Source organism: Podarcis vaucheri, assembly GCF_965113315.1.
Source record: "Podarcis vaucheri genome assembly, chromosome: 5".
NCBI classification, from domain to species: Eukaryota; Metazoa; Chordata; class Lepidosauria; order Squamata; family Lacertidae; genus Podarcis; species Podarcis vaucheri.
This window is the reverse complement of record NC_138763.1, coordinates 94,003,565-94,127,074: the sequence shown is the minus strand read 5'-3', so window position 1 is coordinate 94,127,074 and position 123,510 is coordinate 94,003,565. Positions and strand designations below refer to the sequence as shown.

The 123,510-nt window shown below is 45.2% G+C and overlaps 3 protein-coding genes and 1 long non-coding RNA gene across 5 annotated transcripts; 1 reads left to right on the top strand and 3 right to left on the bottom strand.

Annotated features, from left to right (window-relative positions):
• Nucleotides 1–2,708: 2,708 nt before the first annotated feature.
• Nucleotides 2,709–34,469, bottom strand: CFAP99 (cilia and flagella associated protein 99). The gene is made up of 16 exons (XM_082223366.1): nucleotides 34,330–34,469; nucleotides 32,817–32,947; nucleotides 29,818–29,962; nucleotides 28,928–29,022; nucleotides 27,740–27,852; nucleotides 22,985–23,153; nucleotides 22,043–22,123; nucleotides 21,143–21,214; nucleotides 18,780–18,833; nucleotides 18,212–18,300; nucleotides 15,640–15,844; nucleotides 14,330–14,471; nucleotides 10,040–10,191; nucleotides 9,005–9,210; nucleotides 6,962–7,142; nucleotides 2,709–3,221 (listed from the first exon to the last, which is right to left on the bottom strand). The coding sequence occupies exons 2-16, from the start codon at nucleotides 32,928–32,930 to the stop codon at nucleotides 3,063–3,065; spliced, it is 1,977 nt and encodes a 658-aa protein (XP_082079492.1). The 5' UTR covers nucleotides 32,931–32,947; nucleotides 34,330–34,469; the 3' UTR covers nucleotides 2,709–3,062.
• A 3,678-nt stretch (nucleotides 34,470–38,147) lies between these two features.
• MXD4 (MAX dimerization protein 4) lies at nucleotides 38,148–55,108 on the top strand. Of its 2 annotated transcripts, XM_082223349.1 has the most exons (6): nucleotides 38,148–38,530; nucleotides 38,927–39,014; nucleotides 47,606–47,635; nucleotides 50,564–50,678; nucleotides 50,991–51,150; nucleotides 52,799–55,108. In XM_082223349.1, the coding sequence occupies exons 1-6, from the start codon at nucleotides 38,467–38,469 to the stop codon at nucleotides 52,939–52,941; spliced, it is 600 nt and encodes a 199-aa protein (XP_082079475.1). In that variant the 5' UTR covers nucleotides 38,148–38,466; the 3' UTR covers nucleotides 52,942–55,108. The 2 variants fall into 2 exon arrangements, with proteins under 2 accessions (XP_082079475.1, XP_082079476.1); XM_082223350.1 differs by lacking the exons at nucleotides 38,148–38,530; nucleotides 38,927–39,014 and adding an exon at nucleotides 39,041–40,068.
• Nucleotides 55,109–70,205: 15,097 nt separating this feature from the next.
• NAT8L (N-acetyltransferase 8 like) lies at nucleotides 70,206–118,375 on the bottom strand. The gene is made up of 3 exons (XM_082223307.1): nucleotides 117,519–118,375; nucleotides 103,477–103,641; nucleotides 70,206–73,282 (listed from the first exon to the last, which is right to left on the bottom strand). The coding sequence occupies exons 1-3, from the start codon at nucleotides 117,883–117,885 to the stop codon at nucleotides 72,915–72,917; spliced, it is 900 nt and encodes a 299-aa protein (XP_082079433.1). The 5' UTR covers nucleotides 117,886–118,375; the 3' UTR covers nucleotides 70,206–72,914.
• On the bottom strand, nucleotides 83,334–85,224 carry LOC309532722. Its single transcript, XR_014219976.1, has 2 exons — nucleotides 84,929–85,224; nucleotides 83,334–84,264 (listed from the first exon to the last, which is right to left on the bottom strand). It is a non-coding gene; the product is annotated as an uncharacterized lncRNA (long non-coding RNA).
• Nucleotides 118,376–123,510: the final 5,135 nt, after the last annotated feature.

The window sequence follows — 123,510 nt, the reverse complement described above, 5'->3', positions numbered from 1 at the left end:
GCAACTGACTTCTACTGTTTTACAGGCTGATGGCAAGTAGGAGCAATGATTAAGCTATGCCATTGTTTATCCCATTAAAACATATGAAAGCCGGCAGACTGCAGAGAGTGCTGTACTGCAAGGCAATTTCAAAGTATCCCAGCTAGGTTGCAGGTTCCGTCAGAATCTTCACATGCCATCCTCCTGACTCTTAAGCCTTTTTCTGGCATTCCTCATTGAACATTTCTGGCTTTCTCAGAAATGTTGAATCCACATGTGGCACCAGCAGCCTTGACCTCCTTTCTACTTTCACAAAAATATGGAGGGGATTTTAGTGACCGTTAACACTGTCTTTTCTTCCTTTCCCCCCCTTCCTTTAGCAGAAACATAACTCTTACTTTCGCCAAATTACCTGTCAGTTGCTGGAAGTTTTTACTTATCTGCAGTTGCATTTATTTCTGGAAATATATGTGCAGCTGGCAACGTGTAGGATTCCTAAGAGCATGAGGACTCTTCCTTTTTTGCCACTTTCAGGAGACCTGAAACATGGCTGCAATTTGGCGCAACAGGTCTACTCGGTACATTAAAGAACGTGAAATGATAGAGCACGCATTCATGACAGCACTTCTCCACCTTTCCCGAGTCAGTTTCAGCTCTTCTGCAGGCTGAGCTCAAATTTTGTCCTGATAACTGGGCACACATCCACCCTTCTTTAGAAAATAGGCTGGTGGGGGGGTGCAGTGGGGGTGCTTAAAAGGCAGCAGGCATGTGTGTGTTTAGTCGTTTAGTCGTGTCCGACTCTTCGTGACCCCATGGACCAGAGCACGCCAGGCACTTCTGTCCTCCACTGCCTCCCGCAGTTTGATCAAACTCATGCTAGTAGCTTCAAGAACACCATCCAACCATCTCATTCTCTGTCGTCCCCTTCTCCTTGTGCCCTCCATCTTTCCCAACATCAGGGTCTTTTCCAGGGAGTCTTCTCTTCTCATGAGGTGGCCAAAGTATTGGAGCCTCAGCTTCACGATCTGTCCTTCCAGTGAGCGCTCAGGGCTGATTTCCTTCAGAATGGAGAGGTTTGATCTTCTTGCAGTCCATGGGACTCTCAAGAGTCTCCTCCAGCACCATAATTCAAAAGCATCAATTCTTCGGCGATCAGCCTTTTGCAGCTAAGATGTTGCACTGTATTCCCCCCCCCCCCAGGCATTTGCAAGCTCAATTTGAATTTATTTATTATACTTTGATTCCACCGCTTCTTTAAGGGGCTCAGGCTAATGTACAAAGTTCTCACAACCACCACCCGCCCTTTTCCTCATCAATCCTGTGAGGCGAGTTTTGCTGAGAAAGCGATTGGCCCAGGCTCCATAGCTAAATGAGATTTGAATCCTAGTCCTCCCCTCTTCCAGTACATCAAGAAACTCGGTGCGATATACCACATCTGTGAAGATGTGGAAGAAATGGAAATGGCCAATGATTTAAAAAAAGAGCAAGATACTTCACCTACCTTGCCCATAGTTTTCCTTGAATTTTGCGCACACCTTGGACCACAAAGACAATGGGAAACTGGGAGACAATAATCCTGCTAATATACTTTTGTCTTCCTCAGACTACCAGCCATTTGAAAAGCCCAAACTTGAAACATTATTTCAGAGGCTTGGAAAGTAGCCTTATGTGGCTAGTTGGCATCATCGTAAAACCACACATACAGGAGGATTTGTGAGCAAACGTGAAGCCTCTTTCAAGCATGGCAAACGTGGGCAGGAGCTGGGGGGGGGGGGAATGTGAAAAGTCTCCCCTATTGCTTGTGTTTCAGTGCAAACAATTTAAAGGCCAAGAAAACACATCTGTATCTTTTAAAATGGACACGCAGCTTCAGATAAGACATCTGCTCAAACTTGGGCGGCTCCCAACAGATTGAAAACAGAATAAAACATCAAATATTTAAAACTTCCCTAAGCAGGGCTATATAGTTAATGCTATATCTATTGTTACTAGTTCCTGAAAGCTGAGGAAGGTTGGTGTAATCTGCATATTTGATGGGCATCCACTCAATTCCATCATGCAGGTCATTTACAAAGATGATGGAACAATATTGGGCTCAGGACGGAAGCCTGTGGCACTCCACTTGTCACCTTTTTTGAGGATGACAAGGAACCATTGGTGAGCACACTCCGGGTTTGGTCAGTCAACCAGCTACAAACCCACCTCCCAGTAGCTTCGTTTAAGCTGTGTATGTGTAATGCATTTCTCTGAATGCATTAACAGAGCTTATATGATCAAGAGGTCATAATGTAGGTTACCATCTTATTTTCTGCATTACAGAATCACCATTTATCAGGGATCAGGGGGTTAACTGGCAAAGGCAGGACCGAATGACTGGTTGGCACAGTGGACCCCGGTTACTTTTTGATGCATTGCACTGAAGCCTGGCAGAACAGCGAAGGGGGTGAATAAAAACAAGTAACTCCCACCAGCTCAAAACACCTGTTTTACACCAAAGTCTGGTGTGTGTGTGTGCTCAAAAATAAATCCCATCATATTCAGGAGGGCTTCTTCCCAAGAATCATGTGTTACTGAGAGTTGGTAACTTTCCTTTTAGAGTCGGCAAGCCTAGAGATTGTCTAGCAGTGGAGGAGCGCAGGAGGATTCTTGCCAAATTTGTGGTCTGGGCACTGCCTTAGCAGAGCATTGTCAATTGCATGTGATGAGGAGGACATACTGAGCCAGACACGTTTTCACAATGTGGGTTATCTTTAATGGAACAAACCTCCCCACTGTGGACATGGAAATTTCCACCACTCTTGCCGGTCCGACACTGATGCTCCAATGGAGGTAATGACAAAAAGGGGCTGTGCTGGCTGGGGCAGGAGTAGGAGGCGGGGGTTGGGGAGGGAGGGCGCAAGCCTTAGTGCATTAATTCTCTCTCCCATTGATATCAATGGGAGGGAAATATTGTAATGGTAGGAAACAGCTGAAAAAGAATACTGAGATACTGTGAACCAAAACTAGCTCTTGGTGCTTACAGTGTAAAAGACCTAGTAAACGTCTCATAAACAGAACTAAACGTAGAAATAGCTTTGTCTGACTTAAGAGCGCAGTATACAAGCCTTGGTTCCAGTTCTCAAAGTCTCATTGGTCATCCTTTTCTGAGTCAATTCTCTTGCCATAAAACCATGTTGAAGCATCTTGAACTGCCGCTGTTGACTTTCTTCCAACTTCTTCCAGTGATCCTCACGCTGAGATTTCTGTGGAAGCAACACACAGAATATTCTAGTGCTGGGACAAAGGTGTTCAGTAAGAGAAAAGCATTTTATGGTCTCGTCCACCACAAATGTAGATCAGAGGCAGTCCTATTAGAAGCAGAACCACACTCCCGTTGCCAGCATCAGTACAGCTTTCCTGGATACTGCTTGTGGGGAAGGGATCACTGTTTTTCCCCGGGAGCTCATGGTGGCATACGTGATTCTCCTCCTCCACATTTAATGCCCGCAACAACCCTGTGAGGTAGAGGCAATGGCTGGCCCAAGGTCACCCAGTGAGCTTCAGGGCCAGGTAGGGATTTTGAACCCTGGTCTCCCAGGTCCTAGTCCGACATGCTAACTGCTATACCACACTGGCTATATGCTGGGAATAACAAACCTAGTAGAACGGAGAGAACCAGTGGGATATTTATTTCTACATGCAGATTCTATTGGAAAGACAGACAAGGGGAGAGATGTCATATTTCAAAAAGTAAAAAAGCAGGACACCCCGAAAGTTGAGGTTTTTTTCAGGAAGACCCCAAAATTGTTCAGCTTTTTTTCTAGAATAACCCCAAAGTTCTTGAGCTTTTTTTTTATGGAAACACCAAAAAAACCCACCGCCTTCCACAGATTCCCCCCCAGGAATCACTTCCGCCTTTGAGATCCCAGTAATGTCCAGGAGATCCCAGATGTATGCCAGGTGGTGGGTGTTGCTTAGAGGACACTGAGGCAAACAAGCTAGAAACCCCCAGAGGCAGACTACTCCACAGAATTGTAAACTGCAATACCAGGCACCAAAAGGAAATTGGCACAGGTGACATGCTATCATTGTATCGCCTCCTGACCAAAAATTTGAGATGGAGCATGAAAGTAAGGAGGCATCCCAAGAAGTAAGTGTTGTAGTAACGTGACCACAATTACACCCTCACATAGATTGGGTAAATGCATGTTCTGGTCACAACAAAGAGGTAACATTTCTAAATATACTGTATTTTCCGCTCTATAAGACGCACCAGACCATAAGACGAACCTAGTTTTTGGAGGAGGAAAACAAGAAAAAAAATATTCTGAATCTCAGAAGCCTGAACAACAAGAGGGATCGCTGTGCAGCGAAAGCAGCGATCCCTCTTGCTGTTCTGGCTTCTGAGATAGCTGCGCAGCCTGCATTCGCTCCATAAGACGCACACACATTTCCCCTTACTTTTTAGGAGGGAAAGAGTCTTCTAGAGCTAAAAAATATGGTAAATCGCAGTGCCTTACAAGAGTTGCTTATGGAGCTGATGCGAGAGAGGGGAGGTGAAGACCCTGAACTTAAGGGGCACCCAAAACCTGGCACAAGAACTAAGAGCTGTGGAACCAGCTGGCAAGAGTGACCACAGTGCTATCAAATTCAACGTAATTGAACAATTGCAAAAATCACACACGGTCATATCTGACTTCAAGAGAGGAAGCTTCTCAAAACGAGGAGACTGGAAAAAAGCAAGTTGAAAGGGGAAAGTCAAGAGGGTCAAACCTCCAGAATGTTTGGTGGTTAGTCAAAACTACAATAAGAGAAGCTTCTGCAGATCAGGAAAGGTACTGGCAAGTCCAAGAGGTTGCTAGCAGAGTTGATGAACAGAGTCACGAAAGCTGTCAGAGGCAGGAATGATTCTTTGAGGGGGAAAGATCGCCAAAACAATTCTTTAAACATTGAAGCAGGAAAGTGGCTGGAGGCTAGTTGGATCATTGGATAGCAAGGGAGTTAGAGGTGCGCTAAGGAGGAAAGGGAGACTGCAGAGAAACTGAATTATTTGCTTCTGTTTTCACTGCAGTATACAGCAGACTGCTCAGGAAAAGGGTCTGAAAAACTCAGGCAAATAGTGGTGGCAAGACATGAATTTCTAAGCTGCACCGACAAAATCTAACAAATATCCATACCCAGATGGTAACCACTTGAGCTTTCTTAAAGAACTCTAGAAATTGCTAACCTTACAGGCCAGTTAGTTTAACATCTGTTCAGGAAAATATCATTAAAGATAAAATTACCAAGCATACCGAAGAACAAGTACCGTATTTTTCGCCCCATAGGACGCACTTTTCCCCCTCCAAAAATGAAGGGGAAATGTGTGTGCGTCCTATGGGGCGAATGCAGGCTTTCGCTGAAGCCTGGAGAGCGAGAGGGGTCGGTGCTCCCTAGGCTTGTGGATAGCAGCCTGCATCTCGAAGCCTGGTTTGGAGGCGGGGAGAAGCGCACTTCTCCCTGCCACCAGCCCCACAAGCTCGGGAGACAGCGGGGAGGCGGAGCGCCGCCATCCTGCTGTTCCCCGACCTGGTTTGGGCTTCAGGCAGATATCCGCAAGGCGTGGGAGCCCGGTGGGAAGTCGCGCCGGTCTCCCAAGGCTTGCGGAGAGCTGCCTGTTCTGGGGGCTGGGGAAGCTCGGGCTTCCCCCGCCCCAGCCCCACGCCTGGGGGGGGGAGAATTTTTTTTGTCTTTATTCCCCCCCCAAAAAAAACCCACTAGGTGCTACCTATGGGCCGGTGCACCCTATGGGGCGAAAAATATGGTATTTCTGAAGAATCATCAGCATGGCTTCCACCAAGTTATGTCCTTATCTAACTAACCCTGAAGAGTTCTCCAGTAAGTCTGTAAGTGAACAGAAAAAGGCGTTTCCGCCGTCTTTCAAATAGCTCCTAAGAAATCTTCAAAAGGTTCCTCACCAGACTCTTGAGTAAGCTTAGCAGTCATGGGGCAGGTCATCTTACGGATCAGTAAAGGCAGGAAGCAGAGACAATTCTCACAATGGATGTGGGACCCGCCAATGATGACCTGCACTGGGAATGGTACTTTCCAGCTTGTTCACAAACTATCTGAAGTTAGGGATCAGCAGTAAGGGGAGCAAGTTTGCTGCAGGCACCAAATTGTTCGAGGTGGTAAAAAGTAAAGTGGCAAATAAGTGCATAAGCAAATATAAAGTGATATTTTTTTGGGGGGGGGAGCAGGAATATTAACTTTAAATATACAGTGGTACTTTGGTTCTCAAACTTAATCCGTTCCAGAAGTCCACTCCAAAACCAAAGCATTCCAAAATCCCATAGAAAGTAATGCAAAACAGATTAATCCGTTCCACACTTCTAAAAACAACCCCTAAAACAGCATTTTAACATGAATTTTACTATCTAAACGAGACCATTGTTCCATAAAATGAAAGCAATAAGCAATGTACTGCAGTCACACAACCAATCCGTAGCTAAACGGGGTTCCACACAGTCACGCAAAAAAGAAGAGCCACAAAAACGCAAAATAAATAGCAAAAACAGACGGGCCTCAGTGTAACACTTAAAATGGAAGTGTGAAACTCAAAATGGACCACGTTCGACTTCCGAAAAAAGTTCGCAAACCGGAACACTTACTTGCGGGTTTGCAGTGTTTGGGTTCCAAGTTGTTTGAGAACCAAGGCGTTTGAGAACCAAGGTACCACTGTACATTAATGGGGTGCGAATTGGTAGTGGCTGACCAGACAAGATATTAGGAGCCCGATGAACAGCTCAGTGAACATGATCCAGTGTGTGGCAGCTGTGCAATGCAAATTTCATGGTAGGTATCATTGAGAAAGTGACTGACAGTGAAACTGAAGATTGCAATGTCTTTATACAAACCTATGGTGTCACCACACTTGGAATACTGTCTCCAGTTCCAGCTGCAAAGAACTTATTTCCATGCTATGTTTGGACAGTGATTTACACAAGAACAAGAAATTTCTTACTTTCTTTGGCCTCCAAGATGTGACTGACCCTTCATCGTACTTTAGGGATGCAGTCTGCATTTTCTCAGCTTGCATTTTACGCTCCATAGATTTTTCCATAATCTTTTGTTTCAGCTCCAAAACTTGTTGATCTTTCAAAATGCGTTCGCGAAGTGGTGGCTTGGTTTTCTTTTCCTCCAGCCTGCAGAGCAAATAAGAAAAAAGTAAGAACAAGTGCTGTTATTTTCCCATTAATCACAGTATCAGATCACCCATTTTTTCTAAACAGGGGAGAAATAAGTGATTTGAACAATGGGAATCCAAAGATTTTACACACATTGTGATTTTTCTATACCGCTAATCAACCTACACCTATTAACCAACCAGATAAAATTAGCTCTGTCAAACCTTAATGCGAACTTATTTTAATCAAACTCATAGTTCAATCATAAAATAACAATTAAGAAACAAGCTCTGAGACCCTTAACACAATTTTTAAAATCATTGAACACAATGGGTAGAGAGCAAAAAGGATTAATTTCTAAGTTGCACTCTGTGTTGCTTAATGCAACTTAGGAACATGATATTGGCACATGAATTCTCCCCAAAGGTTAGAATAAAATTTGGGAATCACAACCCTTAAAATCTGTTTCTAGTTTCCTTCGGGGAAACTCCTTGAAATTACTACACAGATGGTATCGCATTACTTTGCAAATGCCCAAAATGTTTTCTTCTCTGTCACCTAATTCTTGGGGGAACTGCAATAAATTTGGTGCTTATCGTTTCTGGTGACAATGCTCATTGGTACAAGATTTCTGGAATTTAATTTTGGCAGAAAGGATAAATATTACTAAATAAACGATTGTCCAAAATTACAGATATGGAATATTTTCCATGATATAAAGGTAGATATATAAAAATGAGAATTGAGAATTGGCCTCATGTATGGTCCTGGCAACTCACATACTGTATTAATTGCAACTCAATGGGAAACAGCCCAAAATCTTACATTGGACACAGTACCATTCACGATGGAATATAGCTATGATGGAGAAAATTATGCATATTTTGACGACGACTAGAGCCTCTGGACACTTGTTATATGGTTTGTCATGCCTTCATTACATATACAGTAGAAGCATCATTTTAAGACAACCATCATCACAAGCATGGCAAATCTGGAACTATACTTGACAATAAAACCGCACTAATATTATTTCTTTATATGAATACAACTTTTATTTTTGCTTTAATGGCTTGGACATTGCTACTTAACTCGTATGTCACACTCTCCAAAATCCCACTGACCAAAATCAAAGATGCTTGTTTTTTGGTCCTGAGCTCTCGCAGGAGCCAGGTGATTTGTGAAAGAGTGCAAGACGGAAAAACCCAAGCGTCTTTTGGTCTGGCACTCGTGTGAGCCAGCTGATTCCTGCAAGGCATTCCGGGATCCAATCAGAACCCGGAATGGCTTCTGTAATTCCAGGATGTCCCTCTTAATTCAGGACTGCTGAGGGGTGTGATATGTAACCACTTATTCTACATGCCTATTCAATGGTTTTGTTTTCATCTTTTAATTGGCACATGTTATAATTGTTCTCTCTGATTTATATACATTATAGAATGAATTTTTAAAAATTACCCAAAACATCCATTTCTGTCCCCTCTGTAAGGACACACCCTGGCTTTTGTGTTTTGTTTTGAAGGCATTTAGTGGTTCTTGTTCTGAAAGGGTGAATGACAGAATGATCTACTCTTGAGACTTGTTTTTGACATTTCCCCCACATGCAAGGTCCTTTACCTCTGAAATGGTGATTCTGGTCATCAAGTGAGAGCACAAAGAATTCAGATTTACTATTTAAATGTCAAAATTTACTCATGTTAGCTGCTGGGTCCCTCAACTTGTGAATATTACTAAAAAGCAGTATTAATTAAACTTCTGAAATTCGTCTCAGAACACAGCTATTTCCTATCTATTAATTTGAAGAGCAATTATTTGTTTTGTTTCTGTAAATACATAATCCACAATTATGTATTATAAATGCTACAGTTATTGAAACCAACCTCAGCGCAGCTGCTCTTCCAAATTGGTCTCTGAACATGGAGATCTGCTCAAGTTTGTCCAAAAGAAGCTGTTCCTTCGCATATTTTTCTTGGATTATCTGATCCCTCTTCTCCTCTTCGGCCTTCTTCTGAGCTTGTTTCAGTAAGGCTAAGCGTTCCTGCAGTTCTACGATGGACATCTCGCCAAGGACACCATGGTTAGGAGTCTATAGAGAAGAGAAACCGGCAAATTCTATCTTTTTTTACTATACAAGCGTCCCCCCCAATTATGCATGATCAACTTGTGTGTGACCACGTATGTGTGCAGCGCCAGAAAATCAATCAATGAGTCAACCAATTGATTTCAATTCAAACCTAGAAATGGCAGGAGAGAGCTGGAAAGTCCTCGTGGCTTGTGAGAAACCCCTTCCCAGAGGCCAAAAAGGCTTTAAAAATAATGTGTGGGTTTCAAGATGGAATGTGGAAGCTCTCACTGCTACCATGCTGTTGGGCAGGGAACCTGTAATGCGGCAAGATTGGGCGTGCTGTTCCCTGCCGTTTCTGGTGCTCTGGAGGCAAAGGTTAAGAGTATGGGTTGCTTTTGGTCATGTAGGGTTGGGAACAGCTCTGAATGTTTTGTTGCAAAAGAAAAGAAATTTCTGCTCTGCCAAGGATCCCCACTAACACGCATTTTGCTTATGCGCACAGCGGCCTGGAATGTAACCCCCCTGTAAGTGGGGAGTCGCCTGCACATTAATTGACACACAACTCTGACTTCATTAGAAAATTATTTGAGGTTTGAGTTGGAATGGAGAGCCATGACTGGGTATAGAAATGGCTAGTTATTGCATTGACCAGAAGTTGCTTTAAGGCTGTCAAGCCCTAGCAACCTATGGCTGGAGACTTCCAAGAAGGCCACTCTCCTTCATCCTAATCTATCTCACAAAGGAGCTGTAAAGTCAGGTGCTGTACTGAGATCTTTGGAGGAAGAACAAGATGGGAAAGTAACAAATAAATGCACACATGCACTTTTGTAATCTGTCTTAATGAACTCACCTGGGTTAAGTCAACAAATTTTTGCTTCATTAAAGGCAGATACTCTATCGCTCTTATTTGCTGAATCAGTTCATATCTTTTTTTGAATCTCTCTTCTTCTTCTTTCAAACTCTGAAGTAGGATTTCCTGGCTTTCTTCAGCAACTTCCTGAGCTGTAAAATGGTAGAAAAGATGTGCAATCTCCATAGCAGTGCATAAGGTTAAGTAGAGTGGATTAGTAATGTAAGTTGGGATGCTGTCCAATTCTGTCAAGACCGGAATTTGAATTGGATTTGGGGTTCTCAGTAAGCAGAACACATGGTGATCTTTCAGGCAATCATATCAAAATCTACCCTTTTCTCTGGTGTTTAGGAGTCTGTGCTTATTGATTCTATCAGTGTAGACTTACAGGGATATATTCCCCTCTACCTTTGCTTATCCAGAGACCTCTAGCTTCTGGAGTTTTCTAATGACACAATTACCGAAATTTGCAAAAAGTATTTGGGCTGGCCCCGTGAGACCTTTAGGTGTTATGGAAATCTCTGGACCCAACAAGGCTCCCGAACCCATTTTGAGGCCCCTACCTCCAATTTTCAAGCAAAATATGGCTGGACAATTCATGGGATTCTAGCTTTCAAAAATCCCTCAGTAGCTCACTAGCTTGAAGCCTCAATTATTCATTGTCTCAAAGCTAGTGCTGTATTATATCCTGTAAACTCTGAAAGTGACATAGGAGTTGCATGCTTTGCACAGGGAATGGTCCATTGACTCGCTTACCATGAATGAGCCTTCTGAGCTCCCACAGCAAAGCTCCCACATGATGAGTTATTTGTCCCGATTCACCTGAGCAGTGGCCATGTGATTTTGCAGATTAATTTAGCATCCTTCTTCCACTTTCCCTCCAGTTGTGGTCTAAACCACTGAGCCTATTGGACTTGCTGATTGGAAGGTTGGCAGTTCGAATCCCCGTGACGGGGTGAGCTCCCGTTGCTCTGTCCCAGCTCCTGCCAACCTAGCAGTTCTAAAGCACACCAGTGCGAGTAGATAAATACGCACCGCTGCGGCGGGAAGGTAAACAGCGTTTCCATGTGCTCTGGTTTCTGTCATGGTGTCCTGTTGCACCAGAAGCGGTTTAGTCCTGCTGGCCACATGACCCGGAAAGCTGTCTGTGGACAAACGCCGGCTCCCTTGGCTTGAAAGTGAGATGTGTGCTGCAAACCCATAGTCGCCTTTGACTGGACTTAACCGTCCAGGGGTCCTTTACCTTTACCCAGTTTTTTGTATGTGACAAAGCTCTGACTAAGTCGGATTCAGAAGAAGGATGACAGAGAAAGAAAGAAAAATCCACAGGACAGACCAAGACCAACCCCTGCAGTGGCTTCCTTCCCTTCAACCCATGAGACTCAGGCATGTGTCTTCACCCCGGTGTGGCTCCCCTTTATCACATATGCAGCACAACAAAGCAATGACATATCCCCGACAACAGCATATGGCTAATCTGACCCAACTTCCCATCCCGCATGCAAACAAACCCCACAGCAACCACCTGAACTCAACCAGCCAAGCTCTGCATCCTCTAATCTCTTGCACTGCCAACAAAAAGAAATATACAGTGGTGCCCCGCAAGACGAATGCCTCGCAAGACGGAAAACTCGCTAGACGAAAGGGTTTTCCGTTTTGGAGGTGCTTCGCAAAACGAATCTCCTATGGGCTTGCTTCGCAAGACGAAAATGTCTTGCGAGTTCCTGCGGGGTTTTTTTCCTCCCCCCTTTTTCTAAGCCGCTTATCAGCTGATCCGATAAGCCGATAAGCCGCTAAAAGCCGCTAATAGCGCTAATCTGTCAATGGGCTTGCTTCGCAAGACGAAAAAACCGCTAGACGAAGAGAATCACAGAACGGATTCTTTTTGTCTTGCGAGGCACCACTGTATAAACAAAGGACCTTCTCGAGTGATGCGGACACAAAACCACTGCACAAACGCTATGCAATAGAACAAAATAGCACCCCCCCCATCTCTCTCCTATCTTTTCCCCCAACCGTGTAATGTCTATGACAACGATGTCTCCTACCGCTTGTAAACTGTGAAAACGACTCTATGCATTGAAAGTGGATGTGCTTTTTTATTACACAAGAAAATCTTCAATAAAACTATTTTTTAAGGGGAAAAACTCATGAGACCGAGGCAATAATAATAATAATAATAATAATAATAATAATAATAATAATTGTTATTTATACCCCACCCTCCCCAGCCAAGGCCGGGCTCAGGGCGGCTAACAAGCAATAATAAAAACAAGTTGAATGAATACAACTTAAAAACAAGATTAAAAAATATTGAAACATTAAAATGCAGCCTCATCACAGAAGGAGAAAGGAAAAAGGAAAAAGAAAGAGGGGGAGGGAATCAAATTTGCTGCAAGCCAAAGGCCAGGCGGAACAACTCTGTCTTACAGGCCCTGCAGAAAGAAATCAGATCCTGCAGGCCGGGATCCTGCAGGCCGGGGCCAGTGTTGAAAAGGCCCTGGCTCTGGTTGAAGCTAATCTAACTTCCCTAGGGCCCGGGACCACTAGGGTGTTGCTATTTATGGACCTAGAGGCTCTCCGTGGGGCATACCGGGAGAGGCGGTCCCATAGGTACGAGGGTCCTAGGCTGTGAAGAGTGCAACTAGAAATGGGAGAAGGGATGGCTCACTCTGCCAGCCCAGAAGCCCCATTCAATGTAAGCACATCAGTACTTCATTCCTAGGCTGGCTGAGGCATCCACATGACAGGACTTATTGGAGCTACAGAAATGCTGTGTGCAGGGCTCTTCTTCACTGAGGAGGCAGAACGTTGTGCATTCTTTGTCTGCCAACGGAAGGATCTGCTGAGCCACAGAGATCCAACTTTTTATGTATTTATTACCCACAAATTACAGATAGACCCTAGCAAATATGTGACCTCTCTACATTTTGTAAAACACTTGGAGATCGATTATTTATTCATATATACATACATACAATCAAGCATTATACAGTGGACCTTCTTGATACGGATTTAATTTGTTCTGGGGGTCCGTGTGCACCCCGAAATATCCGTAACCAGAGGCGTCACTTCTGCGCATGCGCACAGAGTGCTTCTGCGCATGTGCGAGTGGCGAAACCCAGAAAAATACTTTCGGGTTTGCCACTTTCACAACCCAAAGATTACGTATCCAGAGAGGTACATAACCCGAGGGTCCACTGTATAAATTTTATGGAATAAACTAATAATAGATGTGTTGAAGGTGCTCCCCCTCCCTCAGATGCCACTAAAACTGTGGGTTGTTTTGCCTGGAGAAAGAGGTGAAAGGCTTGTCTGGGAGGTATGACTGACTCATTTAGCTCGTCCTTGCTTGCAGGCGCCATGGAAAAGACAGAGGAGGAGTGGAAAGAAAGGTAAAGACTTTGTATGTATGTGAGACACACACATCAAGGGGGAAAGAGTCAGAAATAGCTGTGAGAAGCAAGGGATCCAAGAAAATGGAGGGGAAACAAAGAGAACGCCGCTTTCCATATGAACCTACCTAGACCCTGGGATCATCTTTTGAGGCCCTTTTTCATGTGCCCCCTCCTTGAGAGGTCCGGAGGGTGGCAACACGAGAATGGGCCTTCTCTGCAGTGGCTCCCCACCTGTGGAATACTCTCCCCAGGGAAGTTCGCCTGGCACCTTCATTATACACCTTTAGGCGCCCAGCAAAAACGTTCCCTTTTAACCAGGCATTTGGCTGACCTAATCAACATCCTATACCCTTTAAAATGTGACTGGGGTTTTTTTTGGGGGGGCGTGTTACAGGATTATTGTTTTTATTCTGATTTTATATATTGTGACCTTTTTTGTGAACTGCCCTGAGACCTCCAGGTATAGGGTGGTATATAAATTCAATCAATCAATATTAGAAGTATGATTGGCTGCCTCACGGGGGTGGGGGGCAAGGACAAAGCACTGGAAAGAAACTATAGAAAGGATGCTATACTAATCTGCAAAGTCACAAGGTCTTGGCAAATCAGGACAAGCAAGCCATCATGTTCCCCATGCCAGCCTACACCCAGTAAGCATATTTTAGGTGAATCCTTCAACAAAAGCAAATTTGTCACTTGGCTCTCCAATTCTGTGCAGACATATTTATCGGTGGAATTTCTCAGGATTTCGTATATCTCTCAGCAGGAGCTTTTCAATAGCTATTTATAACACAGCACTTGAATCCCTCTCTCTCTATAGCAATGCTTTGCGGAGCAAATCAGAAGAAAATGTACCTTTTAAAAAGACATGCGGATTTGGCACTACTCGTACCTATTTGGTGCTTCTGTTTCTGGAGCTTCATTCGGGCTTGCTTCACATTTTTGCGTCCTTCCACCACTTGCTGCACCATTTTTTCCCTTTCCTTCCTTTCTTGAATGCGCCTTTCTGCAATTTGTTGGCTCATTTCCGCTTCCTAAACTCCAAGCAAAATTGAAGCCAGATAAATTAATTACAATGAAAGCTTCTTGCTTTATTTTTTCTAAAAAACTTTACGCATGCATTTCTAAAATAAATAAATAAGCAAGCAAGCTTCCTTGACCTTAAAATGCTAAGCATTCTTTACTCTTTCAAATCTGAATGAAAGCCCTAAACCTGAGATTGTTAGAGCTACAGATAAAGAAACAAACCTGATTTTAATCATTTTCCTACACCTGGCTGAAGATTACCTGGGTTAGACTGTTGCAGCAAAATCGGCAAAGATTACTGTTGTACCTGAAAGGCTAACAACTTTATTATGACATTCTTGGATCTCCTTTGTCCATTTCTTTAATTCTGATACCGGTATTGTTTCTGAGGCTGTAGACTGCATCATGTTCTACAAGGCAGCCACTGAGTGGCAAATGATGCTCTTTATTGATATTGATTATTGATATGCTCTTTATTGATTGGGCATGGTGGCAGATGCACTCCTTATAAAACTAATCTTGTGTGATGCCACCCACTGCCTCTCAAACAGTACTGACATCAGCATTAAAAAGGCAGATAAAGGAAGTTGGTCAAACATGGTGTAGAAATTTTCTACAAATCTAAATTGAACAATTTAAAGATCCATATTTCTCCTCTCCCCCCTCTTTGGCTTCCCTCGTACTTCCGTATTGATTTATTAAACAAATTCTGTACCCTGCTAGTTTTACCTATTATATAGTTGTAAAAGTTTAGTCAAAACCTGCCAATGAGTCCAAATTTTTATACTGTCTTTTTATATACCGTATTTTTCGCTCTATAAGACGCACCAGACCACCAGACACACCTAGTTTTTGGAGGAGGAAAACAAGAAAAAAATTGCAGTGAAAGCAGCAATCCCTCTTGCTGTTCTGGCTTCTGGGATAGCTGCACAGCCTGCATTCACTCCATAAGATGCACACACATTTCCCCTTACTTTTTAGGAGGGAAAAAGTGAGTCTTATAGAGCAAAAAATACGGTAGTTTATAGATGGTTCCCACTCCTTTTTGAAATCGATGTTGTCTCTTGATGTGGACTTTGCCTCTTCTGCACACCCTCTTCCTCATTTTGCCACTGAACATACCCATACACAGGAGTCGTGGTGAGATAAAATACGAACAGTATACTAATAAAGTACCTCTTCCCTCTTCTGCTCAGCTTTTCTATGGTTTTCCAGAATGCGATTCTGACGTGCAAGAATGGCCTCCTCGTGGCTTAGCTGTCCTTGCAGCCTCTTACATTCTGCTTCTGCCAGCTTTTGGTTCAAATCTCTCTCATACATTTCTTTTTGCCAGTCCAGAAACTCAGAAGGATCCCGAGCCCCTCGTAAAAGCTGTTCAATCCTGTAAGGAAAAAAAAACAGGCTATTCTGAGGAGCAGAGTAGAGCTGTCAAGGTGAACGTGGCATTACATAGCAACATAATAAGTGAGTTTAAATGAGGCAAAAAAATTATTTTTAAAATCAGGGTGCCCGAACTGGTCTGTGGCTACCTTGGGAAGATTTTGGGACTATGGTAAAGAACTCACTGAAAACATTACCTCAGAGTTCACGAGTAGTGAAAATAAAAATCCCATTCATAAATGTATAGCGCCGTATTTTTCGCTCCATAAGACGCACCTGGCCATAAGACGCACATAGTTTTTAGAGGAGGAAACAAGAAAAAACATTCTGAACAAAACAGTGGATGTATGATTTTTTGGGTGCAGGCTGTAGCCATGGGCATGCTATGTGATCTGATGGTGAATTTGGGGTGACCCATTGGAAAAATCCTGAGGATCCATGTGGATCTGTGCTTTGTAACCACATTTTTGCACCACTGCAGCCCCAGGAAACAGTGGGTGCATGATTTTTTTGGTGCAGGCTGTAGTTATGGACATGCTATGTGATTTGTTGGTGAATTTGGGGCGACCCAATGTAAAAATCCTGAGGATCCATGGGCTTTTACCTCCCCTCTCCCTGGCAGCCTCTAGCGTCCCTTATCTCTCTCCCGATCCCACCGATCAGCTGCTTCCTTTCAACACTTCCTTCCCTCTTGTTTGCCTTAGTGTCTTTTCCTTAGCTGGAGCACTTTTTTGCTCCTCTTTTTCTTTTAATTTCTCTCCTCATTGGTTTAGTCTTCCTGTTTCCGCCCTTTGCAAGTTTGCTGTACTTTACCTCCCCCCTCCCAGGCAGCCTCCTTTATTGCTAGTATCCCTTATCTCCCTCCCCGATCGCTTGCTGATTAGTGGCTTTGTTTCCACACCCACTTCCCTCTTTTTTTAAAAAAAAAGCATGATCTGCTTTTCGCCCCTGGGCAATTCGGCTCCAGGGACCACGCATTCGCTCCATAAGACGCACAGACATTTCCCCTCACTTTTTAGGAAGAAAAAAGTGCATCTTATGGTGCGAAAAATATGGTAATTGCTACAAGGTGTCTGTTATCCAATAATGAAGTCTTTGCTTCAGCTAGTTTTTGTTTCATTCATCTAATGAAGCATTCGGTTTTCAGCAGTGGTCAGCTCCTACCTAGGGCAGGAACAATTGCCTCTACATGTTCTTTGTCTCCAGTAGCTAGTCCACAGGTATCCCACTTCTGTACATGTATCTATTCTGCAAATATTTGATAGAGCTTTCCTCCATAAATGTCCCTAACTAATCCCTTTTTTAAAAGCTGTCTAGGTTCCTGGGCTGTCTAGGTTCCTGAGAAGAGAAGACTCCCTGGAAAAGACCCTGATGTTGGGAAAGATGGAGGGCACAAGGAGAAGGGGACGACAGAGGACGAGATGGTTGGACAGTGTTCTCGAAGCTACAAACATGAGTTTGACCAAACTGCAGGAGGCAGTGGAAGACAGAAGTGCCTGGCGTGCTCTGGTCCATGGGGTCACGAAGAGTCGGACACGACTAAACGACTAAACAACAACAAGGTTCCTGGGCATCACCAATCTTGTGCTAGTGAATTCCATGTATTGTTTGAAATCATTCCTTTTGCCTGTCCTCAACCTACACTCACCAGCCCTACTGAAGAGGATCCTCATGAGGCTGGAGGAACATCGCCTGGCTAATGTTTCATTGATTTATTAATATGCTGTAAACCGCTTTGAGATTTTTATTAAAAATATAAAGCGGTATAGAAATAAAAAAATAAAAAACCTACTGTCAGCCAATGTCATTTGTCTGGAATTCGTAATACTGTACTATGAACGAGAAAACTTTCTATTATCTCTATAATTTTATACAGATAATTATATAAACTTCTATCAAGTCATGGCGGCATATACCTCTTATTTTGGAAAATATTTGACTGTATTTCAGCAGTGTGATCTTGGGGTACAGTGATTTGAAATATTGATTTGTTTTGTAATGTATTATCAGTAAAGCACTATTTAAGAGGCCTGCATTGCAGTCCTTCACCACCCCAAATTTGGGCTGGACTGTAGAGGACTGTATGGCATATTCTTATCCCTTCTCCTCAGGCAGGGCTCTGGCCTTGTCATCACCTGAACAAGTAACAAGCTTCTGATGAGCTGGCTTCTGGAATCTTTCATGAAGGTTTGGAAAAGAAGCGAATAATTATATTAAGAAGAACTGATTAATTCACTTGAATGCAATGCTGAGACTCCAGAATTACAGGGTGTGGACTACATGGCCCTTGAGGTACTGTCCAACTCTACAATTCTATGATTCTGTGACATCTTTCAGTTAATGCATATGCACAAAGAGTAAAAAGTACCTATTAAGCTCCTGCTCCACTTTTCGTTGGTAAAGGACACCTTCTCTTAAGATCGCTGTTGTGTTTAGTTTCACAGGTACGTTGTCAATCTGCCAGGAAATTTAGCACATCAATAGAGAATTACAAAAAGCAATACAAAAAGAATTACAAAAGCAGTAACGAATCTTGGAATGATTTAAATATAATAAAGGCAGTTTAGAAAAACTTTAATAAATGGTTCTGAAAGTTTGAATCCACAGCTGATATTCAGCCAATAAAACCAGCCAATAAAATTCTAAAGAACTTTTTAAGGACTTCAAATGGTTAATGTAATACCTTAATTTGTATTCTGAACACTTCAGTATCCCCCATGTATCCCCACTTCAGTATCCCCACTGAGCTAAGGGTATGATGGACAAGGAAAATATCATTAAAACCAGGATTCTTACCTAAGAAAGATATTTAATTATTAAAGAGAGGTGTGCCTCTCAAATGCAGAACTATTAACTTTCATACCAAATCTGAAATTTTACCTCTTACGTCCTGCTGGTTGGAACATCAGGATAACATAATCAAACAAGTTGCTCACCTCCCCTTGGATCTTCTGAGCTTGAAAGGTCTCCGGAATAGTCTGAATTATACCCTAAAAATATAATATAATATAAAAAATTTTTCATTTTGTGGTATATTGCCTCTGAACACGAAAAGTCAGTATTTATTTATTTTTAAGTTCTATCACACACATTCTCCATAAATTTATGTCCCGATGGTAACTAAAAGAGTAGTACGTTTCCGAGCACAATTCAAAGTGTTGGTACTGACCTTTAAAGCCCTAAACGGCCTCGGTCCAGTATACCTGAAGGAGCGTCTCCACCCCCATCATTCTGCCCGGACGCTGAGGTCCAGCACCGAGGGCCTTCTGGTGGTTCCCTCATTGCGAGAAGCAAAGCTACAGGGAACCAGGCAGAGGGCCTTCTCGGTAGTGGCACCCGCCCTGTGGAACGCCCTTCTAGCAGATGTCAAAGCGATAAACAACTACCTGACATTCAGGGGACATCTTAAGGCAGCCCTGTTCAGGGAAGTTTTTAACGTGTGATATTTTATTGTATTTTTGGTTTTTATGGAAGCCGCCCAGAGTGGCTGGGGAGGCCCAGCCAGATGGGCGGGGTATAAATAATAAATTATTATTATTATTATTGTTGTTGTTGTTGTTGTTGTTGTTGTTGTTGTTGTAAGAAAAATAACACTGATGCTACTAATACTATACTAATATAGCAAGTTCAAAAGAACTAAAGCAGGGGCAGACCACTCAAATAGACAGCAAAATCACACTATGGTAAGTTTAAAATGGTAACACCAGCAATTCTTGAAAGCCTGGGGAAACAAATGCTTTTGCCTGGTGCCTAAATGATAGCAATGAGGTCTCCCAGTGAGCCTCCTTGGTGAGGGCATTTCACAGAAAAGGCTTTCCTTTCAGTTGGCACCATACTGCGCTTCAAATGACAGGGGCCATCCAGAGAAAGCCCCGGGTGACCATTACAGCAGACTGAAACATGAGAAGGAGGACCAGTAAATATATGGATCCTAAAACGAGTAAGGCTTCAAAGGTTAAGGCTCAAAAGGCCTGCTCTGTCAAAGCAAGATTTGTGGGGCTTGAAAATGTGGCAGCCGATAGATCAGGAAGGGCAAGAAAGAAACCGTAGCTGGAGAAGCAAAGTGCCCCATCTTCCTCCCCCCAGAAAGCCTTCAATTTGCTTACTTAGGGTTATGACAGGTTGTGTGGCAAGTTCCCGCCTCCCACCAGTAAAAATAAAGACACATGACACCATCATTTTAGGTTAATGGGTTAAATTGGCCACAACCTTACTGGTTACAGGTAAAGAGCGGTATTGGCTTAGGCATTGGTCCTATCCAACTTTCCGGCTTCAGCCTGTTTGCTTGAAGGCCAGGGAAGGGTTAACACCAGCAGGGGGAGTCCTGCTGATGCACATCAACTAGGGACTCCCCCGGGGTCACCGCTCGGGGTCGTGCTTTAGGCCCTGACCTCCATAGGCTTCGGACGAGGCCACGCCCCCTGGAATCCTTTACCGGACTACCCTTCAATATTTGGGGGAGGTGATGGCGCTCCTCCCCCCAACCCCTACATAACAATACCCCTACCAATGCCTAACTGCCCAAACCAAAGGAGTTGTGACAATTTGCTATGAGGTAGGCCAAAAACCGGTGCCAATTTCCCAAGTGGAAAAAATTCCTACCAGGCCCCTCAACGGTGACCAACCGAGGTCCATAGCAAGGTCAAAAAGGGAAACTTAAAGGGTGGGCGGGTGGTAAACAAACGCAGCTGAGTGGCCAAAGAGGGAGATCCCGGGGCCGCGCTTGCCTTAAATGAGGCAAGCCACACACCCCGAGCCAGCCGATTGGCTGGCTCAGGGGATGACACGGCCCGAGGATTCCCCTGATCGCGCGGGGGCTGGAAGCCAGCCTCCGAGCGCGTGTTGGGGGCGTGAAGCCTGCAACACCACCTCCTCCCAAGGTCGGAAGTGGCTATGGGGAATGTGTGATAGGTTACATTATTCATGTAATGTTTGCAACAACCCAATAAGGTGGTCCAGAGTTATATCCTTCCCCCCACTATTACAGGCCAAGGAGGTGGAATTGAGGCTGGGGTAGAAATGTCTTGCCTAGGCCACTTAGTGAGCTTGTGGCCCCAATGAGATGTGTAGTAGGAACTACCTGGTCATAGCTGCAATCCAAGTAAGGATTACACTGTATGTCGTTCTTCTATTCCAGTTGTGTTGTTTTAATAGTCAATACAAAAACTGCAGTTCAATATTATGATCTCAACAAGGAAATCTCAATAAAATGATTGATCCTAACATCCCAATACTAGAGGCAGACTTATTATTCATTCCCACACTACTGAATATGTATATTCATGCTGATTTTACTTACAGCACCACAGTGACATCCAGGTTTGGGGGCTGCACAGGAGAACTGGTTAACATTTGCTTCCAGCAGCAGTTCCTATAGGGGACACAATAATTTTAGTAACATGATACCTTTCCCCACTTTGTGCAGTGGTGGCGCAGCGGGTGTAGAAAGAGAAGATGAAGTTAAAAGTGGATGAAGTTGGCTAACACTTTAGTTCTCCTCCAGGGATGTTTGGCTGTGTGAAAACATCAATAAAGATATTAATGGTAAGCTAGGGGTGAAAATTCTTAAGGAAATCAGCCCCAGCCCTGAGTGCTCACTGGAAGGACAGATCCTGAAGCTGAGGCTCCAAGACTTTGGTCACCTCATGAGAAGAGAAGACTCCCTGGAAAAGACCCTGATGTTGGGAAAGATGGAGGACACAAGGAGAAGGGGACGACAGAGGACGAGATGGTTGGACAGTGTTGTTGAAGCTACCAGCATGAGTTTGACCAAACTGCGGGAGGCAGTGGAAGACAGGAGTGCCTGGCGTGCTCTGGTCCATGGGGTCACGAAGAGTCGGGCACGACTAAACAACTAAACAACAACAGGGATGAAAAGGTTTAACAGTTTGTGGGAGGAGTAGATCAAATGCATCCAGGGTAGAGGACTGGGATGAATTGAAGATGCAAAGTAGAGTGTCTAAAGGTCCCCTGAGACATCATTTTTATTGCAAATCCATTGTTATTTGTGCGTGCAAGCAACTTTTGGAAGAGGTTTTCCAACTGCCCCACTCTTTTCTGCTCTTCGCCGCTGAATTGGAGCAAATGTCAATCCACAGAAAACCTGCTTGACGTTTAGTTTCCCCTGAAGGTAAGTTGAGGGCAAACAGTAGTGCGGACAAGCCCTAAATAGATTATAAAGAGATAATACTGAACTTGCCTCTGCTTTGCGACGATTCTTCAGTTTAATTCCTTCTAGCTGCTGCTTCAGTTTTTGGGGTTTATAAGTACTTTTAGGAACCTAAGCACACAGAAACAATAATTTAGAGTTAGAAAGTACTAGGTAACAAAGAGGTCTGAAAAGATCTGAATAACATATATGTCAACAGTTTGCTTTAGAACTAAAGAAAACCCCTGCTAATTTAGACCAAAGGCATATCTAGTCCAGCATCCTGTCTTTGACAATGCCTTACCAATTGCTTCCGGGAAGCCCACAAGCAACGCGTGAGCACAGTAAGTACCACTTTCCCATTGCTTGCCAGCAACTAGTATTCAGTGGCAGGGTGGATTTGATTTAAATCAAATTTATTTAAACCACGGTTTAAATCACTAGTCAGTAAGACTTGACTTAAATCATTTTTTTACAGAAAGACTCATTCTTGCTGGTATCATCTTAATACTTACAACCAGATGAAGGTTTCATTTTTGCAATAATAAATTTTCAGAGTAGTTTTTACAGTTATATCAAAAATTACTGATTTGGTTATACTATGAGAATTACATAGACAGATAATTATGAAATTATTGTAAGGTTTCATAAGTTAACTGTTTATATCTGGACAACTTTTCTGCTGTGCTTTATTGGAAGGAGAAAAATAATCATTTCCTTAATAACAATTTATTGAACTAAAAGAATAACATTATAGCATATGTATCCATATTTGTTAACTGATGTGGTTAAACAATAAAAAAAAACTTAGACTGTGTTTTAGCACACATGAAAAACTTAAAAGGAATCCTTATTTCCTGATGAATAGCCTTTGGACTGTAATGTAACTTAAATGGATAACTATCTTTAGATTTTCCCCTCAAAAGCACTTTATTTTTAAAATCCGATTTAAATTTTTTAAAAAATTAAATTTATATATATAGCAGCACTCACAGGCTTCGTTTTTTCTACTTGTGGAATTAGCTCAGGAACCATAATAGCTCGTGGATTAGGGACTGTCAAGTTAAACGCCTTTGGTTCAGTTGTCTTTGACGCTGTAGCAGTGCATTTAATTGATTTGTCATCAAGCTGATCAATCAGTTGTTTCATTTTGGGCTGCCATCTTCAAACAAAAAGAATATATAATCTTATTTTCATTTTTTTATCTTATATTCTTTTCTAACGGACTGTGGAAGGGAGGAATCACAGTTCAGTGGGAAGTACATTTTTTTTGTATGTGGACGTTTCCAGGTTAAATTCCTGGAACCTCCACTTAAAAGAATCAGGTCATGTGAAACACTTCTGCCTTGAGAGTTGCAGCCATCTAACTGAGTTAGGTGGAGAAACAGTCTGACATGGTTAAAATCAAGTCCCTTTATGCCTGTTAACTTTGGTAAATATAAACTATATATACAGTTTTCCCCAATGCCTTTTAAATTTTTATTTACCCTGTCTTTTAGGTTGAGGATAATATAAACATTAATACAGAATGTCTTCTAGTTTCATGAAATCCATGACCATATCATATGTGGCCTGAATGACCCAATTTGTAGTAAATTTTTGGGAAATACAGTTTCAAGCATTCGATGTTGAGATCCACATTTCCTCAAAATACCATTTCCAATGGAATGCACCAATTGGATTCTGGGAAGTACCTGTGATGCTATACTACCCAACAGCAAGATAATGAGGTCTCCCAGCTACCCATCAGAGAATCCAGCAGGCCGAATAAAGGGCAGCCTCATCTTGTAACGTCTATTGGAGGATGTCTTCTCCCAACACCAAAAAACACCAATCTGAAGCTGCTAATCTTTTTTAAAAATGTACAATCAAGAATACACACCACTCAGTCACCTCTTACTTATTTTAAGGTAGGAAAGTACAAGAGACAACCCACCGCTCCCCTCCCCTCAAATACATAAAACAAATCTGAATTTAAGAGTTTTAGTTGGCATAAAGAAGGAAGGGGTTGCCCTCCATAATATGGATTACAGAGAAAAGTGAATCCCTTTTACTTTCCCCATAACAACCCCTGGACCTATATGCCTGCCATTTGGGAGGTTTAATCCACTCCAGGGGGGGGGGGACTCCTGTGCCTTTAAAAAAAAATCTAATTCTGCCCAACGGGGAGCAAGTTATAACTAAATTCCCTAGAAGAGTGAAGCCAGAGGCACAGAGCTTTATTTTATACAGAGTAGCTTCGAATCTGGGACCCAGGTGGCACTGTGGGTTAAACCACAGAGCCTAGGACTTGCTGATCTGAAGGTCGGCGGTTCGAATCCCCGCAACAGGGTGAGCTCCCATTGCTCAGTCCCTGCTCCTGCCAACCTAGCAGTTCTAAAGCACATCATAGTGCAAGTAGATAAATAGGTACCGCTCTGGCAGGAAGGTAAACAGCGTTTCCGTGAGCTGCTCTGGTTCACCAGAAGTGGCTTAGTCATGCTGGCCACATGACCTGGAAGCTGTACGCCGGCTCCCTCAGCCAATAAAGCGAGATGAGAGCCGCAACCCCAGAGTCGGCCACGACTGGACCTAATGGTCAGGGGTCCCTTTACCTTTACCTAGCTTGGAATCTAAATTACAAATCAAAATGGACAGAGCAAGTCAAAAACATATTGGATTGTTATTATTGTTTAAAACACAGATACAAGATAAATTTTGGTCCCTGTGCACTACCCCTAGTAAGTAGTATCATGAAGAGGAGGCCAAGCAGATGATACATAACCCACCAGGATTTCTCTGTCTGAACCCCTGGAGAGCTGCTGCCTTTAAGTCTAAACAACACTTAGCTAGAGGATCCGATAGTCTGACTTGGTATAAGGCAGCTTCCCCTGTTCCTAAGAACCTTAATAACAAGAGGTTTACAGAGAAAAGGTCATACAGCACCAAACTGATGCGGAAACCACAGTGCCCAACAGCTGACTCAGACACTTCCTGTATGGCAAAGCAGGAGGGCCAATGCACTACAGTTACTTAGGCTGCTTTCCTATGCACACTTACCTGGGAGTAAGCTCTATGGAACACAGCTTGCTAAATAAATAAATATGCATAGGTCTGCACTGTTCACAACTTCAATGTTCAAAGTTTCTGCTTCTACTTGTTTTGGGTCACTAATAAAGTCCCATATTTACGTTTTATTCTGAATAACTTTTGTTTCCCTTGCTTATTATTAGTTATTGTTGTTATTGTTATTATATATTACATTTGTTAGTTGCTATACACAAAGGTTTAAAAGCAAGTTAAAGAGATAGAATACAAATCAGATAAAATCCATTAAAAGCCAGAAAATGTAAAAACAAAATACAGTATGAATTCCTAAAAATGCTCAACAACACAGAGGTAGCCAAGGAAGCTTCCATGGCAAAACCAGGGCTGAATTCTGATTGAAATAGAGCTAAAAAAAAAAAAAGTTACATCCAAGAAAGCCTGGAGCTAGTTAATGACCACCCGCTCAAAAATCCTGCCCAGGAAATGGACAATATTAATTTAATTCTCTGGATTTATAAGGCATTCCCTTACCACTGCTGCCTTTACTTTATTTACTTAGTTAGAACATTTGTACCTGCTCTTCAGCCAAAAAGGCGCCCAGGAGTTGCCTGATGGAGCTGGGCCTCCAGCAAAGCGGAATCAATGAACCCTGCGTCTTAGCTCTCTTAGATACAAAAGGACCATTTTCTATAGGCTCCCTGACCCAAACCTCCTTGCTAGCTTTTATCAGCCATAAGGAGCAAGGAGCCACAGTTTCCCATACTGGTCCAAGTTACCGTACTTGTCCTCGAGTCGCACCAACTGAAATTTTGGCAACAAAACAGGACTAGACTGCACTCTAGAGACTTCTTGAGATTCACTTGTGATGATAACCTAATCAAAGTCATGATGGGTCCAAGCAATTTTATCTTCAAAATGTTTTCCAAAGCAGGCCACTGTCTGTTCCACCTGCCGTAATGTAAAATGCCTCATTACTACCTAGAAAAACTCCACTGGGTGGCATAGTGAAACAGCTACGTTCTTCTTCGCTGTCTTCACTAACAATGAATAGGCTCGTTCGTCTTGAGTTTTCTTCCACTGGCATTCAAGCCACTGCCCAGCTTGTTTCATTGCCCTAAACTTTGGAATATAACAAGCAGGCAAGTAAGAAAGGGTGCCTAGGGATGAGTATGTCAGTGGCCTAGTTCAGCTGTATATTCCACGGGTCATCCTGGGATTTGACAGGACTGCCAGTCACATCAGATGGAAAATCCTACAGAGCTGCCGCCATTAACCTCTGAGGGTAGATAATCGTATCAGGGCCTCCACTTTTGAGGAGGGGGGAAAATGGCTGAAGCCATAATAATAATAATAATAATAATAATAATAATAATAATAATAATTTATTTATACTCTGCCCATCTGGCTGGGTTTCCCCAGCCACTCTGGGCAGCTTCCAATAAAGATTAAAAATACATTAAAACATCAGTCATTAAAAACTTCGCTAAATCTCAGCAGGATGTGATCTCACCTGTTGCATTCTCAGATCATCCTCCTTCTACCTGGTTGAGAAAATCAGATCAGGGCTGAGGACCATAGCTGTCAACTTACAGATTTGAAAATAAGGGACCAGCAGCCTCAAAAATAAGGGATCAGCAGCCTAAATAAGGGATTTTCTGGTCACAGGTATGTTCGACTTCTGAGCCCCTCTGAGCCAAAGGCAGAAAGCCCAGCCAGCAGCCAAACGAAGCCTCAAGCGGTGGTTCCCACAGCACAGCAACCCGGCAAAGCAGATGCAGCAAGGAAAGCCACCATCACCTCTCTGCTGGGAAACGCTGAGCAAAGGCGAGTCCCCAGGCAATGCAGCCGATTTGATCGGCACAAGGCATGCAAGCTCCACCCCCCAGTCGTTCTCAGACTCCTTATTGGGTGAGCAACACATCCAACCAACACAGTTGGAGCCTCCCTCTTCCCTGGCCGGCCAGCCGGCAGGGAGGGAGAGGAGCTGCTTCCTTTGAAACCCGGGAAATTTAAGGGACATCATCAACAAGGGACAGCAGCGGGACACGGCGCTGGGATAAGGGACTTTCTCGCCAAATAAGGGAGGGTTGACATTATGCTGAGGACTGCCACATGATATTGGGACAGACCCATGGTTGTTATGGTGGTCATGAAATTCTGAGACACCTCAGATTTAGTGGACTAGGCATGTATGTTGAAGTTCTCCAGAACCAACAGTCTGGGAGTCCTCAAGACCACATCTGAGACCACCTGTCAGCTCAGGCAGGAAGACAACTGGGCACCAGGGCAGGTTGTAAACCGACAGAATCCCTAATCTGTCCTGACTTCCCAGTACAGACACACTAGATCCCAACTTAAGCAGACTGGAAGACTGGAAGAGAGATGGAATTCCTACAGACTACAGCCCCACCCTACCCCTCAAATCTGCCCTGATGATGCATCAAGTACCCAGGTAAGACCAACTCCATCCTGTTTGCTTACCCAAGTCTTGGTAAAACAAACAGTTCAGCCTCCTTGCAAATAAATATATAAATTATAAACTAACAACGGCGAACTGGAATTTCTGGGATGCAAGTGATGCTTAAGATACTCTAATTATCATTAATTTATTAACAGACACAAACTGCAATCCTATGCCGCTTTCTGGGAGTAATCACCATCAGACATAATGAGACTCACTTCTGTTTTAACACGAATGGGATTGTACTGATTATTGCTTACCTTAGCAATGGTTCGATCCAGTTTTCTTTTACATAGGCAGAATCATATATCTGGTTCCATTCATCTTTTATCCATGTGTGCAAATTTACAACATCGAAAAAGAATCTAAGGAACTAAAAAGAATTTGCTCTAGTTAAGGAATTAAAATCAGAGAAAACCCAGTAGCCGCCTTAAACATTGGTCAGATATTGTACTTTGTTTGTCCTAATAACTGCATCCAGTGCTTGGGGGGGGGGGCGCAGGTGTACGCATACCCCTAAACATTTTGTGAATCTAAGTTTGGCCTCATTGAGGGGCAGTATTTCAATGAGTAGGAAAATGAGAGTACCCCAAAACATTTTTTTTTAGAAAATAGCACTGACTGCAACCAGTCCACATCCGTTCCTGTCTATTTGAATTCTGTTGAGATTACTGAATATCCTGCAACCACAGGGTTAGATTGAGAGTTATTGGGGGTGGGGGGGTTATTGGGTTGTTGTTTTTATTTTGATTGTGTACTTTGTGGTTTTCTATTCTGATTTTACCCTGTGAACCACCCTGAGACCTGAGGGTATTGGGCAATATATTAAATAAATAAATAAATATCTAGAAGAAGTTGAGAGGCAATTTTAGCTGATTTCTACTTCTTCCTGCAGTCCCCTGTGTAATAGAAATCTGTTTCACTAGGCTGGGAGAAAGTACAGAGCAATATGGGAGGAGGCAGGGGAAGGCTGCAGGGGGAACTGAAAATAACAGTCTTCACTGGATCTCAGTGCCTTCTGTGAATGGAAGAAGCCCTTCCTTTTGTGGACAAACAACTCTGGATCCGACCCATCTGGTACAGAATCATAGAATTGGAAAGCGATCCCAAGTGTCATCTAGTGACTCTAGTCCAACCCTCTGCAATGCAGCAATCTGAACAGTCTCCCATCCAATTTAAAACCATAAAGGACCCTGCTTAGCTTTGCAAATGTGACAGCAGTTTTATTGCTGCACCACTAGGAGGGGTAGCTTGCCATTTGCTGAGGCAAGTAATTATATGGTGGACAACCTTTGTCTGGTTGATTGACAATGAAACTTTTTCATTATTGATATCCAGATATGTAATTTAATACATTATTGGGGGGAACCAGTTAACCCATAATGGATAACAAAAATGTTGGATTTTTTAAAAAAAATTAATTACTTAACTACATCAGTTTTATTTACCTTACATATTTTAACAGGATCTGCTGCCTTAACCATTCTTGAGAACTGCTGAAGTCCAAGTTCATCCAATTGAAAAGTGGCCAAATAACAAACAACTATCAGAAACAAAATAGATTTGCATTATATGGATGAATATGGATAATGATACAAAATTGATAACGTTACTGGAATAGTGCAAAGTTAGTATATAGAAGGGTTCTCAAATTTTTGATCCCCAGGAGTCACATGAAAATTACTGAGGCCCACCAGTTACAAAATGAGGGTGCAGAAGCAAAGCATGTCACATCACATAATTGTAGCAGGTGGAATTAGAGTTTGGCATAGTCAGCTGCCAATGACAGACATTATTTTCTATTGATATCTTAGGTAAAGGGACCCCTGACTATTAGGTCCAGTTGCAGACAACTGTGGGGTTGCGGCGCTCATCTCGCTTTATTGGCCGAGGGAGCCGGCGTACAGCTTCTGGGTCATGTGGCCAGCATGACTAAGCCGCTTCTGGCAAACCAGAGCAGCGCACGGAAACGCCGTTTACCTTCCCGCCGGAGCGGTACCTATTTATCTACTTGCACTTTGAAGTTTCCAACTTCTTTGCCACAGTGATTTTCTTGTGGCAAGGAGTTCTCTGGTTGAGCTTTTCTCAAGCTCATTACAGTGTGTCTAGCGGTTTCATGACTCAGCCTCACCATTATAGGCAGAATATGCTCATCCAGAGGCTCTGAGTCAGTGGTGGCGAACCTATGGCTCGCATATATACACACACACACATATATATAGTCTGTTGACTGCAAATAAATGATAATGACATCCCCATGTAAATTTCCTATGTCATTATATTGTAATTATGTAATACCCAACACTAAATCATTATATTCTGATTAGATAATACCTACCAACGTAAAGATTATGCTCAGACAACAGGCAATGTTTTCCATCTCTGGTATAAAATGCATTGACCACCACATCCAACAGAGGTTTATATTCTATACAGCCAGATAAAGTTGCCATCAAAAAGGTTTCATCTGTTACACTGAAATCCTGTAGAGATTAAATTGATTACAATTTGGGGAGCAAAGTCCAACGCATGGAACAAAACACCACAATTCTCTGCCCAATGTTAACATGGATTGGCCATTAAGGAAGGAACTATACAAAGATTGCCACTGGCTTGAGTCACTACTCCATAGAGCTAACAATCCAAGGTCTCTAACAAGATGAAGCCCACAAATAATTTGCTGGAAAAGGAAGCTCCTTGTTATGCACTGTGCTCATGAGTTTCTCCAGCATAGCTACTCTGGGTGAGGTCAGCCATATGGTTCAAGATTACTTTGAAAGAGAGGTTGGTCCAGTTCTTGCAGTGGACAAACATCATGTTATGTGTAGAGGAGTGTTTCCTGTATTCCACCTTGTGCTCTATGTTGTAGCTCTTTCTAAACCATTTTCTGTAACAGTGGAACATCTGGTGGACCAATTCCTTTTGTCCCATAACAAAATCTACAGTGAAGTTTGTCATGATGGGCTGCTCTCTTAAGTCAGTTGCTGTGTAATTTATTTCATGCTTGTCAAAGTGAGATCTCTGCAAAGTGTTCTTACCCCTCATCTCATAGTGCTAAGGCATGGATAGGCAAACTAAGGCCTGGGGGCCGGATCCAGCCCAATCGCCTCCTCAATCCTTCCCGTGGACGGTCCAGGAATCAGCTTGTTTTTACATGAGTAGAATGTGTCCTTTTATTTAAAATTCATCTCTGGGTTATTTGTGGGGCGTAGAAATTTGTTCATTTTTTTCCCTCAAAATAGGTCTGAGGAACAGTGGACCAGCCCAGTGCTGAAAAAGTTTGCTGACCCCTGTGCTAAAGCAAGAAACCACAGCTGGTGCATTTTACTGTTACACATGCACAACAACACATACATGTTCCCAAATGATACATATATTTTGATAATTAATCAAGAACTACAGTTCCTCACAGCAAAATCTGAGCTTCCTAATAGGAATTATCAAGACAACAAGTCAGGGTTTAGAGAAGGGTAGTGGATCTCAGGCCTGTGGACCAGGTCAAGCTTTCTGTTGCCCCCTGACCTGTTACAGCAACATCTGCAGTGGTGGAAAATAACAATGCAAACATTCTGTGCTTGTGGCACAGAAGCCTCTGACAATGGATGGGTGAGCTAATGTGTTGCCACTGAACTCTCAAATGTTCCAGCTGCTAAAGGAACAAAGGTTTGTTTGACAACCAGCTTTGCAGTCCAGTCTCTTTCTGTGGAGGGAAGGTTGTCAGTCAGTCTGGGTTTACGATCTCACATGTTCTAGGGAGGAAGCACTTCTGGAGCATATTAATGACCTGGAAGAGGATGAAAGGAGGTTAACGGGCAGAAAAGGGGGAACAGGGAAGAATAGGAGTAGGAGATTTATGGGGAAAGAGCAAATGAAAAAAATGGAATAGGGATAAGAAACAGGAGCATTATTCCTTTCACCCACTTGATGACAGTTGTGCAGAGAGATGATGTAGGGAGAGGGGACAAAATAGGATTGATTAATCTCTGTCAAGGTGAATGGATGAGATTTCTGTGTAAACGTATTAGGAATAGGAAAGGAATTTGGCAAATTCAGCTTCCAAAGCAGACTCACTTGATCCACACTTCCAAGATTAATGAGCAGATTTGACGTAGGTCCACTTTGGAACCCACCCTTCTCCTGGATTCCATGGCAAGATCAACAAAGGGCTGAGGACTCTATTTTTAAGAATCTCCTCCCCCACTGCTCCTGCCTCCCCACTTATCTTTCCATCATATAAAGTAGCAGAGACAAAGATAGGAATGGTTGGCATACATCCCAAACCAAGTGGAGCTTCTAAGATAATTTCCACAGTCCGGCAACTGACACCTGGGCATCCATTAATGCATCACACTCAGGCCTGTTTATGTCAATATTCTTAATCCTAAAATTAATGTCAATTAATCCTAAATTTAATTTCCTCCTTCTAAAGTAGAGGCATACAATCTTCTTACTAGTTTAAATGGAAATCCAACCTATAACTAATGCATTTATCTAGAGGCTTAAAAATAACAAACTTTAAGTGTTTGCACTTAATATTTCAGAGGACTAGTCTAACAACATGCCAAGACAGATATTTCAGATTATTCCTCCACCACCACCACCATGGGATTTTGATCTAGTTTGCTTTTACAGTGGTGCCCCGCAAGACGAATGCCTCGCAATACAAAAAACTCGCTAGACGAAAGTTTTTTCCGTTCGCGATTTGCCTCGCAAGACGAATTTCCCCTATGGGCTTGCTTCGCAAGACGAAAACGTCTCGCGACTTTTTTTCTTTGACTAAAAACAAAGACATGTTTTGTTTATAAAGTTAATTTATTTTCCCTTAAATTTTTGAACTGCTCTTTACAGTATGTGTGACTTTAAAGAGCAGTTAATAAACTGTTGTTGTACCAAATTTGGCTTTGTTTGGACTTTTTTTGACCATAGGAACGCATTAATTGATTTTCAATGCATTCCTATGGGATTTCGTGCTTCGCAAGACGAAAAATTCGCTAGACGACAAAAATTGCGGAACGAATTAATTTCGTCTTGCGGGGCACCACTGTATAATGAATGATTTTAGAGTGTTGTGTTGTGTTGTACTTTTGTACTGTTTTATTGTTGTTAGCTGCCCTGAGCCCAGCTTTGGCTGGGGAGGGCGGGATATAAATAAAATTTATTATTATTATTATTATTATTATTATTATTATTATTATTATTGCTCCTACTTCTCCCCCCATCCACTTAAAGCATTTTGATATCTGGTGACATTAAGATTAATCTTGCTTAGTTCTAAGAAAGGAAGAAAGCCAACTTAAAATGTGAAAACTGTGCAGGATGAAGTAGGATTCTGCATACCTGAAATGCTTTAGCAGCTGTTTCATCCAAGAAATGCCCAACACTCTCATTTTCAGAATTGAAACGATTAAGCTGCTGGGCTACAATTTCAATGTGCTTCAGCTGGCTGGCCATCTTCACATGCAAGATTCCTGTAAATCATTAAATATATATATATATATATATATATATATATATAGTCATCAGTTGCAGCTTAATCTAAGTATAGATACTATTTTTCATGAATACACCAGTGTTGCTACTCTTCCAAATATATGCTGAGATTTATGCTGAGGGGGTAGTATTTGAAAAGATGAGGGGGGGGGACTTTCAGAATTGAATTCTAAATGTCAGGTTTCTTTACAATACATTTTGTGACATTTCAATTTCTTTCTTTTCAAAAATATGCATTTAATTCTTTAATGCCACTTTGCTTATTTCGAGGTACGTACTCTTGAGTTCACAACACAATTGTTAAATAAATAAAATTTCAAAAGCCCTAAACTATGGACTCTCTGTTGTATCTAGCCCCTGCTCCCAGATTTCAGGGGAGGAGCTATAATAGTTTCCTTGCCTGGGTGTCCTTGTGCACTGCAAGTCTGGATGCTACTGAATATGCCAGAAGTTCCTACTTAATATTTACACACTAAATATTAAGTTGAGACTCCACATTCAGGATGCCAGGAATAAGACTTTGGGGTCATACTAGATAGCTCAATGAAGATGTTGACCCAGTGTGAGGTGGCCATAAAAAAATAAATAAGGCAAATTCCACACTACAAAGAAACTGGGGGAAAGGGGACAGTCAATATCATAATGCCAATTATCCAAATCTGCGGGGTGACCTATTTGAAGTACTGCGTACAGTTCTGGTTGCCTCACCTCAAGGAGCTGGGAAAGCTTCAGAAAAAAAGGCCACCAAAATTATCAAGGGATTGGAGTGACTCCCTTGTAAGTAACAGTTGGAGGCCTGCTTCCCAACAGGGGGGGCAATTTGATTTTTAAGGGGTGGCAATTCGAGCTTGTTCAGACCAAGTTTATGGCCTTTTAGGCTTACTCCACGTGAATAGGAGATCACTTTTTCAATAATAAGAATTATATGGAGGAGGAGGGGGTCATCAGGATTTTAGAGATGCTTAGGCCAAAAAAAGGTTCGGAACCACTTGGTTTAGACTAGGAAAAGCGATGAAGAGGCAACATGACAGAAGTCCTCGGATCCCACACCTAGGGGTCGAGGTCCCTTTGCCCTGCCCCCCCCATAAAATATTTGGGGAAGCTGCCTTCCCCCCCCCCAAAAAAAAAAGTTGATGGCCATTAAAATGGTGTTTGTGTGCTGCATCGTGTGATTCATTATGCGGGACAGGGCTTAGCTGACAACCCCCCCCCCAAAAAAAAAAAATTAAAATTAAAATTGGCGCCCTGATAGAAGTTCATGTGGAGAAACGCTTCTCTCCTGCCTGGGTCGGGCACCTGCGAGGCTGGGCTGGGCTGGCTGGGCCAATGGCCTGATCCAGCAGGTGAGCCTGGCACTCACCTGAACGGCGACCCGAGAGATGGACAGAGACGCCGCTTCTCTCACCTTCCGCGGAGAGAGAGAGAGACGCTTTCCCCGTCCCGAGCGAGAGAAAATGGCCGCCCTCGCGGACGCCGCCTCGGTTGCCTGGCAACCAATGGCAGCGGCCGGCAGCGGCCGGCGAAGCCCGACGCCGCCCGGCCGCGCGATTTAGAAAGCTGGCTTCTTCCCTCTTCCGAACCGGCGCGCTCTTGCTCCGGGAGCTGCCGCGGGATAGAGGGTGCCGGGTCCCAGTTCACCCACCGGCTCTGCTCTTCCCGCTTCGGGTGTATAATATAACGTGAGGATGGGGTGTGCGAGCGTGAGGGAAGAAGATCCGAGTTCGAGGGAGACGCCACGTGCTTTTCTTCCCGAAGGGAAACCGGGTCAGAGGCAGGAGTGCAGTCCCGTGAGAAACGGAGCGAGTTCAGTTCTGAACATGGAAACCAATTCCCACGGTTCAGAGTGTGCTCGGGTCTTTTTGCACTTCACTCTGCCTGGCAGAGCTTGAGGTTGTGGCTTAAAGTGGATCACACAAGTCTGAAGCCTGCCCATCCTTGATTCATCTCACCCATTTTCCCCAAGTGCATTGACACTTAATTCTGCTGCAGGTGTAGATCCAGCCTTTACACCCCTGTAGGCAAAATTCTGCTGGCCTCCTTAAGCTATTTCATTTTTTAAAAAAGTAATTTTTATTAAGTTTCTTACAAATATACCACACACTACAACAAAAAATAAAGACAAAATCACAAATATAAACAAAAAAGAATATAAGAAAATAAAAATACATATTGACAAACACCCAGACCATACAAATTAATTAGCTGCTCAAACTTCTAACGTCATTAACATAGTTTGGACTTCCTCTGAGCCCTCCCATCTGAATTTCCTTGTATCTAAATGTAGCGGTTTTCTAATATTATTAAAAATCATTATTCCAATTAAGTTCTAATTTCTTAACTTTTCTTGAAGTTCTGAATCTCAGTTATTTTACAACTCTTACTTTCATCCTAGGCCTATTTAGTAGTTTCAAGTAGTTTCTAATTTTTAACGTTACAATATTTGTTCAAATTGTCCTTAAATGTCTTCCACTCTTCTTGATGTTCTTCTTCTTTCTGGTCGCGGATTCTTCCAGTAAGGTCAGCCAGCTCCATATATTCCATCATTACCATCTCCTTAAGCTATTTCAGGCCTTTGCCTTAATTTTCAGCTTTTTGTTCTCTAAAAATATAATAATCTCTCTAGCTCTTTTATTTATGGAAATGTAAAAGCCTGCAGGCAACATTTATATCCAGCTGGTCTCTACAAACAAACTTTTCCGATGCCTTGAAATGTCCTGTTGAGTGAATGTCAAAAGCACCGGAATATCTTAAGAGCGATGCAATAGACACTTCCAAATTACATTTGATGGTTCAAACTTTTCAATACCAATTAGATACCTTATTTATTAAACAAATTGGGATATTTGTGTTTATTTGGTGCATTGCCCTGTACCTTCTGCACTAAATCACCAAAATTGCTGGTTCTTAGCTTGTGTTGCTGCAAATATAGATAATTCCTGGATTCCAAGATCCCAGTACTGTTTGGTGATGGAACCCCAGCAGAGATTCAAAGTCACAAAATACGCAGTAAAATGTGGAAATATAGGTTGTTAAAACGTTTAAAATATGCCTTTCCAAGCCAGTTCCAAAATGTCCCTCTTCCTCCAGCATAGGGAAAAGATGTTCAGCTGGTTGAAAATTGGCTTGCTTACAAACTTTTCAAAAGTCGGGTTCATGTGCATGTGCATGTTCATGTGCATGAGCCAGAAAGGCTGCAGAGACAGTAAAAAAAATCAGTTTAGTTCCAAAGTGGTGTGAATCCCTAGATTATTGGTATGTTGTTGTTGTTGTTTAGTCATTTAGTCGTGTCCGACTCTTCGTGACCCCATGGACCAGAGCGCGCCAGGCACTCCTATCTTCCACTGCCTCCCGCAGTTTGGTCAAACTCATGCTGGTAGCTTCGAGTACACTGTCCAATCATCTCATCCTCTGTCGTCCCCTTCTCCTTGTGCCCTCCATCTTTCCCAACATCAGGGTCTTTTCCAGGGAGTCTTCTCTTCTCATGAGGTGGCCAAAGTATTGGAGCCTCAGCTTCAGGATCTGTCCTTCCAGTGAGCACTCAGGGCTGATTTCCTTCAGAATGGACATGTTTGATCTTCTTGCAGTCCATGGGACTCTCAAGAGTCTCCTCCAGCACCATAATTCAAAAGCATCCATTCTTCGGCGATCAGCCTTCTTTATGGTCCAGCTCTCACTTCCACACATCACTACTGGGAAAACCATAGCTATACGGACTTTTGTTGGCAAGGTGATGTCTCTGCTTTTTAAGATGCTGTCTAGGTTGGTCATTGCTTTCCTCCCAAGAAGCAGGCGTCTTTTAATTTCGTGGCTGCTGTCACCATCTGCAGTGACCATGGAGCCCAAAAAAGTAAAATCTCTCACTGCCTCCATTTCTCCCCCTTCTATTTGCCAGGAGGTGATGGGCCCAGTGGCCGTATAGGAACTCAAAGATTTGCTGTTCTTCAGTCATTTTCTGGAAGCCCATGGGCTTGAAGGCGAGGAGGGTGCTCCATGTTAACTTATATTTACAGTACAGTGATACCTCAGATTAAGTATTTAATTCGTTCCAGAAGTCTGTTCTTAACCTGAAACTGTTCTTAACCTGAAGCACCACTTTAGCTAATGGTGCCTCCTGCTGCCGCTGCGCCGCCGGAGCACGATTTCTGTTTTTATCCTGAAGCAAAGTTCTTAACCTGAAGCACTATTTCTGGGTTAGCAGAGTCTGTAACCTGAAGCGTATGTAACCTAAAGCGTATGTAACCCGAGGTACCACTGTACTAAAATGCGGGGTTTCTCGTATGTCACTATATATTTTTATTGTGTCCCTATATCAGTATGAAATAGTTCATTCTACGCTTTTAACCCCTTCTTAAGGGACGCGGGTGGCGCTGTGGGCTAAAGCCTCAACGCCTAGGGCTTGCCGATCGAAAGGTCGGCGGCTCGAATCCCCGCGGCGGGGTGCGCTCCCGCTGTTCGGTCCCAGCGCCTGCCCACCTAGCAGTTCGAAAGCACCTCCGGGTGCAAGTAGATAAATAGGTACCGCTTACCAGCGGGAAGGTAAACGGCATTCCGTGTGCGGCTCTGGCTCGCCAGAGCAGCGATGTCACGCTGGCCACGTGACCCGGAAGTGTCCCCGGACAGCGCTGGCCCCCGGCCAATAGATGTGAGATGGGCGCACAAACCCCAGAGTCTGTCAAGACTGGCCCGTTCGGGCAGGGGTACCTTTACCTTTATATCAGTATGAAATAGTTCATTCTACGCTTTTAACCCCTTCCATGCACCAATTAGACCAGAGCACGCTGGTTATCCCCCAGGCTAATTTCCCCCCCATCAGGGCGGCCCCGGCCTCGACAGTTCCGCCCGCTCGCTTCCTTTACTGCGCAAGCGCGCCCAGCTGTGCTCCCGGCGCCGCCCTCTCCCATCCCAAACTGAGGCGCCACCTCCCGCGAAGGCGTTCAACTTCAAAGCTCATTTGCATGGGCTCCCCGTGCCCAATCACTGGCCGCCGCCTGTTTTGCATGGAGCCCGGCCGGCCACTCACAGAGCCGGGGGGCCGGGCTACCACGTGCTGTTGCTAAGCTTCGGCTTCTGAAGTTGTTGCTATAGTCGCCGGCCTATCAGGGGGCGAGGCTCTTGATCTGTCAACATTCTCTGCGCCGGAGGGAGGGAGGGCGGGCAGCTGGTTGGGTTGTGTGCGTGTTTTTCCCCCCTTCCTTCCTTCCCCCTCCCACCCACCTCGCCTCTGATTGGCTCCGCGATGTCTCAGGACCCTGCGGGTGACGCTATCGACTGGCCCAGCCAGCCGTCCGTCAGCTGGGAAAGTAATATGCCCAAAGTGTGGGGGTTTGTAGACTTGGGCTCAGAGAGCAACACTTTGGAGGAGCCTCCCTGCGCGCGCTTGTGAGCTCCCGGGTGCGGAAAAAAACACACCAAACCATTGCTAATTGCTACTATTGCTGTTATTTTTCCCCTTCCTACCTTGCTGCTTAAATTGCAAAAAAAGCAAAAGGCTGTGAAAATGGAGTGGAATTCCCTGCTGATGCTGCTGGAAGCTGCGGAATACTTGGAAAGGCGAGAGAGAGGTACATACAGCAAGATTCCCTGCAAATGTTGAGGGGTTTCCACCCCACCCCCACCCCAGGGCTGCGATGCACCCCGGATTTATTTTTATTGAAAAGTCACCTTGAGTGGGGGTGGGGGGTGGGGAGATGGGTTTGTTTTGTTGCAAAAAGGACTTTAAAAAAAAAGAAAAGCAAAAGCCACGAAATGAAGGAAAATCTCCCCACCGTTGGTCTGGTGGCGCTGCAGGTCCGCCTTTGCTCCCTTCTCCGCCAACTCGCTCCCTTTGCAACTGCTTCCTCCCTTTGCAATAAGTTGCTCGCAACGTTTGCACCGGCAGCAGCAGCAGCAATACGCGGCAGTTGTCACGAGCTCAGCTTTTGTGTGTGTCTTTTTGCCTCTCCCCCCCCCCCAACCAGAAGCGGAGCACGGCTACGCCTCGGTGCTGCCCTTCGACAGCGGCTACGCCAGGAGGAAAAGCAAGGCCGGGAAGCCCCAGAGCAGCCGGTGAGTGCGGGGGGTTGCGATCCCCTACCCCCCACCCAGGAGCCCTCTGCTTAAATGCAGCTCTTCCCTCGGCCTTATTTATGGGTGGGCTGCATGTGTTTCTGCACTACAACTCCCATCATCCCTGAGCGCTGCTCCTGCTAGCTGAGGATGATGGGAGCTGTAGTCCTCCCACCACCTGATAGGACCCAGAGGCCGTGTTGATGCACTAGCACAAGGTATTTTGCAGCGACTTCAGCACCAGCACAGAAGCAGGAGGTCGCCATTTCCTTCTGCCCGACCCCTCTTTTTCTGGGCTGGGTTTATGCTTCGGTCTCTCCTGAAGAAGCTGCCACGCGTACAGCGGGGGTTCCTTTCTCCCAAGCAACCTCCACTGGATGCTACCCACCCCCACCCCGCAGTCCCCTTTTGCTCCTTGGCTCCAGGGATTTCGACTTGGGCGAGGGCAAGGATTGCTAACACCCCAAAATTGCCAACTTCAGTTTTCAAAAGCAGGTGCCTTGGGGGGGGGGATGAAAAGCACGAAAGTCGAACCTGCTGAACTTGTTCTAAATTGCAAGAATAAGCAGCGCAGCGATCTTTGATTATCTTTCTCAAATGCAAAAAGGTGTTTCAGCGCACAGATCGTTCTGAACAATCTTGGGAACTGTGGTGTTAAAAGTATCTTGCGAGTTTCAGTTACAGGCGCATCAAAACTGCACTTTGGGCACCTTTACTTTGCAAATTTTGTCACCTGTTCCTTTGGGCCGAGTGCTGATAAATACGGGTTGAATTAGTTGCCACCCCAACAGGTCAGTTTTGCAAGATTGTTGATCGCATGTAAGCTTGAGCTTTGAAAAACTGCATTAAAAATAAAAAGTAAAATGTTATCAGGCAGTTATAACAAAAACTAATCTGTATAAAGCTGTGTCCTCTGAGGTTCGCATCCTAATGATCATGCCAGCCCCGCTGCTACCACATACCACACTTGTAAGCTTCTGTGTTTGTTTGTTTTTTGCTTTTTTTGCATGCTTAACCTGGAAGTGATTTCCACTGGATTCAGTGGGACTTGCAGGTGAGATTCTGCATGGTCTCTATAAGAAGTACAACTTAATAGATGCACTAAGAGAGTAGCAAGGTGGCAGAACGCTGTAAGATTGGCATAAAGGGAGTTATTTAACATTTCCTTGCATCTCCTTATCTTTGTCCAGGTTTATAAAGGTAAAGGGACCCCTGACCATTCGGTCCAGTCGTGGCCGACTCTGGGGTTGCGGCGCTCATCTCGCTTTATTGGCCGAGGGAGCCGGCGTACAGCTTCCGGGTCATGTGGCCAGCATGACTAAGCTGCTTCTGGCGAGCCAGAGCAGTGCACAGAAATGCTGTTTACCTTCCCGCCGGAGTGGTACCTATTTATCTACTTGCATTTTGACGTGCTTTCGAACTGCTAGGTTGGCAGGAGCAGGGACCGAGCAACGGGAGCTCACCCCGTCGCGGGGATTCGAACCGCCAACCTTCTGATCGGCTAGTCCTAGGCTCTGTGGTTTAACCCACAGCGCCACCCGCGTCCCTATCCAGGTTTATAATGACACATGATTAAAAGTGCATCCCGGGGGCTCTTGATGCTTTACCCTGAGCTTTCCTGCTCTCCTTAACTGGATGTGTTCCTGGATAGAGTGGGATGGTGCCTTTATTCTTTGCTTGTTCTATATACAGTAAGTGTATGAAAGGGGAGTTTCATCTGGCCGTTTATACTGGTTGTTGAAGAGAGCACCAGGGAGGCCTTGGAAGCAGGAGCTTGTGAAGCACAAACTACACACACACACCCTTCAAACCCACCCCCCTTGCAGGGACTCCTGTCCTAATGATCAGAAGGAGCTGCTTAGGATTGTTTTGCAGACTCGGCAGATTTGTCTGGCTTGCCCCAAACAAAGTCCAGGACACCCTGTGTTTTAAAGAACGTGCCTGCTTCTTCCTTGACTTCCTGAAATACCTATTCATTGTTCTTGTTGCCCTCCTTTGCTTATCCTTCTCTTTGTTCATGCAAAATATCATCTTGGAGAGAGAGAAAAAACTACCTACAAAGGAATCTGAAATAATCGCAAGCGCTCGCCATATCAGACAAGCTTCTCAGTCGCTTGCTATTCCTGAGTGCAGCCAACAAAACGTTGCAGTATAACTGAAATCAGGAATGAGTCTAGTGTGCCTTTTTATTACTATAGCCAATTAGATACTTAAGGCACCACAATATATCTGTACTGCAACATTTAATATACAATTAAATGCAGGGCTTCTTCCAACTCATATGAGCCCTGTCGCATTAGATCACAGGCCTCTCTGGTCCAGATCCTGTTTCTCACATTAACTACCCAGATGACTCTAAGAAGCCTACAAAAAGAACATGAAAGCACTTGTTGTTGTTTAGTCATCTTAGTCGTGTTCAACTCTCCGTGACCCCATCAACCAGAGCATGCCTTGGAAACTCTCACTTCTCAAAGCTTCTCCTTTTTTATATCCATGGAGTTTTCTCGGCAAAATACTGGATTGGATTGCCAGTTCCTTTTCCGGGTGGATCACATTTAGTCTAAACTCTCGGCTATGACCTGTCCGTCTTGGGTGGCCCTGCACAGCATAGCTCATAGCTTCTCTGAGTTATTCAGGCCCCTTCACCACGACAAGGCAGTGATCCGTCCCCTACTATTGTCCCTCCCAGAATCAAAATTAAGTACCCAGTTTTCTTAACCTTGTCACAAACCATCTCTGTGTTCAGGGGTGCCAACTATGGGGGACTCTGGATGCCTGAGCCCCCACAAAATTTTTGTTGTGGATGCTCAGGTATCCACACCTAGGGTTACCTGCGCAACTTCCAAGGTCTCACACTGGGCACCCATAACCTGGGATCCAAGTCGGCTCCCCTGTCTGGGTTCAAAGACACAGCAGCAGATGGAAGTTTTAGCCATAGGAAAGGAACGTTGTTTTTTGCTTTGTAGTTGGATCAACTCAAAAATCTGATGTCGAATTTTGTTTCTGGAAGTCCACCTTGTAGATGCGGGAAGACTTTAAAGGAAGACCCATGCATTCTGCAAGTACCTGCAGAAAAACCCTGGGAGCAAACTCTCTTCAGCCGCAGCCAGCATGGCAAATGTTCAGGGTTGTCAACAGTTGTAGTCCAACAACATTTCAGTCACCCTGATACAGACAACCTTCCTCCAGTTGTTTCACTTTCAAGAAATAGTCTGCACAGCCTCAAGAAATTCAAAGTCTCTTCTGTGCATTGTGGGGTCACCCACGTTTCAGATTAGGGAGGTGTGTGGAATTCTCGGCAGGCAGGGTTTTCAATATATTCAGAGTTAAATACCCTGTTTTAAGAGCATCCGTTGCATTTTTGTGCTTCATCAAAGCGGTAACGGTGTAATAATATCAAACACATATTTTAGATGTTCCGTATAGATCCGTAAAACGTTGCCCCAATGTACCTTCATAAAAAGAAAAAACTGCTACGAGAGGGACTGAACAAAATGGGTGCACTTCTCCCTGCTTCAAATTAATCTTTCCAGCCCTTAATTAATCTGCATTGCTTGCAGGGGTGGGGAAAGAAATTTCCCCTAAAATTTTCTTTCCCCAACAGGTGTTGGACACTGGTGCATGCAAGAAATTGTGGCTTGGGGGCCAATATTATTCATTCAGCGATACTGAAGAAGAATAAGCCCTACCTTTCGTTTCCTAACACGAAACACCTCAAGGCAGCTAACATCACAAGGAAATGCAAGGTTGAGAACCTCGTCCTTCATTTGCAAATGCCACATTTGCTTCTTTTGTACACCATTTTGTGGAACTAGAAGACTAGAAGACTAGGGTAGGAATAACTAGAAGACTAGAAGACTAGGGTAGGAATAACCTCACAGTGTGAAATTTCTCATGGGAAGTCGCTGAGTACAAGGGTCCCCTCATGGTCTGCAGCCTAATAATGGGATTGCCCAGGTAGAGCGATGGAAGCTATATATAACAAACAAATCTGAATTAAACCACAGTAGGATGAGGGTTCATGCAAATTCATCATGCAAAAGGCTGGGCTGGATGAATCCCAAGCCGGAGGTAAGATTGCCGGAAGAAATATCAACAATCTCAGAAATGCAGATGACACAACCTTGATGGCAGAAAGCGAGGAGGAATTAAAGAACCTTTTAATGAGGGTGAAAGAGAAGAGCGCAAAATATAGTCTGAAGCTCAACATCAAAAAAACGAAGATCATGGCCACCGGGCCCATCACCTCCTGGCAAAAAGAAGGGGAAGAAATGGAGGCAATGAGAGATTTTATCTTCTTGGGCTCCATGATCACTGCAGATGGTGACAGCAGCCACGAAATTAAAAGACACCTGCTTCTTGGAAGAAAAGCGATGGCAAACGTAGACAGCATCTTAAAAAGCAGAGACATCACCTTGCCAACAAAGGTCCGTATAGTTAAAGCTATGGTTTTCCCAGTACAGTGGTGCCTCGCAAGACGAAATTAATCCGTTCTGCGAGTCTCTTCGTCTTGCGGTTTTTTCGTCTTGCGAAGCACGGCTATTAGCAGCTTAGCGGCTATTAGCGGCTTAGCGGTTATTAACGGCTTAGCGGCTTTAAGAAAAAGGAAACAAACTCACAAGAACTCGCAAGACGTTTCGTCTTGCGAAGCAAGCCCATAGGGAAATTCGTCTTGCAGAACGACTCAAAAAATGGAAAACTCTTTCGTCTTGTGAGGCATTCGTCTTGCGAGGCATTCGTCTTGCGAGGTACCACTGTAGTGATGTATGGAAGTGAGAGCTGGACCATAAAGAAGGCTGATCGCCGAAGAATTGATGCTTTTGAATTATGGTGCTGGAGGAGACTCTTGAGAGTCCCATGGACTGCAAGAAGATCTAACCTCTCCATTCTGAAGGAAATCAGCCCTGAGTGCTCACTGGAAGGGCAGATCGTGAAGCTGAGGCTCCAATACTTTGGCCACCTCATGAGAAGAGTAGACACCCTGGAAAAGACCCTGATGTTGGGAAAGATGGAGGGCACAAGGAGAAGGGGACGACAGAGGAGCTGAAGCTGAGGCTCCAAGACTTTGGCCACCTCATGAGAAGAGAAGACTCCCTGGAAAAGACCCTGATGTTGGGAAAGATGAAGGGCACAAGGAGAAGGGGACGACAGAGGATGAGATGATTGGACAGTGTACTTGAAGCTACCAGCATGAGTTTGACCAAACTGCGGGAGGCAGTGGAAGACAGGAGTGCCTGGCGTACTCTGGTCCAGGGGGTCACAAGAGAGTCGGACACGACTAAACGACTAAACAACAACAACAGGATGAGGGTTGCGGGTTAAGCAGCAAATCATGGGCTGGGTATTCCAGTCCTGACCCATCAAAGAAATTGAAATGTCATTGGCGAGGCAAGGCAAGCTCATTGGCAGTAGGTTGAGCATCCACTGCAGTATTCTTCTCTGTGTTACACAATTTGCTTTTCTGCCTTTCTAACTTGGGCGATCACAGTTCACACATCCGATGAAGCTGACTTCAATTCAAAAAAGCTTCCGCCATATTAAATTTGGCACCACCAGACTGTTGTTTTTGCTGCAGCGACCTAACAAGGCTACCCCTCTGGAAAGCGTATTTCTGCCAGCCGTGGAGCTTTTAAAGACACAGGAGCGCTGTCGAGAAAAAGGAGGCATTTCTCAGAATAGGAATAGGGGACTTCAGATCCAGCGGCCAATTGTGGCCCTCCAGGCCGCTCTGTCTGGCCCTCTGAACCCATCCTTCTGAAACCCACTCCTCCCCAGCCCTGCATCCTCCTTGAGTGTTCTCCCCTGGCTGGGTTTCATCCTTGGACCTCTTCTCTGCCTGGGTAGTGAACAGAAACGGGTATGCGGTCGTGTGTAGAAACAAGCTTACTCCGCAAAGATAACCTTCTGCATTCATTGCTCTGCCCATTTTTGGCGCTGTGGGTTAAACCACAGAGCCTAGGGCTTGCTGATCAGAAGGTCGGCGGTTCGAATCCCTGTGACGGGGTGAGCTCCCGTTGCTCGGTCCCAGCTCCTGCCAACCTAGCAGTTCGAAAGCACGTCAAAGTGCAAGTAGATAAATAGGTACCACTCCGGTGGGAAGGTGAACGACGTTTCCGTGCACTGCTCTGATTCACCAGAAGCGACTTAGTCATGCTGGCCACATGACCCAGCTCCCTTGGCCAATAAAGCGAGATGAGCACCGCAACCCCAGAGTCGGCCACGACTGGACCTAATGGTCAGGGGTCCCCTTACCTTTAATGGCATGGAAGGTTGCTGAGAAGGTTTCAACCCTCAGGTTGAAAAGGTTTCCCCTACCTTAGAGTAAGCTAACCACAGGAAAACAAGCAAGGGAGAAAGAGGCAGATACTATTATTATTATTATTATTATTATTATTATTATTATTATTATTATTATTATTACTATTTATTTATTATGGAAAGCACTCAGCTGAACGCATTTTGGTGGGACTCATGCTCTGTCTCATAATACATTGATGTTCTAGACTATATAGCTCAGGCATTTCTGCATTTTCCTACAAAATTAACAATGTTGACTCTCCTCCCTTGATAGGTAGCAGCCTTATAAAGTTGCACCAATAGAATAAGGCACTGGCTTGCTAACGGAGAGCTTGAGGCTAAAGCTGTGTTTTATATTGTAAATTGCTCTGTGGTCTTCGGGCGAAGGGTGGTATCAACTTTTTATGCCGGGATTTTTAAAATTAAAAAACAAATCCTTATTGTGACTTGGGAGGTCTTTTATTTTATTTTATTTTTATTTAGGTCTTCAATGATCTAAGTGTGCAGTAACATGTGGAATCAGTAACAGTCTTCAGACCGTTGAGATTTTCAGATAGTGGCAGCCTTAGTTACTAGCCGATACTAATAATACGCCACTAGATTTTGTGACTGTCACGAGCTGCGGTCGTAAAGAACCTCCTGGCATCTGTTTACTGAGTTGATGTGGAGGGGAAAGAAAGGATTAACGAAAGCATGGTGGACAGGTTAGACTAAGCTCTTGCAATGTCTGTGGAGAAGAGCTAAATGTTTCAACAGGGAGCGTGGAAGAACTAAAAATGCGGGGCAGAGAAGGCTGGAGAAATCAGGATGAATAAAGGAGTAGGGACAAAATCCGGGACTTGAGCAAATAAATGTTTGGCAGACAGGGCCAAAGGGGTGGCCAAAGAAAAGGTGAGATGGGGACTAGCTTACACATGGTTAGGGTTAGCGATTTCGCTGCTCAGCGTGTGTGCCAGTAAAAATTTCATATAGTACTCAGATGCGCTGCTGCCACCTGTGTCCTTCGCAAACAGCCTGACCCAAATAATTTGCCTTTTAAATTTCTTAGCCACCTTTCTCAGAAACCACCCAAGGTCAAATTACAGGAAGGTAAAAATACTGAAAACATGCAATCTTTAAAACCACAAACGGTAAAAATAACGAATCGATATGATACTAAAAGGACACTTCCCCGTCAAAGTTAAAATCAAAGCCAGCAGAATATACGGTTAACCAAAACCAAATAAAAAATTAATGGTCTTTAAAAACAACCCCAATCACTTGCCTTCACATGCCTGGTGCTGAAGAGACACCTGGTGGGCTTTGCTGGGAGAGCATACCACAGACTAGTGGAGGGGCCACAACCTAAAAGCCCCTGCCCCCCTGTTGCCGCTCCGTGAGCCTCTCTGAGGTAACAGGGCAAATGTTCTCTTGATAACAGTTGCAATGACATAGGCTGCGTCTTGTGCCTCTTGTCCAAAGTAGGATCTGCCACATAACAGGCTCACATTGCCAGACATTGGTTCATCTGTTCCCAAAGGAACATGAGAGCATTCTTCTGCTGATCATACGGCTTAAGTGTACTACATTTGGCATTTATTGTAGAAAATATGGTGCCCCCCAAATGCTGTTGGGAAGCAGCTTCCATCAGCTCTGACATTGGTCATGCCAGCTGGGTCCAAAGGCAGCTGTGGTCCAGCAACATCTGGGGGCACCATTGCTCCTACAATAGCTAACTGCCATAAGCAATACAGTGGTACCTCGGGTTACATACGCTTCAGGTTACAGACTCCGATAACCCAGAAATAGTGCTTCAGGTTAAGAACTTTGCTTCGGGATGAGAAGAGAAATCGTGCTCCGGCGGCACGACAGCAGCAGGAGGCCCCATTAGCTAAAGTGGTGCTTCAGGTTAAGAACAGTTTCAGGTTAAGAACGGACCTCCGGAATGAATTAAGTACTTAACCTGAGGTACCACTGTAGTGCTGTTTAAGAGACACGTGGCCTGCAGACTTCAGTCCTACAAAACCATCTTCCCTTTTTTTTTTTTTTTTACTATTTTTGTATGCGGAGGGGTTATTTAATTTTGTGAAGTGTGAAATATAAAAATCCCAACTAGATTCAAGGTTGAGCCTTGGGGGAGAAAATAAGATGTGCTAATAGTGTTCTGGATATGTCAAAATAGGTCCCTAAGATATTTTTTTTAATGGATTTCTGACAGGAACTGATTGAAAGTGCATTGTTTTATTTGAATTTCGGGTTATTAGCAAGTAAAACTCTATAATATATCATACTTTCTGTTGTTGTTGTTTCTATAGGTCTTCACATAATGAACTAGAAAAGCATAGGTAAGTAGTACGAATCAAACAGAACCAGTACAGACACTATTATTCTGCCGTGGCACAATCCTGCAAGAGAAACATTTTAAATTGGAAATAACAGGGAATTATATCTGTTTAACTCGTGTTTATTTTATGAAAGTGTTTGCTGTCAAGTTCCAACCACTCGTTTTCAGAAACGGGCATCTAAACGTTGGACTATACTATGTGAATAATGCAGTTTATACTTAAGGTTTCAATGACATTAAAATATTTCTGAATCTGTCTACTGTAGCTCTTAAGGGGCACGTTCCTGGCTAATAATTGGCAGCTCTGTTGCTTGCTGGAGCACCAGAAACAAATGGCACCTTTCCACAGACACTAGAAAAGTAAGGCAGTGCCTAGCGACTACAGAGAGCCGAGAGAGAAATTGCACATGGTTTCTCACCTCTGACAGCAGAACCTCCTGAAGGGTGTCTATAGAAGCACCAGAAAGTTTGAGCAGTTAACAGGGTAGGCAGACAGGGCATTTGCAATGCATTCTTCCAGCAAGGGCAGACATAGAGCTGGAGAAATAAGGGCTGGAATGAGGAGAAAGGGAGAGAATCAATGCAACAAATTGCCTCCCCGTATTGGTGCTGGGCTCCTAGATGTAGGGGCACACACAGTCGAGAATAGAATTTCACTCCAGCAACTTGATCTCCCCCTCCAACTTAGTGCTAGCGCCCATGCCCCCACACACAAACACACGGGTCCCAGATTAAATAAACCAACCTACTGTTCATTGTTGTTGTTTAGTCGTTTAGTCGTGTCCGACTCTTCGTGACCCCCTGGACCAGAGCACACCAGGCACTCCTGTCTTCCACTGCCTCCCGCAGTTTGGTCAAACTCATGTTGGTAGCTTTGAGAACACTGTCCAACCATCTCGTCCTCTGTCGTCCCCTTCTCCTTGCGCCCTCCATCTTTCCCAACATCAGGGTCTTTTCCAGGGAGTCTTCTCTTCTCATGAGGTGGCCAAAGTACTGGAGCCTCAGCTTCAGGATCTGTCCTTCCAGTGAGCACTCAGGGCTGATTTCCTTCAGAATGGAGAGGTTTGATCTTCTTGCAGTCCATGGGACTCTCAAGAGTCTCCTCCAGCACCATAATTCAAAAGCATCAATTCTTCGGCGATCGGCCTTCTTTATGGTCCAGCTCTCACTTCCATACATCACTACTGGGAAAACCTGCTGTTCACTGGAGCTCAAATAAAAGGCACCAGTAGGCTGGTGCTTGTGTGCTGGCTGTCCCTCTCACTCACTCACTCATTCACTCACTCATTCACAACTCTTTCTGTTTCAGCAGGAGGCAGGGCCAAGGCAGCAGCAGACAGTGCACAGAAGGCATGCTCCGAACAAGAGCGGAGCCTCCTGCAGCCTGGATGTCAAAGCCTGCTGCTGTCAGTCTATGCAAGCTCAATGGAGCAACAGCCAAAGGCATGGCCCGCTAATTGGAATGCCATGACCCTCACCCTGTTCCCTGTGTTCAGTGTGTGGCTATCTTAGACGCTAATCCTTGCATCTTGGTGGGGTTGAAATGCAAGTCTGCAAGATCGTAGGGTCCAGATGACCTAGAAAAACGCTGTTTTTGGAAAGCAAAACATCTGCCTGGAGATGGGTAGAAAGGACCAGGCCATAACATTGTTCTGTGATTGGTTGGTTGGTTGGTTGATTTATTGGCAGATGTAGGGAGTTTCTAGGTGGAAATCGAAGGGTATTGATCAGGGCCGTCTTTAGCATATGTGCTGCTGGTGTGCAAAGATGCGCCTCCAAATGTAGTTTAAGGTAAAGGGGACCCCTGACCATTAGGTCCAGTCGTGACCAACTCTGGGGTTGCTGCGCTCATCTCATTTTACTGGCCGAGGGAGCAGGTGTACAGCTTCCAGGTCATGTGGCCAGCATGACTAAGCTGCTTCTGGCGAACCAGAGCAGCACACGGAAACGGCGTTTACCTTCCCGCCGGAGCAGTACCTATTTATCTACTTGCACTTTGATGTGCTTTCGAACTGCTAGGTTGGCAGGAGCAGGGACCGAGCAACGGGAGCTCACACCGTCGTGGGGATTCGAACCGCTGACCTTCTGATCAGCAAGTCCCACCCAGTTTAGCCGCCCCCAAATTAACTTTTATTGAGCTTTTTTTGTTTTTGGAAGGGGGGAAAGCCAAAGTTGTTGAGCTTTTTTTGGTAACAACAACGCATCAGAAAATAATTGATATTTGATGCTACGGAGTATCCATTGCTTTTCACTGCCGCTGATCGAGAGGGACTAGTATACAGTAGGTATACAATTGGCGCCCGCCAGAATTTGGCACCCAGGTGCCCTGCACCCCTTACACCCCCTGGTAAAGACGACCCTGGTATCAGTGTAGGAAGGGCAGGAGAGAGTGGCTTTGAGATTTTGGGTAAATGCTTAGCAATTTCCCTCTGGGCTCTGCCCTAGCAACCCCAATAAGTCTTCACTGATACCAATCAATTTCTGAGCAGTCGGGGGGTCTTCACAGGTTCTTATTATACCTGTCAATGTATCATTTAGCTTTTAGTCCAGGGGAAGCTTCCAACCGTAGAACGAGCCCTTGTTGCATTTTCTCCTCTGCCTCTTAACATTCTGTGTCCTTCTAGTGTGTTGAGTCTTTTACATGGTGCCAGGTGCCCTGGAAATCAAAACAGGATATAAATATGTTAAAACAAAGAGTGCGACAATTGGGGGGGGGGACTATGACGAGAAAAAGTGGGTTTGATGCTTTGAACTTTGTTCATCAGATCTTTACAAGGGTTGTCATTTTAGTGCTGGGATGAGTGTCCTTTTGGCTTGTTTGAAGGTAGCATTGTGCAGAAATCCTAAAGTTATATGCTATCCATTGCACTCTAGTGAGCTAAAGTGCACTGTAACAACACTAAATATGTTTGGTTTTTTTCCATTTCAGACGAGCTAAACTACGACTATATTTAGAAGAGTTAAAACAACTTGTCCCTTTGGGAGCAGATAGCACTAGACACACTACACTCAGTCTGCTGAAAAGAGCCAAGATGCATATTAAGGTAAAAAAAAGCAAGTTACCTTTTATTTTGTTTTACTTAAACAACAATCTGACACACACACGCCCTTTTTTTTTTTTAGTGAGAGGGCGGGATTGCAGATTTCCTAATTTAAAAGGTGCTGCTCTTACTTAATGGTATACCTTTTTCAGTCTTCAATGCTGATGTGGTAAGCTAAAACCCAAATAATTTAGTGAATGGAGAACTTATCCACTTTTTAAACAGTTTTTTTGGTTTTGCTTTTTAATGAGAGCACCGGATAATCAGTGCAGCCAGAATACTGTTTTTACTGTTAAAATTATTCTAACTCCATAGAAATTGGAAGAACAAGACCGGAAAGCTCTAAATATTAAAGAACAGTTACAGCGAGAACATCGATACCTCAAGCGTAGATTGGAACAGCTCTCCATGCAGGGCCTGGAACGAATTCGCACAGACAGCCTGGGATCAACAATATCTACGGATTCTGAGCAAGGTAGGTGGTGGGGCCCAGAAATCACCATGGGACTGTTAACTAAACTAAGACTGTATATTTCTCTGGGGTATATACTGGGCATCCCAAAACAAGCATGTATGTTAGAATGTCCAGCACCGGAAGTAGACACAGTTCAAAGCATAATAGTCAATTCTTTAAAAAACAATAAATCAGGGGAATGCTGTGGATGTACTGTAACTTGATTGCAGTAAGGCTTTTGACAAAAGTCTCCTATTATATTCTTGCAGAGAAGCTGGTAGAATGTGGGCTGGACAAGGTAACTGTTAGGTGGATTTGTAGCTGGTTGATTGACTGAACACACAGAGTACCCATTAATGGTTTATCGTGTCAAGTGGGGTGCTGCAGAGTTCTGTCCTGGGTCTGTTGTTGTTTGTCGACTTTATAAACGACTTGGGTGAAGGAATTGAGGGGATGCTCATCAAATTCACAGATGACACCCAACTCGGAGGGGTAGCTAATGCCGCAGAAGACAGTATTAGGATTCAAGATTACCTTCACGGATTGGATTACTGGGCCAAAACAAATGAATTTCAGCAGGGACAGGTGACAGGTTATGCACTTAGGCAGGAAGAACCAGCGGCCAAATGTAAGATGGAGGTCACCTGCGTTGCCAATAGTACATGTGAAAAGGATCTAGGGGTCGGGAAGAAGATACTATAGCCATATTCATATCTATATATATATATTATTAATTTTAACATATTGATTATCATACATACAACAAAACTTCACTTCTTATTATACAATCTTTTTGGACTTCCATCAGCACCTCTGATGATCCACCATTCTTATCACTTCTTCTGCATTTCTTAAATTCATATTGCCTTTAATTATCTTAACTAACAATTCTCCTCTTTACCATTTTTGCAATAATTCAAATAATTCGCCTTACAAAACTTCTTGCAAACCTACAAGCGTAATCTGATTGTCACAATTCCTTTTCAAATAGTCCGTAAATTTACACCAGTCTTCTGTGAATCTCTGGTCCCACAGGTTTCGAATTCTTCCTGTTAATTTGTCTTGCGGCTACTGTTGCGTATAAATATAATGTCTTGTCTTCTTCCTGGTACTATTCCCAATAGAAAACCTTCTAGTGTTTTCCTAAATGAATATCTGAACATTTTTTTCATTTCGTTATATATTGTTTCCCAAAATTGTTTGATGTTTAAACAATTCCACCATATATGCATCATAGTACCTTTTCCAGTGTTGCATCGCCAGCAAACATCGGTACAATTTTTATTCATTTTTTCTATTCTTTCGGGTGTTAAATACCGTCTATGTTGTATTTTGAGGTAATTTTCTTTCAATATATAACACAATAGGGAATTTCATATCTTCTTTCCACAATTTTTCCCATTGTTCAAACATAATATTTTTCCCAATATCTTGCGCCCATTTAATCATGGATGCTTTAACCAGTTCATCCTTTGTTTCCCACTCTAAGATCAGATTATACCATTTAGATATATTTTTTTATTTTTCTTGTATTAAGTATTTATCGAATTTTGATATTTCTTTTTCAAATCCTAACTTGAACGCTCTAAAGCACTGTATAAACATCAGGTGGTTCGGTTCTGCTTGTCACAGTTTTGAAACTTCCGTCTTCTCTCCCGTTTCAATTTAGAAGTAGACATCGAAGGAATGGAATTCCCACCAGCTGAAATGGACAGTAGCAGAAGTCCCAGCGATGCAGAAGACAGTTTGCAAGGGAGCTCAAGCGACAGCGGCTACACACATTCGCACAGACTCAATGCCAGGCTTCTGTAGCGTCGAAGGGCACTGCTCAACTCAGGACGTTCTGACTAAAGCACTTACACGAAATATGCCGGACTGCCATTCTTCCAGAAAACCTCAGCCCACAGTAATCTGAAAGGAGGTTTCGTGCCCAGGGTTCGCCGAACGACGATTGGTATATTCAATAAATTGCAAATCATGTTTTTTTTTCTACAAAATGTGATTAGATACACTTGCGGCTTAAAGTCCTTTATTGTAGCCATTGTACACACTGTTAGTTCTGGGTGTGTGTGTGTGTGCTTTTTAAAAATATTTTAAAATACAAAGTGGGCATAGCAAATATTTACACACGAAGATGGAGATTTTCTGTTAGCCACTCAAAAATGTGTTTGTCTCTGGCAATAGGAACTTCTGTAGCCGAAACGGCGCGTTAAAGGCTCGTCCGTAGTTCCGCTTGCCACAACAGTCTTTCCCAGGAAAACCTCCTTTTTACCGCTGAATCTGATTGGGATTTCTCTGAATTAAGAGCGGGTTTTCCAGGAGAAAGTGGCATGGCAAAGGCAAAACTGCTCAGACCATTTCTTTGCACAGGTCAAATGGAAGCGTGGACTTAACCCTAAATCTCTGCTCGTGGTTTGCTTGGGATCACCCCCTCGTTCTTTGGATTCTGGCTATAGTGGACCAAGGATTGAAAAGTTAGTGGGGAGGATATACTTTTTTAAAAGTACATTATCATTTTACAAAAAAAACCCCAACGACTTTGGTTAGCAAATATTCCTATAGGAGAAGTTCTTTCAATATTTTTGAGACACACACACAAAAAATGTATATTCTCTTGATTTATCATCAAGCGTACTGTTCGTCTTCAAAAGATGAGGGGAAAGCTGATTCGAATCAGGACTTAATGTGCAATGACCCTAGCTTTCTATGTTTTTATAGTGACTAACTCCGGAAAAAAAATAAATCGTGTTTGCTTGCACATGTAAAAAAAACAACACTCTGCTAACTTTTGAGGGTCAGGATTATTGTGCACAAAGATCAGTTGCCTCTCATTTGATGATTTTTAGCAAGGGTTGTTTATTGTACTCCTGTTTTTACTCTCCACAAAATGCTTTGACTGCGTATGTAGCACTCGGCCCTCAGGATTTTCATTTTTTGTATTTGCATTTATTCTTCCCGCCTTCTTAGACCGTGATTCTGATGATTGTGCCACATCCAAACGAGTGAATGTCAATTCAGCGGAGGAGGCCCATGTCTGCAGCTGATACATATCATATATTATGATGCTTATCTAGTTCCCGTTTTAACTGATGGAAGTGCCAGGTGTACATTGCATTATGTATCTCCATTCAGGTCATTTAGTCTCACGTAGTCAGATGGGACAAGCTGGATTGGGGCCAACACACTCTTTTTTTCTAATTGATTTTAATGTTTACCATTCAATATTTCAGTATTCTTCGTGAAGGATTCAGAGCTCGAATGAACCAGAGCTGGATTATCAAATAGCTGTTGAGAAGAAAGCAAAACTGTTTGCTTAAGGTTTATTTTTTTTTAATGTTATATTGCTTTCTACAGCTGCAAATACACTTAAATGGAAGGCATGGCTTTAAATTACAGTATTCATATTAAACCTTTTTCTTTCTTTCTTTTGTATGCTATCATTGATATTTGAATTCCTTACAAAATGCAAAGAAAATGCTGTAAAATTGCATCGTTTATTTAGCGTTCATCAATATGTTTAGAATATAATTACCCCGAATGTAGCAATACTGCGACTTTGCCTTTTAATACACTTTAAGCTTAGTGAAGTCATTAGAGTTTGACTTGCTGGTAATTAAAAATGGACCAATCTTTGCATCGCTACTTTAAGGTCTTTTTTAAATAAATGAAAAAGATTAAAAGCTATATAGACTTTAGACATGTTATATTGCCTGTAAATACATCTCCTATTAAATACTCTGTATTATATTTTTCCTAACTCTTCCCATTTGCTCATATAGAGAAAGGGAATAGTTACATACCTGAATCGGAGTCTCAGGGACTCTTCACCTTAGTCAAATTGTGCCTTGGTGACCATTGATCTATCCCTTTTCCTTTCCTTGTTTTTAAACCTTAGTGTGATTACTTCAGAAGCACCAGTCAGCATGTTTGAGTGTATCATCTTGCTGAAGGTGAAGCTCTGAGACCCCTTGGTTGTTTTTTTTAAAAGATACTTTTAGTGCAGGGAAAATAATCATTCCAATGCCTATACCCAATAATTTAACCCCACTTTAAAAACGTGTAATATTCATGCGTCTCTGATCAGTGGCTTCCAAGAAAGCCATATAAACACTGTTCCAGAAGTCCATGTGTTCAGATGCACATAAGGATATTTTCTGCTCCTGATTTAAACGGAGAGGGGTCACTCTGTGAGAAAACTATTCTTTCCGTTTAAATTAATTGGGAGACTCGCTCTAGGGACAGGGGTCTACTGAGTAGACCGCAGGGTCAGGGCCATGCTGTCAGCTGCTACAACCTAAGGCTGCAATGGAATAGTTTTAGCGTTGAACTAAATTTTATACGGCAACGAACTGGTGAGAAGGGTGAAACAAAATACTTTGGGTGCCTTTCTGGCATCCCAGAAGCACCGTAGGGCAAGACCTGCCCCCATCACTGCCAGTTCCTGCTTCTGAGCATCAATAAACCTTTAATAATAAATAATAATAATAAATTTTATTTATATCCCGCCCTCCCCAGCCGAAGCCGGGCTCAGGGCGGCTAACAACAATCAAATAATCAAACAGTCAAATAGTCACACAATCTAAAAATATTTCATTATAAAAATTAAATCAAATTGATGGCAACCAATTAAGCAAAATTCTGTGCAGGTTGCCAGAGGAGGGAGTCAGGCTGCGCCCTGACCAAAGGCCTGGCGGAACAACTCTCCGCTTTCCTTCCTACTATTTTCAAACTGGGGGTTAACAAGTGGGAATTTTAACATTTTTTTAAAATCAGGCAGCCTAGAAATAGACGGAGGCAGGCATGCTGGTGTTCCGCTCTTCATTCTGCCAGCTCAAGCCCCAGCAGGATGTAGGGCAAAGCATTTTCAAAACACACCTTAAGATTGCAGCCTTTGCTGCTTCCTTTAATACTCAGTGTATTATTTTCCCCGTGGTGCTCACAGTGCAGAAAACAAAAGGTCGGCTATACTTTTGACAGCTTACAGACCTTGTTAGCCCGGAACTTACTAACCAAACCATGCTACTTCAAAAGCAGCCATCTATTTTGTAGTCATCCCTCCTTTAACCAGGGGGAAGACGCCTAAAGCTATAAACCGGCAGCTAAATTGGAAATAAACCTCTGTTAATGCTCTTGCATTGTACACTTTGCATATGGTTAAAACCTTTCGTGAAAAAAGATACACAGCAATATAAGCATTGTGTGTAGTGGAAAGCAGCATTAATTACTAGCTCCTCTTGATTGCATTTAATGTTGAAAATCATGATATCTATTTTTTAGAAGTTTACTTTAACTGTTACTGGGGAAAACAGTTGCGTTGTTGTGTTTCTTTTACTATATAATGAATGGATTCATGGCTTGTAAAATGTTGGCTTTCATGAAAAAGCAGCTCTTGCACAGAACATTTCAAACATAAAAATCTGAGCGAATGGAAAAGAGATCTCATGTAAAACATTGTTGACTTTATGCTACTCTTTAAAAATAATAATGAATGTGTACAATTTAATGAACTCTTCCATGCTGGGTATAAGTGGCTTTGTATATCTTTTATATTTTCAATAAAGATTACTCCAGTATTCTAAGTTGCATATAAAAAGGTTTTCCTGGTTTCTCCTTGTTCAATCATTGCTGCGATAACTTCTAGAAAGCCAAGGCATATTGGTAACGTGAGAAACTCCCTAAACGTTTTCAGGTAGCAGAGCTTAACTTAGGACACAGCGTTCCAAAGTCTTGCGCACATAAGTGGAATTTCCTAAGGAACACTTTCCCAAGATGTTTTGATATACAACTACCATCAGTCCCAACCACCATAGCCTGTTGTTGCTAAGGGCAGGCGAATCTTGTCCATTTTGGTTTCTCACTATGTCTCAATACCACGTCACTATAAAGTTCCGTTCTTGACATTTCCACATCATTGTGCGAATTTTTCAAAGGTACAGGTAGGTAGCCGTGTTGGTCTGCCATAGTTGAAACAAAATACCGTATTTTTCGCTCTATAACACGCACCCGACCATAACACGCACGTAGTTTTTAGAGCAGGAAAATCCGTAGGCATGCCACCCGTAGGCATTCCCTCCATAACACGCACAGACATTTCCCCTTACTTTTTAGGAGGAAAAAAGTGAGTGTTATGGTGCAAAAAATACGGTAAATAAATTCTTTCCAGTAGCACCTTAAGGTAAAGGTAAAGGGACCCCTGACCATTAGGTCCAGTCGTGGCTGACTCTGGGGTTGCGGCGCTCATCTCGCGTTATTGGCCGAGGGAGCCGGCATCCAGCTTCCGGGTCATGTGGCCAGCATGACTAAGCTGCTTCTGGCGAACCAGAGCAGCGCACGGAAATGCCATTTACCTTCCCGCTGGAGCGGTACCTATTTATCTACTTGCACTTTGACGTGCTTTCGAACTGCTAGGTTGGCAGGAGCTGGGATCGAGCAACAGGAGCTCACCCCGTCGCGGGGATTAGAACTGCCGACCTTCTGATCGTCAAGTCCTAGGCGCTGTGGTTTAACCCACAGCGCTACCCGCATCCTGACAGCGCCACCCGCGTCCCAGTAGCACCTTAGAGACCAACTAAGTTTGTTATTGGTATGAGCTTTCGTCTGCATGCACACTTCATCGGATACACTGAAACAGAAGTCACCAGACCCTTATATATAGTGAGAGGGTGGGGAGGGGTATTGCTCAGAAGGGTGGTGGGAATAGGTGATAGGTGTGGTAAACCTGTTGACGACTGTTAACAACTGCATTTGGTCTTACAGGAAAAAGCAAGGGGTGAAATGGCTAAAAATAGCTTTCTCATGTATAATGAGATAAGAATTCAATGTCTCTATTCAGACCAGGTCTCTCCATGGTTTTAAATTTGGTAATAAGTTGCAATTCAGCAACTGCTTTTTCCAGTCTATTTCTGAAATTCTTTTGTAATAAGACAGCTACTTTGAGATCTTGTATAGAATGTCCTGGGAGATTGAAGTGTTCTGAAGGCAGCCCTGTTTAGGGAAGCTTTTAATGTTTGATGTATTATAGTAATTTAATAAAAAAAAATTGGAAGCCGCCCAGAGTGGCTGGGGAAGCCCAGCCAGATGGGCGGGGTATAAATAATAAATTATTATTATTATTATTATTATTATTATTATTATTATTATTATTATTATTATTCTCCTACTGGTTTCTCTGTCTTGTGGTTCCTGAATTTTTCAAAGGAAATCTTCATGAAAACTGAAAAGCATCTTAGCGTTAATTTCTCTTCATGGCAGGTCTCCTGTGGTGCCATTTCCCCTAATATACACATTTATTTCCCCTAAAACAGTGCGTTTTTGGATGTCTTCAACAATGCATTTTACGTGGCTGGAAAACGATTGCAAAAATTCAAATGTCCAAGGATGGCTGTGTTTTGGTTCTTGTTCAGGAAAGTGCTGGTTAGGCAAGTCTGCCTTAAGATGCGAAACGAAATGAATTTCCTCTCCCGACCGGTGGTGCTTCATGAATTCAACAGGATTTCTTCATGCCGATAGAGGTTCTGACAGCAGCTCTGAAAACCAAGGTTCTAAATTGCATGGGGAATCCTCAACCTCTCCCTTGATTGTTTACTTAATCTAAAATAAGAGTGCCTGCAGAGGGCTTGTCTTGCACTTAAATCTCTAGAAATCTTTTGTGTGCTTTATAAACAACAGCTAGCAAAAGCCCACTTGTATGTGACTTCAAGGTTGATGAGCCCTTTTGGAGCCTTGGCCTAATCCCCTTTTGTCTCCCTGACCCACAGACCCCTATCTCCCAAACTTCCATGGTCTTTTTACTTCTCCCATGTCTGTCCAGTATGAAGTTCTGACCTGGTTCTGCTTTCTCCTTAGGTCTCCCCGATTTTGTCCCAACCACACCTTTTCCCCTCGGGTTCTTTGCCCCATTTCCCTTAGCTGCTGGTTTTGGCCAGGGCTTTCCCAAGATGTTTTGGCACCTGAAGTCAAAATCAGTATGGACCAATGCAATGCGCTCTACATGGGGCTACCTTTGAAGGTGACCCGGAAACTACAACTAATCCAGAATGCGGCAGCTAGACTGGTGACTGGGAGCGGCCGCCGAGACCACATAACACTGGTCTTGAAGGACCTACATTGGCTCCCAGTACGTTTCCGGGCACAATTCAAAGTGTTGGTGCTGACCTTTAAAGCCCTAAACGGCCTCGGTCCAATATACCTGAAGGAGCGTCTCCGCCCTCATCGTTTAGCCCGGACATTGAGGTCCAGCGCCGAAGGCCTTCTGGCGGTTCCCTCACTGCGAGAAGTGAGGTTACAGGGAACCAGGCAGAGGGCCTTCTCGGTAGTGGCACCCTCCCATCAGATGTCAAGGAAATAAACACTTTTAGAATACATCTGAAGGCAGCCCTGTTTAGGGATGTTTTTAATGTTTGGTGTTTTTAATATCCTCTTGGAAGCCGCCCAGAGTGGCTAAGAGGCCAGCCAGATGGGCGGAGTATAAGTAATATTATTATTATTATTATTATTAGTGCCCCACAAAGTGGTGCCTCCCCTACCCCACCCCCAGCCAGGGAATAAGGGGTGAGTGAAGATCTACACCAGGAACAAGGAGGGAATGAGGACAGCAGGACCTCCTCTTCGCCAAAACCCTCTGTAGATATGGCATTGGACGGCTGCTAAGGAGAAGGAGGCAGAGGGGCAGCAACAGCAGTAGTGGGCAATGCATTCCTTGGAGGCAGGATCTGCTGCCCCCGTGGATCCTGCTGCCTGAGGCAGTTCCCTCACCTTGCCTCATAGGTGAGCTGGCCCAGGTCTCAGCAGTGCTTTTGCCCAGCCAGTTTCTCCTACTTGTGCAGTATTATGTACTGAGTTGAATAGGATCCAAAAGGCAGCAGTCTGATTGGTCCTAGAACAATGCAGCAGTATGATTGGTCTGCAGGAGCCACCCAATCCAGCTCCAGGTGGAAGTGAATCCGCAACCTGATTGGCCTACAGGAGAATCCCGGAATTAGCCAATCACGTGCAGCCCATTGTGTAAATAATGTATATAAAGCAGATATTGTGGGGGAACTTCCATTCCTCCTCACCACTATGAGCTGAATAAAGAGCATGAAATCCACTCTCGACTCCGAGTATATTTCATGCAGTCTAACCGAACAACCATCTCCTTCAACTCCCAGTTCTCCTCGACAGCTTACCTGGTATTCCTCTCTTCCCACCTCCCCTGCGAATGAACACCCTGTGAATTTCACATATTGATTTCGACCAGCCAACCCTATCGTCGTTTGTGTAATCCTTAGGAAATCAGGGGGGTGTACTTCAGGCAGAGATAAATTTCCTTATTGGCTGGTGCTGATTCCTTACCGAATTGCTAGGCAACAGCTCTTGGCAGGACCGCTGACAGCACCCATAATCCCCTGCATGTGAATTTTCAAACTTAATTCCACTTCCCTTGGTTCAAGCCAAAGGTTGAAGCATTTCGCTGCAGCCAGAACAATTAGCAAGGAGCCGCTTCCTCACACGGCTGAATTACAGCAAGCGAGAAATGAAAAATTACCATATCGACCCCTTGGCAACACAACCAATCTAAGTAGAACGGCCATTAAGACACATCTTTCCTGAGGCTCCTAAGCTTTCTCAGTATCTTGTTTTATTCAATGAAAGGCAATACTGAAACAAGCCGGGCAAAATAATTATTACTCGTCGTTTAATATGCATGGGGCTTCCCCCTCCTCCCCATAGCACTGAAAAGCTCAGTACATACCTGGTGGAATGCCCCGGGAAGGGAGGGAGATCTGTCATGATGCTTGCAAATTAAGAAGACAAAACACACGAGGGAAGGGACTAAGGGGGAAGGCAGAGAATGGAGATCAGTTCTTCAAGGCCAGAATAAAGGGGTGAGCTATTTCCTGCGTTGCTGGGGGTTGGACAAGATAATAATAATAATATTTCAACATTTCAAATATACATTTTTTAAAAAACCAGAAGCTTTTTTATTGGGCATTGTAGGGGATGATATAAATAGAAATGATTGTAAGCTGTTTTTATACGCCGTGACGGCAGAAAGAATATTATTGGCACAAAAATGGAAGCAAGAAGAATTACCGAGGAAAGAAGACTGGAGGATGAAATTGATGGACTATGCAGAATTAGATAAACGAACGGGAAGAATTCAAAACCGGCGGGACCAGAGATTCACAGAAGATTGGCATAAATTTACAGACTATCTGAAAAGTAATTGTGATGATCAGATTACATTTGTAGGTTTGCAGGAAGTTTTGTGAGGTGAATAATTTGAATTATTGCATAATTGGATGAAAAGGAAGACGTTAGTTAAGATAATTAAAAGCAAAATGAATTTAAGAAATGCAGAAGAAATCATAAAAATGGGGGACCATCAAAGGTGCTGATGGAAGTCCAAAAAATTGTATAAGATGTGAAATTTTGTGGTATGTATGACAATTAGTATGTTTTAAAATGAATAAAATTATTTTTTAAAAAAGATAATAATAATAATAAATTTTATTTATACCCCACCCCCCCAGGCCAGAACCAGGCTCAGGGCAGCTAACACCAGTAAAATTACAGTAAAAAAATAATAGGGGGGGGGGACAGACACCAATATAAAATGCAGGTTAAAATACAATTTAAAATGCAGCCTCATTTTAAAAGTAGCCCATGGATCAAAACTGTAAGGGGAGGGAAACATAAGGGTCAGACTGAGTCCAAACCAAAGGCCAGGCGGAACAGCTCTGTCTTGCAGGCCCTGCGGAAAGATGTCAAGTCCCGCAGGGCCCTAGTCTCCTGTGACAGAGCGTTCCACCAAGCCGGGGCCAGTACTGAAAAGGCCCTGGCCCTAGTTGAGACCAATCTAACCACCTTGCGACTTGGGATCTCCAAAATGTTGTCATTTGTGGACCTAAAGGTCCTCCACGGGGCATACCAGGAGAGGCGGTCCCGTAGGTACGTGGGTCCTAGGCTGCATAGGGCTTTAAACGTCAAAACCAGCCCCTTAAATCTGACCCTGACCCTGTACTCCACCGGGAGCCAATGCAGTTGGTAAAAGCACTGAATGAATGTGATCCCTGATGTCCTTCAGGATCTCCCCACTGCACTCAGGACCTGTACTTCATGGTCTGGTGGTCCCTTTAAAATACCGTATTTTTCGCTCTATAAGACAGGCCTTTTCCCCTCCAAAAATTAAGGGGAAATGTGTGTGCGTCCTATGGAGCGAATGCAGGCTCCATGGCTTCAGCGATAGCAACAAGAAGCCTCTGAAAGCGCAGTGGGAGCGCTCCCGCTGCACTCCGGAGGCTTCACGTTGCTTTCACTGAAGCCTGGATAGCGCGAGGGGTCAGTGCGCACCGATCCCTCTTGCTCTCCTGGCTTTGCTTCGCTGGAGAGCCGCTGCGCAGCTTTCCCTCTCTGTGCAGCGCCCCTTCAGTGAAGCGGGAGGAGAAATGGAAGGGGCTCCTTTTCTCCTGGCGCTTCGCTGAAGGGGCGCAGAGAGGGAGAGGTTGTTTTTTCTTGTTCTCCCCCTCTAAAACAAGGTGCGTCGTATGGTCGGGTGCGTCCTATAGAGCAAAAAATAAGGGAGTTGGAATCAGTGTTATTTTTGTAGAAAAACAGGTGCTGGAACTCACCACGAACGCCTCCCTTGTTCTCTTGGAACGGCAATGATGCCCACCTGTGAGGTGCTAGAATTGAGTTCCGGCTGGAAAAAAAGCCCTGGTTGGAGTGCAATTTAACGAAAGATGCCGAACTTCTTAAATGTAGTGCATATTCCAGGACTAAGACCAAGACTTCACCAGATAATGGGCCTACAATGAGGTAAAGGTAAAGGGACCGCTGACCATTAGGTCCAGTCGTGGCCGACTCTGGGGTTGCGGCGCTCATCTCGCTTTATTGGCCGAGGGAGCCGGCATACAGCTTCTGGGTCATGTGGCCAGCATGACTAAGCCACTTCTGGCGAACCAGAGCAGCGCACGGAAACCTTCCCCGCCTATTTATCTACTTGCACTTTGAGGTGCTTTTGAACTGCTAGGTTGGCCTGAGCCAGGGACCAAGCAACGGGAGCTCACCTCGTCGTGGGGATTCGAACCACTGACCTTCTGATCGGCAAGTCTTAGGCTCTGTAGTTTAACCCACAGCGCCACCCGCGTCCCTCCTACAATGAGGTAGCTCGTCTTAAAGATAAATTATAACCAATATTCCACGAACTTTCTGCAAGTTTCATTGTTATATCGTCTCCTCTGTCTTGACCCTGGAAGAGCCCGGAATAGCCATAATACAGCTTTAAGACCAATGCATTCTGGATGGAACTTGTCACAAAAATATTGCAAGAAATCAGATCTGGAACAAAACAGGAAATTGTTCAGGAAACACGGGAATGCAAACGGCTAACGGGTGCTCCATTAAAAATGATGGCAACCAAGGATGGGGATTGGCCCCCAAAAGGATTGTGGGGAAAATCCCACTGTGATGGAGAATTTGCCTTCTGTAAGTTGTCAACAGATCCTGAGCTTCACAAGGAATATAGGGATTTGAGTTTTGTAGGAAGTTGGAAAGTGGTCCACTTCAACCATAGGGCAATATGTAAGAAATTAAATTTCCGTTATGATGAAACATCAAACATTAATGTTTGCCAAAGACAACTGTCGTCTTTTTATAACTCTGCAAGACTCAAGTGTCTGTTTTCAAAATATAGGAGTGTAAAGTTTACCAGCAGCACAATTTTTATTAAATACATATATTTGAATTATGGTGCTGGAGGAGACTCTTGAGAGTCCCATGGACTGCAAGAAGATCAAACCTATCCATTCTTAAGGAAATCAGCCTTGAGTGCTCACTGGAAGGACAGATCGTGAAGCTGAGGCTCCAATACTTTGGCCACCTCATGAGAAGAGAAGACTCCCTGGAAAAGACCCTGATGTTGGGAAAGATGGAGGGCACAAGGAGAAGGGGACGACAGAGGACGAGATGGTGGGACAGTGTTCTCAAAGCTACTAGCATGAGTTTGACCAAACTATGGGAGGCAGTGGAAGACAGGAGTGCCTGGCGTGCTCTGGCCCAGGGGGTCACGAAGAGTCGGACATGACTAAACAACTAAACAACAACATATTTAAAAGATCAGTAGATCATATATTAAATTGTTTGGGGGAAGGTAATAGATGTTTAGGCTGCAATTAATGAATTTTTATAAAAAAAATGTTATCAGTGATATCTCGTCTACTCCACCCTCTCATTATTTACAGAAGTGGCACTTGAAAGTATAATCCTTTTATTTTTTTTCCAGTTCCACTTAATAAAATGAAACCAAATGACCCTTAGTCAATTTTTAACCACAGCAAAACTTGCTTGATTTTCACAGTTATTGCGGCTACTGAAAAGTACCAAGCAATTCATTTATCCCAATGTTTGTTGAGGCAAATTAACAATAATTTAAGTCGTACATACATATACTATTTCAGTAAAGTGGCAATGGAAGATTGAGTGCTGACCACCAGCTGCTGAGGGAAGCAGCTCAGAGCTAAGTATCAAACATCTAAATTGATGAAAAGCTTGCGTGTTGAACATTGGCTGAAGTAACAGAATAGCACTGATACCTGCTCAGTATTCAGTGTCCAAATATGTTCCCAAAATAGTTCCCCCATTTCTCTTCCACCACAGGAAATAATACATTCAGTCAACATTTTATTGTTGAGATGCAAACTATATTCAGGCATTTGCCTGAATAGAAACTGTGAACAGAGACAACATCCCTAGGCATACGTACTTTTAGGTCCAAGGACAGAAGAGGTTTTTTCAAGTGTGTTCCCTTGAATGCACTGAGAAATGTTCTCTCTGGTCAGGAACCCTGGGAAATCCAGAGTTTCTTGCACACAGGTTTCCAAGTGCATTCACCTTCCTGACATTAGAATGCTATAAAGGTATTTTTGTACCTTGATTGTGTGCTCAGCTGCCTGGTGAAATGGCCAGGAAGTTCTCCCAAATTTTTGCTCTGTAGGAGGAGAGTCTTCATTGCTTGAAGGCATTTCAAACACAACAGAGCCAGCAAGCCAGTTTTAATCCACAATACGAAATAAGGTTTTATTTAACAAGTGATGCTGAGGAAGATTTTTGTCTGGAATGTCGCAATTATAGAAGATGTGATGTTGACAAAGATGCATTTGAAAATCAAATGGACTTTCTAACGCACCTAGGTCTTACATTATTGGTGCGAGGAATGCAAAAGCCAATGTAAGTGTTGCTTGTGAAAATATAGCCTTGAAGCACAGTTACTCTTGGCAATAGCTAAACATTAAACATTCCCCAAAGAGGGTTGCCTTTAGATGTCTTCTAAAAGTCTGGTAGTTGTTTTTCTCTTTGACATCTGGTGGGAGGGCGTTCCACAGGGCAGGTGCCACTACCGAGAAGGCCCTCTGCCTGGTTCCCTGTAACTTGGCTTCTCGCAGCCAGGGAACTGCCAGAAGGCCCTCAGTGCTGGACCTCAGTGTCTGGGCAGAATGATGGGGGTGGAGACCCTCCTTCAGGTATACTGGACCGAGGCCATTTAGGGCTTTAAAGGTCAACACCAACGCTTTGAATTGTGCTCGGAAACGTACTGGGAGCCAGTGTAGGTCTTTCAAGACCAGTGTTATGTGGTCTTGGCGGCCGCTCCCAGTCACCAGTCTAGCTGCCCTATTGTGGATTCTTTGTAGTTTCCGGGTCACTTTCAAAGGTAGCCCCACATAGAGCGCATTGCAGTAGTCCAAGCGGGAGATTACTAGAGCATGCACCACTCTGGAGAGACAGTCCACAGGCAGGTAGGGTCTCAGCCTGCATACCAGATGGAGCTGATAAACAGCTGCCCTGGACACAGAATTGACCTGTGCCTCCATGGACAGCTGTGAGTCCAGAATGACTCCCAGGCTGCACACCTGGTCCTTCAGGGGCACAGTTACCCCATTCAGGACCAGGGAGTCCTCCACACCTGCCTCCCTCCTGTCCCCCAAGAACAGTACTTCTGTCTTGTCAGGATTCAACATCAATCTGTTAGCCACCATTCATCTTCTAGCTGTCTCCAGACACTCACAAAGGACCTTCACCACCTTCACTGGTCCACTGAACAGACATAAATCCATCCAATATTGTCCTCTCCACACATCACTGGAGAAACGCAGATGGTGGAAGACAGCAGCCTTTGAATTCAGCATATTCTCAGTTTTGGAATATGCTTGGAAGATCTGTTAACGTAAACTGAGAATGCATGCTAGAGGAAACATTGGCAAAAGAGGATATGCTGTATTTCTTGCAACTTCTCTGCCTGCCACTAATCATCTGATTGTGGATCTCTTCGTAAGTTTGTGTTGAACTCCCAGTTGGGTCTGAACAATACTACTGGAAATGTGTTAAATCACATATCTAACAGACTTAATACAGAATAGAAAAACATAAGCATTTCTGGTATAACCCTCTAATTTTACTGGTGATTTAAAATATCAAAACAATGTTTGCTCTCCTTTTTTCGTCTTCAAACACAATGACATGATCCTTTTCTATGTGGGCTTTTTCACTACTCCCCAGAACGTGTGAACAGGTGTGAATTCAATAGTTGTGATAATAGCAGCTCTTGGGGGGTGTATTTGCTTTGGGAAACTCATACATGGGGAACAGGTTACATGCCATGACCCCCATGCAAATCAGACAATCTGTGACTGCTTTTCAGAAAAGTATATCAGAAGATCCAGGCACAGATGTTAGATGCATTTGGCCCTCACTGTAAGACTTCAAAGGTTTAAGTAAGAAAGAATGAGGTGTGAAAGGAGGCAATTTGCTACAGGTTGTCCCTGCGAACCTGAAGTGTTTGTTTTTGTGATTTTAGAAGTCAATGCACCAGTTGTTCATTGACAGTGGAATTATAGGAGTCGCCGTTTGCCTAAAGCAGAAATATAAAATTATTCCTAACTGAGCATCAAAACTGTAGACCCAAGGGACTATGAAATGAGGTTCAGCAATAACGAAAGAGGAATAGTCTGGCAAAGGTGGTTGTGTTGGAGATTTGGAAGAATGGCAAGCAGTATTATGGGGAATCTGTAAAGATGGGAGATTGTGAAAGGCAGTTCCAGCTCTCATTTGTAGAAAGATTCAGCCTTCTGTTTTGTTATTTGGGTATGCACATATTTGTAAGCAAGATAGGGCCAAGTTTAGAAACCATCTAAGCTAGTGGCAACCCCCATATTTTGTGATTATGATTTCCGTATGCCAATTCTGTTTCACATGAAGCTCTTCCTTTTGAGTCCTTAACCTATCACAAATCAGCTTAATCTGAAGGACCTAAATTCTAATACTAAGAGCTTGAAAAGCTTGTTTCTGTCCACTGCAGCCAACCACTCAGTTCATAATTTCTGGTAAACATTCTACTCACTCATGTTCAGTTTAATTGTGCTGTGGTGATAGTTTCTGAGTGGTTAGACAACATTGACATCCTGCACCAGATCAGATCGGACAGTTCAAAGGCAGCTCCCTGTTCGAAGGCACCATCATTTATCACAACTTTGGTGGGGCAGACCAGACAGGACCTCACAAGTTCAACCAGGGAGAATGGGAATTTTTGCTCTCCGGAATCAGGACCACTCTTCCTAGGTTGAAAAATAATAATGGCGAGGACAGTTTATTTGTCACGACAAGATCCTGAATCATGGGACAAAGCGATGCAGAGGCTTTTGGGAAACTGTGACACAACCGCTTCCCCCAAGTCATGATGGGAAAGATCAACAGTTGGAAGAATGAAGGACAAAACACCATTGGGACAACATCATTGGGTGGGGGGTGGGGGAGAGAATTGCCATACTCAGGAAGAACCATGAATCCAATAGGAGTACCTCACTTGAAACTTTATAAAGTACTTAATATATTAACATGAATTGAAACCATAAGATGGTAGCCATTGTAGAAGGGATTATTATCTTGAAGGGAATGTAATTGAAATTATTAAGCTCTTGGAACACAGAAAAGAAAACAAATAAAGAGGAAGCCATCAAATCTAGCACATGAGGAGGCCACTTTAACTAAATTGTAGAATTTGGTATATAAACAATTGGTTTTTGCTATAACATTGGAAAAGCAATAAAAATATTTATTCTTAAAGAGAGATTTTTTGCCCTCCACAAATCATGGCGCCACACCTTGTGTAAGTAACCCGTTCATTCCCAGATTTAGGGTTGAAATAATGGCCAGACGAGGCTCTTTGGGTTTGGTTGACTATGTCATCTATACAACGCAACAGAAAGAACTCACATCAGCTGTCACGGCCGTCTTTGGCATTAGTGAGACAACAGCTGATTGTGTGTGTTATGTACTGAAGTTCTCACCCTGGACCAGCAGGGGGATACTTTTCACTCAGGTCCACATATGCAAATAAGGGATCGAAAGTGATGTTCAGTGATTGGATAGTTACAGAAATTGGTTACTGTTGCATTCTAGTGGAGCTCTATATAAGCAGGCTGGCTGAACCAGTTCAGTTCTGTTCTGGCCTGTGAATAAACAAGAGCTGTTTGAAGAATCGCTGTGTCGTCTGATATGTTCACCCACAACTTAACAATGTGAGAGAGGTTCTGCTACCGATACGCAGCCAAAGTATTCAACTTAACCAATTCGCCAAAGTATTCCAAGTACCAGCAATTTAGCCACATTATTATTTAGAGTTCTATGGTGGTGGAAGTGGCAATGTCAGGTCGAGGACACTACTGAAAGTCCATAGGCACAAACGTACATTTAGGCAGACTTATTAGGGTGGCGCTGTGGGTTAAACCACAGAGCCTAGGGCTTGCCGATCAAAATGTCGGCGGTTTGAATCCCCGCGACGGGGTGGGCTCCCATTGCTTGGTCCCTGCTCCTGCCAACCTAGCAGTTCGAAAGCACATCAAAATACAAGTAGATAAATAGGTATCACTCTGGCGGGAAGGTAAATGGCATTTCTGTGCGCTGCTCTGGTTCGCCAGAAGCGGCTTAGTCATGCTGGCCACATGACCCAGAAGCTGTACGCCGGCTCCCTTGGCCAATAAAGCAAGATGAGCACCACAACCCAAGTCGGCCACGACTGGACCTAATGGTCAGGGGTCCCTTTACCTTTATTAGGGTGCCACTTGCTTTCCGTAAACCGGGGCTATGGCAACCAAAAGCAATGCTCATCGCCAGAACAGTAAAAAAGTATAAGGCAGACACTGCTGAATCTACAAGCCAGATTTGCCTCTTGAAGAAGCAGGGGCAGGTTATACCAAACTTATGGATGAGCAGAGATAGCTAAGTGCAAGGTTTGCTTCCTAGGCTGAGTTGTGCCCCAAAACAACAAAATCCATTTGGTCATTAGAGGGGTTCCACACTAGGAGAACTTAAAAATGGAAAGCATAACACTCGTGGTCAACAAAAGAGGTTTAAAGACTGTCACAAGGCAAATCTAAAAAAATGTAGTATAAACACAGACAACTGGGAAACACCTGTCTGTGAGCGCTGCAACTGGAGAACAGCCTTTACCAAAGGTGTCATGGGCTTTGAAGATACTTGAACTCAGGACGCAAGGGAGAAACGTGCTAGGAGGAAGGCACGCTTGGCAAATCCACACCGTGATCAACTCCTGCCCGCCATGATCAACCCTATGTCCTCTCTGTGGAAGGACGTGTGGGTCCAGAATTGGCCTCCACAGCCACTTATGGATTCATTGTTAAAACCGTGTTTATGGAAGACAATCTTACTCGGCTCTGAGGCATCATTGAAGAAGAAGACACTAGGAGAACCTTTTTGCCCTTTGAGACGTAAATGTTTGCTTGTAGAGGTGTTCGCTCCCATGGCTACTTCATTCCAGTTATGGTGAGCTGAGCTTGGTATTGTTAACAGTTTTCTATCAGGCCAATGAATAAAACCACAGATGAAGACTACGTCAAAAAGAGTGCCGTGAGATGAACAGTGGCACCAATGGCCTTTTGTCTTTGAAGACTTTAATGTGTTTTTTTATGGGTTCTCCTGAATGTGGAGCATGCTGTTAATCTAACATGACGTTGGAAATAATATTCACTTTATAGACTATGGGCCGCTCTCATTCCCACCCCCACACCCCCTGCTCATTCAAATTGGGCTATAAAGCATGATTTAATTCTCCAGAAATCATTTAGCATAGTGACAACACAGGAGGGGGGAAAAGAAGATTAAAAGGCACAAGCAGTCATTTTCTTTCACTTTTTTCCTAATACTTTATATTATTCTGTGTTATGCAGCTTAATGAAATCACTGAAAACAGCTAGAAAATATTATACCAATTTCTGTACACTTTACACCTCTATTCTACACCTTCCCACGATACACATTTTAGCTTCAGGAGAAATGTACAGCATAGAAATTTTTAAAAAATACATTCCGTGTCCACACACACTCAGTTCCAATAAGTACATTCTGTAAATCAAATTTAATCTATATTACTAATCAATTTGTTTTTATTGCTGGGACATAGTTGGATGCTGCCATTCTTAGGTATAGCAATGTCTGATGCAGGAAGAATACCAACACTGACAAGGCATTAAGTAGTTAAAAATAAAAATATTTTGGCTTTTGTGAATTATTCTTACCACTTTATTTGGCTGAGATCTTATCGTGCGCATGGAGGTTGTAATGGCTTCTCTTGCTCTGTGCTAGGAATAGGACTATGGATGCTTCCAGGCTGTCACTATTTTGGGGCGAGATTCAATCATATACCTGCAAATTCGGGTTTTGCAATTAAAGTTGATTTGGCAATCTTGCGCAATAAACTCCCCTCCCCCCCCCTCAGATTGGACTTTTTGCAGTAAGGAAAGTGATGGGGAAATTGTGTGGAATAGCCAACTGCCTGATGCAATCTTGTACAACTTCCCTGCAAACAAATGAGAATGAATGCTCCGTGAAATCACCAACATCGTCTAACCTCCCTGCGAATTTGTGCAAACAAATCAATAAAAAGGTCATCTGGTAGAGACCTATCAGTGACATTTGTCTTCCATGAAATACACCCTCTATTGGATAAGGAGAAAATAGAAGCTGCCTTCTCCGTGTTGGTTGGAGGAATAATGAGGGCAACAGTTATCCTCATCTTGACCCTACCAATTTTTCTGCATACACAGAAAACATCCCGTCTTTGCGTCAAAGGGCAGATAATTTTTGCCCATGAGCATTTCTGGTTCTAGAAAGAATCACTTCCTCCTTTGAGTTCATCCCTTATTGCATCTTTGAAGCGGTACCCTCAAACATTTTACCTAATTTCTATCGAGGCGGTTTAAAAACAAAACGAGGAAATACATTAAATGGGGTTTCCCTTTAAAAAGCAGACTCTTCTGACCCACCCAAACTCAGTGCAACCAGAAATGTACTTATCATTTCTGATATATCACATTTTAAAGTTTAAAACATTCTGAGTTCCCTCGAGATATACGTCATGCAAAGTTGCTGTTTATTAAAGTAAGTTATAGAAGAAGCTGTAACCTTGGTTGTTGTCGTTTTTGTGTGACGGGCGCTACAGACACATGCCAAATCTGTGTTGCATTGCCGCTTGCATTGCACTGTACAGTTCACAAATCTGACATCTTTAAAAAGCAGCGGTTACTTTTAACGGCAGGCTGTCTATATTTATGCCACTAGCAGTTGGTTGAAGGAGCATTTTGTTTCCCCTGCTGCTTTCAGCCAAACTTGCCACTTAGAGTTATCTGTCTTTTGCATATTGCTTTTCTGAAGCATAGATTTTGGTGCACATAGTAGCATACAGGTGTGTTGCCATAGAAATAGAAGCCTCCATTTTGCCTCTGTGAAACGAGTCGGCAAAAGCTAGAGCTTGAATAAAGGAAGCAAAGAATAATAAACAAAGCTATACATGATGACAAAATAATAATAATAATATAAAATTAAACCAGAAGGATTTCTACTGCATATACAGATGTCTGGCACAGAACTGCAGGTTATATATACATCAGCGCAGATGATATTTCAACAATTTACATATATTACACTGGGCTCAGGGTTCAAAATACTTTTTGCTGGCTTAAGAAGGAAATGAGGATAAAAGAACATGTCATAGTTATCAGATGCACCGAGATTCTTTCAGACAGTTGACAGAATGAGGTACATCGAAAAAGTGCAAGATCAGAGAGCCAACTTGGCAGTGCTGTGTGTTTGTATGCATGCAAAAACTTCCTTTTCATGCATTATAGCAAGCAGGGTTTTTTCACATTTTTCTTTCAGTATTGTTAATCAATATGTCATGATAAAACGAATGCATACCTGTCCATGAAATACTGAAAAATGCATTCAAGTAAAATTTCTGCACTTAGCTGTATCAAGAAGTATTACTATACTTTTGTTAATATTTCGGGGGGCATGGGGGGGCGGGGCAGGGGGGGCGCGGATATTCTATTTACGAAACACACCGGACAAGCTATATTGTTATGCGTTTAAAGTTCCTGTGCTTATGTAGGTAACCTGGGCAAGACAGAGAGAGGGCAGGAGGGGAGAGGGTGGTCCGTCCTGAACTCCTAGGCTGCCGAGCAAACGTACGCGCCTTTAGAGCAGTCCGCCGTAACCTCCTGCATTTAGCACCGTCACTCTACAAGCATGTCAGGGAAATAGAAGGGAGCCTTTGTTTGTACATCTGTACAAACCAAATGAAGAGGAGTGGGATGAAATGATGGAACGGGGGGGGGGGATAAAACAAAATAAAAGGCAACCTGCAAATAAACAATGGCGAAACTCCCACAAAACACAGGCAGAAAAGATTTTGGGGAGGAACAAAAAACACGGGGCGGGTTTTATTATTATTATTATTATTCTTCGCGCAGCTGCAGGCAGTAGCGGTGGAAGCGTAGCTGGAAAAACATTCGCTCTAGAATAGAATGTGTCATCCCAGGCAGTGTGTAGTCTTCAGCGACACCCACATGCTTGAATCCCAAAGACTCGTACAACTTGTGAGCCGCCACCTTCACCGCCGTGGTTCCCAGTACAATCGACGAGTAGTTATTGACCATGGCAAACTCAACCACCTTCCGACCCAGAGCTTTGGCGATCCCTTTTCCGCGGTATTTGGAGTCGACCGACATGCGGCGCAGCTCCACCGTGTTGTCTTCCTCGTTGCCCCTCGCAGCCACGATGCCCACCACGTTGCCGTTCAACACGGCCACCCAGAAGCAGGAACCTGCAGGTACAAAGCAACATGTGAATCTGGGAAACAAAACACAAAAGGCTTCTTCAAATACACATCTCTGGGGTTTATCGGACGTTTTCCCTATTTCTTTCCGGGCTCAGAGCAACGCGGTGGACAGTCAATGCGAAACAGTTCGCCCTTGAGAGCAAAAACCAAGCAGAGGCGGCACTTTTCTAGAAGGTTCCTTCTAACATTTCTGCGCTTGCGTTCCTGCGAGCTCCATCAGTGGTTCTTGATATCTACTGTAAAAAACAACTGTGATCCTGAAGAACCAGAAAATTGGCTGTGTGACTCTCATCACCTGAGAATCTTATGAATCCCTCTACAGTGGTACCTTGGTTCTCAAACGCCTTGGTACTCAAACGCCTTGGTTCCCAAATGCTGAAAACCCAGAAGTAAGTGTTCCAGTTGTCGAACGTTTTTTTGGAAGCCGAACGTCCGATGTGGCTGTCAGCTACTGTTTCCAGGGCGCCTGCACCAATCAGAAGCTGTGCCTTGGTTTTCAAACATTTCAGAAGTCAAACAGACTTCTGGAACAGACTAAGTTTGGCGCTTTTGTTTTTGCTATTTATTTTGCATTTTTGAGGCTTTTTCGTTTAGTTCTTTTTTGTGGCCCTGTGGAACCCAGTTCAGCTACTGATTGATTGTGTGACTGCGGAAATGGATTAAAAAACCCCATCCAAACGACGACTATCATCAGTGCGGGTAATAAATAAATAAAATCTTAATTTTGATCATCTACAATACTGTCTTATTTATTTTATAGTACAGTACATTGATTATTGCTTTCATTTTATGGATCAATGGTCTCGTTAGACAGTAAAATTTATGTTAAAATGCTGTTTTAGGGGTTGCTTTTAAAAGTCTGGAACAGATTAATCCGTTTTGCATTACTTGCTATGAGAAAGCGTGCCTTGGTTTTGGAACAGACTTCCAGAACGGATTAAGTTTGAGAACCAAGGTATCACTGTATATTGCAGTTATTTCCTCAATACGGTACAGTAGAGCCTCAACCTTTTTCTAGCAGGGCCTGATGAATGTCTTACATAATGCAGAGGGGGCTTGTGGCTGCAATGATGGACCCGGCAGGCCAGGAAAATGTATTTTCCCGTCCAGTGGAGTTTGCAATGCTCCCATTTTTCTCATCTTCAGCTAAGAGTGTAAGATGACAGCCCTCCTCCGCAATACACCCTCATCGTCTGTTGTGAACGACAGACCTCCCTTCCATTAATTTGCTCCTGTTCCTCATTTGTAATGAGACAACGAAATTGTTTTTTGCCAAACTGGCATCAAAAGCGAGCCGTCCTTTTGGGCAGACCAGCCGGTGGCCTTGTTTGTTTTCCCTCATCCAAACGCTCGCTTAACATAGGATGAAACCAGTCTCTTGGTCATCACCAGTTGCCTTTCCTGTCCTGCAAACTGGTGAGGAATATCTCACCATACTTCTGCAATAATCAGAAATCTTGGAGAGCAAAGGAAGATCAGCACACCTTAGCAGGATGATACAGAGGGCACCAAGCGGTAAATTACGAATTTCCATGTACACCATGGCAAAAACCACAAGGTATGTTTTCCTTCTGCTATCATGTACATACAGCACAGTTTGAATTTCTTTTTAAGCTTTGAGGTTTCTTTGCTTTTTCCTAGAAGCTACTTTGGAACTCAGCTAATGAATGATGCAATTTTTTTATATTTCTTAAGCGCTTCTGGGTCTGCTGCAGAAACTAATATACTGATGTTCACTCAAAAGTAAGTCTCATTAATCAACAGGACTTGCTCCCAGGTAAGTGGGGATAGAATTGCAACCTAAATGATATTTTGAGAGCTCTGAGTGAACATGACCCTCTGATATCACTCCACGATTTTATTTTTTGTCTTAGAATAGATTTGAAAGGCAGGGGGGAAAGTTGTCATCCGTTTCTTGCTATCTTGTGCCGTAGTAATCCAGTGCTTCTCACCATCACAGCCCAAGATTTGAGGCTAGGCCTTGAAATAATATTCACAGGAACTAGAAATGCGCGTACATTTAAATATTATTTCTGCTAAATCAGAAGGCAAACATTACTGGTAATAATATTCGCAAACAAATGAATGCATTCTTAAAGAGTGAAACACCCCTGTGAAGTTTAACCTTGCTTCTTCTCTCTCCTTGCAAGCGATTTGATGCACTTTATTATAGAGGTTCCAAATCTATAAGGCCCTGGACCTTATAAAACTCTCTGAGGTCACTGATACATTACACACTGTCCCCCACATCTCAGCACACAATTCAGCCAGTCCATGCCCTTAACGGAGCAAAGAGCATAGCTTGCAAACGGTTCTCTCTCAGTGTTAAGTTGTGGGTGAACATATCAGACGACACAGCGATTCTTCAAACAGCTCTTGTTTATTCACAGGCCAGAACAGAACTGAACTGAAGGGTTCAGTCAGCCTGCTTATATAGAGCTCCACTACAACGTAACTGTAACAATTTTCTAAAACTATCCAATCACTGAATGTCACTTTCGATCCCTTATTTGCATAACTATCTACAGTATCCCCCTGCTGGCCCAGGGTGAGAACTTCAGTACATAACACTCAGGATCGGTTCCCACATGGTAACGATAAAAAAGGACGGAAGCTAAAATAAAATAAAGCTTTGTGTGTTTGTAGTTCATTGGGATTGCTTGAGCAGGGAAAACAGCGACGGGGTCAGCATCCGGCATCCCCAGACAGCTGCTGGGCCACAAAACCTTAAACCCGCCCCCCAAATAATGTGCAAAAACTATAAAGCGGGAAGTGTTTTATGAGGGACAATGTACGGTGTCGGATCATTACGGTTCGAGCCCTACTAAGCAAGCAGATAGGTTCCCCTTCAGACCGTTATCAATAGGCATAGTTTTGCTAATTTTTCAAGATGTAAAATACCGAGATATCATTTAAAGTAAGACTACATTAACATAGCACAGGGTGAAAATACCTTTTATTATTTCCAGTTGCTCAGCTCAACTGAATTCCATATTTCTCTGTTACTGCTTTGAATATATCACCCCAATCCTGTTTTCTCAAGAAATTGCTTCTTAAATAGCGAACTTTTTTTTAAAGTTTTTTTTTAATTGTACACTCTTTACACCAGAGGATTTTACAACCCAAATAAACCACAATACAAACAAGAACGTGATTTTGCTTTTCATTCATGTTAATCTCCTTCTTTTTCCCTTGTTCTTAACCTCTTAAATCACATATATTTCCAAATGTTCCCCTATACCTCCCTCCCCCCATTCCCGTTACTTCTCAATCTAATATTGTTTCCCGATGTGTTAACAAAAGTTTGTATTTGCTGTTCCATACATTTCATGGTATTGTCTTGTATCCTTGTGCATTCTACCTATTGCATATTAAATTTAAGCTCCAAAACCAAATCGTTCCATGAACTGTTTTTTATGTCTTTATTTAGGAATGTTGCTAAATAAAAACTAAAGATGATATGAAAAAGTTGGAAAAAACAACAACCAAATTCTGTGTTTCTCCTCCTGTCGTTTATCATTACCATTAACTTTTCTCCTAACCGTTCAGATAAGTGTTTACTCTCCACGCAAACATTTCAGCAAATACATTAACCAGTTCCCAGAAAATCAGCAGAGACTCTTCCAGATATACCAGGTACAAGTGATGCCAAATGGGTAAGTTCACGACCACGTGGTATCACATTCAGATGAGGGCTTACAACCTGAGCCACAGATAAATTCATTTCCTTACAGTTGGCTTTAGCAGCCAGGATTAAGATGACCTCTAAACCTGTCCCAACCCAAAACCTGGTACAAATTCCAGTTTTCCAGCAACTGGGGTGAAATTGTGATTTGACATTCAAATAAGTAAATTCAAATAAGAACTCAAACACCACATTTTTCGCTCTATAAGACGCACATTTTCCCCTCCAAAAATTAAGGGGAAATGTGTGTGCGTCCTATGGAGCGAATGCAGGCTCCATGGCTTCAGCGATAGCAACGCAAAGCCTCCAAAGCGCAGAAGGAGCGCTCCTGCCGCACTCCGGAGGCTTCGTGTTGCTTTCGCTGAAGCCTGGAGAGCGAGAGGGGTCGGTGCGCACCGACCCCTCTCACTCTCCAGGCTTCAAAGATAGCCGCCGGAGACTCTGGAGCGCGGCGGGAGCTCCCACTGCGCTCCGGAGGCTTCGGGTTCCTTTCACTGAAGGCTGGAGAGCAAGGAAACTCCCGCTGCGCTCCGGAGCCTTTGGGTTGCCTTCACTGAAGCCTAGAGAGCGAGAGGGGGCGGTGCGCACCGACTTGAGCAGTGCTGGATTTACGTATAAGCTAAACAAGCTATAGCTTAGAGCCCCACTCTCTTGGGGCCCCCCAAAAAATTTAAAGGAAAAAAACTCTGGATGTACATTTTCAAAATATAATATAGAAAAACAAATAAAATAAAACCTACATACAGCAACAGTATTTTGTGCTGTATAGGCTCCTATGAGGTAAGTCATGGGCCCCACCTGCTAGCCTGCTCCCTAAAATATCACTGGTTTGCTCATTTCTATATGTAAGGTGGGGATACGGGTGGCTTTGTGGTCTAAACCACAGAACCTAGGCCTTGCCGATCGGAAGGTCAGAGATTTGAATTCCCGAACGGGGTGAGCTCCCATTCTTCAGTCCCAGCTCCTGCCAACCTAGCAGTTTGAAAGCACACCAGTGCAAGTAGATAAATAGGTACCGCTCTGGCGGGAAGGTCAACGGCGTTTCTGTGCGCTGCTCTGGTTCGTCAGAAGCGGCTTAGTCATGCTGGCCACTTGACCCGGAAGCTGTCTGTGGACAAACACCGGCTCCCTCGGCCTATAGGGTGAGATGAGCGCACAACCCCAGAGTTGTCTGCGACTGGACCTAACGGTCAGGGGTACCTTTGCCTTTATATCTAGGGTGCGTACATTCTGCACGGACTGGTTGCATGACAACACATGCAAATGGCTTTAGATACCTATTATGTCCATAAATTACCATATAGCATATATTCAACACAAAAAACAGCAACAATTTGTTGTTGACAAAGGACAGCTGGACATATAAAGGGCCCCATTACGTTCAGTAGCTATGGGCCTCATCAAACCTAAATCTGGTTCTCTCCTTGAGATTTGAAATATCTAGCCAATCAGGACAGTTATTTGCTGCAATTCGTCTAGAGTCGTTCGTTTCAGACCCACAGCAACAGCCAAGCTACTCGAAGCACTGCCAACGTAAGACCTTAAGAAAGATCTGCTGGGTCAGGTCCCATTGCCAGCATCCTGTTCTACAGTGGCTATCCGGGAAACCAGCAAGCAGGATTCGAACGCAAGACTAACACTCTCCCGTCCTGCAGTTTCCTGCAGCTAGTATTCAGAAGCATTCCTACCTCCAACTGTGGAGAAAGAGCAAAGTTCCACACCCTCCAACATTTCTCCAATGAAAACAGGAGCGTCCTAAGGAAAAGTGGGACATTCCGGGATCAAATCAGAAACCAGAACGGCTTCTGTAAATCCGTGACTGCTTTTGGAAAATAGGGGTCCTGTTGCTATAATGACTAGTAGCCACTGACAACCCTCTGCTCCATTACCGTATTTTTGGCTCTATGAGACGCACCAGACCACAAGACGCACCTAGTTTTTGGAGGAGGAAAACAAGAAAAAATATATATTCTGAATCTCAGAAGCCAGAACAGCAAGAGGGATCGCTGTGCAGCGAAAGCAGCAATCCCTCTTGCTGTTCTGGCTTCTGGGATAGCTGCGCAGCCTGCATTCGCTCCATAAGACGCACACACATTTCCCCTTACTTTTTAGGAGGGGAAAAGTGAGTCTTATAGAGCAAAAAATACGGTAATTTGTTCAATTCTTTCTTTAAGCCATCTAAGTGTCGGCATCTGGGGGTCGATAGGCCAGCTGGATTGTCTCCCTCTCAGCCTTCGCCGCTGCGGAGATACATCGACCTCTGGCTCTGACGTAAATCAGCGACTCAAGCCTGCTTGAAAGTAAACTGTACAACAGAAGAGGCTTGAGGCTGTAGATACATACTAAAACTACAAATTCATTATACATAAATCAGGGCAAAGAAACATGTCATCTCTCCTTGGCATCTTCTCAGAGAGAGAGTCTAAACAAGAGCAATACACAGAGTGGAAGTTTCGCTCACGGGACCCAGCAATCTGTGCTGGAAAGTAAACAGACATGTGAGACGCCACAATCCCATGTCCACAACAAAAGGTGGAATAGAATCGCCCAACACCAAGTTGGTGCCCACCAAACTGCTTCCTGGGGGAGCGAGGCCCAGAGTTTGACTATTCGCTGTGTACTTTCTTTTCTCTGTCCTAAATCTTCCAACCTTTGCCCCCCACCCCCACCCGGCTGAAGGAGCATGAGTTCTAGTCTTCGGAGAGAGAGAAACGTCTCTGTCTGCTTCTTCCATGCTGCGCATAATTTTACAAACGTCTATCGTGTTGCCTCTCAGTCACCTTTTCAAAATACCGTATTTTTCGCTCTCTAAGACGCACCCGACCATAAGATGTGCCTAGTTCTAGAGGAGGAGAACAAGAAAAAAAATGTTCTCTCCCTCTCTGTTCAGTGCCCCTTCAGCGAAGCGGCAGGAGAAACGGAAGGGAGGGAAAGCTGCGCAGCGGCTCGGCTCTCCAGCGAAGTGAAGCCAGGAGAGCAAGAGGGATCGATCCCTCCTGCTCTCCTGGCTTCAGCAAAAGCAACGCGAAGCCTCCTGAGCGCAGCGGGAGCGCTCTCGCTGCGCTCAGGAGGTTTCGGGTGGCTATCCCTGAAGCCAGGAGAGCGAGAGGGATTGGTGCGCACCAATCCCTCTTGCTCTCCTGGCTTCATCGAAAGCTGCGCAGCCTGCATTCGCTCCATAAGACGCACACACATTTCCCCTTACTTTTTAGGAGGGGGTAAAGTGCGTCGTATAGAGTGAAAAATACAGTGCTCCTTCTGCATGGCGTCCCTGAATCCCGTCAGAATTTACTCGAGATTTCTTCTGATCTCACTGACGCTGCAATTATGGTCTCAGAGAGAGCAGCTCAGCCGACATAGCCCTCTGGGGACTGGGGGGGGGGAGCAGCAGGCGGGTTTTGTTGCTTTGGCACAGATCACAACAAGAGACTTTGCTTTCCTGGGCTCTCCCTCCTGCTGCCCCATACGTTCATCTTGCTCTTTCTTATCCCACTTTCAGTTCCAGTGTTTCTGCCCCCTAGTCTTGCTCTTTCTCCCGCAGCCACCAAAATCCCACACGTGGGTCTGTGTCAAGTGTGTGCTCTGCCAATCTGACCCCAGGCCCCAACCACCCCTAGCCAGATGTAGGGCACTAAGACTGGTTCCACAGCAATGGGCGCTGAGCTTAGGGGGCACAACTATGTCACAGTGAATTGAGCCGAACGGGAGGCAAGAGGTTGCCAAATTTTGGCCTTGCTCGAGGCATCGCTGAGATTTGAAATGCCAAAGTCCACACAGAAAGACAGAAACAGAGTCATATCCTTGCAAAAAAACAAAAAACAAAAAAAAACCCAGCCAACAAACTTGTAGTCTTCCCTCACCGAGTGAAACAATTCTGGCTTTCTTCCAGAAGAAGAGAACGTCCTAGGCCATCTCCTCTTGGGGAGATTTCCAAAGTGTGGGCGCCACCACAGAAGAGGCCCTGTCACAACACCCATGATCAACTGACCCTTTCAATCTGAACCACCTTTAAAAACATGGCGAGCTGAAGAAGAACCTCGAGAACTGTTCGTTGCGAATCACTGCAATAGGATGCACAAGCTCACCGGATCACCTATGGCAAATCAACAAAGAGTTCCTAATTTGCATGAATCAACATGAGACTGAGTAGAGGATTTGCAGGTTCTACAAGCCCGCTTGGCCTCTATTGGGCAGGCGGTGTTGCGGCCTGGTGCTGACCCCCTCCCACACAATCCTGTGATGGTTCTTGGTGTGGGGCCTGGTCGGATCGTAGCTTGCCTGCAAACTGGCCAATCAAAGGCAGGCTGCTGTGCAGGACCTCCCCAGGCTTCACTTGGGTCCGCACCCTGGGAATAAACAGAAGGCCTGCCCAGGCCTCTTCTCCCACCCTCCAATACTGGCTATTTGCTGGCTCTTGACCTTGCTATGGACATTGTTGGCCACTGTTTTGGGGGCCGGGCAGGAATTTTTCCACTTGGCAAATGGGCTCTGGCCCTGTGGTTTTCTCCTTCCTCATAGCAATCGCCACAACTTTGTGCAGCTATGCACTGGGTAAGCCTGAGTCTTGGATGGAGGGGAGGTTGTAGCCTCTGTCTGCCCCTCCATGGGAAAGTGTATCCTGATAAAGGAGTCCCTGAGGAGCTGCTTCAGTCCAGACAACCAGGCGGGACCTAGGGCCATAGCACTCCTCAAATGGGGACCCCTCAGGGCGGGTACCCCTATTTGATGTAGGTCATAGGACCCGCCCAAGGTTGGGTTGACCCTAAATACACTCCCAGCAGATGGGCTGGAGTTAAAATGGTATACCCAATGCCTTAGGCAAAACCTTCACATCTGTAATCAATAATGTTGTGGCCTGTTTGACCCATTCATTACTCATTGCCCTGTCTGGTTTTTGTACTAAAGGTGAAAAAAGAAAAAGTTAAAGGACCCCTGGACAGTTAAGTCCAGTCAAAGGCGACTATGGGGTTGTGGCGCTCATCTCGCTTTTAGGCAGAGGGAGCCGGCGTTTGTCCGCAGACAGCTTTCTGGGTCATGTGGCCAGCAGGACTAAACCGCTTCTGGCGCAATGAGACACCGTGATGGAAACCAGAGTGCACAGAAACGGCGTTTACCTTCCCACCGCAGCAGTACCTATTTATCTACTTGCACTGATGTGCTTTCAAGCTACTAGGTTGGCAGGAGCTGGGACAGAGCAATGGGAGCTCACTCTATCGCAGGGATTTGAACAGCCAACCTTCCGATTGGCAAGGCCAAGAGGCTCAGTAGTTTAGACCACAACGCCAGCTGCATCCTGGTTATTTTTCTATATCAGGGGATTACAGAGCCCTGGCATGCAACTATTGACCTTGTGAAGTGACCCAGGGATCAGGACTTGATTTTAAGTTTTAGTATTCTGAAAACTGGGTGGCGCTGTGGGTTAAACCACAGAGCCTAGGACTTGCCGATCAGAAGGTCGGTGGTTCGAATCCCCGTGACGGGGCGAGCTCCCGTTGCTCGGTTCCTGCTCCTGCCAACCTAGCAGTTCAAAAGCACGTCAAAGCGCAAGTAGATAAATAGGTACCACTCCGGTGGGAAGGTAAGTGGCGTTTCCGTGCGCTGCTCTGGTTCGTCAGAAGCGGCTTAGTCATGCTGGTCACATGACCCAGAAGCTGAACGCCAGCTCCCTCGGCCAATAAAGCGAGATGAGCGCAGCAACCCCAGAGTCGGCCACGACTGGACCTAATGGTCAGGGGTCCCTTTACCTTTATTCTGAAAACTAGACTGGAAGGGAGCTATATTAGGGGGGGAGAGCCAAAATGCTGAGAAGTTGCATTTTCTCCTCAACTGAGGTCAACAGCAACTTGGTGAAGGTTAAGTGGGAAAATGCTGTAGTAAATAGTCTCTCAGCTCTGCTGCTCTGACCCAATTCAAGTTTTTTCTTCTTCTTTAAGGCTTGGACAGTAATGGAGGGAAGTTTTTTTAAAGGAAGGAGATTTCACATGCAGAGACGCTTCCTCTTCCTTCTAAGCCTGGAGGGATGATGGCATTATGGGGAAGGAGCTGAAGGGGAAAGCCTTTAAATGAAGACAACACTTGTAAACAAGAAGAGAACCAATGGGCGCTGCCAGGAACCAGTACTGCTGGGTCCTATTGCCAGGGTGACAGTATGGTCTGTGAGCCAAGGCCTGAGATCAGAGGTTTCTGCTAGATGTTCAAATCATCTGTTTCAGGTGTTACTGACAACGCGTCAGCTTGCGATGCAGATAGAAAGTGACAGAGCCAGCAGTCAGTGGAAGAGGGTTACTGCGTTCCTTGGAGACCGGGGAAAAAGAACTGGCGAGGCAACAAATGCACACGCAATCTGTTAAATTGGAAAAAGGCAAACTCCATTTTTAATACAGAAAGAGAATTTCTAATAATAACTTGAAGAAACTTTGAAAGAAAGAAACGGGGTGGGGGGAGGCTCTGGAACATATACTGTACAAATATGCATTGCCTTTTTCTGCAAAATAGTCCGTAGAATATTCTCTGTGACGTCCTGGAGATTTCCTTCCAGAAAGGCAGGCTCTGTAGGTGTGCTTGGTTCAGCGGGAGCATGGGGGTGGTTCTTGATCTCCCCGTACCCCAAGGATGCTGGTTCTGCAGGAATTAAAAACCCACCGTGTTATTGTTTCCGCTGCCCCTCAACACCAGAATACACTGCTGTGCGCATTTCTATCCCAAAGCGTGTGGTTCTTATTTAAGCTACTGGACTCGGCTCGGAGAACATTAACTGGAAAGCCCTTTTGCTCAGCACGAAACTGCACTTAGCTACTTGTAAGGTGCAATCCTACACCCAGCTGAGGAGCCGCAAGAAGCAAGGCCAGGGCCGCTCAAGTGTGGTCAGGACGCCCATGGGACGTATTCTGTGTTCTGCCTGAGATGGCAGCAGGTGTGTTCCAGGTGGTGTTGGCAGCAGGGGGGGCATGGCACTATAGGATCCTAAGCTTCCAGGTTTTCTGACAGATGCCCAACCAGTGCCTGAAACAATGCCAGCCCTGGGACTGGTGTGGTCAACTCCCTCCCACCATAGTCCAAGGACGAGGGATAGCTGCCTCCTCACACACACAACCCCCCCCCCAACAATTTATTCAATATCAGCAAACTTTGCTACTTCATTGCTCTTAACATCTTGCGCTTGAGACGTGAGGGTCTGGTTGCAGCTACAGGGGCAGACCAGACGAGCGCACTTTGTCCACAAAGCAGACTTCACGTAACTTGTGGTACGGTGCTGGTTCTGCTGTTGCCGTTCTGGCTGCTCCTGCAACACAGGAGAGGAGATCTGGAATCAGTTGCTTTGCCCTGAACGCATTTTGTACTAAACCTCCCCCCAAGCTTGCTTGCAAGCAGACGTGCAGTGGATGTCGCCAAGAGTTAAGAGGAAGCTGTCATCCTTACTCTTACTCTTCCACATCCAAAACATGGCTGTCCAGGTCTGACAGGACAGCGCAAGCATCAGCAAAGGAGGAGAAGAGTAAGAGAACGAAAGAGAGGTGAGTAGTTGTAAGCACTAGCCCAGAGCTTCCCAAACTTGGGTTTCCAGCTGCTGTTGGACTACAACTCCCATCATCCCTAGCTAAACAGCAGGCATAGGCAAATTTGGCCCTCCAGATGTCTTGGGACTACAACTCCCATGATCCCTAGCTAACAGGACCAAGTGGTTAGGGATGATGGGAACTGTTATCCCAAAATATCTGGAGGGCCGAGTTTGCCTATGCCTGCTAAACAGGACCAGTGGTCAGGGATGATGGGAATTGTAGTCCAAAAACAGCTAGAGACCCAAGTTTGGGAAACCCTGTACTAGCCTATCCGTGGTCTTTCATTCTCCAACTGCTTCCTGCTGCCAGTCCAAATGTCCAACCCAAAGAACAGCCAAGTTATGTGGCCTGACCCCCTTCCCACACCATTCATTTGCAGAAACCTACCTTGGCTCTAGAAGCCAACATTGGAAGGTGCTGTGGCTACTCCTTTTTTCTCCACCTGAAAAGATAGAAAAGAAATAATATGCACTAGCTTCGAGAATCAACCTCTGCTTTCCCCTTATTCTTTCAGGAATCGACTCCTCCCCCAGGCTTATCTCCTCTTGCCTCCAACCATCAAACACGTCCACCGTAACCCATGAAAAACACAGCCTACGTCCAGTTAACCCCAACAAAATCTCACACTAGTTATGGACTTCCAGGCTGCCCAACCCATTAGCATGCTGATTGCACAATAATCATTGTACTTACTAGTTGGAAGCTGATGGGTGCCTGTCGTCTGCAGCAGAGAGCTTCATACTTGGCCCAGAATCCTGGAAACCCCACATGTCTGAAGGATCTAGCAGGTCATGGCTAGTGAAAGGTCCACGGTGAGTGGAAGCCATCACCATAGCTGCTGTCTGGGGGATGTTTTCTCCTCCGTCAGTGCTAATGACTTCTGCAAACATAGAAGGCCTCTCTACACAACCACTCTGATGCAATTAATGCACAGTGTCTAGGAAGCAAAACGTACACCGTTGAGACATGTTATGTGTGAAATACGGTTCAGGCCCAACAATGGAACCAACAGGATTCTAAGAGAAGTACCTGGTAGAAAGTACAGTGGTACCTCGGGTTTAAGTATTTAATTCGTTCCGGAGGTCCGTACTTATTATTGTGCTCAAGAGAAAATGGCATAACATTAAACTGTTGTACGTTATGAGTGTTTGAGAAAAAGTTGGCCATGTCTAAGTGTATTGCTCCTTATATTATGTAGATGTCCATTGTGTACATCCTGGAGGCCTAAGTGGGAGGAGATACAAATTAGGAAAATACAGTGGTACCTTGGGTTAAGTACTTAATTCGTTCCAGAGGTCCGTACTTAACCTGAAACTGTTCTTAACCTGAAGCACCACTTTAGCTAATGGGGCCTCCTGCTGCCGCCGGAGCACGATTTCTGTTCTTATCCTGCAGCAAAGTTCTTAACCTGAAGCACTATTTCTGGGTTAGCGGAGGCTGTAACCTGAAGCGTATGTAACCTGAAGCGTCTGTAACCCGAGGTACCACTGTAATCCCATTTCCCACATCGTCAGATTGGTATAAACATCAAACTCTCACCAAGGTGCTTCCATGCGTCTCGGATGTCCCAAATGATTTGATGGTATAGCCTGAAACTGACCCAAATGTCCTTATCAAGCCATGCTTTCCCTGAAAATAAAGGAACTGAGGGAGCATTTTTCGCTTAAACTCCTAGTCATGTTTGGCGTGTATGTGGTCTCCTTTCCGATCTCAGTGGGAGGGTGAGGAGAGGGCCGCCCCATCCTAGGCACTGCCTTCAGAGTGAGCCTCAATCTCTCCCACCCCTATAATTACTTAAGAAAACAAGATACAAAGCTGCCTGCAACCCATTTGTGTATAGCTGGCCCCAATTCTCGAGTGAGTCACTGGTGGCAATTTTAATTCTGAGGCACTGTACACAGGCACACAAAGTCGCATCTTTCACCAACACTCGGGGGGGTGGGGGGTTTGTTCTTCAATAGGCCTCAGTGTAGCACCATCGGCAAATTTTAAGGCCAGATTGCTTGTGCCTGGTGGTCTCTTAGTGTAGGTACATTGAAAGAGAGAGAGAGAGACAGACAGACAGACAGACAGACAAAGACTAAGAGAAGAGAATAGGACTAGCAGCCAAACATTATCTAAGACAAAGCTGACAATTCCTGTATGATTAAGCTCTTTTACACCTTTCATTTAATTTTGCAATGCAAACTGCAGTCCGGGTGTACAGTGGTACTTCGGGTTAAGTACTTAATTCGTTCCGGAGGTCCGTACTTAACCTGAAACTGTTCTTAACCTAAAGCACCACTTTAGCTAATGGGGCCTCCTGCTGCTGCCGGAACACAATTTCTGTTCTCATCCTGAAGCAAAGTTCTTAACCTGAAGCACTATTTCTGGGCTAGCGGAGTCTGTAACCTGAAGCGTATGTAACCTGAAGCATATGTAACCTGTAATAGTCCTGGCAGTTATGAGTTTCAAACATTTGCTAAATCTTGGGTCTCCATTGTCTGAAGTGGCATATATAGTTAGCATTGCCAGCTTTTCTTCTCTGCAGTGCCCGTGACAATTTCTAAGATTTCCAGATGTCTCCTCCAGGCACATAATATATTTGTCTACAAACCACCCGTTCTTGCCTCTCCTACGTCTGAGGAAGATGCAGATAAAAGTCTGTGTGAATTATACATTATGCTTGAGGGTCAACGAGACGCCCTAGTCCAATTGCCCCATATGAACCTGACCCCAAACACTGTTCCACTTTGGAGAACCTCCTCTGTGTTTGCTTGAGGGAGGGGAGATAGGTAGGCGCTCCTTTCGTCACGTGATGGCTGTTTTTACTACAATACGGTCTGCATTTCGGGACAGAGTTAAACATCAGGAGGAGTCAAATACCTTCTGAACATAGCTGTCAACTTACAGATTTGAAAATAAGGGACCAGCAGCCTCGAAAATAAGGGATCAGCAGCCCAAATAAGGGATTTTCCAAACACAGGTATGTTCGACTTCTGAGCCTCTCCGGGCCAAAGGCAGAAAGCCCAGCCAGCAGCCAAACGAAGCCTCAAGCAGTGGTTCCCACAGCGCAGCAACCCGGCAAAGGGGATGCAGCAAGGAAAACCACTGTCACCTCTCCGCTGGGAAGCGCTGAGCAAAGGCGAGTCCCCAGGCAACGCGGCCGATTTGATCGGCACAATGCATGCAAGCTCCACCCCCCAGTCGTTCTTAGACTCCTTATTGGGTGACCAACGCAGCCAAGCAACACAGTTGGAGCCTCCCTCCTCCCTGGCCGGCAGGCAGGGAGGGAGAGGAGCTGCTTCCTTTGAAACCTGGGAAATTTAAGGGACATCATCAATAAGGGACAGCAGCGGGACATGGAGCTGGGATAAGGGACTTTCCCGCCAAATAAGGGACGGTTGACAGCTATGCTTCTGAATCCGGCCTTGTTGAGTAACCTAACAGCTGTTTTTATAGTAACCAAAGTGCCCAATAAGGTGTTCAAAGGTGGCCCCATGTACAACACATTGCAATTGTCCCGTCTAGAGTTTATCCACCAGCAGGTGTTGTGAGCCAGGAGTCAGCTTCACCTGCTGAACAGCTGCCTGAAGGGGGAAGGAGGCGAAGGGACTCCACCTGCCGCTGATCAGCCTTCAAGGATACAGAGAAGGCACTGATGGGAAGGAGTTAGCTCCGGCCTTCTTAAAGAGAGCCCTCAGCAGCAGTCGGATGCTGGAAACAATGATTGTGGTCCATGGCTCTAGCTGACTGCTTCTTGTTCTCCATCCTGGACCCTTGGGCTCTGAGATCATCTGGGTTCCCTGACTTCTGGACTGTCTGACTTTGAATGCGGAGTCTGCTTTCAGGTGAGACTCCCAACACCTGCTCACTCAGCAACGGGACTCGAATAATAATAATAATATTTATTATTATTATTATTATTATTATTATTATTATTTATTTATACCCCACCCTCCCTGGGCTCAGGGACGCAGGCGGCGCTGTGGGTTAAACCACAGAGCCTAGGACTTGATGATCAGAAGGTCGGCGGTTCGAATCCCTGCGACAGGGTGAGCTCCCATTGTTCGGTCCCTGCTCCTACCAACCTAGCAGTTCAAAAGCACCTCAAAGTGCAAGTAGATAAATAGGTATCGCTCTGGCGGGAAGGCAAACGGCGTTTCCATGCACTGCTCTGGTTCGCCAGAAGCGGCTTAGTCATGCTGGCCACATGACCCGGAAGCTGTACGCCGGCTCCCTCGGCCAGTAAAGCGAGATGAGCGCCGCAACCCCAGAGTCGTCCATGACTGGACCTAATGGTCAGGGGTCCCTTTACCTTTAACCTCCCTGGGCTCAGGGCGGCTAACACCAGTAAAATTACAATAAAAACATAATAGGGGGGAACCAATTTAAAATACAGGTTAAAATATTATTTAAAATGCAGCCTCATTTTAATAGTAGCCCATAGATCAAAACCATAAGGGGAGGGAAACATAAGGGTCAGACTGAGTCCAAACCAAAGGCCAGACGGAATAGCTCTGTCTTGCAGGCCCTGCGGAAAGATGTCAAGTCCCGCAGGGCCCTAGTCTCTTGTGACAGAGCGTTCCACCAAGTCGGGGCCAGTACTGAAAAGGCCCTGGCCCTAGTTGAGACCAATCTAAGCACCTTGCGACTTGGGACCTCCAAAATGTTGTCATCTGTGGACCTTAAGGTCCTCCGCAGGGCATACCAGGAGAGGCGGTCCCGAATGGGGCAATGACAGAGGGCAACCCCATTTAGAACAGATTGGACATCACACTGTAGTAGCAGTCAGCTGATCCCAAGTACTGATCCAGCACGTTTATTTTTTAATTGAATTCATATCCCACCGTTCCCCCAAAGAGCTATACATACTTCTCCCTATTTTATTCTCAACAATCCCGCAAGTTAAGGCTGAGAGTGAGTGCCTAGCCGAAGGTCACCCATGGCTGAGTGGGCGATTAGAAGCCTGGTCTCTTTCCCAGGTCCTAGAGCAGTGCTCTAACCACCACACCACACTGTCTCTCACTACATTTTACTGCCTCAAACTGAGAAGCTGGGCTGGAAATCATCAGCACACAGAGTTGTCACCTCCCAGTTATCGCCAGAGAAATCTATTTCAATTTATGCACGTGAAAATGGATCATTCCCCATATGGAGCGCCGTAAACGAATTCTACCTCAGACTCCTTGCCACCAACACCAAAAGGCGTGGGCTTAAGTTTGCTCATTTTCTAGGCCTTTGCAACAAAATATGAGCGAGAAGGAATTTCTCCCCCAGACATGATTGTCTTTTGACTCAGCCCTTCCTTTCTCTCCCCCTTCTGCTATTATTGTTGTTGTTGGCTACACACACGCAGCTTGGTTCACTCGCTTGAGTCATTCGGAACTACTACGATGACAGTCCTGCTGGGGAATTCAAACCTTGGCAGCCTCCCGTTCCCATTTTTAATTTCACCCACCCAAGTCCCTGCGCTGGTTGTTCCGAGTGATGCCTTCTCACTGCCGCAGGCAGCCGCTGTGTTTGCATTTTGAAAAGAAAGCAAAGCATACATAACAGGAGCCCGAAATAGTGGCGTTTGACATCCTTTACCATAGTTTTCTTCTGGAGTGATTCAGGGAGTTGGAGGCACTGCTCCTACCTGCAGGGTCATCACCAGACTGTAATTTTAGGAGACTGATGCTTGGCCCCATAGCCTTGCGCTCCATTCTGTCTCCTATGCTATTTTAACATCTATATGAAACCATTGTGGTGAATGGGACCAAAAATGGGTCCAATGATCAAGGAGGATGCTGCAGAGGGAAATGAGGAGCAGGTGGGGCTCGTCAACCTGGGAAGGTTGTCCATCTATGACATCTATGGCCCTCCAGCTGTTTTGGGACTACAATTCCCATCATCCCTGACCACTGGTCCTGTTAGCTAGGGATGATGGGAATTGTAGTCCCAAAACAGCTGGAGGGCCAAGTTTGCCTATGCCTGATCTTTGTGAAGGAATAATAAGGAGTAAACCCTACAAAAATCCCAAGTGAAGGCCCCAATAATGCTTTCTTTCTTTCTTTCTTTCTTTCTTTCTTTCTTTCTTTCCTTCTTTCCCACCCATCTGGCTCGGTTCCCCCAGCCACTCTGGCTGGCTCCCAACAAAATATTAAACAGAATAAAACATCAAACATTAAAAACTTCCCCAAACAGGGCTGCCTTCAGATGTCTTCTAAAAGTCAGAGAGTTGTTTATTTCCTTGACATCCGAAGGGTTCCACAGGGTGGGCGCCACCACCAAGAAGGCCCTCTGCCTGGTTCCCTGTAACCTCGCTTCTCGCAGGGAGGGAGCCACCAGAAGACCCTCGGCGCTGGACCTCAGTGTCCAGGCTGGACGATGGGAGTGGAGACGCTCCAAAATGGTAACTTGTACAGCCAACCTGGTGCCAAAGTATTGCTCTGCTTTCCTTTGGACCACATCAGCGAGGCTTGGGGGGGGGGCGCGGGCGGAGTATAGGACAGTATACAAATAATGACGAAAATAGAAAAGGACTGCACAGCACTTTTCTCGGAATTCCAATGGAATTCTTTGTTAGCTCACTCAGGTGAAGTTCCAGAGAGGTTTCCTTCATTCATGCATGCGCTCAGCCAGTGAACGTATAGCACTTCGCTGCTTTGCACAACATCAGCAATGGACACTAAAATCATCTGCCTCAAAAGATAGACGCTGTTTCTTTCCTGCTTTGCACAGGTAATTCCTACGGCTCCTTAACCGGGTGTTAAGAGATGAGAATGATGCAACATAGCAAACAACTCATTTGTCGCAAGGCCAAAATTCCTCTCACAATGCTTAGACGCTCCTGCGGCGCTTTTTCAAACTGCTTTGACCTTTTCGTTTTTTCAAAGGCAGTCAACAAGACTGCTGCTTGGGGGTGTATTTTTACAGCTCCCAGTGAGAAATGGGTCGTACCAGCCATGTTAAATTTATGTCAAGCTGGAAAAGGAGGATGTCTACGGGGCGCGCCCATCTGCTGCACAATGAGTAGAGCTGATATGGCAAGTCTGTGCCTCTGCTTTTGATGTATGTTTCCGCCATCAGTCAGGTCGCAACTACACAACGGTCTGGGTTGAAAAAATTTGCACATTTCAGATGAGACAGTTGCATCGCATCAATGTTGTGTGAAGCTGCTGCCCCCCCCTGAGTGTGAGCCCACCCCCAGGTTGTACAGTCCCTGAAGACCCCTTAATGTTGAGAGATACCGTATTTTTCACGCCATAAGACGCACCTAGTTTTTAGAGGAGGAAAACAAGAAAAAAATATATTCTGAACGAAACAGTGGATGTATGATTTTTGTGGTTCATGCTGTGGCCACAGACATGATATGTGATTTGACGGCGAGTTTGGGGTAGCCCAATGCAAAAATCCTGAGAATCCATGTGGATCCGTGCCATTGCGGCCCCACGAAACAGTGGATGTGTGCTTTTTTGATGCAGGCCATAGCCATGGACATGCTATGTGATCTGATGGTGAATTTGGGGTGACCCAGTGCAAAAATCCTGAGGATCCATAAGCTTTTACCTCCCCCCTCCCAGGCAGCCTCCTTTATATCTAGAGTCCCTTATTCTTCCCGATCGCTTGCCGATCAGCTGCTCAGCAGCTTTGTTTCAACACCCCTTTCCCTCTTTCTAAAAAAAAAAAAAAAGGCATGGTCTGCTTTTCGCCCCTGGGCAATTCGGCTCCAGGGACCACACATTCACTCCATAAGACGCACAGACATTTCACCTTACTTTTTAGGAGGAAAAAAGTGTGTCTTATGGAGCAAAAAATATGGTAACTGTGGAAGCAAAGACCCTTTTATCCATGTACAATCGACAAGCCTGATCTTTCCGATCCATTGTGTAATGAATAGAAGAAGAAAAGTTTGGATTTGATATCCCACTTTATCACTACCCAAAGGAGTCTCAAAGCGGCTAACAATCTCCTTTTCCCTTCCTCCCCCACAACAAACACTCTGTGAGTGGGGCTGAGAGACTTCAGAGAAGTGTGACTAACCCATGGTCACCCAGCAGCTGCATGTGGAGGAGCGGGGAATCGAACCCAGTTCACCAGATTACAAGTCTACCGCTCTTAACCACTACACCACGAGCAGGTTTTGAGGTGGAGCAGGTATTTGACCACTGTTAACAAAACAAAAGGAAAATGCCTTTAAAAGAGATTTGCCCTTGGGCAAATCACCAGGGAGAGACAAGTCATTGCTTGGTGGTTGGTTGTTTTTTATTTCATACTGTCCCAGCCTGGTGGGCTCCAATGAGCCACTTCCGTTTATATTGCCAGCTGGCTGGACAGTTTGTATTTTAGTTCCCATCTTTAATAAAGGCAATTGAGATGTTCCTCCAAGACTATTGCCCAAGAAGACTTCTTGATGTTCCCCCCAAAATATATGCAGCACATGACTTCCTTTTAGGTAAATTAGGGCAAGGGGTTGAAGACAGACAGGCAGCTCTTGCAAGGGACATGTTTGATTGGTCCTGGTAATCACAGTTTGGCTTAAAATGCAATGCGAATCAAACCATTCTCTAACATAAATGTCATCGTTCAGGAGCTTTCCCCTTCATGCTGGTGACATTACCCTATTATAACAAGGGTCACCATTTTTTTAGAAGAAGCAATAGGTTTTGTTGCTCAAACCACAACTTGCTGGGTGCAACAATCTGGGGGTAGCTCTAGAAGAGACAAGCTGGATATAATCCAAAGTAAGTTCTTACATAAGGGTGGCGCTGTGGGTTAAACCACAGAGCCTAGGACTTCCCGATCAGAAGGTCGGCAGTTCGAATCCCCGCAACGGGATGAGCTCCCGTTGCTCGGTCCCAGTTCATGCCAACCTCGCAGTTCGAAAGCAGGCCAGTGCAAGTAGATAAATAGGTACCGCTGCAGCGGGAAGGTAAATGGTGTTTCCGTGCGCTGCTCTGGTTCTCCAGAAGCGCCTTAGTCATGCTGGCCACATGACCCGGAAGCTGTACGCCGGCTCCCTCAGCCAATAAAGCGAGATGAGCGCCGCAACCCCAGTCGGCCATGACTGGACCTAATGGTCAGGGGTTCTTACATGCACCGCTGAGTCCCAAATAATGCACCCAATTCACAATTAAGTGGAAGTAGGCTGCCGTTCTCTAAATGCACGCATTCATAAATCCATGATTCTATACTGAACAACAAAACAAAAACTGCCTAATGTGAGACCTACATTTAGCAAAACTCTAGTTTTCAGGCCTGCAGAATAAAGAAGCTTGGGCACAGCGTTGTAACTTTCAAAGAAGAGTTACTAAATTTCCTCCATTACAATTTTTTTTACAAAACATGCCAAAATGGATTTAGGATTCTGAAGAATTCTAAGTCTGGTATATTAAATCTGAACGTGAAAGGGCTGCTTATGAATGGGAAATAACACCCCCTGTTCTGTTTAGACCTGGTTTTACTCTGCTTAGACGGCAAACTGTGAGCATGCAGTTATTTAATGTGACAATAACAAAAGATTGCCTGCGTAGGTAAACAGGGCCGGGTCCAAGACAATGTGTGCCATGCCCTCTTTTTACATATTCTTCACACAACTCAGCTAGGGAATAGATTAGTTGGGGAGTTTCAAAATTACACGGCTGTGCCTTGCTTGTCTTTGTGAGTAACACTGTAATGGGCAAGAAAATGTCTGACCGAACTCCCCCCCCCCACAAGGGTTGGCACTGTTTATCCATAAGTACACATTGATGGGACGCGGGTGGCACTGTGGGTTAAACCACAGAGCCTAGGGCTTGCTGATCAGAAGGTCGGCGGTTTGAATCCCTGCGACGGGGTGAGCTCCCGTTGTTCGGTCCCTGCTCCTGCCAACCTAGCAGTTCCAAAGAACAAGTGCAAGTAGATAAATAGGTACACTCCGGCGGGAAGGTAAATGGTGTTTCCGTGCGCTGCTCTGATTTGCCAGAAGCGGCTTAGTCATGCTGGCCACATGACCCGGAAGCTGTACGCCGGCTCCCTCGGCCAATAAAGCGAGATGAGCGCCGCAACCCCAGAGTCGGCCACGACTGGACCTAATGGTCAGGGGTCCCTTTACCCTTACCTACCCATTGATGCATTTATCAAAGCTCTATTAATGATGATGGTGATTATAATGATCACTATTACTGTTTACCTGCACAGGTCCTGTAGCAGGGTTGGAGAGGAAATATCTCCTTCCTGACTGCCCCTCTATTCTCCAGAGGCCTTTCCTATTCCCTCCCTTTAGCTCCATCCACTTCCTTGTTCTCTCCATCTCATCTTTTCTTCGTTCCCCCCTTTCCACCCTCCTCCTTCTCTCATTTTCTCTGCTTCTATCCAGCCACCAACCCTCCCCTCTGCTCCCACACGTTCTCACCTCCTCCAACCAGCCTAACTATAGCAGCCTAACTCTCCTCTCCCACCTCCCTGATGTAAGTGTTTGGATACGATTTTAAATTTCTCGCTCGGAGGGATACCCACAGTTTGACTGTCTGGCTTTGTTACTGATCTTTGTGAGCGGCACCGGAGACCTTTTCAGGCTGAAGAGATGGGGGGTGTGTGTGTGTGTGAAATGCTTCGTGTTTCTGCCAGTTGTATAGTACAGCGGTACCTCAGGTTAAGTACTTAATTCATTCCAGAGGTCCGTTCTTAACCTGAAACTGTTCTTAACCTGAAGCACCACTTTAGCTAATGGGGCCTCCCGCTGCTGCTGCACCGCCAGAGCACAATTTCTGTTCTCATCCTGAAGCAAAGTTCTTAACCCGAGGTAATATTTCTGGGTTAGCAGAGTCTGTAACCTGAAGTGTATGTAACCTGAAGCGTATGTAACCTGAGGTACCACTGCATGGGGAACAAAAAATATTCACATCTTGGACCAGTGAGGGTTGGGCAAGGTCCTGAAAGCGCTGAGTTGTGTTCACAGGTTAGCGGAAATAAAAAATAAACCGGACCCAAGAAACCACGTGGAAAGGAGCAGTATTTTCTTGAAGGAGTAATAATAATAATAATAATAATAATAATAATAATTTATTATATATACCCCGCCCATCTGGCTGGGCTTCCCCAGCCACTCTGGGCGGCTTCCAACAGAATATTAAAATGCAATAACCTATTAAACATTAAAAGCTTCCCTAAACAGGGCTGCCTTCAGATGTCTTCTAAAAGTCTGGTAGTTGTTTTTCTCTTTGACGTCTGGTGGGAGGGCGTTCCACAGGGCGGGTGCCACTACCGAGAAGGCTCTCTGCCTGGTTCCCTGTAACTTGGCTTCTTGCAGTGAGGGAACCGCCAGAAGGCCCCTGGCACTGGACCTTCAGGCAGAACAGTGGGGATGGAGACGCTCCTTCAGGTATCCTGGGCCAAGGCCGTTTAGGGCTTTAAAGGTCCGCACCAACACTTTGAATTGTGCTCGGAAACGTACTGGGAGCCAAAGTAGGTCTTTTAAGACCGGTGTTATGTGGTCTCGCTCCCAGTCACCAATCTAGCTGCCGCATTCTGGATTAGTTGTAGGAGAGCTTGTGGGGGTCCCTTTGTAGCAGATGTTGGATCCAACCAAAGTCTGGGCATGGTGCACAGGCTCCTCTGGGATTCTCAGTGAGGAAATCCGATCACTGGTTTGGGCAGGGGCGGAGGAAAGGGGTGTCACCACTCAGCTTAGACTGAATTTTAGCACACATGAAAAACTTAAAATAAATCTTTATTTCCTGATGAATAGCCTTTGGACTATAATGAAACTTAAACAGAAAACTATCTTTAGAGAGATTTTTCCTCTAAAAGCATTTTATTTTAAAAATCCAATTTAAATATATTTTTAAAAATCCAATTTAGATCTATTTTTTAAAAATCCAATTTAGATCTATTTTTTAAAAATCCAATTTAGATCTATTTTTAAAAAATCCATTTTTTAAGAAGATCGTCCTGGATCAAGACCAAAGCTCCATCAAAGTCCCTCATCCTTTTCTCACACTGCTTAGCCAGGTGCCTATAGGAAACCTGGAGCAGCACAGGAGCACGACAGATGTAAATATGGCAACTGACTTTAGGTGAAAAGTTGGCAACTGTGATTTAAAACATGCTTCACAAATATGTACAATTCTAAAGCAAAAGATTTAAAAATGGGTTGTTGTTTTTTAAAAAAAGATTTACAGTGGGACTTTGGTTCTCAAACGCCTTGGTACTCAAACAACTTGGAACCCAAACACTGCAAACCCGGAAGTAAGTGTTCCGGTTTGTGAACTTTTTTTGGAAGCCGAACGTACTCCATTTTGAGTGTTACGCTTCCGATTTGAGTGTTACGATGAGGTCCGTCTGTTTTTGCTATTTATTTTGTCTGGAACGAATTAATCCATTTTGAATTACTTTCTATGGGAAAGCACGCCTCGGTTTTGGAACGGACTTCCAGAAAGGATTAAGTTTGAGAACCAAGGTACCACTGTATAATAAATACAAATACTTAGCAATCAGCTGAGACATGAAAAGAGTGAATTAAGCAAACCTCAGTGGCTTTTGCAATGAGATGGGAAGTATGAGAAAGCAAGACAGGATAGTATCTGGTCACGAGTTACTACTTCTTCTCCTTGTACATTATCAGTATAAAACTGCAGACTGTCAGAATTCTGAAAAACCTGATCTTGCAGTGTAATCTTATTGGCCTCACTCTCAGATACAGCCCAAGGCCCCTAATGACTCGCCTATAAAACCACAGTCACAGTAGGTTCAAGTCTGAAGCAAATTGGATTGCTTGCATTATATACAGTGCAAACGATCAACTCAGTTTTGTTGCAACATGGCTTGGAACTGGGGGGTGGGTGGGGGGGGAGAGAATCAAATTCCAGATGCATTAAGGAAATAGCTCAGCAGAATTATACCTTGAAAGCAGTTGCAGATGGCAGTTTCAGATAACTATACATATATGCGAAATTTGAGAAAGCGCTCACACAGAGCAAATATGCAAATGGTTTTTAAAAAGAACAAGCCATTTTAGAGGTGGCTATCTTTAAAGAAAATCCACATATTATCTCACTATATGCCATATATATATAGTCAGGAATGCAGTACTGTTTTCAAAACCACAACCTTTTCTGGAATTTGCTATGTTCAGGAAACGGGCTCATGCACTTGTCAAAAGAAATCACTGTCAAATCAATTATAAAACGCATTTTAATATGCTGCAAGTTCACTTCCCAGTACCATGATCCTGACTATTGCCTGCAACACCCCCCCCTCAAATTGACATAATCCAAAACAGCCTTACTCCCTTTAATAGAAGTAACGTTTTTTGTTTCTTTTAGGAGAACCGCAATTCAACTACTTTAACAACTTTGCACGGAACTCAAGAACACTGGTCCTCTATTGACATGTGCATTTCTACAATATATTTTGCTTTCAGACTGAAAGGGGAACATGTGAGAGACTGCAAGCACAAAAGACTTGATATTTAACATTCCTTCCATGGAGGCACAAAATAGAAAACAAAAAAAGTATGTTTCTGTTAAGGTAAAGGTAAAGGGACCGCTGACCATTAGGTCCAGTCGTGGCCGACTCTGGGGTTGCGGCGCTCATCTCGCTTTACTGGCCGAGGGAGCCGGCGTACAGCTTCCGGGTCATGTGGCCAGCATGACTAAGCCGCTTCTGGCGAACCAGAGCAGCGCACGGAAACACCGTTTACCTTCCCGCCGGAGCGGTACCTATTTATCTACTTGCACTCTGACGTGCTTTCGAACTGCTAGGTTGGCAGGAGCTGGGACAGAGCAACGGGAGCTCACCCCGTTGCGGGGATTCGAACTGCCGACCTTCTGATCAGCAAGTCCTAAGCTCTGTGGTTTACTGAAACCCTGGTCAGCCCTGCCAGCATGACCAATGGTCAGGGATGACAGGAGGCACTGATTCAGCACTTGCACAGCCTCACCTGACTCAGATGGTGAGAAGAGCTCAAGGTCAAGAAGTGTATCGCTGACTTATTAGAGTAGGAGGAAATGGAACACTGCAAGACCCCAGAACAACAACATCATAGGGCTGAGCAGGTCCCAAAATTCTCCTTTCGAGAACTGGACCTGCAGGTTGGAGCGGAAGTGTTCTACAACTCTATCTTCAGCAAGATACTGCCATTGATGGGATCAAGAGCGGTTAAGAAATCAAGGAGAATCAAGAGGAACACATGGCTCCGCTCTCTCAAAGGTTATCCGTCAGGGCAGCCAAGGTTTATTGTGGTGGCCTTAGGATAGGGGTTTTAAAAACCACTAAGCCACTTGGGCTTGCTGATCAGAAGGTCGGCGGTTCGAATCCCCGCAACAGGGTGAGCTCCTGTTGCTCGATTCCAGCTCCTGCCAACCTAGCAGTTTGAAAGTACGTCAAAGTGCAAGTAGATAAATAGGTACTGCTCCAGCGGGAAGGTAAACGGCGTTTCTGTGCGCTGCTCCGGTTTCGCCAGAAGCAGCTTAGTCATGCTGGCCACATGACCTGGAAAAAAACTGTCTGTGAACAAACACCGGGCTCCCTTGCCCAGTAAAGTGAGATGAGCACACAACCCCAGAGTCGTCTGTGACTGGACTTAACTGTCAGGGGTCCTTTACCTTTTTCTTCTTTTTTTGGATAGGGGGGGTGAGGATCCTTAGGTCTAGGTGCCAAATTTGGCCTTCTGTTCTCCATGATAAAGCCACTGGGACTTCCCCCAGTTCACACGCCCATTACCAGCCCAACTCCTTCCTTCAACGCTTTGTTTGGCTGGAAAGTCTTCTTGAATTGCGGTAATGATTTTTGCTTCCCTGGAAGGAGTGTGCGCATGTGTGAAATTATGACTTTTGCACGTCAGAATGTAGCTTACAGTATAATGATATAAGGGAGATGTAAAAGATTCGGATTATCATAAAAAGCGCAGGAGGAAATTATTAACAATAAGACCCACAAAGGGGAGGAGATTTTTAGAGTCTTGTCTTTATGTTGTTTGTCGGATATGTGGTTGTGAAACTTTAATCTGAAAACCAAATAAATTTATATATAAAAAAACAAAACACCAAATTAGACCTAATATAAATGAGATTAGCCACCAAAATCAAACTCTCACCTCTCATTAAGTTTGTACACATACTTAAAGTACATATGTAACAGAGTTGTTTATAATTATATATTGGAAATTGTTTGTGTTCTTATGCAGCTGCACTGTTTTGTACTTTGTGGCTGTTCCATAGTCATACTATAAAGAAGTTGCGTTATGTGTTATAAATCAAGCACTGTTAGTTGTTTCTTTTTGTTTTCCAGTGTATTTCTCATCAATAAAAAATTCGCTGTGGTGCGAGCAAAAAGAAGAAGATATGTTACACTCACTGCTCTAAGTCCTGCCCACCACTGGAAGGCTGCCAGAAAGGAATGCAATACAGTGGTACCTCGGGTTAAGTACATAATTCATTCCAGGGGTCTGTACTTAACCTGAAACTGTTCTTAACCTGAAGCACCACTTTAGCTAATGGGGCCTCCTGCTGCTGCCTCGCCGCCAGAGCATGATTTCTGTTCTCATCCTGAAGCAAAGTTCTTAACCTGAAGCAATATTTCTGGGTTAGCAGAGTCTGTAACCTGAAGCATCTGTAACCTGAAGCATATGTAACCCGAGGTACCACTGTAATCATGACCCCGGGGTCCAGCCATGATCAAGACACAGAATCAGAGGTTGCAGAAGGTACCTGACTCTGAGCCTGATGACAAGAGGCCACTAGATCTGAGGTTGGTGACTAAGGAGTCCCCTGGACCACAACTCAGGTCCACAGAGCCAGGGCTGGAAACTTTCATGGCCACCGTTCCCCGAGCCTGAGGAGCCAAGTGCCTCCTAACATACCTTGCCGGTTCAATAGCGCCATTGTGGGAGGCCAGGGATTGCAGAAGCGTAGCCTGTCTGCAGGCCAGAGGGCTGGCCTTCAAGGCTGTGTAGACAGAGCCCCTGGACGGTTAAGTCCAGTCAAAAAGGCAACTATGGGGTTGCAGCGCTCATCTGGCTTTCAGGCCGAGGGAGCCGGTGTTTGTCCACAGACAGCTTTCTGGTTCATGCGGCTTCTTCCCGCTTCTGGTGCAACGGCACACCGTGACGGAAACCAGAGCGCTCAGAAACGCCGTTTACCTTCCTGCCACAGCGGTACCTATTTATCTACTTGCACTGGCGTGCTTTCTAAGTGCTAGGTTGGCAGAAGCTGGGACAGAGCAATGGGAGCTCACCCCGTCGCGGGGATTCGAACCACCGACCTTCTGATCGGCAAGCCCAAGAGGCTCGGTGGTTTAGACCACCGCGCCACCTGCATCCCAGCAGACAGAGCCACGGATAGGTGGACTGGAGGCAGAGGCTCCAAAGGTCTCAGTCCACCTCTAGCCTCTGTTGGGGAAAGTGCCTCACTTAGGAGCTCTCCATGGTGCTGCAACACATTGCCTGGCCTGCCTTGCCCTGTGGAAATCAGACCCCGAGCTGGAAAACATTCCCCAATCCTCCTCTGCTTTCACTTCTCAAAGAGTGGAGGCCCTGCTGCTTCAAGGCAGAGGGCGGCATTCCGCTTTCTTTCAGCTTTTCACTGCAGAGCTACAGTCGGCACGAAGCACAACCATCACCCTTGCCAGCTTTCCTTCCCCCAGAATCATCTGGAGGGGGCGGGGCTGCCTGAAGCTATCACAACAACACATCTGCTCTATAGTAAAAAGTTAAAAGGAAAGAAGTTGCAGGGAGTCAGGGGAGGCTGCTGTGGCGCCATCCTTGTGTCCAGCCCCCAAGCATGTGGTAAATCATGAAGATTTGCTTTGGATCATGTTTGGTGGAGCCAGCCGTCAAAGCCAGGTCTTCTGACTCAGATTAAAGGTGCAACGACCAGATGCAATATGTTATGGCTTAATTTTGCTAATGAGTAATTGTCAGATCAAGTTTACTGATACTCCACATGCCTTCAAATAAAAAAAATATAAATTGATTTTATTATTTATTTAGTTGCGCCAGAAGCGGGACTCCATACAATAAAGGGTAAGGGGTAAAGAAACCCAAAAAATGCAAGGAAGTATAAAAGCAAGCAGCACGTTTTTCTTCGTTAAAAAATGCAGGTAAAAATTAAAATATTTGGTCCATTGTGCCAGAAGATATTTTGCCTTATTCAAGTTCAAGTTGGGGGTGGGCGGGGGGAATACAGTACTGATAAAGCAGAAGTATTAAATTTGTTTTCCAGGGAATTATTCTAATCAATGCTATAAGAATCTTCACACATTAAGTATAGCAAATTAAAAGTATCCTCCAAAAGTGAAAACAGCAGCCAACAAAACCCAAGCTTTCCTTTCTACTGAAATAAAGCGAGCTTATATCCTAAGCAATGTTAACGTCACACTTCCAGGAACAACAAGCATTTATTAAAAAATAATAATACATACCTACATATATGTGTGTGTGTGTATTTTTATACACACCCACCCACCCTACAATACATACAAGTGTCAAAACTGCCTCCAGTTTAGAATTTACACTGACATCAGACTCCTCTCCCCACCCCCAATAATTTTTATTTATTTTTTTCAAATATCTTAAATACAATGCAACTTAACAATACTATTCTCCCACATCCCACTCCTGTAGACCAAGCAAAAGCTGCATTGCTGGTGATGTAATGCTAACTTCCTACCAATCATGGTTATCAAACCCAGAGCCCGCCACAAAAATTCACACTCCTTCCTTGTAGTCTAGGGGAATAAATCATCTCCCAGACAAGATCCCCATTCATACTGCAGTCCTTCCCTAGAGCAAAATCTCTTTCCTCTTCGGTGGGAGCAAAGCAATTCACAATCATCAGCAATTCATGACAGTTAAATGCTGAAAACATTCACTAGTGGCGAAATAAACTCATATGCCCCCAGATTCCGCGCATGATAGTGTCCGTGCTGTTTCCAGGGTGAAAAACTGAACATGCTTTGATAGCTGGTCACTAATTAAACAGATTCAAGTGTTAGGGTTTTTTTATTCCTGATCCATAACATGGTTGAGCAAAATTACTAGACTTTGAGCTGATAGCAACCCCGTTCCAATGTATAGCTCTGCACATAAATGCGTTACAAGAATTACCTGGGAGGCTCAGTATGCTTACTGAATACAAGCGGGTATATATCGGTAGATATAGGAATAGATAGCAGAGAGTTTTTAAAATAATTCGGCACTCTCAAAAGAGGAGCAATGTTTTTAAAACCAAGCGCTCAGCTGGTTTTACTCTAGCAAGTTTCTCAAAGGAGTCCTTTATCCCCACAATGAATGAGAGCTGAACACTCGTTGCACAAATCTGTCCCAATTACAGTTGAGGAATTTCCAAAGAATAGCGCCACAGATGGATAAATATTCCCTGTGTCTGGCTCGCATGCCTTTTAGATGTGCAGGAGCTGACCTGAACACAGATAATGTACAAAAGAACGAACTACTGGAATTTCCAGGCCTAACGCAGAGTGGCTCTTCCATAGATCTGTGTCCTGAGAGTTTCTTTAAGACTTTGTGCGCTACTGTTGTGAAAGACATACAAATCACTTGAAAGGAGAGAGAAACTTGCAGTGGCATAGCGTGGGGTTGCAGGGGGGGCCGGCCGCACCGGGCACAACATCGGGGGGGGGGGCGCTCGCACTCGCAGCTCTCTGCCCCTAGGGCAGAGGGGGCGCAAATTACTTGCCTTGCCCCGGGTGCTGACAACCCACGCTACGCCACTGGAAACTCAAGTTCCATAAAACAGAACTATGTATATTTTCCAACAACACAAACCAAGGAGGTTTCAAACTTCCATTTGAACCCAAGTGCAAATAAAAAACAGATGAGACGTTTCCACTGATTTTTGGAATCCTGTTTAAATATAAACACTTTTCTTCTTTAGAAGAAATTGCCGTATTCTTAGCAATTAAAAGAACCCTCCGTCATGACGACACAATGAAAGATGTTTAGTTACTGATCCTTCCATGGACATATTACTCACCTGGCGATTTCATGTAATATTGCTCAATATCAGACATGTCCGTATTCAGTGCGCACTCCAGATAGCTGAGGATAACTTTTCTACTGAAGTAGTACCTCATACCCATTAGAAAGAAGGGCAAACAGCAGGTCAGCAGCAAGGACTTGGTCACAACAAAGCACATTACTATGGAGATAAGGAAGAGAAATAAACGATACCTGTCAGAAAAGAGAATTCAGTGTTGATTTTGGAACACAAACCCAAAAGTCACAGATATCATACAGCAAACATTCTTTGCGCAATGTATTTCATTTTGCTTATAGAACAGGCCTTTTAAACATTTCAAAAAAATGTGCTGCTTTGTTCACTTAAGAGAGTCTTCTAGCTTCAATTACTTTTTAAAATGCATGATCTCAAAACAGAGGCCTGTTCAATGGTTATAAAAACAAGGCTTTCTCCCTTAAACTGCACATTCCTCACCCCCCCCCCACCCCGGAATGGCTGTAAGGAGGAATCTGGGAGCCTCCACTTCTGTTTTAGATTAACCTAGCCCCCCACCCCTCGTTTCTATGTAGTTTCAGAACAACTGGATAAAAATTAATTCATGGATTTATTTTTTTAAAAATGTGGTTGTATAGCTTGTGGCAAAGACTTTCCCCCTAAGGGTCTGAGAGCAAACTGGGAGCAATGGGGGAAACTGAAGCGGGGTGGACTTTATGACAGATTAGTCAATCCTGAACACTTTAATCTCCAGTTACAGGTAGGTAGCTGTGTTGGTCTGCCGTAGTCGAAACAAAATAAATAAAAAGTTCTTCCAGTAGCAACTAAGTTTGTTACTGGTATGAGCTTTCGGAGGTATCTGAAGTGTGCTTGCGCACAAAAGCTCATACCAACAACAAACTTAGTTGGTCCCTAAGATGCTACTGACTGCAAGATCAATCCTTTCCATTCTGAAGGAAATCAGCCCTGAGTGCTCACTGGAAGGACAGATCCTGAAGCTGAGACTCCAATACTTTGGCCACCTCATGAGAAGAGAAGACTCCCTGGGAAAGACCCTGATGTTGGGAAAGATGGAGGGCACAAGGAGAAGGGGACGACAGAGGACAAGATGGATGGACAGTGTTCTCGAAGCTACCAGCATGAGTTTGACCAAACTGCGGGAGGCAGTGGAAGATAGGAGTGCCTGGCATGCTCTGGTCCATGGGATCACGAAGAGTCGGACACGACTAAACGACTAAACAACAACAAAGGTGCTACTGGAAGGACTTTAATCTCCAGATCCACCCATTAATGGCTCTGTTTGTGCCAGAATGTGACCCCCCTCAACCCTGAGGTTTTCAATGGAAAAAGGGTTGCCCATCGCTGCTAAACTGCCATTTTCACAGCTGGGTTGACATATTCATGGAGCTATCCACTACAACCCAAAGGTCTCGTTCCTGGCCAGTCACTGTCAGTTGAGAGGTTACATGACTGCACATGTGAAATAATGGTATTAGGCACCACCAGGCCTGCTTTTACACTTGTTTACACTGAGTTGCATTCGTCGTTTTGCCACCCGTTCCCTCCGTATGAAGAGGTCCCTTTAGAGATCTTCACAAACTCTTTTGGTTTTAACGCCCCCGAAATATTTCACAGCACCAGCAAACTTGGCCACCTCACTGCTCACTCCTAACTCTAGATAATTCATGGGCAAGTTAAAAAGCATATTGTCAGGGAACTGCCATCAGCTCAAAGGCGAGAGGCGGAAGGGCAGTGGTGTTACAGGGAGCCTCCGAAGATCTTGCGAAGCAGCTCTTCCTCTGGCGAGGAGGGAAGCCCCACCTCCAGCGGGGAAGGGGCGTAGGGACTAGAAGATGCTAGGGAGAGCTTCAACACGGGGCCTGAGCAAAGGGGAGGGGAGGCAACTCCCCCTTTGCCAGCACCCACGCGGCGCAGTAGGTTTGCGCGCAGAGAGAGGAGGAGAAGGATGGGGGTCACACGACTGTTATGCTGGGGAAGGTATAAGGACCGCCCACTCCCAGATTCTGCTAGCGACTGAGCAGACATGGACTTGCGACGCTCTGCATTGTAAATAGTTTGTACAGATAATAAAGACTGGAAAAGACAGGTTGGAGTCTTGCCTGTTTGCTCTCGAGCAACCACACCACCACCTGACACATATATACCAAGGGTAGGCAAACTAAGGCCCAGGGGCCGGATCTGGCCCAACCACCTTCTCAATCCGGCCCGTGGATGGTCTGGGAATCAGCGTGTTTTTACATGAGTAGAATGTGTGCTTTTATTTAAAATGCATCTCTGGATTACTTGTGGAGTATAGGAATTCGTTCTTTTTTCTTCTTCTTCTTCAAAATATAGTTGGCCCCCCACAGGGTCTGAGGCACAGTGGACCGGCCCCCTGCTGAAAACGTTTGCTGACCCCTGACATATACCAATCCTTGGGAGATTCTACTTTGACAACTTTCCATTCAGAGAACTAACTGTCCATTAGTCTTCGCTTCCTGCAACGTAACCAATTCCTGATCCACAAAAAGAACTTTCCTCTTATTCCTTGACTGCTAAGGTACAGTGGTATCTCAGGTTAAGAACTTAATTCGTTCTGGAGCTCCGTTCTTAACCTGAAGCACCACTTTAGCGAATGGCGCCTCCCGCTGCCGCCGCCACACGATTTCTGTTCTCATCCTGAAGCAAAGTTCTTAACCCGAGGTACTATTTCTGGGTTAGCAGAGTCTGTAACCTGAAGCGTCTATAACCCCAGGTACCACTGTACCTTGTTCAAAGCTTTTTGAAAGCCTTAAGTCCATAGTGTTCTAAAATCATTGAATTGTAGAGTTGCAAGAGATCACAAGCGTGATCTCGTCCAACGCCCTGCAATGTAGGAATGTCAGCTAAAGCAGTGCTCCCCAACCTTTTTATCGCCGCGGACCGGTAAATGTTTGATAATTTTCCCGTGGCCCGCTTGTTTTGAGCTGAGTCCCCCCCCCCCCCCGTGCACTTACCTCACGGCAGCTTCTCTTCGGTCCCCGCGTCTCCGACCTTGAGTCCTCAGTCCTCCTGTGGCGCCTCCTCCTCGGCCAATGGCGTGAGGTTTGCCTCCCTGATTGGCCAGGAGGACCCGCTCCCTGATTGGCCAGGAGGAGCATCAGTGTAACAATAGCGGATTTTCATTCGCTATTGTCACACAATGGGCGGGCTTGAGAGGGCGCAAATCTCTGCGCCTCGGCCGCCCGTCACAGTGAAATGATTTGAAGTTCCTCGGGCGGCCCGGTGCAGATTGATCCATGGACCGGCACCGGGCCGCGGCCCGGGGGTTGGGGAACACTGAGCTAAAGCATCCATGACAGGTGACCATCCAAACTCTGCTTCAAATACATCCAAGGAACTCACCTTCCATCTGAGTTCCACCGACAACTGGATCATCTCTAGCTATCGGCTTGTGGACACTCTCCAAGAACTCTTATAGGTTTTTGAAACCGGACTGGCCCTTGCGTGTTGAGGTCCCCAAGCCACCCACAAATAAAACGCAATTCACACAGAATTTTTGTTTCGGGTTTTTGGCATAATTTTGGGCCACAACTTTATTGATTACAGAATGTGAGTGGTTGCTTAGGCATTGGTTTGCGACTATCTGTTCCCACACAGAGGTAGGAACAAGCAAGCCTGCGGAAGTCAGTAAGAGTAAACATTTTTGGGGAGATAATAGAGCTGGGCGCCAGGCTTTCACCTCTCCCCAAATGTTCCCAGGGGCTCTTGCCTGGCCCTAGCCCCTTGACAGGGGTTCGGACAAGAGCATGGCCAGACCCTGGATTCCTTTAACGCAGCGGTTGGTCCCCAGATGTTGTTGGACTACAACTCCCATCATCCCTGACCACTGGTCATGCTGGCTAGGAATGATGGGAGTTGTAGTCCAACAACATCTGGGGACCCACAGGTTGAGAAACACTGCTTTAACGGAATACGTTTGCAGCAGCAGCAGCAGCATTGGAGGGGCAGGCACAGCCTCCGCCAACCAAATTTAACCAATGCCTAACCGCAACCTTACAAGTTGCGACAATTTGCTACGCAGTAGGCAAAAACCTAATCAGCCAAATGGACAAAATTCCTACCGGGCCCCTGCCCCAAAGCAGACGACCCCATGACAGGCATAGCAAGGTCAATGCAAACAGGCCTAAATATAGGGAGGGGTGGGTGGGTGATCCGATGTGTGCAGCGAAAAGAGGCAGCTTAACGCTGCGCGCAGGGAATAAATAGCCCACTGGCCTGTCAATCATAAATTGCAACATCAAATTCTCCCTAACGACCAAGAGGTGCCCAATACGATTCGTGGCCATCCAAACTAACCCGCCCAGCAACAGAGGGATGTCTGGTTTGCCCCCACCGCAACACATGCTCTCCATGAAGGAGAACACGCTCTGCAACCACCACGTTGACTCTGGTTCAGCAAAGTGTGTGGCTGTCTTATCTTTAACAATACTTTCCACCAGTTATCCCAGGACGGATGCTAAGTTAATCTGTCTGTAACGTCCAGGATTCCACACACCCCTGGATCCCTTTGGGAAAACCGGTGTGACAATGGCTACTTTCCAGTTCTTGGGCTGATCTTAGAATCATAGAATCATAGAGTTGGAAGAGACCACAAGGGCCATCGAGTCCAACCCCCTGCCAAGCAGGAAACACCATCAGAGCACTCCTGACATATGGTTGTCAAGCCTCTGCTTAAAGACCTCCAAAGTAGGAGACTCCACCACACTCCTTGGCAGCAAATTCCACTGTCAAACAGCTCTTACTGTCAGGAAGTTCTTCCTAATGTTTAGGTGGAATCTTCTTTCTTGTAGTTTGGATCCATTGCTCCGTGTCCGCTTCTCTGGAGCAGCAGAAAACAACCTTTCTCCCTCCTCTATGTGACATCCTTTTATATATTTGAACATGGCTATCATATCACCTCTTAACCTCCTCTTCTCCAGGCTAAACATGCCCAGCTCCCTTAGCCGTTCCTCATAAGGCATCGTTTCCAGGCCTTTGACCATTTTGGTTGCCCTCCTCTGGACACGTTCCAGTTTGTTAGTGTCCTTCTTGAACTGTGGTGCCCAGAACTGGACACAGTACTCCAGGTGAGGTCTGACCAGAGCAGAATACAGTGGCACTATTACTTCCCTTGATCTAGATGCTATACTCCTATTGATGCAGCCCAGAATTGCATTGGCTTTTTTAGCTGCCGCATCACACTGTTGGCTCATGATCTGAGGGATGTCTGTATGTCATCTGGACCTGGCGATTTGTTGGTTTTTATTTTGTCTGATAGGCTGATCACATCGAGCTCGGTTAAGTACTTAATTCGTTCCGGAGGTCCGTACTTAACCTGAAACTGTTCTTAACCTGAAGCACCACTTTAGCTAATGGGGCCTCCCTGCTGCCGCCGAGCCGCCGGAGCACGATATCTGTTCTCTTCCTGAAGCAAAGTTCTTAAGCTGAAGCACTATTTCTGGGTTAGTGGAGTCTGTAACCTGAAGCGTATGTAACCCGAGGTACCACTGTAATTCATTCAGTTTCTCTGCACTCTCCTTAGGCACATCTCTGGCTCTCTAGATATCCAAAGGTCATTTCCTAGAGTGTAGCACCCAGAATTGGGCACAGCAATTAAAATGAGGTCTGACTAGTGAGGAATAAAGTGGAACTATGGTTTCGTGTGTCTTGGAAACCCTGGTTCTATTAATACAGCCTAAAATGGCATTAACCTCCGCCGCCCCCCCCCCAGCCGCATCACACTGCTGACTCATGTTCAGCTTGTGATCAGCTGCAAACCTGAGATCCTGTTCAAATTTACTATTGTGAAGCTAGCTAGGTCCTCTCCCAATCCTATACACATGCACTGAATTATTTTGCTTTGCCATAACACAGAAGTTTGTATTTCTCTGTTTAATTTGATTTTGTTTGTCTCAGCTCAGCTTCCCATTCTATCCTGATCACTTAATTTATTCCAACATGTTTCCCTCTCCGTTTGACGTCAACTGTAAAACTGGGAAGGAGAGCTAACACCTCTGAAAAATCTAATTATTTGTTATTAAAAGAACTTAAATGCAGCCTTTCTGATTTAGAATTTGAACCACCCAGAGCAGCTAAAAAAAGTGTAAAAATATAAAAGCGTGAGTCATAATTAATAACTGATGGAGTAGCAAATAGCAACACCCTTACAAAAATAACCTCAGCCTTTATACAGTGGTGCCTCGCAAGACGAAATTAATTCGTTCCGCGAGTTTTGTCGTCTTGCGATTTTTTTCGTCTTGCGAAGCACGGTGTCGGGAAAGTTTTGGAAAAGCTTCAAAAATCACCAAAGTCTTTAAAAACCTCAAAAAAGGCTACCACACCGCGTTCTATGAGTTGCTCCTCGAAGTCAAGTCGCAACTGTATTAATGGTGTTAAGAAAAAGGAAACAAACTTGCAAGACGTTTCCGTCTTGCGAAGCAAGCCCATAGGGAAAATCGTCTTGCGAAGCAGCTCAAAAAACAAAAAACCCTTTCGTCTAGCGAGTTTTTTGTCTTGCGAGGCATTCGTCTTGCGAGGTACCACTGTGTGTGTGTGTGTGTGTGTGTGTGTGTGTGTGTGTGTATATATATATATATATATATATATATATATGAGAGAAAGTATTCCTCCTAGCTTCAGGATCAGTCAGCCACATGGAACTGTCTATTAAAGATGTTGGGTGTTTTCTTTTTTTCCCTTCTGACTTAATGTCTGCTTTAGTGTATTAATCTGCATTTGTGCCCATGTGTTTCTATATTTGAAAATAAACAAACATGTTTTAAAACAAACACACACAACAACAACAACAACAACAACTGAAAGGGTGTCAGCAGGCAAAAAAACCTATTAACATAAAATAATATTGAGTATATTACAGAATGTCCATGGCGGGGGTATGATATACTGGGGAAGGGGGTTCCAAAGGCTGGGCACCACCACTGAGAAGGCCCTATTCCTTTCCATCTGGGCATCTTCTGCAGATGACCTCAGTGAATGGGCAGCTTCATTAAAGGTTCCTTTGGAGTTTGGGGGGCAATTTTGAATTTCATTTGCAAACAGACCAACAGCCAGTGCAATTGATGCAAAACTGTGGCATTTGCCTCCTAGGTGGGTCATAAGGAAAGGGTTAAATGAGTGTGATGTGATTGGCCAGTGGGAACCCAAGGGGAGGAGTTAGAGTTAGAGTTGGAGTTGTGTGGAAGTCAGTTGAGAGTTGGGAGTTGGAGAAGGAAGAGGGAGGATAGGTCTGTGGGTTGATCGAGTTGTGTTGTGAGAGAGTGAGAGGAACTGTTAGGTGGAGTCAGAGATAGATAGCTGGGATAATCAGTTTGAAGTTGTTAGGAACGTATAGGTCAGTCATGAAACTAAGATTAAGAAACTGACAAGAAAAATTAACTGAAACCATAAACGTGTTCCTGCATTTAAAAATAAACTTGATTATTTGTTAATGTTAACAACTGTCTGGACTCCGTGTGTCCCCGTGAGATACGGGGTGGTGGCAGCGGAAAAAGCAATCGCAGTGGTGGCACAGGGATCAACAGACCATCAAACGTCCAGGGACCCTGTGTGATCGTCACAAAAGTGGTGGTAGCGGTGGGATCACATCAATACCTGCCACCACAAAAGTGGTAGGCAAGCGGTAGGATAACAGCAGTATCTGCCACACACACCAAAAAAACAGCACCAATCAATTGTCCAGCAATAGCATTTTGTCCTAGCAGCAGTTTCTGACAAAGGAGACCAAGTTACAGTGGTCCAGGCTGTCTGACTGCGGCCAAGTCTGCCATCCCTAGAAACGGGCACAGTTGGTCAAACTGTGCAGAAACACTCCTGGTCACAGCTGCCACCTGAGAATCCAGGAATAAAGTCAGATACAGAACATTGGGAACCTGGTTTTTCAATGGTAGTGCAACCTTTGAAACAGATTGAGGTTGAATCCTGACAAGACAGAAGTACTGTTTGGGGAGGACAGGGGGCGGGTGGGTGTGGAGGACTCCCTGATCCTGAATGGGGTAACAGGTGCGCAGCCTGGGAGTCATTTTGGACTCACAGCTGTCCATGGAGGCACAGGTCAATTCTGTGTCCAGGGCGGCTGTCTGCCAGCTCCATCTGGTCCTCAGGCTGAGACCCTACCTGCCCACGGACTGTCTCGCCAGAGTGGTGCATGCTCTAGTTATCTCCTGCTTGGACTACTGCAATGCGCTCTACATGGAGCTACCTTTGAAGGTGACCCGGAAACTGCAATTAATCCAGAATGTGGCAGCTAGACTGGTGACTGGGAGTGGCCGCCGGGACCACATAACACCGGTCCTGAGAGATCTGCATTGGCTCCCAGTTCATTTCCGAGCACAATTCAAAGTGCTGGTGTTGACCTTTAAAGCCCCAAACGGCCTCGGTCCTGTATACCTGAAGGAGCATCTCCACCCCCATCATCCAGCCCAGACAGTGAGATCCAGCGCCGAGGGCCTTCTGGCGGTTCCCTCATTGCGAGAAGTGAGGTTGCAGGGAACCAGACAGAGGGCCTTCTCGGTGGTGGCGCCCGCCCTGTGGAACACCCTCCCTTCAGATGTGAAGGAAATAAGCAGCTATCTTCTTTTTAAAAGAGATCTGGAGGCAGCCCTGTTTAGGGTAGTTTTTAATATTTAATAATATATTGTTTTTAACACTTGATTGGAAGCCGCCCAGAGTGGCTGGGGAAACTCAGCCAGATGGGCGGGGTATAAATAATAAATTATTATTATTATTATAACCTTCTTCAAAACAGGTTCTGATTCTATTGCTGGATTGGCGTCTAGACAACCAGATTCATTCAGGAATGCCTAGAGCTGGGTAGCTACAACTCATGGCTCATCTAGAAGAACCCAAGAGTCAAACCTTCTGCAATGGCACCACCAGTCACTTCAAAGATTCTTCTCTCTCTCCCTGAGCATTGATACCCAAGAGGAAGGAGTAATTAAAACACCTCACAGTAGCTGGCAATAAATTCAAAACCACGTCTAGAAGCAGATTTTGTTCCCACGTGCCTCAGCGGGGAGGGAAAGTGGTCCGTGGACTTGATGAACCTGGTCTAGCTTTCTGGCACAACCTGGACAACTCCTTCAATTAAAAATACAATTTTCCTCTGCCTCTGCATGGTATCGGACCAGGGCTCAAACTTCATACCGTTTCACAGCCCATGGCTTGCTAACCACCGTGTTGATAGTTCCTATTTTCAATTTTCATTTTATACCTGCTTTCCCGACACAGGTGGCGCTGTGGGTTAAACCACAGAGCCTAGGACTTGCTGATCAGAAGGTCGGCGGTTCGAATCCCCATGACGGGGTGAGCTCCCGTTGCTCGGTCCCTGCTCCTGCCAACCTAGCAGTTCGAAAGCACACCAGTGCAAGTAGATAAATAGGTACCGCTCCGGTGGGAAGGTAAACGGCGTTTCCGTGCGCTGCTCTGGTTCGCCAAAAGCGGCTTAGTCATGCTGGCCGTATGACCTGGAAGCTGTATGCCAGCTCCCTCGGCCAGTAAAGCGAGACGAGCGCCACAACCCCAGAGTCCGCCACGACTGGACCTTTACCTTTACCTGCTTTCCCAGCTAGAAAAGACAAGGGCTAAAGTAGACATGAGAAGAGATCTGCTCGTTAAAACGCAGAACTTAAAGAATATAAAGATGAGCCTTGTTGGATTAAGCCTACCAAGTTCAAACTCCTGTTTGTTTGTAACCAGAGTTCTCCAGATGAGGATGTGAATGCAATGCACTTTCTGCTTTGTTCCCTGGCAACTGACATTCAAAGGCACACTGCCTCTGAACTTGGGAGGGAGCAAACAGCCCCTGCGCCTAGTATCCATTAATAGCTCACTTTTCCATACATTTGTCCACCTCCCTCTCTCCCACATACACAACCCTTTGCATCTAAAGCTAGCCAAGATATATAAAGCAATGGGGCTTTAGGTCTTAACTTCCAAGAGATGCTAATTATATGTTGCTTGATTATGATGACATATCACTATTATTTATTACTTCCTCCCCCGTGATTACTCTTGGTAGTGTATACGGAAGGAAACCTGAACCTTCCTCTCCCTTGCCAGGATCTTGAAGAGCGCACCTGCTTGCATGCAGCAAGTCTTAGGGGCCAATGGGAAACTTCCCCTAAGCCTATCAAATGGGGAAGGGGTGGGTAGGCTATGCTTGTAATTAAATAAAGAAAAACAGACTGCAAGCAATGAAATTAGTGTCAAGTATAGTTAGGCCCTTAGGAGCAACCTCGGCATTATCGTATAAATTTAACTCTTTCGATTCCGGCCTACAATTAGTTCTGTGTACAGTTTAGCCCCAGTTATCTATTTGGGTGGACTAGGGTGGCACTGTGGTCTAAACCACTGAGCCTCTTCGGCTTGCCAATCAGAAGGTCGGCGGTTTGAATCCTTGCGACGGGGTGAGCTCCCGTTGCTCGGTGCCTGCTCCTGCCCACCTAGCAGTTTGAAAGCACGTCAAAGTGCAAGTAGATAAATAGGTACCACTCCAGCGGAAAGGTAAACAGCGTTTCCGTGCGCTGCTCTGGTTCGCCAGAAGCGGCTTAGTCATGCTGGCCACATGACCTGGAAGCTGTACGCTGGCTCCGTCGGCCAATAAAACGAGATGAGCACCGCAACCCCAGAGTCGTTCATGACTGGGGTCATTTTCAGGGGTCCTTTTACCTTTACCTATTTGGGTACTTGCACCTTCATCTCTAATACTGGGCATATTTGTAATCATTGCTTGAATAAAACACAGCGTTTATACTTTAAAAAACAAAAAACCCTCACACATTATGATTTTCTCACTAAGTTTATACATGCACAATGCATTTCATGTTCATTATGGGACAATCCTGTTTACATCTACTTGGAAGTAAGTCCAAATGTTGTTTAACTCAGAGTGGCTTACTTCCATGTAACAGGATTACCACACTAAAACAGCATATTAAACTGAGGTTGGAAAGAAATCGAGTACATCCGTCATTCAGTCAAACAAAATCTTAGCTGATTAAATACTTGACTAATTTGACACTCGAATAAAAGCGAATTGTTCCGAAGCAAAAAACAGGCTTCCTATGTTCTGTCATTGTAGGAGGCATTCTTTTGGAAGAAGCGTCTTCTCCTCTGTAGGAAAGGGGGAACTTCCTCAAAAGGGAACTTTTGCAGATACTTGCATTAAATAAAATACTTGAAATTAATTGTTGCTCAATTAGTCAGGGTACTTTTTTAGACAATCACTTGGGAGAATAGCGTGGGGAGAGAAATGTGACTCTGTTGGATTCTCCTGGAGCGTTCAGTGCCTTTCGTGACTACTGACTATGCATACGATATCCTTCTAGGATGCCTCGCAAGGATGAGATTAGGAGGCACTGTTTGGCAGTGTACCTGCGAGGCTGATCCCAGAAGGTGTGCTGGGAGACTTGATGTTCCACCCAATGGCCAATGGCTTCCAGCTTGCCACAAGGTTCCATCTCGTCTCCCTTGCTTTTCAACATCTACATGGAAACAGTGGGAGAAGTTATCCGAAAGTTTGGGCTGAAGAACCATACGTTTGTGGCACCTCTCAGGTGTGCTTTTTTTTTAAATCTTCTATTGTGTGGAGGCAACAGAAGCGACACTCAGTTAATTCAGGAACGAGCGAGATAAACAAACGGAACTTGAACCATATAAGATGGAGGCACTATTGGAAATTTGTACGAAGATTTTCAACCTATTTTGAACGGGACTGCACTACTCCTGAAGCAGCCGGGGCGTAACTGGAGCTGGTTGTCTGTTTCATTGATTTAGAGTGCAGGTGCTGACCTTTAAAGCCTTAAATGGCCTCACAGAGGCCCGGTTGGTTCATATGGGGGTTTTTGAAATAAAATGTGGTGGTGTTGTCGCCCAGAAACTCCCATATGAACTCATGAAATTAAGGCAAATGCGGGAGAAAAATGCAGTCTTCTGGGTTGTGGTATTTATTCTCTCCCAAGTGAAATCCGCTAGGCTCCCTCTTATTTTTACAGACAAGCAGGATGAAAATATTAGACTATCACTATTCTTTATGGAGAGATGAGATGAAATCAATCTTCCTGACCCACAACTGAACTGACGCGCTGGGGAGTAATTCAGAGAGAGAGAGGCATTTTTACTTGTTTCAGGGTGGATGCAAATACACTTATCCTTTCCCAGTCATCAGAGGCATCTGAAGTCTTTGCACCCCCAGAATTGAATGCACCAAGGTAGATCCGTTCCGAAATTCCCCCTCACAACAGTGTTGTCAAATGTTATCTCTCCTCCCTGGTCAGAGAAAACCTTTTCTGCCAATCTGAAACAGAAGTCAGTGCCAAATGGCTGGTAGCTGTGCAATCACAAATTCTTCTTTCTCCCTCTGTCCTGTCCCCCCCCCCCCAGTCCTCAGAGCAGTTTTGCCATTTGCTACAAACTCCAGTTTTCCTTTAAATAAAATATGTCTATTAAAATTAAAAGCAGGCAAGTCTGCTGGTAGAACGGAGGCAAAAATAAAGACTGAAATGCAACCAGTAAGTTCTGGACGACTGGGGGGGGGGGGAGAGAAGAGAACTGCGCCAAAGCCCCTACAGAATGATGGGACCATGAAGATCTCAAGATCTTTCCTGCAAATTATAACGTGCAAGGCTGGATTTTCTAAGGAAATGAGCAAGCCAAGCTCATTTGCTGCTCATAATCAGGTGGCGTGGAGGGGAGGATAAACTGTCTGGAATAGTCAACGATAATTAGTGCTTGCTGCAGTTTGTGTGCATAAGCTTTAACAGGGCACGGTTGATCTGTTTAACTAGCAAGCATTTGGCCTTTACAAGGTCCTCATATAACACTTTGAGTGACCACTATGGACGTTTATAACGGCTAGTTAGCCAGGCAAGATATTGTGGTCCAGGCATTCTGGTGGGGCTGGTAGCGTGTCCTCTCAGGTCTGTGCTGAAAAAGCACCTCTCTCTGAGCTCTTGCACCAGCTGGGGGAGGCGCCTGCCATATGAGGCATGCACAGAGCACATGTAAAGGAGGCATGCACAGCCAAAGAGCTCCCCGCTCTGCCACAAGATGCGTGTGCTGCACAGAGCATGTAGCGGTTTGAGAACACCTGCCAGAATGGAATGTGCATGGATTTGGCTCCGATTGCAAAAGCTAACTCGGGGCCGCAGTAGTTGCATGCTCTTGGCTGCAGGAGCTTCCTTCCCCGGAGGCCGCTTGCCAACTTTGCACCTCCGCGAAGCGAAACCTGCGACAGTCCCCGCTTGGCTGACCCTGTCTGCGCGTCTCTGCAGCCTGCAGCCACGTCCCTGGGAAATGCGAGACTCCTAGACACAAGGCGGCTTCTTTTGGCCGGCAGCTGCTCTGCTTTTCAGACATGCTGCCCCCTTTCCCCAAGCGCAGCGAGGCAGGCTCGCTGGGCTTTCCGGCGGTAGGAAAGTGGCAAACGCTCGCCTGGTGCGCGTCACGTGTGAACGCGGCCCCGCGAGGGCTAAAGGTGCAAGGACTTGCGAAATCCGAGTTCTGCGCCGAGCCGCAGGAAACTCGCGCAAAGGTCCCTTCGCCCATGTTCCCTTGCCCCGCCACTGATGCGGAGTGACTCCGAATCGCCGGCGAAGGAGGAAAGAGGGAGGCGCGCAGCTTCCGCAGGAGGGAGCTTGCGGAGGAGATGCTCTCTTTTCTCCCACCCGCAAGCAGGAACGTGCGCGGCGCTGGGGAATCTAGCCCCCGATCTGGAGGCGATCAGGCCGGCTTGGCTTGACCCGGCCCGGAAAGGCGCCCCATCTCCGGCCCGCAGAGGGCCCCCTTCCCTCTCTCGCGCGCGTCTGCTGCGCGCTCCGGCTCGGCGAGGGAGATGCAGCCGGGCGCGCCGTCGGTGCTGCGGCGAACGGAGCATCCGCCTCCTCCTGCCGGTACCGCGAAGGCGCATCCAGGCTCCCCGATCCTCCCTGCTATGCACCGGGAGATGCGTTGGGGAGGGGGGGGAGGTAAGGCGATCGCTTCCGGTTCTTTCCCACCCCCGTGTCCGCAACCGCGATCGCGCTTACCGGCCATTGTCCCGTAGACCATCTGCGTCCAGGGCTGGTCTTTGAGCCCTCGGAAGGCGGTGTTGGGGATCCTTTCCATGATGCCCTCGTAGAAGATGCGGCGCACCGCTTCCTGCTCGGAAGGGTGAAACTCCCTGATGCAGACGCCCTTTTTCTGGTCCTCGCCGTCGGGCGCGGGGCTCGGCGGAGGAGGCTGCGGCTGCAGCTGCGGCCCGGCGGCGGGCGACCCGGATCCGGCCCGAGAGGAAGGCCACATCTGAGCGGACGAGGAGACGAGCAAGCTCTCCTTTTTGACTCCTGAAATCGAGTCATGATCTTCCGCCACTATCTTAGTCTCACAAACCATTTTGGGAGACAGACAATGCATGCAAACCGGCCGAGGAGGGGGGGAAAGGGGGGCTTAGGAAATGTCGGGTGGGGTGGGGGGGAGAAAAGGAAAAGGGGGGAGAAAAAAGGGGGGGGAGAAGCTTGCCTGCCAAGAAGCTGCTCTACGCTTGCAGCTTTTTTTTTTAATGGTGCGGAGGCGGCGGTGGCGAAGGGAGAAAGGAGCTCCGCCGCATTTTGGAGAAGTATTTATAATGCAGCAGAGCCGATTGCCGATTGCAAGGGGGTCCTTCCCCCCCCCGGGTCCTAGCGCCCTTTCTCCATTGGTTGTTGCGTTCGCTGGCTGGTGGGGCCGGGGGCGTGGCGGGCCGGGGGAAACGCCTCCTCTCCCGGTGCTCTGGGTGGCAAATTACTACAGGCTTCGTTACAGGCTTTGATGTCACCTTTCAGCGCTCCGAGTTTCCTGCTGAGCCTTACAGAAATCCTGTGCCAAACTGTTAGATGTGGCGCCTCGCTGGGGGAGAAGAAGGCGACTGACTTCGCTTGCCGGGGGTGGGGGTGGGGGGGGAAGGTGGGAAGGCTCGGGGGCGGGTCGAGGGGGCTGCAACTTCCAGCAGCTTGCCGTGTTTCCACTTAAAACGACACTCGAGCAAGGGAAAAGGGAATCTAGGAACAGAATGCTGCAAACGAACTGCATTTTTCTTTTCAGCGCGAGGACATGCATGTATACATATACATATATATGCATGCACGACTTTGGGTTTCCGTGAACGAGGGGGAGACAATTTATTCGAATGCACACTTCAGGTATAAATCAGATCCGCAGGATTTTTTTTTTTGCAAATTTTTTGCTTTGAAATAATTTCCTGCCGTGGGGATATAAAAGATACATTTGTGGTATTCCAGAGCGGATAGTGGTGCTCTGCAGGTGTGGTTTGACTACTTCTTTTTATTATTATTATTATTAAAGATTTTCTTGTTTTACAGAATTATGTGTAATGTCTCTCGTATTTTTTCCGTGTAACATTTTTACAAATCAGTTTCATTTGTTGAGACATGGGGGGTCGGGCGGCGATGTTTCTCTTTTGCTTAATATGCAGGGTTTGGTCTCAGCGTTTGGTGGGACTACTTCTGAAGCCCACCACCACTGATAATCGGCCACGCCAGCAACATCTGGAGCTGCCCCTGGGCCAGACTCCACATGCAGCAACCCCCCCCCCGCGCGCCCTTGACTAGCCCGGATCCGTTCGCGTCCACTTGGTTAAATTAATCCATCTAAGGTGAGCGCGCACACGGGATGGCGGCCTTTCAGAAGACGCGAGATCCTCGTCTGAAGGGTTCCTTTAGGATCCGCGCCCCTCTTGAGGGATGATGAATCCCACCCCTCACCCCCGTGGGGTTCCCGCGAGTGAAAGTGACATCGCCTATTCTCTTCCGCGGAGACTCCGATCCCAGCTGCTCTCCTCCTGCTCCGCGGTGATTGGATGAGTCATTCACCACTGCGGTAGTTCAGAAGGGGCTGTTAACGCTTTCCTGCGCGTGGGCGCAAAAATCCCCGGGGCTCGTCGCTGCTGCACAAGGCTCCCCAAGGCTGCGGAGAGCCGGGGGAAGAGGCAGCCTCACGGCGACCAGGAGACCCTCTCCGCACGTGGCGAAGGCGGGCTTCAGAAAGAGGGGGGCGGGTTGTTTTCTTTATTTTAAAAAAGGTTACCATATAGCCTTTCTTTCCCCTCTATGCCCAGCAGAAACCTCGCCGGGTCACCCATTTTTGGAGAGCCCAAAGGCACAGGGACGATGCGAAGCTCGCGTCTCCCTTTGTCTCCTCGGGAAACGCGTCGCGGACCCTCGCCCGCCTGCCCGAAATGAGCTCTCCAAAGCGCGGGCTTCTGCTCCCCTTTCCGTGTTTGCGCTCCCCGGAGCGAAATAAGAAGAGGCTCCTCTTCCTCGCCCGCTTTGCCCCTCGCTCGGGAACCCATTTCTCCGCTCCCGTGGGGTGGTGGTGGGGCCACGAGCGGGCGAGCTGGGGGTGGAAAGGGCGCGGGGAGAGCGAGGCGACGCGGAGTTGCGCGGACCGGCCGCCGGCCTCCCCAGCGCGCCTGCTTTCCCTCAGAGGCTGCAGAAAAACACTCGACGGCCGGTCAGCTCTTAGTGCATGGAGGGGGGCCGAGCGGAATCTCCTCCTTTCCCTCAGGCAGCGACATTTCTCGGGCTGCCCGCCCTCTGCTCGGCGAAATGCCCCACGTCCCAGGCAGCGCCGCCGAGACGCCCCCCGTCACTTTCCTTCCAGCGTCCTTTGGGACGGAAAAGAACAAAAATCGCCAGCGAGGAAGGGGCCATTCCTTCGGGTGGGAGGGTCTCTTTCTTCTCCCCTCCTTCCGCCATCCGCCTCCTCCTCCCTGCCGCTTTGCCTGCGCCTTCCTTGCCCAGGCGCCCCCCTCCTCTAGTATGTGGCCCACTTTATTTCTGCCGCAAAATCCAGCGGCAAAGCGTCGTCCCCCTCCCCAGGACTGTACCACTCCAGCTGACGCAGGGGTGCCAACTTGAATAAAATATGGGGGGGTGGGACAAGCAAGGTAAGCCCCACCCCGCACTATCGACCACAAGACGCATTTGAATGGCGATGCCCATCGATTTGGGGGGAAGGGGCGGAAGCCCCCTCAAATATTTTATGGGGGCGCGCGAAGTGACCTCGACCCCTAGGAGTTGGCTCCTATGAGCGCGTCCGAAAACGCCCAGCCCCCTGGAAGCCCAACATGTCGCCTGCTTGAACCGGCTTTTATTTCTGCTGCAGGTATCGATGCGCTGGAGAGGCTCCCCCCCGCATCGCAGCTCGTCTCCGCGCCCTCCTGCGGCTGACAGGCCAAGGCGCGTGCGCAGCTTTGGTGGGGGTCCCGAGCCCCGCCGCCTGCCTAGAGAGGATGCGGCGCTGCCGCGGGAGAGGGCGTGGAGTGGGGAGGGCGCCACGCCCTCTCTTCCCCGCCCGCGCCCTGCCGGCCGAGCCTGCTTCTTTGCGGAGGAGCGGCAGAAAGCCTCCTCCTCACGGGCGGGGAGCATGCGCCTTGGCGGGGGGGGGAGACGCTGCCAAGATGCTTGTTGTTGGTTAGTTGTGTCCGACTCTTCGTGACCCCCTGGACCAGAGCGCGCCAGGCACTCCTGTCTTCCACTGCCTCCCGCAGTTTGGTCAAACTCATGCTGGTAGCGTCGAGAACATTGTCCAACCATCTCGTCCTCTGTCGTCCCCTTCTCCTTGTGCCCTCCATCTTTCCCAACATCAGGGACTCTCAAGAGTCTCCTCCAGCACCACAATTCAAAAGCATCAATCTTTCGGTGATCAGATCCCATGGACTGCATAGAACAAACCTATCCATTCTGAAGGAAATCAGCCCTGAGTGCTCACTGGAAGGACAGATCCTGAAGCTGAGGCTCCAAGACTTTGGCCACCTCAGGAGAAGAGAAGTCTCCCTGGAAAAGACCCTGATGGGGTCACAAAGAGTCAGACACAACTAAACAACAACAAAAAGGGCTAGTGATTACAGTGGTACCTCGGGTTACAGCAGACACTTCAGGTTACAGACGCTTCAGGTTACAGACTCCGCTAACACAGAAATAGTACCTTGTGTTAAGAACTTTGCTTCAGGATGAGAACAGAAATCGCGCGGCGGCAGCGGGAGGCCCCATTAGCTAAAGTGGTGCTTCAGGTTAAGAACAGTTTCAGGTTAAGAACGGACCTCCAGAACGAATTAAGTTCTTAACCCGAGGTACCACTGTACAACTACAGTACTCTCCTCTCTTTCTTTCTCTTATGCTTCTCCTTTGATAATGCTTGTGCTGCCCTATCAGACCTGGACTACCATGTTTTGGATGTGGAAGAGTAAGGATGACAGCTCCCTCTTAACTCTTGGCAACATCCACTGTGCATCTGCTTGCAAGCAAGCTTTGGAGGTTTTTTAGTACAAAGTGCGTTCAGGGCCGAGTTTGCCTATCCCTGTCCTAGGGGCCCAAGGTCCCTTCAGCACCTCACCTCCAGTCAATTATTTGAGGGGGCCAGGCCTCCTCAAAGTTGATTGGCCAATGATGTGACTGTGCCACTTCTTGTGATTGATTATGCAGGGCAGGGCGGGGCTTATCTGCCCCCTGTGGGGATGTTCAGGGTGGCAGGAGAGGATATATTGTTTATTAATATCCTTCCTAACTTGCGCCAGCAAGTTCCTTTACTTAGCAGACAGTGTGCATTCCCCTTTACACGGTGGATAGCTGGTTGCAGGTTTGTGTGAGCCTCTCACTATTATACAGTTCAATCTGTCTCAGATTGAATTGTGAGTTCCTGGTAAGTTCCCTTGAATAAAGACACCACATTCTTATTCAGAGTTAATAAAAGAAGTTTACTCACATCAGTTCACAGTTGGATTCCTGAAGGCAGACTTACTTACAAATATGTTCATGTGGGTCTACCCCATATGGAGGAATAATCCCAGTGCTTCTGCTAGCCGAAAAGCAAGCAGAGCATTCCTAGCTAAAAAGCTGGTCAAATGTAGAAGGAAGTCCAAAAAGAGAGAGTGCTGCGTGCCTCATCCTTTTGTTACCTGGGCAGGTAAAGTCACACCCACCTTCTATCACATGCAAAAGGAAGGATGTTCCTTTTTTAAATATTTTTTATTAGTTTTTTTAACATATCATTTTCAACAGTAATTAAACATGCTTTTACATCACATCTTATTCAAATTTTTGACTTCCATCAATCCTGTCTGAAAATTTTCCAATCTAATATCTCAGTATGCATTTCTTATCTTCCCTATTACATTTCAAACTCATAAACAATATCTCTATCTTTTTCTACTTTGTAACACTTCGTATACTTCTCCTTACAAAACTTCTTGTAGTCCTACTAGCGTAATTTGTTGATTACAGTTGCTCTTCAAATATACTTCTTCCAATCTTCTGTAAATCTCTGGTCCCGCAAGTTTCGAATCCTTCCTGTCATTTTGTCGAATTCTGCATAGTCCATTAATTTCGTCTGCCATTTTTCTTTCGTCGGAATTTCTTCTTGTTTCCATTTCTGGGCTAACAATACTCTTGCCGCAGTTGTTGCATATAAAAACAATTTAACATCTTGCCTATTAATGTCCTGACCTATAATACCAAGTAAAAATGTTTCTGGTTTCTTAAAAAATGTATATTTCAACAAAAGGAAGGATGTTCCAGCCAGGAGGAACAGGAAGTTTCGACTGGCTGGACCACACATTCCCCCGCATGTCTTCTCTAGCATTATAAGGAATGTTGTACTTGACTGCTCCTCGTGGATCACATCCCCCACACATACCCCCCCAATATTTTATTCACGCTGGCAGCCCTTGATATAGATAGGTATATCTGCCCTCTCAGCCAACACGGTAACAATTGGATCAGTAGTAATTCCGAATGAATCCCTATTTATTGACTTCTTTAAAAAATGAAAGCCATTCAGAACTATTCCCTAAGCAATTCCCATTCAGAACTATTCCCTAAGGAATTCCCATGCAGCTGTTCTAACTGCTAGATCTTTTAAAATAATAATAATAACAATATGGTGACTGACCGCACGACTGTGAGGCAGGTGCAGAAACTTGACACAAATAGGTGTAGTTCTGGATTATTATTATTTTTAATGCAGGAAGCTCTTCACTGTTTA

Excerpts from the sequence above, each read along its gene's own strand:
- MXD4 (XM_082223349.1), top strand. The coding sequence starts at position 38,467 with ATGGAGTGGAATTCCCTGCTGATGCTGCTGGAAGCTGCGGAATACTTG. Across the intron at positions 38,531-38,926 it reads CTTGGAAAGGCGAGAGAGAG|AAGCGGAGCACGGCTACGCC; the intron begins GTACATACAGCA and ends CCCCCCAACCAG. Across the intron at positions 50,679-50,990 it reads GAGCCAAGATGCATATTAAG|AAATTGGAAGAACAAGACCG; the intron begins GTAAAAAAAAGC and ends CTAACTCCATAG.
- NAT8L (XM_082223307.1), bottom strand. The coding sequence starts at position 117,885 with ATGCATTGTCTGTCTCCCAAAATGGTTTGTGAGACTAAGATAGTGGCG. Across the intron at positions 103,642-117,518 it reads GGTCTACGGGACAATGGCCG|TAATGTGCTTTGTTGTGACC; the intron begins GTAAGCGCGATC and ends TTATCTCCATAG. Across the intron at positions 73,283-103,476 it reads ATATTACATGAAATCGCCAG|GTTCCTGCTTCTGGGTGGCC; the intron begins GTGAGTAATATG and ends TTGTACCTGCAG.
- CFAP99 (XM_082223366.1), bottom strand. The coding sequence starts at position 32,930 with ATGGCCAGCCAGCTGAAGCACATTGAAATTGTAGCCCAGCAGCTTAAT. Across the intron at positions 29,963-32,816 it reads CAGCTGCTAAAGCATTTCAG|GATTTCAGTGTAACAGATGA; the intron begins GTATGCAGAATC and ends TAATCTCTACAG. Across the intron at positions 15,845-18,211 it reads GTGGAGCAGGAGCTTAATAG|GATTGAACAGCTTTTACGAG; the intron begins GTACTTTTTACT and ends TTTTCCTTACAG.